The 140,746-nt window shown below is 47.3% G+C and overlaps 6 protein-coding genes and 1 long non-coding RNA gene across 12 annotated transcripts; all 7 read right to left on the reverse strand.

Annotated features, from left to right (window-relative positions):
- Positions 1 to 7,042: 7,042 nt before the first annotated feature.
- On the reverse strand, positions 7,043 to 14,471 carry LOC127030987 (uncharacterized). Its single transcript, XM_050917668.1, has 4 exons — positions 12,330 to 14,471; positions 11,008 to 11,095; positions 9,769 to 9,911; positions 7,043 to 7,570 (listed from the first exon to the last, which is right to left on the reverse strand). Exons 2-4 carry the CDS (start codon positions 11,060 to 11,062, stop codon positions 7,079 to 7,081), a joined length of 690 nt encoding a protein of 229 aa, XP_050773625.1. The 5' UTR covers positions 11,063 to 11,095; positions 12,330 to 14,471; the 3' UTR covers positions 7,043 to 7,078.
- Positions 14,472 to 14,571: 100 nt separating this feature from the next.
- Positions 14,572 to 18,161, reverse strand: ATF4 (activating transcription factor 4). Its single transcript, XM_050917573.1, has 3 exons — positions 17,972 to 18,161; positions 16,464 to 16,775; positions 14,572 to 15,507 (listed from the first exon to the last, which is right to left on the reverse strand). The coding sequence occupies exons 2-3, from the start codon at positions 16,678 to 16,680 to the stop codon at positions 14,660 to 14,662; spliced, it is 1,065 nt and encodes a 354-aa protein (XP_050773530.1). The 5' UTR covers positions 16,681 to 16,775; positions 17,972 to 18,161; the 3' UTR covers positions 14,572 to 14,659.
- A 10,458-nt stretch (positions 18,162 to 28,619) lies between these two features.
- On the reverse strand, positions 28,620 to 43,863 carry MIEF1 (mitochondrial elongation factor 1). 3 transcript variants are annotated; one of them, XM_050917288.1, is made up of 6 exons: positions 43,769 to 43,863; positions 41,839 to 41,987; positions 41,433 to 41,613; positions 40,012 to 40,274; positions 38,226 to 38,933; positions 28,620 to 28,664 (listed from the first exon to the last, which is right to left on the reverse strand). In XM_050917288.1, exons 2-6 carry the CDS (start codon positions 41,980 to 41,982, stop codon positions 28,635 to 28,637), a joined length of 1,326 nt encoding a protein of 441 aa, XP_050773245.1. In that variant the 5' UTR covers positions 41,983 to 41,987; positions 43,769 to 43,863; the 3' UTR covers positions 28,620 to 28,634. The 3 variants fall into 3 exon arrangements, with proteins under 3 accessions (XP_050773245.1, XP_050773235.1, XP_050773225.1); XM_050917278.1 differs by lacking the exon at positions 28,620 to 28,664 and adding an exon at positions 34,541 to 38,027; XM_050917268.1 differs by lacking the exon at positions 28,620 to 28,664 and adding an exon at positions 34,541 to 38,027 and having other exon boundaries at positions 38,145 to 38,933.
- A 74-nt stretch (positions 43,864 to 43,937) lies between these two features.
- LOC127031054 (MIEF1 upstream open reading frame protein-like) lies at positions 43,938 to 44,826 on the reverse strand. The gene is made up of 2 exons (XM_050917765.1): positions 44,708 to 44,826; positions 43,938 to 44,176 (listed from the first exon to the last, which is right to left on the reverse strand). The coding sequence occupies exon 2, from the start codon at positions 44,148 to 44,150 to the stop codon at positions 43,938 to 43,940; it is 213 nt and encodes a 70-aa protein (XP_050773722.1). The 5' UTR covers positions 44,151 to 44,176; positions 44,708 to 44,826.
- Positions 44,827 to 48,193: 3,367 nt separating this feature from the next.
- On the reverse strand, positions 48,194 to 53,954 carry LOC127031074 (uncharacterized). The gene is made up of 2 exons (XR_007768492.1): positions 48,797 to 53,954; positions 48,194 to 48,567 (listed from the first exon to the last, which is right to left on the reverse strand). It is a non-coding gene; the product is annotated as an uncharacterized LOC127031074 (long non-coding RNA).
- A 2,581-nt stretch (positions 53,955 to 56,535) lies between these two features.
- MGAT3 (beta-1,4-mannosyl-glycoprotein 4-beta-N-acetylglucosaminyltransferase) lies at positions 56,536 to 91,262 on the reverse strand. Of its 4 annotated transcripts, XR_007768454.1 has the most exons (4): positions 90,678 to 91,262; positions 87,669 to 89,428; positions 60,628 to 62,480; positions 56,536 to 58,901 (listed from the first exon to the last, which is right to left on the reverse strand). XR_007768454.1 is itself a non-coding variant. In XM_050917334.1 (3 exons), the coding sequence occupies exon 3, from the start codon at positions 62,477 to 62,479 to the stop codon at positions 60,974 to 60,976; it is 1,506 nt and encodes a 501-aa protein (XP_050773291.1). In that variant the 5' UTR covers position 62,480; positions 87,669 to 89,425; positions 90,678 to 91,262; the 3' UTR covers positions 56,536 to 60,973. The 4 variants fall into 4 exon arrangements, 3 of the variants coding, with proteins under 3 accessions (XP_050773291.1, XP_050773271.1, XP_050773281.1); XM_050917334.1 differs by having other exon boundaries at positions 56,536 to 62,480; positions 87,669 to 89,425; XM_050917314.1 differs by having other exon boundaries at positions 56,536 to 62,480.
- Positions 91,263 to 125,055: 33,793 nt separating this feature from the next.
- TAB1 (TGF-beta activated kinase 1 (MAP3K7) binding protein 1) lies at positions 125,056 to 135,913 on the reverse strand. Its single transcript, XM_050917302.1, has 11 exons — positions 135,867 to 135,913; positions 134,101 to 134,237; positions 133,742 to 133,895; positions 131,352 to 131,438; positions 130,624 to 130,762; positions 129,986 to 130,099; positions 127,861 to 127,972; positions 127,592 to 127,736; positions 126,993 to 127,215; positions 126,493 to 126,649; positions 125,056 to 125,706 (listed from the first exon to the last, which is right to left on the reverse strand). The coding sequence occupies exons 1-11, from the start codon at positions 135,897 to 135,899 to the stop codon at positions 125,499 to 125,501; spliced, it is 1,509 nt and encodes a 502-aa protein (XP_050773259.1). The 5' UTR covers positions 135,900 to 135,913; the 3' UTR covers positions 125,056 to 125,498.
- Positions 135,914 to 140,746: the final 4,833 nt, after the last annotated feature.

Below are 140,746 nucleotides of genomic sequence, written 5' to 3' on the forward strand. Positions count from 1 at the left end.
ACTGCCACAGTAGCCCAGGAAGGTTGGGGGAGGAGGGAAGTAACAGGTGGGGTTGTTTCAGGGGCACCCCCTAGAATGGCATGCAGCTCATCATTTCTGCAGGATCTCTGGGGCTCTGACCCAGAGCAGCTATGCTCTCTGGTTCTCTAGTACACTTGTCCCATATTCTAGGCAGGACTGACTATTTTTAGACAAAACAAAGAAGGGAACGACCCGGGGAGTCATCCCTATTTTTGTCTATGCACCCCCTGCCAACCTCAGCGAGGCCAGCCAGGAGCACCCATGACAGCAGCAGACAGTACAAAAGGATTGATAACCGTCATTGCCAATTTCCAAATGCAAACGGTGCAAAATGACTGCACCGGTGCAAAATAACCATCATCTCATCGTGAATTTACAATGGCAGACAGTGCAATAGGGATGGTAAAGTCTCTGCTACCTTGCAAAGGCAAATGAATGCTGCTGTGTAGCACTGCAGTACCGCCTCTGTCAGCAGCATCCAGTACACATACAGTGACAGTGATAAAAGGCAAAACGGGCTCCATGGTTGCCATGCTATGGCGTCTGCCAGGGCAATCCAGGGAAAAAGTGCGCGAAATGATTGTCTGCCGTTGCTTTCACGGAGGAAGGAGTGAGTGATGACATTTACCCAGAATCACCCACAACACCGTTTTTGCACCATCATACGTTGGGATCTCAACCCAGAATTCCAATGGGCAGGGGAGACTGTGCGAACTTGGGATAGCTACGGGATAGCTACCCACAGTGCAACGCTCCGGAAATCGACGCTAGCCTCGGTACATGGACGCACACCACCGAATTAATTTGCTTATTGTGGCCACATGCACTCAGCTTTATACAATCTGTTTTAAAAACCAGTTTCTATAAAATCGGAATAATCCCGTTTTGTAGACATACCCTAAGTGGCTCTCTACTGCAAGTATGATGCAGAAGGAGAGAGATCTCCAAGATAGCCAGAACCTAGACACCTTTAATTGCTAAAAATTGGCACTGACAGGAAAAGAGTTACACTGTACATATTCAATGCAGATGCTACCAGATCTAGAGGATTAAATGATGGGAAAAATAAAAGGAATGGGTTTCTCCTCACTGGAAAATAAATGTTGCCCCCAAAAAAGGCTTTCAGAGTTAAAGAAGAGGTTGATAATCAGTAGGAGAATTGTTACATGGGGTTAGGGGAAATGCGGGACAGTTTCAAAAGGGAGAAGGTAAGAGTAAACCAGGAATTTTGGCAGAACCAAATCACATTCAAATGACTAGGTGTGGAATAAGACACCAGGAAATATGAGAGAGGCATAGGATCTGTTTGCTCTAGAGGCACCTTGACTGCTTTCTGGAGAGCAGACTGAATGCTGTGCTGGGATGAGGGGGGAAGGGGCTTGGGCTGCCAGACTATGGCTTTTGCCTGAAATACTCTGACCAGAATATCCTGCCTTATCCTGCTGGTTAATGCAGCTCAGTGGCATTAAGAGGGAGCGCTCATCTCCCAAAGGCCAGCATGTCCCTGCTGCTATTTCAGGGCTTCTTGCCAAGAGAGGCTAGTGAGGTTTTATCACCCTTTACTTTCCCTCTGCAAAGCTGCAGGTGGGGGTTTAGGCTTGCACACAAAGTACAGGAATGCCGCTGTTTTCTCAGGACAGCAAAGGAGGAGGATGGCTTCTTTGGGAGTGGTTTGCTTTTCTATTTGTATTTACAGAGAACAAGTACAAACACCTGGATCTAAAAACAGGTTGAAGAGGAAGTTATTGGCACACAACAGGAGCAGAAATAAGGCGTGGGAAAGAGGGCACACATGGTCCGAACAGTTTAGCAGGAGACTGCAGCCTGCCTGTATTGGCACGAGTTATGTATATGAACACTGGCCTTAGACTCGGCCAGCGGAACTGGAGTGGAATATGCAGGGATGTATCACACCTAGCTTGAGGTGCATGAGGAGCTGTGTGAGGTCTGCACCTGCCCATGATGTGCCTCCCTTGAGTCAGCTATGCCATTAGCCCCCCCAACCCCTTGCTGAAACTCAGAAATTACAGCCAAAACAGACATACATCCAGAATTCAAAATAGTCTTAATTAAACTGCCAAATATATACAGGGACTGGTATTCTCATAGTGCAACAGGTAACGTGTATTTAACTTGTGCCATTTCCCTACTTCTCTCCGTTGCTGGGCAGAGGAACTGCCCTCTATGTAAACAGTAAAGAATCAATTTAAACAAGTATGGTCTGAGATAAGGTGATGAGACAAATGTCATGAATCCTGACAAAATATAAAGCAAATCAGCACATGAAGAGCTATCAATTGTCATCTGTCTCTAAGGAAGTCTAAGACTATACCTTCCACCTGTTAAAAATGGTTTTCTTCCTTTGGCTCAGCATAAAATGGTATTCACTGTGCATAAAAATAGTGCAAAGAAAGGGATTAAAGGAAAGTTTCTCTAGCAGAGAGAGGTATGACTAATAGAATTTAAGGTCAAAAGGGACCATTAAGATCATCTAGTCCAGGGGTAGGCAACCTATGGCACAGGTGCCAAAGGCAGCACGCGAGCTGATTTTCAGTGGCACTCACACTGCCTGGGTCCTGGCCACTGGTCTGAGGGGCTGTGCATTTTAATTTAATTGTAAATGAAGCTTTTAAACATTTTAAAAACTGTATTTACTTTACATACAACAATAGTTTAGTTGTATACTATAGACAGAGAAAGAGACCTTCTAAAAACACTAAAATGTATTACTAGCACACTGAACCTTAAATCAGAGTGAATAAATGAAGACTCGGCATAGCACTTCTGAAAGGTTGCCAACCCCTGATCTAGGCTGACCTCCTGCACAATGCACGCCACAGAATCTCACCCACCCACTCCTGTAACAAACCCCTAACCTATGTCTGAGTTAGTGAAGTCCTCAAATCATGGTTTAAAGACCTCAAGGTGCAGAGAATCCTCCAGCAAGTGACCCGTATCCCATGCTGCAGAGGAAGGCAGAAAACCTCCAAGGCCTCTGCCAATCTGCCCTGAAGGAAAATTCCTTCCTGACCCCAAATATGGCCATCTGTTAAACCCTGAGCATGTGGGCAAGACTCAGCAGCCAGCACCCAGGAAAATTCTCTGTAGTAACTCAGATCCCACCCCATCTAACATCCCATCACAGATCATTGGGCATATTTACCTGCTAATAATCAAAGATCAATTAATTGCCAAAATTAGGCTATCCCATCATACCATCCCCTCCATAAACTTATCAAGCTTAGTCTTGAAGCCAGATATATCTTTTGCCCCCACTACTCTCCTTGGAAGGCTGTTCCAGAACTTCACTCCTCTAATGGTTAGAAACCTTCGTCTAATTTCAAGTCTAAACTTCCTAGTGTCCAGGAAGTGGCCACACTGGTACTAAGCTTAAATAATTCCTCTCTCTCCCTGATATTTATCCCTCTGATATATTTATAAAGAGCAAGCATATCCCCCCTGAGCCTTCTTTTGGTTAGGCTAAACAAGCCAAGCTCTTTTGAGTCTCCTTTCATAAGACAGGCTTTCCATTCCTCAGATCATCCTAGTAGCCCTTCTCTGTACCTGTTCCAGTTTGAATTCATCCTTCTTAAACACGAGAGACAAGAACTGTACACAATATTCCAGATGAGATCTCACCAGTACCTTGTATAATGGTACTAACACCTCCTTATCTTTACTGGAAATACCTTGCCTGATGCATCCTAAAACTGCATTAGCTTTTTTAACAGCCATATCATGTTGGCGGCTCACAGTCATCCTGTGATCAACCAATACTCTGAGGTCCTTCTCCTCCTCTGTTACTTCCAACTGATGCACCCCCAATTTATAACCAAAATTCTTGTTATTAATCCCTAAATGCATGACCTTGCACTTTTCACTATTCAATTTCATCCTATTACTCCAGTTTACAAGGTCATCCAGATCTTCCTGTATGATATCCCGGTCCTTCTCTGTGTTAGCAATACCTCCCAGCTTTGTGTCATCCGCAAACTTTATTAGCACATTCTCACTTTTTGTGCCAAGGTCAGTAATAAAAAGGTTAAATAAGATTGGTCCCAAAACCGTTCCTTGAGGAATTCCACTAGTAACCTCCTTCCAGTCTGAAAGTTCACCTTTCAGTATGACCCATTGGAGTCTCCCCTTTAACCAGTTCCTTATCCACCTTTCAATTTTCACATTGATCCCCATCTTTTCCAATTTAACTAATAATTCCCCATGTGGAACCGTATCAAATGCCTTACTGAAATCGAGGTAAATTAGATCCACTGCATTTCCTTTGTCTAAAAAATCTGTTACCTTCTCAAAGAAGGAGATCAGGTTGGTTTGGCACGATCTACCATTTGTAAAACCATAGTGTATTTTGTCTCAGTTACCACTGACCTCAATGTGCTTAACTACTTTCGCCTTCAAAAATTTTTCCAAGACCTTACATACTACAGATGTCAAACTAACAAGCCTATAGTTACTCGGATCACTTTTTTTTCCCCTTTCTTAAAAATAAGAACTATGGTAGCAATTCTCCAGCCACACGGTACAACCTGAGTTTACTGATTCACTAAAAATTCTTGCTAATGGGCTTGCAATTTCATGTGCCAGTTCCTTTAATATCCTTGGATCAAGATTATCTGGGCCCTCTGATTTTGTCCCATTAAGCTATTCGAGTTTAGCTTCTACCTCGGATGTGGTAATATCTACCTCCATATCCTCATTCCCATTTGTCATCCTTCCATTATCCCTAAGCTCCTCATTAGCTTCATTAAAGACTGAGGCAAAGTATTTGTTTAGATATTGGGCCATGCCTAGATTATCCTTAACCTCCACTCCATCCTCAATATTTAGCGGTCCCACTTCTTTTTTTTCCTTCTTATTTATATGGCTATAGAACCTTTTACTATTGGTTTTAATTCCCTTTGCAAGGTCCAACTCTACATGGCTTTTGGCCTTTCTCACTTTATCCCTACATGTTCTGACCTCAATAAAGTAGCTTTCCTGGCTAATCTCTCCCATCTTCCACTCCTTGTAGGCTTTCTGCTTTTTCTTAATCACCTCTCTGAGATGCTTGCTCATCCAGCTTGGTCTACAACTCCTGCCTATGATTTTTTTTCCCTTTCTTGGGATGGAGACTTCTGATAGTTTCTGCAACTTTGACTTGAAGTAATTCCAGGCCTCCTCCACCTTTAGACCCACAAATTCTTCAGTCCAATCCACGTCCCTAATTTCCTTAAGTCTTTAAAAAGTTAGCCCTTTTGAAATCAAAAACCCTAGTCCCAGATCTATTTTTGTTTATCCTTCCATCTAGTTTGAACTGAACTAGCTCATGATCACTCGAACCAAGGTTGTCCCCTACAACCATTTCTTCTACGAGGTTCTCACTACTTACCAAAACCAAATCTAAAATGTCATCCCCTCTTGTTGGTTCTCCAACTACTTGGTGAAGGAATCCATCAGCTATCACATCCAGAAAAATCTGAGCCCTATTATTATTAACAACACTTGTCCTCCAGTCTATATCTGGGAAATTAAAGTCTCCTACGATCACACAATTCCCATTAGTGTTTACTTCATTAAAACTGTCTCTAGCCATATCCAAATCAGATCCCGGCAGTCTGTAGCACACCCCAAGCACTGTCTCAGGGGAGGCTCTAGTAGCTTTCTCTTTCTCAATGTGATTTTTGCCCAGACAGACTGTCTTATCTATTCCATCACTTCTTTTTTCTTTACAGTTTCCCTCATCATTGATATACAATGCTACTCCACCATCTTTGCCTTTATTTGTCTTTCCTAAAAAGCACATGGCCTTCAATACCTGTCCTCCAGTCATGACTACTATTCCACCATGTTTCTGTTATCTCTATAATATCCAGTTTCACTTCCTCCACCAGTAGCTCTAGGTCCTCCATTTTGTTACCTAGGCTCCTCATATTAGTGTACAAACATCTTAATTTTTGCCATTTGGCTTCACTGACATTCTTTACCTGATTAGGCACAGACATTCTACCACCAGTATCACCTATTATACTGGTATCTACACTACCCTTCCTCCTTATGTCCATTATCCTACCCATGGCTGTATCTTCTCTTACTTTTCTTCCCTCTCAATGTTAAATTCCGGCGTGGAGATTACTTGCGTATCTCCCAACCATCTCCCCCAAATTCCTAGTTTAAAGCTCTCTTAATCCGTTGTGCCAGCCTCCATCCTATAAAAGTCTATTTCCCTCCTTACTCAGGTGAAGTCCGTCCCGGGAGAACAGTCCTCTGTCCATGAATGCTTCCCAGTGGCCATACATCCCAAAGCCCTCCTGATAGCACCACTGCCTGAGCCATCTGTTGATCGCTATAATCTTGTCACACCTTTGTTGCCCTTCTCTAGGAACAGGCAGAATCCCACTGAAGATCACCTGAGCCTCCATTTCCTTAAGCGTCTTCTCCAGTCTAGCATAGTCTCCCTTGATATGTTCCAGGGAGAATCTAACCATATCATTTGTTCCCACATGAAGGACAATCAGCAAATTCTTTCCTGCTTCCATTAGGATCCTTTTCAGCCTCAGGTCCACATCCCGTATTTTAGCACCTGGCAGACAGCACACCCTTCTGTTCTCCAGATCAGCTCTAGTTATAGGCCTGTCTATTCTTCTCAGTAAGGAGTTCCCAGTCACGTAGACCTGCCTTTTCCTGGTGACAGTGTGATTCTCTGGTCTATCCCGTTCCCTCTGGCTGCAAGTCCTCCTGATTTCTATTGCCCCTTGCAATCCTCCGCAACCCATCCTGTATCCTCCTGGGGCTCATATTTGGTGTTGTCTCCATTGACTCTTCCCCTCTTATAGATTCATAGACTTAAGGTCAGAAGGGACCATTATGGTCATCTAGTCTGACCTCCTGCACAATGCACGCCACAGAATCTCACCCACCCACTCCTGTAACAAACCCCTAACCTATGTCTGACTTAGTGAAGCCCTCAAATCGTGGTTTAAAGACCTCAAGGTGCAGAGAATCCTCCAGCAAGTGACCCGTGCCCATGCTGCAGAGGAAGGCGAAAAACCTCCGGGGCCTCTTCCTATAGGACTAGCTGCTCTTCTCTTCTTCCTTGCCCTGTCACCTTCAGCGACCACCTGCTGTGCCCCTCTTCATTTTCCAACTCTGCGAACTTGTTCCTGAGCTCTATTTCTCCTGCACTGGCCCATCTTTTCCTCTGCCTGGTTCTCTTAGTCACATGCTTCCACCGTCCGCTTTCCTCATCCAGCAGTCTCCCCTCAGAATTCTTAGGTCCTGCTTCCATCTGCAAGTCTGAACTTTTCCCTTCAGCCTTATGTCTTTGCTCCACCATCCGCTTGAACGCCCTTCTAAACTCGACCAAAGTTTCCACCTGCATCTCCAGCCCTCGGATCTTTTCTTCCATCAGTTCTATCAGTCGACACTTCATGCAGACGAAACTCTTTTCAGGTACCCCCTCCAGGATCATATACATGCCACAGCTTCCACATCCAGTCATCCTCATTGTGTCTTTCACTGCTGCCTCTGTATTGGTCGTAGCCTTCCCACCTAAAACCTGTTAGTCCAGGAAACATAAACTGAAGCAAACCACCACCACCTACAGCAAAACAAACTCCCAACAGGCACCAGAACATCAGCAGACCACCACCCACTCCCTTCACTAGCCTGTCAATTCCTGTGCCTAGGTCTCTGTCTCTGCCGCAAACTCCCGTTTACAGCTCTGTTTGCTGGCTCCTGTGTCGCTGCAGCTGTCTATAACAATTCAATGGCTGGAAGCTGAAACTAGATGAATTCAGCCTGGAAATAAGGCATACATTTTTAACAGAGTTATTAAGGATTGGAATAATTTACCAAGGGTCATGGTAGATTCTCCATCACTGATAATTTGTAAATCAAGATTTACAAGATCTTCTAAAAGATATTCTCTAGGAATTATTTTGGGGAACTTCTATGGCTTGTGTTATTCAAGAGATCATACTAGATAATATATTTCTGGGGGGAATGCTGCACCAAAAATTAAAAATTCTACACACAGTCTTTTAAAATCCTGCATATTTTATTTGTCAAAAACACAAAATCACAGCAGTTTCAATTATTTTGGCAATTTATTTCAAAATATCTGTCAGCAAGTAGGTCTGACAATACAGCCAACAACAACAAAAAATCAGGAATTTGTTTTTTGACAAATAGATTCCTTACTAAGCATATTAATACAGAACTTGATGTATCTTTGTTAACAGTTATCTTCTCTTTCAGTGAAATTAAATATTTAATTTAAACAAAGTTATTATACAAACTAACAACCTGGCCTAAGAGGGCACCAGCATCCGCAAGTACTGTTTTGTGTGTCTGTCGTGTTAGTCCAAGTTCAAGCTAGTGTGTGTACCGTAAGGGTTTTTGGATCATGCCACTAGCAGGAGTGATGTTGGTGAGTTAGCGGTAGTTTAGCTATAGGATAGTAGATGGTTAGCATGGGGGAAGGAAGACCTAGGGTAGAGTGTGTGTGTGGGTGGGCTGAGTCATGTACATGGTTCACCAGCCAACACCCTTTTGTCTCCAGAAGTGGTATACATGTCCCTGTGCCAGGCGCAAACAGGAGCGCTGGGTGTGTGTGTGTGCACGCAGTGATAGGTAGGAGCGCTGTGTGTGTGTGCGCACACGCGCAGTGATAGGTACGAGCACTGGGGGGGTGCGTGTACATGTGCAGTAGATAGCGCTGAGGGTGTGTGCGCACTGATAGATGGAGCACGGGGTGCGTGAGTGTGCAGCGATAGGTGGGCACACGGGGGTGTATGCGCACATGTGCATGCGCAGTGATAGGTGGGAGCACTGGTGTGTGTGTGCACGCGCGTGCAGTAGTAGCTGGGAGCGGAGAGGGGTGGGTTCAGGCTGGCAGGGAATATAAAAGGGGGGGGAGGCACCACTAGGGTCACGAGTCACAACCAGTTTAATTTAACAGTACACCATAAGGTTTTTACACTGAGCCTCACTGCTCAAGCAGCAGAAGTGCCCATGTGTGTTCAAAGACACTATATGTATATGTAACTAATATTTGAAACAAGCAAAACTGGGAAAGGAAGCATTTTGGTGGAAATCTCAAAATCTGCATGACAAAATAAAATTCTGCAGGAAACATTAATTCTGCATTGCGCAGAGGTGCAGAATTCTAGCAGGAGTAAAAAGAGTCCCTTCTGGCCCTGGAATTTATGAAAATTAGAATGGAAAAATAAGTTTCTAATCTACAGATACTGTTTAAAAGCATGACTAAATAACTAAATTATTTATTGAAAGTTACATATGTAATTGAAAGATGCGCCCATGAGGCAGCCATAGATGGCCTGTTTGAAGACAAGATGATCAGAGCTGCAGTCAGACACAAAGCATCAGGGTTTCCCCCCCGACCCCTCTTTTACTTTAAAAATAGTTTTCCTGAGGGAGAATGGGGGAGGGGAGAGAATAGAAATTACTTTTAAAAAGAGTTGTGAAAGTGTTGTGCTGTTCCCTGTTTGTCTGCAGCTCTGATCTTCCTACTCCTGGATGATTGTATTTCAGTGGTAGGAGACTGGGATGTTTCTACTCTATTTGGGTTCTTATATTACACTCATCCTTTTGTGTAAAGCATCTAATTTTGCTCTACGAGAGCTGCTATGGGAAGATAGGAAGTTTATTCACTTGCCATGACCGAGTTTGACTCCCTCTCTTAGGTGGGTTTACTCTGAGGATGAAACAAAAATATTTTACAGACCCACTTACCAGCTCATGTGTTTCCTGTGGCTCAGTTGAGACTGTGCAGACTCTGGATCTTCCCTTCCTCTGAGACAAGATACTGACTAGTCGGCATCCAGGATTTTCCCACTCACTGGGGCTCCTCCTGCTTCTCCAGTTTGGGTCCTTATCTGAAGAAAACTTATTAGCCTGCTCTACCTCTCAGAGGAGAGTCTCTCATCAAAACCTGCCAGGATGGGGATCTGTGTGGTCTCCATTGAGCCATGGAAAGCAAATTAGAAGTGGGGAGTATGATTGGTCTTTCAGTGGCTGGGCTCTGTTTAGCTGTACACCCTATAGAAAGACACCCAAGGAAGGGAGATAAGAGTTGGCTGAATGAGAAGAGGGAGCCACTGGCTGATGGAGGAGGGAGAAAGAGAACCTGACCCCTTCTGAGTACAAAGCTTTTCAAATGGAAACCCTACTATAAGCAACTATACTCAACGGCCATGACCCTAGCCAATAGTGTCTAGTGAAAGAGTACAGGGAACACCAGGTGGCAGTTATGGACATTTCCCTGCTCTGGACTAGGAGGTAACTCCAGTGTCATGGGCTGTAAGTCTCACTGGCAGAGAACTTTGTGGCCTCATAAGCCTCCTGGTTACCAGGATGCATCTGAACACCATGAGGCCTCTTCCAGGGTTTGGGGAAAGATGGAAATAGGGGATCCATTTCACCTGAAGGCTTCTGGTCTGTCTAGTTACCTTGGAGGGCCATGCTGAAGCTCAAGGTGTGCCTGACATTTCCTTCCTGGATTAGGACAAGACAGATACTTAGATATATGGATCAGAGGAGAGGAGGATTGGACTTTTGGCAAAAACAGGGACACGTGCAAAGGACATCTTTGTCATTAGGGAATATCAAATAGGGAAGACTACAGGCAAATGCAGGTAGCTCTTCCATTCTGTTCTACTCCCCAGGGTTATTGTTACTCAGGAACTATCTTCAGGATGAGGGACTGCAGAGCTATGAAGCAGAGGTTTGTATAACCTGAGAACAAGTATTAGACTCCTCAAAGACACTGGGCGAATAACTGAAGAGTAGACTCAGTAATTATGATACCAGGTAAGAGGATCTCCTGATCCCCAAACAAACTAACTCCTGAACACAGTGGCAAGAACCCTGAGCAAGGTCAGAGACAAGGCCTTTGATGGAAACCCTCAGGAAATGAAAGATGGCGGTCACTCTGGTCCAACTAACTGGGGGGGGGGCGGTCGGGACTTTTACCTGCATCATCTGGAACAGAACCATCCACACGATCGACTGCAAAAGAAATCGTCATTTTTGCTGTTGGTACAGCAGCATCAGAGCCACCCTATAACAAAATGTACAACTCCTTTAAGAGTGTCTTATTGCAAACCAGGCTGAGACATTTTGGCGTCAGGGCCTGAATAAGTTACTGGGCTCTGCTGACAAAGGTCTTGGCACAGGAACATCGGACTGCTAATCCCTTGGAAAAGCATCAGCGGGTCCAACATAGCAAGGCTGCCAGTCTCAGGCAACTAGGATTAACGGAGTCCCTATGACATACAGTTTTCTTCAGACTCCTCCATGTGAGTGCTGAGAAGAGGGAAAGTACATGCCAAGACAAACATTGCAAGGAAAAGCAAACATGGACTAGTCTAGTATTGCTAGTATGGGTAGCTGCTGCCAAAAAGAGAACATTTGTTGGTAAGAGGGTAGTTACTGTGATGATTCCCCATTTCTTAGAATGGGTAGATTGGTGGGGAATTCAGTAAAACACCTCACCAACCCATGCCCAAAGGAGCATTCCAAACTTTCTTGAGACTCTTCTAGTGGGATCTAGGGCTCAGCTCTCTAAGGGAGATTGCCACTCCCCTCTACTGAAATGCAGGCAACTGGAAAGTCACACAAACTTGAAGAATCACTGGCTAATCAGATCTTTTTACTAAGGTTGTGCTTGGGACCTAAGGGTATGGCTACACTTGAAATTTCAAAGCGCTGCCGCGGCAGCGCTTTTAAGTGTGAGTGTGGTCAGAGCTCTCCCAACGCTGCACGTAAACCACATTCCTTACGGGTGTAGCTTGCAGCGCTGGGAGCCGTGCTCCCAGCGCTGCAGCACTGACTACACTGAGGCTTTACAGTGCTGTATCTTGCAGCGCTCAGGGGGGTGTTTTTTCACACCCCTGAGCGTGAAAGTTGCAGCGCTGTTAAGTGCCAGTGTAGCCAAGCCCTAAGTCAGTCTCTAGACCAGCACGGGCAAACTTTTTGGCCTGAGGGCCACATCTGGGAATAGAAATTGTATGGCAGGCCATGAATGCTCACAAAATTGGGGTTGGGGTCCAAGAGGGGGTGAGGCCTCTGGTTGGGGGTGCAGGCTCCAGGGTGGGGCCAAAAATGAGTTCAGGGTACAGGAGGGGGCTCCAGGCTAGGGTGTGGGGGGTTGAGTGCTCCAGCTGGGGATGCAAATGAGAATTTAGGGTGTAGGAGAGTGCACCGGGCTGGGACAGAGGGCAGGAAGGGGATCGGGGCTGGAGATAAGGGGTTTGGGGGGAGGCTCCGTGGTGCAGGCTCCAAGCAGCGTTTACCTCAAGCAGCTCCTGGAAGCAGTGGCATATCTCTTCTCCAGCTCCTATGGGGAGGCATGGCCAGGCAGCTATGTGCTGCCTCGTCCGTGGGCATTGCCCCTGCAGCTCCCATAATTTTTGGCAGGCAATCACCAACCTGGAATTTAGCCAGGACACTTTACTGCCATCACTCTTGAAGAGTACCACAGGTTCTTTAAAATTAGCTCGAGTTTAATAAGTTTAAAAGTGTTTTAAAAGGGATCATTCAAGCTCAAAAGCTAATTCAGTATTCAAATATATCATGATGCCACAATTAGCAGGTAGTAAATGCCCAAGCCAAAAATGCTGTAAACCAGTAGTTCCTTAACTTTTCAGTCTCATCTCTCTCTCCTCCCCACAACCCAGGTGGGGCTGGACAGGGCTAAGGGGGGGCCAAGGCTGGGGACATATCTGGGTCCGGGAGCAGAGTCACAGCTGAGCCTCAGGCCAGAGTCAAAAGCAGAGCCCCAGCTATGGCTCAAGCAAAGTGGGGCTGGGTGGCACTCCCACTCTGCCCCCCATCAGGGCTGGCCCAGGCCTGAATGTTCCTCCACTCCTCCCTAGAGGGGCATGTCCCAGTTTGAGGACCTCTGCTGTAGACAGGGTGTTCATCACAGGAAGTCCAACTGCCTCATGAATTAGGGAGCGAAAGCACTATCGTATTATTTTTGTTACACTCTGAAGTGGATACAACTGCTTCTATGGCCACAGTACAAAAACGGTAAGGACCCTGGTGCCAACCTAGTAAAAGTTATACTGTAGAACCAGAGTTACGAACACCAGTTACAAACTGACCAGTTTGGAATCAGAAGTTCACAATCTGGCAGCTGCAGAGACCAAAAACATCAAATACAGTAAAATCCTGTGTTAAAAGTAAACTTCCTTTTAAACTTCCCCTTAATTTTTTTAGTAACTTTCTGTGCTTGTTTCACTTAAATTAAGATGTGTGAAAGCATTTTTCTTCTGCATAGTAAAGTTTCAAAGCTGTATTTAAGTCAGTTTTCAATTGTAAACTTTTGCAAGAACCATAACATTTTGTTCAGTGAGAGTTACAACTTCCATTCCCAAAGTATTTGTAACGGAGGTTCTACTGTACATCCAGTCAGACTCAAACCAACTTTTTTCCCATTTTAGCCTTTCAGTCAAGTGGGACAGGATTCCTCATCTCCACACTCCTCCAAGCCTCTATCAGATCTTGCTTTTCAGTTTAAGCAAACATCCCTCCTGCCCCCAATATGTAATTTGTATCCAAAGCAATATGTCAACAGAAAAGTAGGTAACCACCATGTCAGATACTGCCAACTATTAATGATCCCTCAAATGCCAGTAACAGAAAATATGCCACAGCTGTTCTGAATACAAGCATTTGTTTTGGGCTGACTAGCATGATCAGAACAAACTGTTACATCAGTAACAGCCTGATGACTACATCTAAATCAGCTCCCTTTCCAATCAAATTTAGCTTAAATTGGGGCTCTAGAGGTAGACTATCTAAAGCTATTCCAAGTAGTAACAGATCCCCCTAATGCCAAAAATAAACATTTATCAAGTTGTGATGCCTATCTTAAATGGACAGCATCAACTTGGAAAATTACTTGTCTGCAAATTTTGTAGCTAGTATACCTCTAAACAAGAAGCTACTAAGTTGGGGGGAACCGCAACATTTTGTAATTGTTATCTAGTCACTTCCTGTTGCTGCAAAAGCAAACGTAGAAAAAAGCATTTTCTTGAAACTACTGCAGCTTTTTCTTTACATGTTCACATTGTTCCCTTTAAGGATTGATACGTAGTACATTTTTCAGATACTTCAACATTGCAGTTGTGTCCTAGCTCATGGGAGTCTTCCTGTATGACTACTGTTGTCATATGCACTGACTCCAGGCTGGCATAGGTCACAAATAAATGAATCAATCAAGTAGATTAAGGGCCAAAGCCTGAAAACAGTGCCAAGCAGCAAAGTGCATTCGGAAAGTGACAGTATTCTGGGTCTTCCAAATTATAAACCACTTGTCCTCCCCTCCAAACTCATATCCCAGTTTGCTTGTATTCCCTGAATTCTACACCAGCAGCAGCTCTATACTGTATAGTATCTCCATTCCATTAGCTAGTGAGTCCAGGAGACTACCAAACTCTTGGTTATAAAGACAGCCAGGGTCTGTAGTGAGAAAATTGGTCTGGTCTTTCAAATGCACCCCCCTCTCCCCCCAAACACACAAAAGCCAACTACTATTAAATAATTTATTAGGCAGTAATACACAATTTAGCATCAAGCTCTTATGTACATGGCACATAAAACTTCTACTCTGACTACCCTATTCAGGGACTTTAGCTCTTTTGCCCTTGGCCTTGCGGACCTCTTCAATCAAATCTTTCAAATACTGGATTTCTTTGCTCAGGGAATCTGCCTTCTCCTTCAGTGCCTCATTCTTCTGCTCTAGCTCTCTGCACTCCCCAGACAATGCCTCCTGTTCTGCCCTTTTCTTCTGCCGATAACGTGTGGCAGCTGTCTTATTCTGCTCCATCTTCTTCAGTTTCTTATCAGCTCTTTTTTCTCCCTTCACCTTTGCTGAAACTATCTTCTCAGCAGCTTGATCATATGGTTTGGGCCGCACAGATTCACAAATGGGGTCTGTGGCAAACTGGCTGTCAGTGAGAGATTCTACAGAGGTGGTTGGACTGTGTTGGGGGGTCCCCAGATAAGACTCTGGGCTCATGCATATTCCACTATCATCTGAGTGGGCTTCCTCCTCTTTCTCCAACTTGGGGACCACCACCACAAATGTGGTGGCTTCTGACTTTCTGTCTCCTTCCAGTACATCAACTTCACTGCCTAGATCTAAACTAAAAGAATGGTCTGGAGTGGAAGTCAGGGACCCTGGGGAGAGGGGAAGAGACAGAAGGAGGGTGAGTGAGGCCACCTGATCTACTCCAATTGAAGATTCAGGGTGATGGATAATTGGGTCAGTTATCAGTGGAGGTTCCTTGTTGTCAATTTCCTGGGTAGGAGGGTCTAATAGATCACACGTGTCTTCCAACGTGGCAATGAGCTCGTCTGGAGAGACGGTGGCTTCCAAGTCATCCATTCCTAACAGGGCATCAAAGTCAAATTCCTTCAGATCCATCTTCTCCACCATCCAATCCATGCCTGAGAAGGCATCCTCTGCAACACAAGGAAACTTAATTACCATAAAAGTACAACCGTCTCTCACACAATCAACTCAAGCCTTATGCAAAATATTTTGTATCTGGAGTTTTTTCAGATTTTTTTCCTCTATCCATTCCCTAGTTGCTAAACTTTTTCACATGCCAACTTGACAAAATCTAGTACTCGCAGCAGATTCTGCCGCCATCACTTTCACACATTCTGCACAGTACAGCCTGCTCAGGCCTAATTTTTAGGTCTGACCCAGACTGGACCCAAGCCCACCTAACCCTGAGAGGGTCAAACTGTTTTCTAACCTAACCCCAACCCAGCACCACCACTGCTTCATGCCCAATGGGTCAGCTCTCCTTCATCTGCCTCTTGTGGCATGAAGAGGCTGCATGCATCAGCAACTTCATGGCTCTGCTCCTGCCACCCACTAGCATGTGAGAGACTGATATGCACACTCACTGTACTGTGGAATGAGGTTTCTGGCAGAACCAAGAAGCTGCACCAACCTGACTCCAAGAGGGTTGGGTTGTTTTTCTACCTGATACTTGTCATTTGTCTGGGATGGGTTGTAGGGCTCTACTATACAGGCCAAAATAACCCTGAGAGTGACTTATGACATTCCATTTCTCTCTGGCTCCTCCAGTCTCTACATTGGAATTGAAGTGTTCAGGGAGAGACTTTAAGAGATAAGTGAAAGCAAATGACAGCAACATTCCCACATCTTGTGGGATCCTTCCCCCAAGTATAGGCTTCTGAACCATATGTGGAACATGGAGGAAGATGCTCTTGATTCTAAACAGACACAGCTGTTTCATCCACCTAAAGAGCTCACTGGTTAATTACAACAACAGCAGAATGTTACGTGATATGCAAATACTTCCTGACAGGACATTTGATGTGAACACCTAGTCTAAACTGATCCAAGCCGATATATTTCCTGTGTGAAAAAAGTAATGCCTTACCCTGGCTGTTATCTGTGATTTTGCCCAAACTATCCAGAGCCAGCCAGTTGGAGGAGACTGCCTTAGCCTTGTCGCTGGAGAACCCATGCGAACAGAGGGGCTTGGCCACCTCCAGGTAGTCATCTAGAAGTCCTAGGCTTTCCTCAGCCACCAAAGACGACTGGTTGAAGGGGGATAGAAAACCCCCCAACAGCATCTCGTTGGTCAAGAGGTTCATCTTGGTCAAGTTTTAATGCTTTTTTGTCAAAGAGTGTAGATGAGTAGGTGTCTTTGTCAATTACAGCAATGCTGCTGTGAGGTGCTTTGAAAAACCTGGAGCAAAGATAAAAGATCATTTGTTATATAGCAGATGCACCCATTTCTGTTTGATTTGACTTAAATACTGAATGTTCTCTACCAGTGTAAAAATGTTAATTTAAAGAAAACAAAAAAATCCACTATCAAAATCATGTTATGGAACACTAAGCAGACTAGGGTTGTTTCCCTTTTCAGGATCTCACTTTTCCTGTCAGACATATTCTTTGCTTTTTGATCCCTTCCTGCCCATCTCAGAATCCTATCCCCACAACAGTGCCATCTGGTAACTACTAAAATGGTGCTCATTAAATCTTAAAAAGGGCCACTTAAGTTTGGCCACTTAAGTTTCCTCATGACCAAATATGGTCATCTCTACTGCTAGAGCCACACCCACCATTCTGCTGTGACTCACCCATAGCAGGACTCATGCGCCTATGCCAAACTGCAGCCATTTCATGTTCCTGCCCGCGTGCCTCTTTCCCCACCCTATAAATAGGCAGCCATTTTGTGTATCCTGCCACGTTTCCACTGGGGCTACTCTGACAGCAGCTTGCATCTAACAGATTAAAGCCTGCCCAGAATCCGCAGGGGCAGAGCGGCACTAAATAGCTCGGATTCCCAGCCAGTGACCAGGGGAGGGAAAGTCTTACGGCACAGACAAAAAGGGGACATTTAAGGATGACATGGGCTGTCGCCTGGAACCCCAGGCAGGGATAACAATAGCGGGGAGGTTGGGTGAGAGCTGAACGAGCATCATTTGCGCTTGCAGCCGCAGGATTCCGCCCGAGAGCAGAGCCCTGCGGACCCGCGCGCCTCCAGAGGCTCGGGGTGGAGAGAAGGCGAGACAGCTCGCGAGGCTCCAGACTCACGTGCCGACACACTCCCCACCCCCACGATCCAGGATGGACCGCTCCTGCCCTGCCTGTGAGGAATGGTTTCTCCCCGGGCTAAGAGGGTCACAGGAATTCACCCCCCCACACACACACACGCAACTCGCTCACCCCCCTAACGGGATGGAAACGCGCAATGGAACGTTCAGAACGTGTCGAGGGGACCGTACCAACCCCCCCACCCCCTTCGCGAGAGACTAACCCCCTCGCTACGCACTGCACCATTCTAAGCCCCCACCCCCGGACCGGGGAGAAACCATTCGCCAACATGGGGGAGGCCTTCTCAGCTCCCTAGTCCCCTGCCCCCACCCCCGTACTCACGCCATGGTTGCAGACGCCGGGGATGGGCCGAGGACGCCGCTGCTGTTGCTGCGCCCGCTGCACTGGCCGATGCCGCTGCTGGCCCTGCCGCCCTTACAAAGCCATGGCGGCGGCGGCGGCCTGGCTGGCCGGGTGGGTCCGAGCTGCGCCCACACACATACAATCTCAAGGGGCCCTAGACAGACAGACAATGAGAGAGCGCGCCTCACGCTCCCCGCTTATATAGCGCCCGCCGTCTTGCGTCTAACAAAATGAGATCCGGTAAGACTGTATCCTTCCGCCAGATTCACCGCGCGCTCAAAACTGTCTGTGCCACTGGAAAGGCTCTGCGCCCAGGTGCCTTCCCCTGCCTGGCTAAAGACACCAAGTCTCCTGGTCTCGCACACGGCAGAGATCGGGGCTAGCGAACACGCGTCAAAAGTAATACACGGACTATATTATATGCCACACAGACACTGTACCGCATTGTCTCAAAGTGACGTCACACAGAGACAGAGGCGGGGCCTCACCACTGAGCCTGGCCAAAAACCGCAGGGAATACCACGTGGGCTTGCAGAGCGCTGATTGGCTGATACCGCGCGTTCACGTGTGATGCGAGCTACCATTGGTTACGGCGAGAGAAAGACGCAAATAGCGGGACCCGGAGATAGGGGAGGGAATGCGGGAATGGGATGAATGGCGGGTGGGCAGGCCCAGGAGGCCTGTGCGGAGAACGGGGTGCTGCAACGTGTGCGGCCCTGCGCGCCTTGCCAGCCTCCCCATACCCCTCCCCCTGCAGTGCCAGCCCTGCCTCCCCACTGCCCACTCGCTGCTGTGCCAGCCCTGCCCCCACTGCCCCCTTCCTGCTGTGCCAGTCCTGCCCCTCCTTCCCGTGCTGTGCCAGCCCTGCCCCCACTGCCCCCTCTCCTGCTGTGCCAGCCCTGCCCCCACTGCCCCCTTCCTGCTGTGCCAGTCCTGCCCCTCCTTCCCGTGCTGTGCCAGCCCTGCCCCCACTGCCCCTCTCCCCTGCTGTGCCAGCCCTGCCCCCACTGCCCCCTCTCCTGCTGTGCCAGCCCTGCCCCTCCTTCCCGTGCTGTGCCAGCCCTGCCCCCACTGCCCCCTCTCCTACTGTGCCAGCCCTGCCCCCACTGCCCCCTACCCTGCTGTGCCAGTCCTGTCCCTCCTTCCCCTGCTGTGCCAGCCCTGCCCCCACTGCCCCCTCTCCTACTGTGCCAGCCCTGCCCCCACTGCCCCCTACCCTGCTGTGCCAGTCCTGTCCCTCCTTCCCCTGCTGTGCCAGCCCTGCCCCCACTGCCCCCTCTCCTACTGTGCCAGCCCTGCCCCCACTGCCCCCTACCCTGCTGTGCCAGTCCTGTCCCTCCTTCCCCTGCTGTGCCAGCCCTGCCCCCACTGCCCCCTACCCTGCTGTTCCAGCTCTGCCCCTCTTTCCCCTTGATGAGTGTGGTTCTGGCCTAGTTCTGCTTAGCACCTCAGTTCAGCTTAGCAATAACATAGCAAGGCCTACTGGTTAATTTACTGGCTAGGTAGACAGGCCAGCACAGACATCTGTGTGACCTTGCTAGATAAGAGAATGCTTGTAGAGGCTGGGAAAGAAAAATGCTTACAGACACTTTTTAAAGTAACATGTATTCTTCTTTGTACTAAGCATGAAGTTATCAAGAAGTAACAGTTCTTTGTTTTGTATGCTGGGAACAAATGCTGGGAAGGTACAGTGATGATGCGACAGAATAGCTAATAAAAAGCAGTTTCAATTTGTGAAGGGGGGGCTGGTTCTGTATGGAGTGAGATGGGCAGTTCTCTGTTGTATGGCATGCTACAATAAAGAACTTGATAGTGGGATTCTTGCTCATCGTTGCCTGTCTCTTTGCTGTCGGACAACGAAACCTGACCGTCCTGGATAAGAGAGATCCCCGACACCCTGCTGTGCCAGCCCTACCTCCACTGCCCTTCTCCCCTGCTGTGCCAGCCCTGCTCCTCCTTCCCCTGCTGTGCCAGCCCTTCCCCCACTGCCCTTCTCCCCTGCTGTGCCAGCCCTACCTCCACTGCCCTTCTCCCCTGCTGTGCCAGCCCTACCTCCACTGCCCTTCTCCCCTGCTATGCCAGCCCTGCCCCTCCTTCCCCTGCTGTGCCAGCCCTGCCTCCACTGCCCCTCCTTCCCCTGCTGTGCCAGCCCTACCTCCACTGCCCTTCTCCCCTGCTGTGCCAGCCCTACCTCCACTGCCCTTCTCCCCTGCTGTGCCAGCCCTGCCCCTCCTTCCCCTGCTGTGCCAGCCCTGCCTCCACTGCCCCTCCTTCCCCTGCTGTGCCAGCCCTACCTCCACTGCCCCCACTGCCCCTGCTGTGCCAGCCCTGCCCCCACTGCCCCTCCTTCCCCTGCTGTGCCAGCCCTACCTCCACTGCCCCTCCTTCCCCTGCTGTGCCAGCCCTGCCCCTCCTTCCCCTGCTGTGCCAGCCCTGCCCCCACTGCCCCTCCTTCCCCTGCTGTGCCAGCCCTACCTCCACTGCCCCTCCTTCCCCTGCTGTGCCAGCCCTGCCCCTCCTTCCCCTGCTGTGCCAGCCCTACCTCCACTGCCCTTCTCCCCTGCTGTGCCAGCCCTGCCCCTCCTTCCCCTGCTGTGCCATCCCTGCCAACCCTGCCCCTCCTTCCCCTGCTGTGCCAGCCCTGCCCCCACTGCCCCTCCTTCCCCTGCTGTGCCAGCCCTTCCCCCACTGCCCCTCGCCCCTGCTGTGCCAGCCCTGCCTCCCCACTGCCCCCTCCCTGCTGTGCCAGCCCTGCCCCTCTCCCCAGTGTGCCAACCCTGCCTCCCACTGCCCCTCGCCCCTGCTTTGCCAGCCCTGCCCCCACTCCCCCTCTCCCCGCTGTGCCAGCCCTGCCCTCCACTGTCCCTCTCCCCACTGTGCCATCAATGCCCCCCTGCTCTCCTACTGTCCCTCTCCCCAGTTTCATCGCTGCCCCCAGCACCCCCCACTGTGCCAACCCAGCCCTCAGCACCACCTTACTTTCCCTTGATTCTCTCCCTTCAATGCCAGCCCTCTTTCTCACTGTGCCAGCCCTGCCCCCCACCTTCCTTTGCTCCCCCTGCTGTGCCAGCCTTGCCCCCGCTGCTCCTCCCTCACTTTGCCAGCCCTGCCCCCCAGTATCCTTGTTGCCCCTCTCCCCACTATGCTGTCCTTCCCCCCCACTGCTTCTCGCTTCCCCTTGGCCCTCCCCTTCTGCTGTGCCAGCGTTCCCCTCCAGTGCACCCTTCCTCCCCCGCCATGCTAGCTTTGCCCCCCTTTTGCTCCCCCATGGCCCCTTCCCCAGCTGTGCCAGCCCTGCCACCACACCTTCCCTTGCTCCCCCATGGGCCCTCTCCCCACTGTGCCAGCCCTGTCCTCCACTTTCCTTGCTGACTCAGGTGTATTCAGTTATAAGAAGATGTTTTTGCATACCACCAACCTTAGAACCTCAGCCTGGGCTCTGGGAGTCAAGCTGGGTTTTTGGCTGCTGAGGCATCATCAGGAAGAAAGGTTTTGCAGGCCAAACTTGTGCCATCAGCCACTTTTGGCAGCAGCTGTATTGTCTTCAAGTTATGGCCTTAGCAACACGGTGTTGAAGCCAATGGCCTTCATTGGGTTTGCACAGCTGTAACTCACTGGAACTTAGTAAACAATTTTACTGATAACTCACAAGGACAAATTCCCTCCAGCTCCCACACTCAGCCCTGCAGAGCCAGCACAAGAGCAAGCTAAGAGCAAGAAAGCAGTACAACCTTATCATCACTAAAGTCAGCATAAATTACTCTGAATGCTGAATGGAAAGGTACTAGGTATACAAGGGATTTTTTTCTTCTTTCTTTTAAGAGCAAAATAACATTTTGAGTCACTGGAGGGAAGAAATGGCCTCCATCTCAGACATCACAATAGCAGTTCAGTGATCCATGACAACGGTTCTGAAAAATGCGTCAAGGAGTGAACTGAGCTTCACTGCAGAGAACAGAGGGTAGGCACTGGCTTTCAAAGAAGCGAAACGGGGGATTGGATGGGTAGGTGGGTGGACATCAGTGCAGCATGGGGATTGGCTATGGGGAAGGCTTTCACATCCCCCAACCTCGACTGCCTCCCTCCTCACTTAAGTGAAAATAAAAAGGTGATTGTAAAGCTGTCATTATAGCTAAATCAATGGAAAGTAAATACTCACCCTACCCTTCCTCTTGAAAGGATAATTATGGATTTCCATGAAAGGAGTCACTCACTGTGCATCTGAGCAAAAATCATATACGCTGACATGAAATGCGCAACAAGGAACTTCACCTGGATTGGCCTGGTTTTTTATCTGCCAGATTTTCTTTGTGCATGAAATTTGTACTGGTGAAAGGTTTCAGAGAGAAATCTTCCCTCTCTCCTCAGCCGAAAAAAAAAGAACAAAAACAAAAAAACCCAAACCCCAGTCCTTGGTTAACTTCAAGGTTATTTCCTAGATGACCATAATACACCATCATTTATTAGATACTTGTATAAATAAGATATCATACAGAGTTCCATGTTAATTGTTCAACCACCCATTTGCCTTTGCACAGAACTTGCTGAACATTTCTCCTTTGTGGAGATAATTCATATCAGACAAAAGATTTTTTTCCCCTTTAAGTAAAAATCCTTTGGTGGGTTTTTTCATTCATGGGAGAATGAAAACAATGTTTTCTAAGCTGAGAAATGCGGGAGTCTTTTCTCACCATTAACTCAAAAACCTCAGAACAAATACTTCCTAGTAGGTATGTCGCTCGTATGCAGTGCCGTGCAGTCGAGCCTGGTAAGTTTGGGAGAAATCATTTTTATGATAAGGTTTATACAATTATAAACAATTAAATAATTGATGTGCATGGTCAGTGAACACCTGCTAAAATGTGAACAGCTGGCTGCAGTGTTCTTGACTAAGTGTTACTGTGAAGGGCACCTTAGAAATGCAGAGATAAAACATGCACCTACAATACATGAACCCCAAGAGGATTCACAAGGCTTAAGGGTCTACTCATATGGAATTCATTGCTGGACAGAGGCTATGTGACCTCAGAGCAGAGAAAAGGGCTCACATTCTTTGGCAGCCTACCAGGATGAGGGGCTACTACTATGCATGAGGGAAAATAGTAATGTTGAGACATGTTCACATGCTCAGTCTTCCAGAAGCAAAGACAATAAAAGAAACTGATGAGCACAAGAACTGCACATCCCATGATTTTAGGGTCTCTTTGCTATTTTACTAAAGCCCACAATTTTCTACAAATTCTACGTTAAAATGCTGGGTTTTTTATCTTTTCCCTATGGAAAGATTTGGGGCAGAGATTATCTTTTTGTTCTTTGTTTGCACAGCGCCAAGCACATCCATGACTGGAGCTCCAAGATGCTACACTAACACAAATCATAATAAATAATGACAACACTGGGAAGTGATGTGCTGCCCCTTTGATAACAGCACTGCAGAAAACTCTCTGGCCAACCAATAGCAGCAGCTGGGACCACCTCATTGCAAAGCCTGCAATGGCAGTTTAAATAACATTACAAAGTGAAACAGTGATTTCTTTTTTCTTTAAACAAACACACACACAGTAAACATGCCAAATGCCATTCATTTAAATATACAAACATTCAGGAAGTGAGAGTTAATGCTCTCATAGTAACCTTAACACACACACACACACACACACAGCATGGGCTGTATATACATATAATGTCTGGGGTTTGCACGGGGTAAGGTGGTGGAAACTGGGTGTGCCACAAAGTAGGGTGGTGGGATGCACATCTTCCTTCCTCCAACTCCCAAGAAACAAAATTTATGTACCTAGATCAAGACTTCCCTTTTCTGGAGCACTGTCCTAAGGGGCAGCTGCAGCGAGGGAGAATGGTTGGCAGTGCAGCTCTGTTGGTATGTTGGAGCATAGACGGGGCATGGAAGGAGGAAGTGGCAGAACCAATGTGGAGACTCAGGCCCAGATTTTCAAAGGGGCTGAGACACCTACCTCTCAATTATTTCAGTGGGTGCTAGGCATCTAAATCCCTTTTAGAATTTGGGCCCCACAGCCCCCATGCAGACGGCTTTGTGTAACACTAAGAATCCCACAATACCAACTGGCAAAGGGTTCACTCTCATGTAATAGCAACTGCTATCAAGCCTGATAAACGCCCTACACTTAACACATTGCTGTTACAGTATTTATTGATAAAGAATGTAATGTAGGATGTCAAATGAAAGCTTGTATCGGGGTGGTCATCATAAGCTTTGCAAGATGTATGTACAGGCATTATTCAAGAAGCTGTATGTATGTATTAAACTATGTAACTATGTTTAAACTGCGTAACCAGGTAGGGTAAATAAACAGGGTTTTCCCAGGACAAAGGAATGTTGATTTACCTGTCTGCCTACAGCGCTGATGTAAATCCAGCATTGTGTAAATCAACACAAAGCAAGCTTCCCTTGCATAGTAACTCAACAGGAAAAACAAGTTAACAGGAGAATGAGAAAGACAATATGACCTCAACACACTAAAGAACAAATAGCAGGGGAGAAGAACTTCAAAGGTTGTCTGGACTATAAGAAGGTGGAAAGGAAACCCCTTACTGGTGCATCACTGAAGGAGCAAAAAGGACTGCGCTTTTCATATCCATGAAACCTGGATTCTGGCGATGTGGTTGGTGATGCTCGGAGAATGCCTTAGATGCTTTAATCTGGACACAGTTTTTAGCCTGCTAAAGTTATGTTGAGTCTCACAGAAACATGTTATACTTTTGTTTTATTTGTTACCATCTCTGTTTCTATTACCTTTACTCAGTATTCTCTATCTTTGTTCATAAACTTCTCTTTCTTTTATCGTAAGTGTGATTTAAGTAAGTTGGTGTGTACACTGTTTCTCTGGAGGCAGCTTACTTGGTAATTACTGCTAGTATCCAGTGAAAAGGGCTGGATACCACAGGCAGCCAAGCTCATCAAGGGGGCTCAGAGACTGGGGTGCACCAAGAGTTACCTGCAAGGTAAAGTAAAGGCTGGTAAATTCCTGAGAAGTTTGTCTGGGGTGGCTAACGGACTGCAGAGACAAGCTAGCCTGGGCAGAGGGGTAACAAGGTCACCCATAGTTCTGGGAGCCCCAAGAAAGTGTCACTGTGGTCTGCTGCAGATGCCCAAGTATTATTTTGGATCCATGGGGAATCTGCCGTGTGTGTCTTGGGGCAGATCTGGCAGTATTTTTTGCTGAGAGAGGGCAAATCTTTCCCCCTAGGGCAAACTAGAGGGTATCCAGGAGGGGATCCCCAACTCTGAACCCTGAAGGAGAAAATAATGTGCTTAGCACTCCTTAGCCTAGGCCAGGGTGGGCAAACTTTTTGGTTTGAGGGCCACATTGGGGTTGCAAAACTGTATGGAGGGCCAGGTAGGGAAGGCCAGGTAGGGAAGGTAGGGAGGCTGTGCCTCCCCAAACTGCCTGGACCCTGCCCCCTATCCGACCCCTCCCACTTTTCACCCCCTGACTGCCCCCCTCAGAACCTCCCACCCATCCAGCCTCCCCTGCTCCTTGTCCTCTCACTGCCCCCTCCCGAGACCCCCCCAAACGTAACTGCCTCCCCAGGACCCTACCCCCATCCAACCCCCCTGCTCCCAGTCCCCTGACTGCTTGTACTCCTATCCACACCCCTGCCCCTTCACAGGCCCCCCGGGACCCCATGCCTATCCAACCCTTCTGTTCCCCATCCACACCCCTGCCCCCTGACAGGCCCCCCCAGGACTCCCACACTTATCCAACCCCCCCGTCCATCAGCCCCTCGAAACCTCCGCCCTCTCCAAGTGTCCCCTGCTTCCTGTCCCCTGCCTGCCCCCCGGGATTCCCCACCCCATCCAACCCCCTGGCCCTTGTCAGCTGCTCAGAGCAGCATGTCTGGCAGCAGCGCTGCCAGGCAGAGCCAGACATGTTCCGCGCTGCTCGGCAGGAGGTTGCAGCCCTTCCACCCAGAGTGCTGCCCGTGCAGTGGCCTGGCTGTGGGGGAGGGGCCGGGAGCTAGCGTCTCTGGCCGGGAGCTCAAGGGCCAGGCAGGATGGTCCCACAGGCCGGATGTGGCCTGCGAGCCATAGTTTGCCCACCTCTGGTCTAGCCAATGCCAACAGAAGGCTTGCTGAAAGGGGATCTGAAAGCACTTTTACACTAAACTTGAAGTTAGCTGGAAAACTCCTTCCCAATTTCTAGGGAAACTACCATAAAAAAAAAAAGTCAAGCCAAATCATCTTAATGCTCAGTTGTCATCAATTCCTTCTCTGACACTCAATATGAACATTCAGAGATACCAGATGTTATCTTTTTTTCTGAAATCTTAGTCAACCCTCATGGTTTGCTTTGCAGGTTCAGGACTTCCCAACTTATCATTAGATTGATTAGTAAATATATATAATTAAGGATCAAACCACATACATTATGATTTTGTCATCTACAAATAAATAAAAGTTAACCACAAGCTGCAACTATATAATTTTGGATTAATTCACCATATTTGCTATAACGACAAATTCTTTCATAAATCATCCATTGCTTAACCACCCACTCATTGCCCTACATTTCTGTTATGTACATTTCATTTAAACATTAAAGTAAAAAAAGATTAAATTACATTTGCAGATTAAAGTTCAATTCTTAGAGAGAGAGGGGAAATACTCCTGGTTGTCCATCTAAATTTTTCCATACTGAACTGATCTGGATTATCTGGACACGTTCATTGATAACCCACAATCTGTAAAACAGTTTTTCATATCAGCCATTTGGTAACCAACTGGCACGAACAGAAAGTTGTGCCGTTTCTTAGTGGGAAGAGTCTTTCAATGTTACACATCTTGCCCAAACACGAGTTTCCCTAGCAAAGCACAGTTGGCAGCAAATAATGTTTAGCAAATGAGGGGGTTTCCCAGCCTTCAATTTCCTTCTTTTGGTGAAAACTTGCAATGACTGAGAAGCCAAAATAACTCAAACATGTTGAGGAGGTGAAAAGGCACAACACACACCAACACCCTGTGAGCCTAAACAATGCAGTTCATAGATTACAAGGCCAAAAGAGACCGTTGTGATCATGTTCTAGTCTGACCCCCAATACAAAGCAGGCCATAGAACTTCCCTCAGGTAATTCCTTTTAAACTACAGCAGATCTTTTGGAACAAAATCCAATCTTTATTTTTAAATTGCCAGTGATGGAGAATCCACCATGACCCTCGGTAAATTGTTCCAGTGGTTAATTACCCTCACGCCTTATTTCCAGTCTAAATATGTCTAGCTTCAACTTCCTGCCACTGGATCATATTATACCTTTGTCTGCTAGATTGAAGAGCCCACAATCAAATATTTGTTCCCTATGGGGGTTGTTACGGAGTTTGGGGAGACAAGGCCCTGCACCCCTGGCTTTCTGCGATTTACCATGACTTTTAGCCAGCCAGTAAAATAGAGGGTTTATTTAGATGACAGGAACACAGTCCAAGACAGGTCTTGCAGGTCCAGACAACAAGACCACCTCAGTTAGGTTCATTTGCGGGGGGGGGGGGGCAGGAGGCCAGAGCCCCATCTGGACTCCTCTCCATTTTCCCAGCCATCTCCAAACCAAAACCCCCCCTCCAGCCATCTCACCCAGCCTTCCCCTGGCTCCTCTCCCAGCCTTTGTCCAGTTTTCTGGGCAAAGGCGTCACCTGGCTGCAACCCCCCTCCTGGCTCAGGTTACAGGCTCAGGTATTATCCCTCAAGTGAAGTTACCCAGTGCTATCCCATCCCCCAATGCAAACAGTCCCAGTTAAACTCCCCTGCAACATCCCCAGGTCAATCCTCCCCACTCCCTGCTCAGTCACATAGGTACTTACAGACTGCAACCAAGTTACTCCTTAACCTTCTCTTTGTTAACCTAACAAGATTGAGCTCCTTGAGTCTATCACTACAAGGCGTGTTTTCTAATCCTATAATCACTCTCATGGCTCTTCTCTGAACTCTTTCCAATTTCTCAGCATCCTTCTTGACTTGTGGGCACCAGAACTGGACATGGTATTCCCAAAGCGGTCACACACACCAGTGCCAAATACAGAGGTGAAATAACCCCTCTGCTCCTACTCAAAATTCCCTTTTATGCATTCCAGGATCCCATTAGCCTTTTTGGCCACAGCATTCTAGGAACTCATGTTCAGCTGATTATCCACCATGACCCCCAATTCTTTTTCAGGGTCCCCCATCCCATAAGGATGGCCTACATTCTTTGTTCCTAGATGTGTACATTTACATTTAGCTGAATTAAAATACATATTATTTGCTTGTGCCCAGCTTACCAAGTGATCCAGATTGCTCTGCAACGGTGACCTGTCCTCTTCATTATTTATTACTCCCCCAAACTTTGTCAGCTGCAAACTTTATGCATCCCAGTATTTCAGTGATCATTTTAGATTTTCTTCTAAGTCATTGGTGAAAATATTAAATCTTTGGCTTGATGATGATTCCGTTTACATTTTGCAACCTACCAGTTAGCCAGTTTTGAAGCCATTTTACATGTGCTGTTAATTTTGTATCATTCTGTTTTTTCAACCAAAGTATCATTTCAGTCCAAAAGTGTGGTTAAGCTGCACGCTGTATTGCTACAACTGCTGCTTGACTTACTGCTTTCACCTTGTCATATCACCGGGCCTCAGTTAGTCTTGATAAGGTAAACAAGCAGGAGCCTAAAAAAAATAAATATGTAGTTCAGATAACATGAAAGTGGTTCCTGCATCTGAAGTAATAACTAGATCCTGGGTTAACTAAACTCAAGAGGTTGAAGGCATTAATATAAGGCTAGGGTGCCATTACTACCAAAATGTGCTGCTTCTAATGGCCATCAGTCCCCCTTCATTGAAATAAGAGTGGGGAACCAGTGATTGAGCATTCCAAATCTTGAAGCAGTGTGCTCCTGCAGAGTGTCATGGGACACCCAGGGAATCAACCCATCTAGTGCTTAATCTAGCTTAATCTCATCTTTTTTCATGTGTCCTTGGTCTGTTTTTGTTTTTAATCCACTGCAGTGGCAGTATTGCTGTTGCCAGTGTGGGTCCTGATCCTGCAAGGTGCTGAGTACCATGAGTGTCAAGGGCACACAGCACCTTGTAGCACTGGACCCACTGCAATCAGGGGGCTAGCAGGAAGAGTACTACTCCCTAGTCACCCCTTCAGAGGGGTAAAGAATCTACCAGTGCAAGGCAATGTGAAGATTTGATAGCTGGGGGATTGGAGTGGCAGACAAGAGGGTAAAACTGGACTGAAGTCAACAGGAATTATGAACAAATAGCTACAGTTTTAAAAACTCATACTAATTCTGCCACTTTCAGCCCCAGCAATCTATTTATACTCTGAAGGCTGTTCATCAAGACCATGGCTAGAATTTCTTTTTAAAAGGAAACTTAGATTAGCACTACTTCATTATGGGAGTCCGTGATATTGAACCAGTCAATCGGACTTTGGGGTTTTAGAGTCATTTTGTTAAAAACTGCCCTCTGCACTAGCATTTAGGAAGGATTAAGACACTGCTTAATTTGCAACGGGGCTTGCCAGGGCTGAGCCCCAGCACCGCTAGGCTTGGCAGTTCATAGCCCCAGCACCTCTGGGCTTGCCATATCAGTTATGAAAGTAAAAAAATTGCTTGAGTTCCAGCACCTAATTGCTTGAGCCCCAGCATCTCTTTTATTATAAATTAAGCACTAGATTAAGAGCATGAGAAGTTTAAATTTTCTAAACCAAGCCATTTTTTTCAATCTGGTTAGACACTTCATAAAGGAGAACCATTCCAAATGTTGACTGCCGTACAGCTCCGCTTCATCAACTTGTTTCAAACCTTTGACATTTTTTAAAGATTATAACACTTGATGTTGTAGTATAAAGATTTTATTAGCATGGTTGGAATGTTCACCTAACTCACTTCTGGCTATGTCACTTGTGAGTAATGCAGATCATCTCAGATGAATGGTAATACAACCTTTACATCCTGCCAGCTTTGATTCTGCATATGTCATAGATGTCATAGAAAAACTATTATAAGACAATTTAAAAACGTTGTTGGGATTGTTTCTTGTCTCCCTGTAGCTATAGAGTCAGGAGCCTTCATTATCATGAGCCCAACTGAACAGGGCTGAAAGACAGCTATTTCAATAAAAGTAAAACACCTTTAATATAATGTTGTGTTCCTAAAAAAGCCTTTAACAACCCTTTCAGAGCTACAGATGAGAGCTGGGGTCCATGAGAAAGAAAGTGAATCTTCCACCTGTAGATCTTTACAACCAGGAAATATTAGTTGTAACATTTTGACATTGTAAGATCTTGAAAATATTTTCCTGGCCCATCCTGAGATCCTTGAATCTTGCCCATCACCACAGGCCAGGATAATTTTGGGAGGGAAATTGCCCATTTGTGAGAGGAAGGATGGTTCAGTGGATAAAGCACTGACCTAGGATGTGGGTTCAATTCCCAGGTCTGCCATGACCTTGGGTAAGTCATTTAGCCTCTCTAGGTACATCTACTCTGCAATAAAAAAACCTGTGGCACAGAGTCTGAGCCTGGGTTAACTGACAAGCTAGCAGGACTCAAGGCTACAGGGCACAAAACTGACGCATAGGCACGCAAGCTGGAGCCCAGACTCTCAGATCTACCCACCTCACAGGGTTTCCAGCCTGAGTCCGAACGTCTACACTGCAATTTTTAGCCCCAGGAACCTGAGTCAGCTAACCTGCACCAACGATGACCATGCTGCAAGTCTTTTATTGCAGGGTTGACATACCATCTCTGCCTCAGTTCCCCCTCTGTAGAACAGGGATAATATTTCTTCCTTGCCTCACAGGGATGTTGTGAAAATGAATACATTAAAGAGTGTGAAGCACTTTGGAATCTACTGATGAAAAACACTGTCTTAGAAATAGGCATGATTTATTATTTCAGGAGGAGACAACACTGCTCCAGTGGACTGATTTTTTAAAAAGGCAGCTGCCTTGGGATTGGGGATGTGTGAGTAAATCCTGGAGAAAGATTAGTAGGCAGGGGGCAAATGAGGTGGTTAAATGTGTATGACACAAACATTTATCACATGGCTATCATCATCTCCACAGGTCGGGTACGTGTCTCCTCTGGTCTAAGACTAAGCTATAGAAAGGTGAAACCAAAATTAGTAGAAATTAAAAAAATAAGATTGGTTCCATTTCACTGTGAGGCCATGGTTATGTGCCCATAACTACTGGAATATGGACAGTTTCCCTCAGAATGGTCATTCCCACAACTGCCCACCTGAAGCACCTGGGTTTCTCCTATGGGAGGAAACCCTCCTCTAAGGATGAGAGAGAAGTTCAGTCTTCATGGCCTATTCAGTCCTTGGTCTCTCTCCTGAGACTGTCAGCAATGTCTGTTAGTGTCAATGAGTGTTTTTTTTAATGTGAGCAAAGATCCCCACAGGAATGGGATTGAGATATGCAACAATTAATTTCACATAGATGCTCAAATGTTCCGATAGTAATGATTTTCCAGCACAACTGAGCTAGACTGGAATCTAAGACCTGAAGCCGAAATACTCTGTGTCCCATTCCTCCACTTCACATATCCTCCTAATTGATTTAGGGTATGTCTACACAGGGATTACAAAAACTTGTGGCTGGCCTGGGTCAGCTGACATGGGCTTGTGGGGCTCAGGCTCCAGATTGAAAAATTGCTGTGTGGACATTTGGGGGAGGGTCCCTGAGCTCAGGCTTCAGCCTGAGCCCAAATGCCTACACAGCAATTTTTAGCCCTGCAGGCTGAGTCCCATGAGCCCAAGGCAGCTGCTCCGAGCAAGCCACAGCCATGCTCCAGGTCTTTTATCCCTGTATAGATGTTGAAAGCACAGTATGTACCACTTGCATCTATGCAATTCAAAAGCAAAAATAAAATCATTAAACAATTAAGCCAGTTAGCCTCTCAAGACTATACTTCAGCATGTGGAATCTTGAATTAGCACAAAAAATAGCTACTCACCTTTTAAATAGGGCAGCCCAGCATGCTGAACCTAGCTCCTTTGCTCCATATTCTGCACTAGCAGCCTGTCTATTTTGGGGTGTGATTCAAGGTGTTTATTACCTACAAAACTCACAGTGGCCCCTCACTCTATGCCCCCCTGCAACAGCAGCTACATCCCACCAAGAGGTTGCAGGGCCACCCAGAGGATTCAGGGGCCTGGGATCTTCGGCGGCAAGGGCCCCCCGCTGCTGAATTGCCGCCAAAGACCTTGCACTTCGCGGGTTCCTGGCAGAAGGACCCTCCCGCCGCGGGTCTTCAGGGCACTTTGGCAGCAGGTTCTGGAGCGGAAGGACCCCCCCCCCCCACCGCCTAATTGCCACCGAAGACCTGGAGCACAAGCTCTGGGGGCCAAAGTCCCGCGAGAGCTTTCTGGGGTCCCCAGAGCAAGTAAAGGACCCCACTCCAGGGCCCCCAAAAAACTCTCGTGGGGGTCTCTGCAGGGCCTGGGGCAAATTGCCCCAGTTGCCCCCCCCCAGGCGGCCCTGAGAGGTTGTCTTCAACACTGAACTCCAGGAGGCAAGCTGCAAGCCATTTCTGATGGAAGGCCCTTGGCTTTGGAAAGAGCATCTCGCTTCGACCAGCTCACCTTTCTGGGGGCTGACTTACTGCTTGGGAAAGTGTGGAAGGCAACATCTAACACTGCTTATGAAGCAAGTCCAGCACAGCGATGGGGGCAGGGACACAACTGCCTTTCCTACACTTGGCAAGGAAACTGTTGCTGGGACACTGGATTGCATGAACTGACTCCATCTCGTATCCTTGCAACAGTGCAGCTAGCACATCTACATACACTTTACAACCTCTGAACCAGTGCATTCAGAGATTCTGAAAGCAATCATCCTCCACTGCTCAGTCCCACAGAAGCAGGGCTTGTCGGCACTCACCAATTACAAAGCACTGCATTGTGGGATGAGTTAGGAGGAAGGGTTCAATTGCTGTAACTATGATGCTTGTGACTTCCTGTCCAGGCTGGGAAGAAATCATTGTAGACTGCACCAGCTCAGCCAGACCTGAGCTAGAGACTTTCTCCCAGATATTGCTGCCAATTATTACAAGAAATGCTGGGACAGCTGTTATGCCTGGATGCCAGGTGTTAAATTCCAAAAATGTGGCAAGCTTCAGGCTTTCAGGGCCAGTGTGATTGAGGGTCACATCAGAAGTAGACTTCATTGGGGCAGGTTGCACAAAAACTGCTTCTATAAAGGCACCAGTCAGCCCCAAATAAAGGCTTGATGTTGCTCATTCTCTTTCCTTCACTGAAACCAGGCTGCCAAAAAAACCCAAACAAACTGGGAAACCTTTACAATTGCAACTCCCTTTTTAATATGTTTTAAAAAAAAATGTACTGACCATAAAAAAACTAATATTCCTTTCCCTCAAGTAAATTAAGCACTTAATCACAGGTGCCTCTAATGTGGTGTGAAGCTTATGGAGCAGTTTCTATACCTTGGTGCAGGGTCCCAGAATCAGGCTGACGGGAGATTGGTATAATCTGTCAAAAGATGGCATCTTTTCATGTCCAACACTCCCCGCATTCCCAGCAACGAACCAATCTTCACATGGGCCAGTGGCAAGAGGTCTTCCCTACTGTGCCACTGCCAGCATGACCCTTAGCTAGCATTTGTATCTGGCAAGGGGAAGAATATGAGATAAATGGCATGTAGAGAGAAAAAAGTCAGTGAGGAATCGTGCAGGTCAGAACTGGAAAGTGAAGATCAAAAGAGAGAAACCCCTTGAAGCATGTGAAACCACATTAAACAGAAGCAGAGGTGCCCACGAAGGGGCATGAGCTTTCACCGCCACTTCAGAGAAACTGAAGGAGACACAACTCCCTAAGGAGGAGTCCTTCTCATGTGACTCATGTATGCAGGCTGCCTGGGGCAATGGTGTCGCAATGCATTGATCATTGCTCTCTCATGGACAATTGAACATAAGAACGGCCATACTGGTCAGACCAAAGGTCCATCTAGCCCAGTGTCCTGTCTTCCAAAAGTGGCCAATGCCAGGTACTTCAGAGGGAATGAACAGGACGGGCAATCATCAATGATCCATCCCGTTGCCCATTCCCAGCTTCTGACAAACAGAGGCTAGGGACACCATCCCTGTCCATCAGCCATTGATGGAGCTATCCTCCATGAATTTATCTAGTTCTTTTTTGAACCCTGTTATAATCTTGGCCTTCACAACATCCTCTGGCAAGGAGTTTCACAGGTTGACTGTATGTTGTGTGAAGAAATACTTCCTTTTGTTTTAAACCTGCTGCCTATTAATTTCATTTAGTGACTCCTAGTTCTTGTGCTTGCAGATGGTTGATCGTTCTGAGATAGAAAGGGGGTGTGTGCAACTGCAAATCAATAAGGGACAAGCGAGCCTTATCTTAAGCACATTAGGCCCTTCAAGAAAAGTGCTAGAGAAATGTGAGATTTTATAACTATGGTGCTTCGGGCAAGTCTTCTCCTGCCCTGACACTGGGAATGAACAGAGACAGGAGGCAAGGCATTGTCTACACATGTATCAAAGAGAGCCAACATTCTGTGGAAAGTTATTTTATTTCAGTATCCACACACTCTGTCACAGATCGTACACTACTCCTTCCCTCTTCCAGTCCACAATATCACAGCCTGGGAGAGATGGGGGCATCTCAACCGCTCACTTCAGACCATGGGCACCCAGACTCCATGACACCAGGGGCCACATCAGCAGCTTGTCAGGAAGCAAAGGGCAGCCTTTTTACATAATTGCTTTTAATTTTAAAAATCTTCATGTGACTTAAAAGGTTAAAGATTGAACTCAATGGCAGGAAAAACCTGCAGTTGAGCTAGCTGGTCCTCACTCTGAAGTTGCAGGGAACCCAAAGACAATCTTATACAAGTTGTGTGTGATTTAAGCAATAGCAGCACACACCAAGGCATTCCCGGAGCCAAGAGTGCAAAACAACAGACTTGGGGCTCTGGGCCTGTTACAATCATTTGTCTCCATGGGCTGCCGGCCCTTCCCTGAACTGGGGAAGTGGCCATGAGCTGCAATTTTCATATTTTATTCTGGGCATCCTTGCTCTGTATTTTAATTTCATATAGAAAGCAGTCCATGAATGGGTAAGACACAGAAGCCCTCCTGGCTATTACTCTCCTCTCAATACAACTAGACTTGTAGTGAACTTTAACACTGATAGATACCAGCTCGACAACTCTTACAAGTGCATGCAGATTAGTGTCAACTTCCAGCGCACTGGCCCTCCCTGCCCTGGTCTTCATGCCTCAGCCCTGACCTGATCTAACCACATTCTGTGGACACATGGTCAGATCAATCTCTGTGACCCATTATATCTTTGGCCTATGCTGAGACTTAGAAACAAGGGGGTGATTGTTGTCAGTTGTGGCAGCTGCCTGCGGGATGAGAGCACCCGGTTCCCTAGGAACCAGGCTGAGACCACATCCTTGTAGTTAACTCAGCGGGGAAAAAAGTTTTACATTTCAGAATTGAACAGATGAAGTGATGAAAGTGACTGAAGTGAAGTGGAACAAAGTCTTGTTGAGAGAGGGGAAAAAAAAGACACAAATTCAACTTTGGAGCAACAAGAAATGGTCATAAAAACACGAATCATTAGGTTGCCAGAAAGAAACAAAGGGTTCACTTACCTATCTTTATACAGACACTGTATCTGACAAGAACAGGGAAGGCTTCTGAAGCCAAACCAGACACTGGCTTCGCCCTATTCTTGTCTCACCCTTTTTGTAGTGTTTTGATAATTCCTGACCATGCTATTACTCAGTTATGTCAAGGCCATTGTATTGGAGTCGGCATCAAGTGAGGGGGGTGAGAACACGGCAGAGATGAATGCACAGAGGGAATCCATCCATCCCCTAATATTGTAATAGCTTTGCTGACCTTCAAGAAGCTAGAGGGAGGGTGAGTTTCCCAGTCCCCCAAGGGACTCAAAGTCTCGCCTGTTTGTGTTAATGGCAGGAAGACTGATACTGGAAGTAAAGCAGAGAGCAAAAAAGGAAAAGGGTTAAACTCCAAGAACATGAGTAAGGAGCAACCAACACCTCACCCAATACTGACTGCTGCAGAAGTTAAAAAATAAAATAATACAAAGTCAATTTGTTAACCCCTCGGAGACTACAGATTTTATATAACACACGGCTTTCCAAGTTTTTGGCTGGCAGCCTAGAAAATAGCAGCAGTCTAGGGGTTAAATAATTTAAAATGTAACATTGCATTATCACTGTATACTGAATACTGTCAGACAAACTGGTTAGACTGGACTGACTGCCTGAGAAAATCTGGCCTAGGATAAATGCACATCCCTAGGATTCATCTTACTAGCACCACCTTTAATTAGAAAATATGGCCTAAGTCTCTCTGCTGGGACTCCACCCCTGAGATTTACCTCACAAGCCCCTGCAACACCTTTAAGAGGGAAATAAAATAAGATCTTAGATCTCTTCTCATGAGTCTCTACAATTGCAATTCATCTCCTCAGCTTTTGTGTTGCTTTTAAATAGAAAGGTTGGGTGTTAAAAATGGGAAGAGGAGAAAACTCCAAAACTGCATGTACACATAATGGTAGTACTTGTCATTCAAGACAGACAGAGCCCCACCATTGTCAGAGAGTGGCAGCAGGAAGGAAGCTGTGTAGTTCCGAGCAGATAGGTGCCCCATGCCTGCAATGCAGGAGATACAGCTGTGTGGCTGGCCACTCCCTCAAAGCTGTATAATCATCTGGAGGCAGGCAGGGAAGTACAGCAGAGAGAGAACAGCACAAAATGGCAGTGGAAGTTGAAATACTGTAGAAATCCAACAGGACCAAAACAGAGGAAACGTGAATTATGTGCCCCACTGTCCCTGTGACTTTACACTGCAAACAGTGCAAGTTTAACCTGTGGGAACACAGAAGGGAAGATCTACCTCAGCTCTCCCCTTCCTTCCCCTCCTCCCAAAACAGAGATACATACCTTTCATCTCCTGTTCCCAGTAACTCACTCCAAGATGGCTCCTAGGCACTAACACTGCACTTAGTAAGTATGGGCCAGATACTCAGCTGGTGTAATTCAGTGTGGCTTCATCAACTTAAGTGCAGCTTCACCAATTTACACCAGGTGACAATCTGATCCATGTGTGTCTATTGCAAACCCCTCTGTTGTATAAACCTGCTTCCACCTGTTACTGAGAGTAAAAACCATAATGGAATGAGAGAGCTGCTATACGAGAAACGGAGAAAACAGATCCCGTATTCAGCCTCTTACTCTGCACATCTGAGGTCTCACCTTGACTGTTCTTGATTTCCAAGGCAATTCCACCAGAAACACCCAATGGATCTTGCCAGGCAGGACCCCACTCTCTCCTCAGCTTCATGAGAACAGGATGCACATGCAGTTTCTTCACAGGTTCAGTGTGACTAGTGGTGGTGCACCTTTGACTGATCACATATACCCAACTTATCAAGGATGACACTGCTGTTGGACTCCACACTAGCAGAAACGTCAGCCATGTGCATACTTCTTCTGCAAGCCTTATACCCCTACATACTGCCTGTACAATCATTATGCAGAGTTCACTCTGTAATACAATCACTGCTATACACAATCCTATCAAAAAATCCTAGTTGAGCTGCTATGCACTTCTGGGTCTGAGTGGGAGAGAGGGGAAAGGAAAACAACAAGGTAGGTGAAACAGGAAACACATGAGGGAGGGGAAGTCAGACAGTGGGAGAAATACTAGATGTCAACGATAAGTTTGCTCAAATTGCCATTGGATTCACTGGCCCTGTTCCACCCACTCTAATATGGAAATGAAGGGGTTCACTCCCTCATAGGGAAAAGAGGGCACAGTGTTTTGGTAGAAGGTTGGAACACCTGCAGCAGGCCTTAAGAACAAACACTGCACAATGGTGCCTCCTCCCCACCCCCCCGCAGCCAATAGATAACAGCTGGGACAGAGAACAGTGGAACTGGACCAGTAGCACCATGAAATCCAGCAGGAGCACCAACTTCACAGCAGGAAATATGGGTGGCCTAAAGAAAAAAGATGGGGGGAGAGGGACAACAGTTAGTAAGAGTCAAAGTCCATCTTGGCCAGACAACCCCAACATCATTCTCCCATGTAAAGTCCCATTACGTCTGCAGCAAGACCTGTGGCTCTGAGAAGGAGCTGTAGAGAGTGTAGCCCAACTCATCCACTTCTTCAGGGGTGAGTTCTGAAAACAAGTTCACCTTGGGATTCAGAGCACTGGGTAAGACACCAGCCTCCAAGTAGCCAATCAGTCCCTTCAGTGCCTGCAAGAAGCGGTCAGCTAGCACATCTTGGGACCAGTCAGCCTCCTCTTGGGCCAGGTGCAGGATGACATTGGTGAGCTGGCTGGCAGTGAGGCGGCCCAGTGCTGGGTTTGACTTGCACACAGCTTTGAGAATCTTGAGGCACAAGCAACGGCAGCCAGAATCGCCTTGGTCCAGGGCCCGCAGGCGAGCTGTCTCTGCTGGCCGCAGGCTCAGTCGCCACAGATTGTCATACTGGGCCAATCGGTGGGGTTTGGCCACCAGGATGGTGTCACCCAGTGTCAGGGATGGTAGGAAGTCAATAAGAAGGTGTCGCTCTGGCTCATACTGGACTTCCAGTGTCAGGGTCTCTGGGGGTGCTGCCGGACGGATCACGTAGTCCAAGAGGGACCCAATGGCTGGCCAATTGATGGAACCTGCCACTACTTTCTCAAAAGTGTCTGCCACAGCCTTGGGGGAGAGGTAGCCCCCCACCACACAGCGGTCCCAGTAGCTGCTCCCACGGGGGAAGTACTCTGGGTTTTCCCGACGCACCAGGCAGAATCCAGGGATGTTCATGATGGTGTCCTCACCTGGAATGCATGACCACAGGTTCCGCTCCAAGACCAGAGGCACAATGAGCTGAATGTGATCAGCTGTCACTACCTGTCAGGAGAGGGGGAAAAAGGGCGAGAGTTAACAGTTGAACCTGCTGGGATAAAGCCATCTATCTGCTCACCACACACCTTCCTTCAAATGGGAATCCAAGAGTCTCTAAGCGGGACTCTCTGCCTTCCTTTCATCAGGAAACATGCAGAGGGATCATTCTTCATAATGCAGGGAAAAACTGAAGGGCATAATGAAATCTGGTATTTATTCAGCATTTGCCTTAAAGATCTCTATGAACCTTATGAACTCAAATGGATATACCAACTACAACATGGATTATTTCACCTACCACTAAATTGAATCCACCTCTTGGGTACGATGTGGCAGTTGTTTCAGCATACAGCAACATTACATAGCAGTTTGGGACACGAACTGGAGAATAACTGACAAACTGCAGGGAGAGCTTAAATTGTCAAATCTGATCATCCCACAACAGAATCTGGCATAGGTGCTAGAGTCAACGCCCCATTCTCTTGAGAAAGGTGTGCTGGGATCTTTAATGACCATATGTGATTAAAACATCAGATTTAAGTTGCATCTGATACTCAGCACTCCATCCAGGAGCATCGATTCAGTGCTGTCTCAGAAGTGACTCACTCACTATAGACTGTAGCCATTTTTGCATCAAAGTGATCTACAGCAGAGCTTGCTCTCCAGTTAACAAAACACAAACAAAAAGAGTAGGAAAGGCTTACAGAAATATACAAGGGTTCTGAGGGAAGCCACACATTTGGACAAAGATGTGCAAGGTAAGTGCTGTGGGGAAGGATAGAGAAAAATGGAGATGTGGCAGAAGCAGAGCAGGAAAATACAGAGAGGACAGAGAAAGAAGGAACTGAGACAAGCAGAAGGGAAAAAAACGAAGGTAGTAAAGAGCAGATGTTCTACAGACACAGCCAGAGCTGCATGTCTGTTTTGCAAAAACATCACACAGACGTATTCCCAGGAAATGTGGCATCGGAAGGCTTTTTAAACAGGAATGCTGTGCTGAAACAGCACACCTAGCAGGGAAGCCTGAAATACCTCTATCCAGTAACCTGCAGTATAATGGATACCACACACTCCAGTGAGTTACCTGCAGATCATCATAGAGGCTGCCACTGAGGTACATGTCACGTAGGGGCATGTCTGGCAGCTTGGCACGTAGGAAGCTACGCAGCTCAGCGCAGATATCTACAGCTGCCTGCTTGGCCCGGGCCTGCTCTTCTGCTGGGATAGCCACTTTCCTCCGATAGTAGGCAAAGAGTTTTTCTTGCAGGGACAGACGGAGGTGCGACTTCTTCAATTCTACTTGGCTCCTCTTGGCAGATGGTTTGGGCTTTGCAGGTCGGAACGCATCTGTCAGGCAAGAGTGAGAAATCGCATAATCCTCAACATTTCATTGCTAAATGTTTGAAAGCGATAACTTGGCAGCGCTGAAATGCAGCCCCCTTCAGGGTGGATTTTAGCAGTCATTTTGCAGGCTTTATTGTGAGTATCATAGTAGGAGAAAGTTGTGAATTACTTCAACAATAACTACTAAAGGAATTAGGTGGGCAGATAGTAAGTTGCCAGAGTTGAAATTTAACATGGACAATGAGACCATCTTGCAAAATGAAGTTATGTTGATGACTGTAAGTGGGCAGCGCCTATTAAATTTTATCCAAAAGACAGCAACCCTTGCAGCACAAGTGCCTCTAACATGATGCAGGAACAATGAGAGGACAGAGTAGTACCCCTTCCTGATCACCAGTACCCAAGTTTTTCCTAAAGGGCTCCTACAATGTACTGACAAAGCCCAATGGGGTTTAGCTTGCGAGATCTGATGCGGTTACAGTAATTTAAGGTGGTATGTCTGTCGGGGCTGTATTATCATCATAGATCAAGAGGCAGGCCAGAACAGGTGGGTAAGCAGGAAGAGCTAAGACACCGCAGGTCAAGCAGTTATGGGGCTTGCGTTGTTTTGGGGAAAAGGGAGAGGATTTCTCAAGGATCTCTCTCTCAAGCCTTCCATCTGATAGCTAGACCTGAACAGATACCTTCTCAGATCTCATTGATACACTTCTTCGTACTGCAGCACTTCCCTCTGGTTGAAATATGAAGCAGGGGAAATCAAGTACCCCTTCCTCAGGCAGTATTCAAGGAGGTCATTTTAAGAGCTGCTGAAATGCCTTTATTCAGCTCCTAAAGACAACTCCTCCACCTTCAGGGGATGACAGAGCCCATATAATTACTTCAGATGACATAATTCAGCTCTTGATTTAGATGCCCTGGTCATTAAGCTTCTTGCTGCTCCCCCAGTAGCAATGCCAAAGCCATCCTGGAGTTGACCTGCTTGCGGAAACAGAGGTTTGGACACCAGGTAAAGTTCTGTGCCAGGTTATTATTTTGCAGATTCTACATTCAAAACTGGTGATCCTTAGAGGTTGGTTAAAGATCTCAATTTTACCTGGAGAGGGGGTAACAGGATTGAAAGAGCAGCTGCTATAATGCTGAAGGTGTCACACTGCTTCTTACCTGCATCTAAAGCTGAAGGATCAGTGGGGAGGGTCTGTAGGGAACGGCTCAGACTTGTCTTCATATCTTGGTTCAGTAACCGTGATGAGGACCCTAGCCAGTTTGGCTCCTCCCAGCTTCTCTTTCCTGACTGACTCAAGCGGGTGGGGCTGCTGGGAGCACTGATTGCCCTGTCATACATCTGAAACGGCATCACAGGGGGACAAGAAGTTACATTTGTTAAAAGTCCCATCCATTAGGAAACAACCAGCCCATATCCCTTCATTGGGTCCTTCCCATCCCCCCATTCCTCAGTGTTCATCTCCCTACCCCTCACCTTGTTACCTTCAGTAGCTCTGTTCGAATGTTCCATGCCCCTCCTCCACACAAGCACACCTTCCTTCCCCTCAAACCTCCTCACACTTACTCGTTTGACAGCCAGCGTGGCAATGCCCAGCATGGCAGCTCCGCCCACACCCAACACGAGCCGGGCATTGGAGAGCACAAAATCGATGGCTGTGCCAATGCCGTTGTCATCCTTCTTCCCCTTGCGCTCTCCAGCACCTGCCATCTCACCTTGAGAGGAGAGAACAGATTTGTCAGAACATTGTACCCCAGCAGTCTCCCCAGTCCGTTTCCCACGGTTCTTTGGAAGTTAGGATTTCCCACAATGAATTAGATTAATGGTCCATCAATTTCTGTATTTTGCCTCCTGCCACACTGGGTCAGGCCACATCTAGTCAGTTTTCTTGCCTCTAACAATGGCCAATGTCAGACTCTCCAGAGAAAAGAAATGAAACCCCTTTAAATGTTCCTAATTACACGGTATTATAGTCATGGGGAAAATTTATTCAACTCCAGCTCTCAGTTTATGACCTGAAGCATGATGATTAACAGCTCCTGACATTGTACCTGACCTAGGGTCACTGCAGAGGCTTTACACATAAACGTAGCAACCTGCCCGAGCCCACTTCTCCCAGGTGATCAGCAAAGCCAAAGCCCCAGCCCCACCACCCTGGACCAAAGCCAAAGGACTTTAACCCTTTGGCTTAAGCTTTGGCCCCAGGTAGTGGGCCTCGGGCCACAGCAAATCTAAGCCACCCCGGTGACCCCATTAAAATGGGGTCACGACCCACTTTGGGGTCCTGACCCACAGTTTCAGAACCACTGTTCTCATTCACATACATGTCTCATTTTGAATCCTACTAAATTTTTGGCTTCAATAGTATATAATGGCAATGAATTCCACTGCTTAATTATGTGTATAAAAAGTATTTTCTTTAATCACTTTTAAACTTGCTATTTTTCAGATTCATCAGATTTGCACTAGAGAAATTTTCAAAACTATTTTAAAGCCAGTTCTGCTATACTGACTTTAGAACTGGCTAAAGGCACACTATTCACCAAATTTTAGGCAGTTTAGAAAGGCCACACTTGTTCTTCTGAACCAGTTCCCAAAATCACTTTAAACTCCAAAAACTCAAGAAGGATGGTCACTGAGCTGATGAGTTTGCAACTGAATTACTTTTGGTCACTATACAGAAGATTTAGCAGTTGTCCACAGCAGTACACTAAAACAGTGTTTCTCAACTAGTAAATAGTCTGAGGATGAAGGCCCTAGGGCAGAGCTGTAACTAGACATTTCAGTGCCCAGGGCAAGCAAGCATATTTGCACTCCCTACCAGAGGTGATGTGGGAGTGGACCATGTGGGGTCATGTTCTCCCACCTCACAGATTTTTTGGCTGCGCTCCTCAACACAGACAAGCTGGGTGACCTGCTGAGGTGAGTTGGGATGGAGGTGGTGCACCCGCCCCGAGATCTGCTGTGTGGGGCTGACCCAAGCTGCCCTCACAGCTTTGTACCATTGGCAGCTGCCCCTCTCTTGCTATGGCCATGCCCTGGGATGGTTTTGGTCATATCCTACCCCAGGGGGAAGCTAGAGCCTTCCGAGCACTTACCCCACAGTGGTGACTGTTTCTGTGGGGGTTTCTGGACTTGATTCTCTGCTCTGGCCATTGCAAACTCCAGGGTTACAGCCCTGCTCAGGTTTAGCTCCATGACCCCAGCTGTACCAAATTTGTATGAGTTACATTGTGACCTGGCTCATGTGATTGCAGTACAGTTCACTCCAATTTGGCCCAGCTGTCAGACTTCCGTCATGACAGCTGGGCCAAACCTGAGTAGCACTGGAATCCGAGGTTGCAGTGCCTAGAGCAGGGAGGCGAGCCCAACCAGCCCTGTAGGATGGGAGCCACAGAAGCTGCCACATGACTCTTTGAAACATTCCAGCGACCCAATTTTGGGTCCCTACTCATGGGTTGAGAAACCCTGTAATAAAACAAACAAAGGGACCTACCCAAGGCTTAATGCATCTGTGAGGGGAGGATAGATATTCAGGCACTTTCTGGACTTTCTTCTTCAAGTTCGTGGTGGGCAGAAGATATTAATCATCTGTTCAGGAAGGTTAACGGTTTTGAAGGGAGAAAAAAAAGGAAGCAGGGTAAGAGCAGGGGGAGGTAAAGACTTTAAACCAACCCCCCCAGTCTATTGTGCAGGAAGGCCTGTCCCTTCTCCAGTTGTCTCTCTCTGTCTTCAAGCCGCTCCAGCTGCTGGTTCTTGCGGAACTCACGCCGGATTGAGGCGAGGTAGAAATTGCGGTCGGTATAGCGTAGACCACGGCCCTGGCGCAGCAGAGCGCGATAGAGCTTCAGCACTGCCTCACGGGACCACGCTGCCATGGGGGACAGATCCAGGAGAAGGCAAACTGAAGAAAAATGGATGAGTGAAAGTCAACATTTGTTTCCCAGTTGCATTTCTCTATCTCCCCCATACCAGTCTCCCTGATACTTTCTTCACAAGCCACTGGGAAAGGGGAACCCAAGGGAATGGATTTCCACCAGAGAAGGAGAGGGAAACTTAGTGCAGAGGAAAAGATCCCTGCTGAGGGGGCAGAGAACAACCTCAACCTATCTCCCAGCAAAGCAGCAAGAGGCAATAACACAAAACAGAGACACTGTAAAATCCCCCTAAACATGACACTAACCCGCCCGCCCCGAGACTCCCTGGATCAGCTCCGCCAGCGCCTGTCTCGGCCCGGGCTTCCCCTGCGAGGCGCTGGACGGAGACGGGCTGAGGAAGGGCCCCGAGGAGCAGGGCGGGGCGGGATCCCTTGGGCGGGCGAATCCGCTGGAAAAGGGTTTGGGGAGAGAAGGGGGCCAGGCTCGGAATCCCCGGCGCGGGGGGAGGGAGGGAGGGGGATGGGCCTGTCCCGGGACCCCGCTCCCCTCACACTCACCCGGGAAGCGGGAGCTGTTTCTCGGTCCCTCACTGTCGCCTGGTCCCGCTTCTGGGCGTCAGCGCCGCCCACCCCCTAGCACCAATTCCCCGGGGTCACCCAGCAACATGGCCGCTTCGCTTCCGGGGCGCGACCCCGGGCGGCCGACCAGCGAGAGCGAGCGGGAGCACAGATTGTACGCGCGGGGAGGGCGAACTTCCGCTGGTCGCGGCGCGAGGTAGGGAAGGACACTCAGGGCTGCCCCCATCAGACCGGTGGTGCTGTACGGAACGCGAGCGGGGACAGTTTGGAATCCCTCCTTAGTCCTTCCCCTCCGGCGGTAGAATGTGGCAGAGCCCAGACCTGTCCTGAGTGGCGTCACACGTCACTGGCGCGTGGGCGAGCCCTAGCGGAAACGAAGAGCGAGCGCGCGCGCCTGCCTGCAGATCTCGCTGGTCTGCAAGGCTCGGGTGCAGGCTTTATTGTCACTTCCTATGTATTGATTTCGTGTTTCCTACTCTACCCTGGACGAGCGCCAGTCCAGTTCTCTGCCGGCCTGGATCATTTTTGTGACGTGCCTTGTATAAATAAACAGGCTCATTCATTACCCTAAAATCAAATCAGATAGTGCAACAAGTTGATTAGCAAATTCTTAAGATTCAGATCTTTTATAATTTGGGGTTTGTTGAGGTGTGGGTGGAGTGCTGGTGGGGTGCCATAAATTTGCATCTGGCTTTAGCTGTGGATCCTCTAATGCTTTGTGGTTAAGGAAGGGAGTGTTTGTTGCTTTGGTTAAGATGGCAGCAAAAGGTCAACATTCTTTTTTTTGTATGTTCCGTTCTGAAATTACTTTTGGGCAAGTCCCAATGTGCGCAATATGTGGTTTCAAAACTGCAGCTGAAGGATTGCTGTTGAAGTCTTGCTCTAGCTTGTGTTGAAAAAAGTGCAGTTCTGCTCTGAAAAGTGACTTTGTACAAATTGTGTTAGAGGGCTCCATGTTTATTGTCTGTCTTTGGGTCCAACATAAATATATGCTCAGTTTATAATAAATATATTTAATTGCCTTTGCTGCCCCTTTTTCTCTTATTTTGAATATATAAAGATATTTAACTATATAGATAGATAGATTATTTGCTTTCTTTTAATTTTTTTCTTGCTTTTTTAAATATTAGAAATATCAGTTACTAAGTCAGGGTTGGTTGGTTGGTTGGTTTTCACGGGAGAACTTCTGGGGCTTCCCAGATATGCTGATTGTGAACTCTCAAACCTTAACTGAAAGGCTAGGAGTATTGACACTTTTGCAAAATAATCCTTTCAGCCAAATGTTTGTTAGGCATTAGAGGTGAATATGTGTAAATTTAAACAGTCTGACTTTAAAACTATCTCCCCTCTCAGCCTGTTATCTTTTGTAATGTCAGAACTTCACTAGTTCTCCAGGTACCTACAGCTGTCTACACTTGGGAAATTTTGCAAGTCATTCCTAACACTGACTCAGCTCCACCGGTGTTAGCAATATTGGAAGCCCTAGTGTCCACAAGTCAGTAGCTGCCATTAGTGTTTTAGGCACTATGTTGATTAAACCTGCTCATCAAGTGAGAGTCACAATAAACAGCTCTTTCTGTAGTTCTGTCTAGAAACATACTTCCCATTTAAACCCTCCCATTGAACAAAACACTCAATTTAATATTTTTCTTGAAATGCTTCTAGGATATTCCTATACTTTACATATACAAATGCCAATACAGAAAATGTGTCTTCACGTTCAACAGCAACCCTGCATTGGCTACACCAAAATGCTGCTCTAGTGTAGATGAGGCTCCAAAGTTCATGTCCCAAATGGCTTTTTGTATTCCTTTCACACAGATTGCTTCTGAAAGCAGAGCACTCTCTACCTCTGTACAATAGGAGAAGGAAAAGTTAATCAAAAAATTTAGCAATCTTTTCCATCTCTCTAAATGTATGCAAATACCATTGCTGGTAATAGTCTCTAAATCTGTTGTTAATTTCTAGAGCCTTGCGTGGATACAAAATCTGTATCCGCGTCTGATCAGCAATCTGCGGATATCTGCGGATTTGCAGGGCTCTATTAATTTCTCCCTCTCTGTTCAGTATGCTGTCTTCTATGTGAATGGCCAAGGTCAACAAAAATCTAATGACTCCCTGTGACAAGTGGGACTGTTCTTAATGTTTCCTCTGAATACTGTGTGGGTGCCTCAGTTTCGGGCCGGCACTCTGTCTCCTGGCAACTAATGTTCCGGGCCCTTCCCCCTGCAGGGGGATAGCTAAAGGTGTGGGAGAACAAAGAGGTCAGGTGACCTCCTGGTCCAGGAAAGGAACTTAGCACAGAAGGAGGGGCTGGAGGGAGTTTCAGTTTGGAGCTGGCTGGGGACAGGAAGTGAGTGTAGATGGGGTTGTCTGGCTCACTGGGCCCCAAAATGGACCCAGCTGAGGGGTCCCGTTCTCTGTACCTACAAGCTCTGTTTTAGACCGTGTTCCTGTCATCTAATAAACCTCTGTTTTACTGGCTGGCTAAGAGTCACGTCTGACTGTGAAGTGGGGGTGCGTGCAGGACCCCACCTGGGCGGACTCGCTGTGGGAAGCACACGGAGGGGCATATGCTGAATGTTCCAAGGTCAGATCCAGGAAGGTGAAGCCGTGTGGGCTTCTTGCCTTGAAGACAGTCTGCTCCAAGGAAGAGGAGGCTCCCTAAAGTCCTGACTTTGTGGGGAGCAGTTCCAAAGCATTGCCCGCAAACTCCGTGACACTCCCTACATAATCTAGTTAACTCTTTTTCTTAAAGACGTTTAAATTTTTTTGACCATTTATAACAAAAAAAAATTCCACTTTATTAATAAACATCTTACTAAGCTGTGCCCTTGTAAAAAAGCAAGGAGGTATACATTTGAAGAACCCAGGCTAATTGATTAATCTGTCCAGCTCTTTAAATAGTAGCATAACTTTATATTTAAAGTAAATTTTTTCAACAAGTCCTAATGTTCTAGCTAATGTGTATGGCCCCAAATAAACAAACCGCTTACACATGTTTTTAACTTTAAGCAGATGAGTGATCCCGTTGCTGTTCAACAAAGCACTTAAGGACACTGATGGTATTTAAGAATATGCTTAAAGTTAGGCATGTTTGAGTGCTAGGGATGGGATTGCTTATGTGCTTTTAAATATGTGCATAAGGCTTTGATTCAGCAAAGCACAGTAAGCATTTTTTTTAAGTCTCATTGACTTCAGTAGGCGTTAAGCATGCATTTAAGTACTTGGCTGAAGTGGGACCTATATGCACCACTGCCCTCTACTGAATATAGATCTGGGCAAGTAAGTGAGAGTGTTTTCTGTGTGATTTCAGCTTGTTCTTTATTGGCTGGCTCACCATGGCGATGAGTCCTGAAAAGGTCATTCATGGAAAGTCTCTTCTAGCTCACAAGGTAGAGGCCTGTGCTTTTTGCAGCAGCAGGTCTTGAGTTGTATTTTAGGGATTGTTAAAACTCTGTTCGCTAACATAATAAAAAACATATAATTAAAAAACAAAAGTCATATATACATCCACATAACGTTCTTAAAATAATAGAACATAAAATGGCATAGGGTTATAATAAAATATCTTATACTAGAGGTAATAAAAATATACAAGAGAACTTTTGACCCAATCAAATCTAATTCGTCAAACTGTCATGCTAAATTTCCATTAGCCTAAAAAATTATACTGTACATTTGTCTCTTTTTCTCTTCCCCTGTTAAGGTGGGAAGATTGCTGGACCTCATGGTGATTGTTTACTTTTAAGTTCAATCCATATTAAGATTTATAAGTAATGGGATAGAAGATAATGTTGAAAATTTAATCAATACTGTGCTCACTGTGGTTACTCTAACTCTGAATGGAGTTAGCAGGAATAGAAAGTGTTCAGATATAGACAGTGAAAATGCTCAGATATATGGAAAGACTTCCACAGGAGGAGAAATTGAAAAATTGAGACTGCTTGTAGAGAAGAGACAAATAAGAGGGGAGATGACGGAGGTATGCAGAATGATTAATAGTATAAAGAAGGTAAATTATGTGCTCATAGTAATCCTCTCTCAACAAGGAGACTTCATTGAAACTGGAAAGCAACCTGATAAACGGGAATACAGTTTTATTAAAGGCATAATTCTCTTATTTGGTTCTATTCAATGTCTTCATAAATTATTTGAATAATGGCATTGAGAGTACACTTAAAGTTTGTGGACAATACTAAGCCGGGAGGGGTTACAAGCATTTTGGAGGACAGGAATAGAATTCAAAATGATCTTGACAAACTGGAGAAATGATCTGGGGTAAACAGGATTAAAATCAATAAGGACAAATGCAAAATACTACACTTAAGAAGGAATACTCAGTCATAGAATCATAGAAAATCAGGGTTGGAAGGGACCTCAGGAGGTAATCTAGTCCAATCCCCTGCTCAAAGCAGGACCAATTCCCAACTAAATCATCCCAGCCAGAGCTTTGTCAAGCCGGACCTTAAAAACCTCTAAGGAAGGAGATTCCACCATCTCCCTAAGTAACCCATTCCAGTGCTTCACCACCCTCCCAGTGAAAAAGTTTTTCCTAATATCCAACCTAAACCTCCCTCACTACAACTTAAGACCATTACTCCTTGTTCTGCCATCAGGTACCACTGAGAACAGTCTAGATCCATCCTCTTTGGAACCCCCTTTCTGGTAGTTGAAAGCAGCTATCAAATCCCCCTCGTTCTTCTCTTCTGCAGACTAAATCATCCCAGTTCCCTCGGCCTCTCCTCATAAATCATGTGCTCCAGCCCCATAATCATTTTTGTTGCCCTCTGCTGGACTCTTTCCAATTTTTCCACATCCTTCTTGTAGTGTGGGGCCCAAAACTGGACATAGTACTCCAGATGAGGCCTCACCAATGTTGAATACAGAGAAATGATCACATCCCTCGATCTGCTGGCAATGCCCTTACTTATACAGCCCAATTGCCATTAGCCTTCTTGGTAACAAGGGCACACTGTTGACTCATATCCAGCTTCTCGTCCACTGTAACCCCTAGGTCCTTTTCTGCATAACTGCTTCCTAGCCATTCAGTCCCTAGTCTGTAACAGTGAATGGGATTCTTCCATCCTAAGTGCAGGACTCTACACTTGTCCTTGTTGAACCTCATCAGGTTTCTTTTGGCCCAGTCCTCTAATTTATCTAGGTCCCTCTGTATCCTATCCCTACCCTCCAGCGTATCTACCACTTCTTCCAGTTTAGTGTCATCTGCAAACTTGCTGAGAGTGTGGTCCATGCCATCCTCCAGATCATTAATGAAGATATTGAACAAAACTGGCCCCAGGACCGACCCTTGGGGCACTCCGCTTGAAACTGGCTGCCAACTAGACATGGAGCCATTGATCACTACTCATTGAGCCTGACGCTCTAGCCAGCTTTCTATCCACCTTATAGTCCAATCATCCAGCCCATACTTCTTTAAATTGCTGGCAAGAATACTGTGAAAACCATATCAAAAGCTTTGCTAAAGTCAAGAAATAACACATCCACTGCTTTCCCCTCATCCACAGAGCCAGTTATCTCATCATAGAAGGCAATTAGGTTAGTCAGGCATGACTTGCCCTTGATGAATCCATGCTGACTGTTCCTGATCACTTTCCCCTCCTCTAAGTGGAAATGACAGCCTAGGAAGGAGTGCTGCAGAAAAGGATCTGGAGGTGATAGAGGACCACAAACTAAGTATGAATCAACAGTGTAATACTGTTGCCAAAAAAAAAAAGCAAACATCATTTTGGGATGTATTAGCAGGAGTGTTGTAAGCAAGACACAAGGAATAATTCTTCCACTCTAGTCAGCACGAATGAGGCCTCAGTTGGAATACTGTGTCCAGTTCTGGGCGCCACACTTCAGGAAAGTTGTGGACAAATTCGAGAAAGTCCAGAGGAGAGCAACAAAAATTATTAAAGGCCTAGAAAACGTGATCTACAAGGAAGGATTAAAAAATTAGCTTTGTTTAGTCCGGAGGAAAAAAAACACAACGGGGATATGATAATCTTAAAGTACATCAAAGACTGTTATAAAAAGGAGGGTGATAAATTGTGCTCCTTATCCACTGAGGACAGGACAAGAAGCAATGGGCTTAAACTGAAGCAAAGATTATTTAGGTTAGACATTAGGAAAAACTTCCTAACTGTAAGGGTAGTTGAACACTCTGGAACTAATTGCCTGGGAAGATTGTGGAATCTCTGTCAGAGGTTTTTAAGAACAGCTAAGACAAACACCTATCAGGAATAGTCTAGATAATATTTAGTCCTGCCTTAGTGCAGGGGACCTATTGAGGTCCGTTCTAGTCCTACATTTCTCTGATTCTATAATTAACCTGTGAAACTCACAAAGATATGGATATGGCCAAGAGTTTAGTAGGATTCTAATTGGTATTGGACATTGATATTGGATAATGAGAACGTCCACAGTTACATTACACATGATAAAAAAATGATGAGGGATATAAGCCCTTATACTTCTGGGAATAAGCTAACCACTGGCTGGTTCTTGCTGACAAGCTCAGGCTCTAACTGATCGCATGTGGGGTCGAGAAGCAATTTCCCCCCTGTGGAGTGGTGCCCATTTACACCAGTGATTAATTTGGCCACTGTATCAATAGCATGATAGATATTAGTTGAGAAGCACATAATCTGTCTAACTGTGCATGCAAATAACCAGAGATTCAAATAAGCTAGTGAAATCTTTACTTGCTTTACCAGAGTAATCACACATGGCTCAAGTCTGCTAGGTGGCAAGCACTCTTGTCCTGATCCACCAAAGCACTTAAGTCCATGCTTAACTTCAAACATATGGGTGGGCCCACTGATCACCTTCCACTATCAATCCTTAGAAGAACTTGCTTAGTAGAAAATAGAGAGCTCCATTTGTCCATATAATGGAATTGTCACAGGGCAGAGGAAAACCTTATGATCAAGACCTGAATTGCATCTTATAAAGCTCCCCAGAGCTTTTAATCAGAAGCAGACCATTCTATAACCAGCTAAACTATTTACTAACTTTAAGCATCAGAAACAATTATTTACTCTTGAGAATGTATTTAATACTTATCTACAGACCTGGAGTTGAGGGAAATTCATGTCCCCAAAGAATGTCTAAAGGATCAAGATCAGAAATAGATAAGTAATATATTTATGGTAACAATTGATCAAAAAGAGAAGGTAAGAGGCAAGAAACAAGAAATAATAAATAATACTTTGTGCCTTCATAGCATTTTTTCCATCTACAACTACATTTATTGGTTTACTGAGCTGGTAGCCTTTTAGAGATTCATTAATATCTTTTGTTCATTTATCTTGTTTAAATCAAATAAACAACTTTGAAACTTCCAGATTATACATAGGCCAATCTTGTGTTCCTGTCTGTATTATCATCCTTGTCTTCCCCTTCCTCCTCTCTGTTTTGTTTTACACTCATTTATACAATGTACTCTATTCAGATTGTTAAATCTTTGAGGCAGGTCTGTTCTGGTGGAGACCTGCTGCTGATATGGGCATGGATCAGGGAGAGATTTACTCCATCTCCAGCTGATGTTTAAGGACTGTGTAGAATTTGCCAGATATCACAAGAACCACACTGCTTTCCAAGCTCAGGCATGGGGCAAGCCCATTCCAGCGCAACCTTTCCTTCATAATGAAAAGAGAACTTGGTTCTGCACAGTTTCTCGAGGATCGCTTGGGTTACTGTACTGGGCAGGTCTCATCCCCTCCCTCAGATAATCTGGACCAGGAGCCCTTTCTAAGGACAGCAGAGGTTGTCACCTGTCCCTTTGGAATGAGGCTCACCGATCCCAGGGTGAAAACACTGTTCAATTGCTGGGCACCTGGCACCTTTCTCATCTTTGGCCTTTGAAGTTCTCGTTTGAATATTTGCTACTGCCACCAAGATCTGCAGTTGCAGGGGCTCTGTCTGGGCCCACACCTTAGGCTTCTGGACCCCAGGCAGTGGCCCTTCTACTCATCCAGCCATAGCCCCTGCCTCTTTCATTCTCAGCAATGGCCAGGTATGTGCCTGACACACAGCACCATCCATTTTTAGGGCTAGCTGATTTGGATGCCAATGGACGTCTAAGAACAGTGTACCTTATCTATATCAACCAACAACTTCTCTGGGGGCTGATAAGCGTCAGCATTGCAGTAGTGCCAGCCACGGAGGAGTTTGGTTTTTTTTAAATCGTGTGTCCAGACCCTACCCTCCAGAAATCATGATTGTTCCCAAAATTATGAGATTTTTAAACAAAAATTCTATTGTGGTTTTGTTGGTCTGTCTTTTGATTTCTGAACTCTCTCCGCCCATCATGCACATGTGTGTGTGGCCCACTCTCTCTAGTGTATTAGAGGTGACTGGCCCCTGCTGCAGGAGCTCTTGCCCCAATATCTCCTCTGCCTAGCAATTAATTCTGCTCCCAACCTCCAAATCAATCCTTTCCCCCACAGTCCACACATCAGTTCTACCCCCTCATCAGGTTTGCCCATCCCCTCCACACATCTACCCAGCTCCCCCCCCATTTCTACCCACCCAGCCCCTATTCCCCATCAGTTCAGCCTCCCCAGCTTCACCTCTGCTCCTCCTGGGATTCCTCACCCCTACTCTCCCAGGCCTAGGGCAGAGACAGTCTTGTCCCCAACCAGACTAGGGTTGGGCAGCTTCAGGGTTCTTCATCCCCTCTGCCCCCTTCTCAGGGGGGATGTTGCAGGGAGGGCAGGGTGAGGCACAGAGGAGCAGGAAGAAGAGGGAACAGAGCCATCCCCAGCTGCTGAGCTGTTTTTGCTTCCTCTCCTTTCCTGTGAAAATTGAGTCAGGTGGCTACAGGAAGTGGGAAGAAGCTGTGCCTGCAATTGGCTGCTGAACCCCAGGAGGTGGGAAGGTGGAGCAGGCAGACAATGAGAGGGGTACTCCCCCAGCATAGCTGAAACCTGTCATCTCCAGACTGGCTCCTGCCCTGGATGAAAGCCTGTTGCTCACAGCAAGAGAGAGCCAGCAATGATGCCATAGGATGGATCGGCTCGATGCTTAATAGGGAGGACCGGCGCTAGAGTTTTTCGTGCCCTAGGCGCACGGCCATTTCGCAGCCCCGCGGCTCCGGTGGACCTGCCGCAGCCATTTCTGCGGAAGGTCCATTGGTCCGCGGCTCCGGTGGAGCTGCCGCAGCCATGCCTGAGGGAGATCCACCAGAGCCGTGCGGGACCAGCGGACTGTCCGCAGGCACGACTGTGGCAGGTCCACCGGAGCCGCCTGCCGCCCCTCCCCCCTGGCAAAATGCCGCCCCCCTCCCCCCCCCCCCGAAAATCCTGGCACCCTAGGCGATTGCCTAGTTCGCCTCAGTGGAAGCGCTGGCCCTGTTAATAGGTTACTCCTGGAGGAGTTCTGCACCACTATGAAATGCAGAATTTTGCAGAAATTAATGTGTGCGCAGAATTTCCTTTCCCGCCACAGAAATTGGCTGTGGAGCTGCTAGCCATCACTAGGGGGTGCTGGAGCTGGCAGAGCCCAGCTTGCACATAGATGATACTGCCGTGGCGGGGGGCAGGGGAGGAGAGGGAACTAGAAGGTTTCCTGGCAGTTGCAGTTCCCAGCATGCCCTGAGGGAAGAAGAGGGTGGTGGCACATAGGAAACTCCATGCAAGCCTGGGACTGAGCATCAGGCTGTTTCTCCCTCTGGCTCCCTGGGCTCGGGGGGGGGAGGGCAAGCGGGTATCTGGGCAAGGGGAGCCCTGCAGCTGGGCTCGGGGTGGGGGGGGGGAGAAGGGGGTAGAGAATCAGAAACTTGGTGATTATAGGGGTTTCTTTAACTCTCTGCTCCTGGGGGGAATTTTTGTATCTGTATTGTTACAGCCATACTTGCTGACAGGTATTTTGAAATAAATTACCAAAATAATTGAAACTGGAGTGATTATGTAGTGTTATTTTGACAAAAAATATCTGCAGAATTTTAAAATATTGTGCGCAAAAGTTTTAATTTTTTGGTGCAGAATTCCCCTGAGTAATAGGTCCCTCCAATCACTGAACTGTGTGTTGGGGCTGGGGTGTCTATGCTACAGGGATGGAGTGGCTGCCATGTGCATACTATTACTTCTCACTGGTTGGAATACCTCAGCCCTGAGCATGTCACACTTTTTTACAGTGTAGCAGTTCCCACAGTGGGATTTGCTAGTGAAGCCACTCTTTCGGGTACAGGCTATCCCGGGGTGAACAGGGGTTGGGGACCCACTGCCCTGGGTGAAGGAAATATAGCAGACCTACCCTTTTACAGCCTGTCCCTCAAAGGGCTGCAAGGCCTGATTAAGGGAGGAGGGGCTTCTAGCCCTATAGCTGTTTATGGCGCCTTGGGCTATCACTGCTAGCCAACAATATTATTACAATATTATTACAGATGTGACAGAAATCCTGGCTCACAACTGCCAGAAAACATCCATGTGATTATGCCTATGCCTATGCTCCTGCACTGGGCTCTGTTGGGTGAAATACATCAGACTTGCTCAGTGGGGTACATGAGCACCCTCTGTTGGCTGAGCTAGAGCAGTTGCTCCTTGAAGTCACTGGGTAGCATATTGCTTCTGCATTCAAAGGTTCTGGTATAAAGTCCCCAAGTGGTGCAGGGTTACTCAGGAATGGAAGAGATGTGCCACAGCTGGAGGCAGCACCCTCTTTGCCTCTTTTCCATGGGTTCCTGACTATGTGGGCTGAAATAAAGACAGCCGCAGACACCATTTGGTTTCCCTTCATACGTTGTAAATTTTTTATTATTATTTTTATCATCTCCTTTTTAAGTATCCCTTTAAGGGTGAAATGAAATCCAACCATTTACAGAGAAAATGATTTCAGAATGTACATTTGATTAATCCTTACAAAAATTAATTATTACTGGTGTTTATAAATTACAGGGTTGGGGGTTTTTTTTGGCAAGTCCACGCATTCCTTTGCCAAAAGAGGGCGCTCTGGGCAACAACACCACAAGTCAGTTCCCTAGGTAGCATCAGTCCCATGGGAATGCCAGTGCATTGCTCCATGGAGGATACTGCTTGATCATTCCTGCAAGAATGAGAATGGACAGTGGTTTGAATTCTCAGTTTGGCTTTTGGCCTTGTATTCCTCTTTTCTATACCATTGGTTGCAGCTCTGATATTCCCAGTGTATGTGTATTGCATTATACTCGCCTCCCTTTTCTTGACATTTGGGGTTAAAACCCCTCCCATTTTTTCACACCCCCCATTTATACTCCTATATTTTCACATTAAGAGTGAGCTCCTCCAACTTCTCAGAGAGATTGATGGGTGGTGTTGGTTTTTTTTTCTGAGCTCTGAACACAAAGACAAAAGGATTTGGGTCCCTTCCCCTTCTGCCCTCTCCTCTCCAGTTTTAGAGGTCTGTAAATCCAGGCTGACCTTTCCCTTGCCACTGTCTCCCTAACCAGTGTTTACTAACAGGACCAGGAATGACCAGCTCCAGGGTCCTCACAGTGCAGATCTGCAGCAGCCATGAAAGTTGATGAAGAAAGGGGGTGACAAAGGGACATGAGGTGGGGTAGTTACAGGGTGTGAGAAGAAGCTATGGTCTCAGGAGGATACTTTGCTTGAGGATAACTGGGAAAAATGCTGCTCTGAGCTCAACCAGTCTTGTCACATTAATGGGATGAATCAGAGCCTCTCCATTTGCCCACCTTCAGCATATAAATGATATGTTGCGCTGTCCCCCCTGGTTGGAGGCAAACAGGAGTTCTACAGAATACCTCAGCCCCAGGGACATACTGCAAATATTGGAGGAAAGAACACTAAGTAGAGAATTGTGATGTTTTCCTTTTCATAATAAACACAGAGCCGTAAAAACAATCCCATCCTTGGTCTCTCGTTCCCCTAGGGATATCACACTCAATCTGTCTCTGAGCATCACCAAGGTTTACCACCAGCTCCACTGATGGGATAGGGAGAAGCCCCTTCAAGTCAATCTGTCCAGTAAGGGGGACCCACCTGCTCCAATACCATGTCCACACCCTCGCTTATAAATAACCCGGAAAGAGCCCACCTCTCAGGACTTAATGTGGGGGGATGGGGTGAGAGAGCCTTGAAAATGACAAAGGAGCAGGGGACATTAATACAACAGACTGAAACAGACAAACAGCAGAGTGTAAGCCCCAGAAATTGCAGAGGCTGCCTCATCTGTGGTTCAAATTAAGAAGGGTAGTGAGGGGTTAAAGGTGAAAAGACATGAGTGAAGCAGCAGCAGTCTAAGAAGAGTTTGTGGGCAAAGGAGGAAGTGAGTTGTACTACTCATTCTCAGTTATGATTGCTGCAACAAATAGCATATAACAGCTGTGATATCCTGCGCCAATCCTTCCTTTTTGTCGTTAACCACATCCCAGATACAGGTTTGAGTTTTTTAAGCTTTCCCTTCTAAACTCCATTGCAGCATCTTCAGTGCCAGATCAAGACACAATCAAAGAAGCCAGGCTGCTCATATCAATGGTTTGTGGGAATGAGGGCTCTGGACCAATTCTTATCATCACACCCATTTCTCCTTTGCCACAATTTGAGACCCTGCACTTTTGTGTTGCTCCTTGTTCAAGCTTCATCTGTCTCTCTCCTATAGGCACCCATCCAGCTATCTGATCAAATTACATATGTAACCTCTGCTTCCCATTCCTTCAGGGCCTGATTGGGGCGGATTGCTGGCCTAAAAAATCAACCAGCAAGAGCTAGTTCCCCAAAGTCCCACCCGGCTGCTTTCAAGGGACGATGGAAGTGGAAGATGTTAAATCCAAAAGAGGTCAATGTCTCTAAACCCAATCAAGAGAGGATTAGCCATGCAAGTTAAATACCACAAATATAAACTGGTTTGGCTTTAAACTGAACAATTACAAAAATTACTCATATGAAGAGTAAAACCAAACACATTTCTCCTGAAAGTCCCTCAACACAGAAGCCAGTTAGAAATGAAATTTGAAACAAACTAGTGAGGAGGGGGCAGGGAGAGGGACTTTGGGATGGAAAGTCCTCTGAGAGTCCCCAGAGGAGTTCAATTCTTACCCAGTTACAATGGGATCTGTTCCTCATGCCTGGGGGAGTGTGGCTGATAGTGAGAAGAGGGAACTGAAAGAGAGAGACGGAAGAGGGAGAGTGAGGAATTAAGGGAAGGAAGAGGAACAAGCAGGCTATATCTCTGTGCTGGATCAGGCCTAGCTACTGCAGCGATGGGCGTATTAGAAATTCACAACAGGCAACTGCAAAACCCTAGGCAAGGCAAGCACACCCTGCACTGCAATGCAAACCCCAGAGAGCCCATCGAGTGGAAGAGGGGAGGAGGCAAATGGGGAAAAGGTGCTGTGCCAGGGGAGGTGGTACAGTACTTCGGTTGTATTGTGATCTGCTTGGTCCCACACTGCTTCCTATCTTGGAAGATTGCTGGTGTTAACCAGATGTTCTAAATCCACCCCAGCCTAGTGGCTAGGACTGTGCTGCAAGGAAGGGACTCAAGTTCTAGCTATATGGTGCCTGCCATCAAGGCAGCTGACCACCTCCCAGCACTCTGGAGTTTGCAGACAAAGATATATAGTGTGTGTCTCTCTCTCCCCTCCAGTCAGCAGGGACTGGACTTTGGTTTGTTGTTTCTGTGGAAAGGTGGAGTCAAAGCAGAAGGTCTGAGGGCAGGTTCTGCGCTCTCACTCTTTCTCCAAGAATGAAAGAAAATGAGCAATGGCTGGGTCCCTCTGTACCTCTCTGCAATATCTTGGGCTGATGCATGGTGCTCTCCCTCTGCCTCCACCTAGGATTGTAGTACTGCCCAGCTGTATTAATCCACTGCTGCAAAGTCTTCTCCACTAACATATGCCCCTCCTTTTGCAATCACCCTCCAGTTCTTGTAAGTCATGGAGGTTCCTTCACCATAGTCATGAACTCTCTGTGGGCCTGTAGACCCCGCTCTGTGAGGTACCACCCCTCTGTCTGAAACATGACTCCTTCACACCCTAGCTGATGGGTCATGCACATGAAACTCAGCTTGGGCAGCCCAGCAACAGCTTTCTCCCAGAGGTGAGGGTGGAAATCTCCCCTTCTCCCATTCCGTGGGCCAGCCTTCAATGATCTCAGGGAGCAGACAGTAGTGGGTGATGGTAGCAGTTGTGAATAAAGTGAAATGGTGCTTAGCCTCTTTTGAGCACCTGTCATGGGACAAGGAGTAAGATAAGATTAAACATGGCTCAGATCAGTCAAAAAACAGGGGGTTTTGGTGCTTTATGTTGTTCTATCTCAATTGTACTTTGGACCCACCGCTGCTTGTAAAAGGAATTCAGTTAATTCAGAGTGCTAGGGGAATAGATACCAAGATAAGATAAGAACCTTAGAAATACTTATAGGATCAGGAAGCTTGACCTTAGAACTGAGCTCTAGGACCTGTCACTTTCCCCCAGACAGATGAAGGAGGGAGCACAAAGGTGGGGGAAAAGAAAGTAGCAGAAATGGGAATCCAGGAAAAAAACAAGGGTGGTGAGTCCTGATGGTCAGGGTGATTTACACTCCCACTGGCAAAGAAAGCCCCCTCTCTTCAGCACAGCTGGCCTGGCTGGTGGGGGATGATCGCACTTTATAGGGAACATTCCCTTTTCTCCCCCATGCCTATTCCAAACAAGAAGGTGGGGAATCATGTTTCCATCATTTCTCTCTTCAGTGTACTCTCTCAGCTGGAAAAATAACATAGCTTCACCCTGCTACAAGCTACGGATTGGACTCCATACACACTACGGAGCCATTTGCTCAAACTGGGGGAGGGGGAAGGTGGCTATCACCCCAAAGAACCAAGACAGCTGAGGAATGAAATAAGCCCTGTCTTTAAAAACCCGGTGGAGGGACAACAGGGATGGAGAGTTTAGCTTGCTGGCTCTGATTGGTTCAGCTCTTAAAACCAGTTTGGTCACTTCCCCTCCTCGCTGCATGACTCTCCACTCAGTCCAGACAAGGGGTCTGGATTGCACATCCTCCCAGCCACAAGGCAGCAGCATTCCAGGAGTAATTCCCCAGCAGTCTGTATCCCACTGGCCCCAACACTTGGGCTAGGCTCTAGGGGGTTGGGATTTCCCCTTCCTCTCCCTTTTACTCCAGGGAGAAGAGGATTAACCAGCACTTGTATTGTATTGTTATATTGGGGAGGGAGGCTCCCTGCCACAGACATTGCCAGCAGTGCCTCCCTAAGGTTGTCCCCATTCTTACCCCATCCAGAGCTGGTTCTGAATAGGCCCATTTATGGAGCACTGGCACATAGAGCCTCCAGCTTCCTAGCCCCGCTCCCCATACCCAGTAGGCTTGTAGAGGGTTCCCTGAATATCCTTAACCCCTAAGTAGATAGCAGAGCTTCTGAATCCTGCCATGCTCCCACCTCTCTCACACACACATGCACTCTGCCACACACCTGCCAAATCCATGCACATTAACACTCAGGCAACACACTAATCCATACACTTGTGAACACAACACACAATCAACCTAATGAAGACCCCTTCAGCTTGCTCCTCTGATGAAAGCAGGTTTTGGGACATAGCCTGAGGCTTTGTGGGCAGAACTAAGGTGTGGGGTGCAGCGCGACAGTGAGGTGGGGGTAGGGAAGGAGTACAAGCACTTGTGTTCCACCCCACTTCCCTTTTCTGCAAGCTCCAAGACTGGCAGCACATTAGACAAAGACTGGAGCCCATGAGAGATGCATTGACAGGAGGTTGGTAGAGGGAGGCTGTGTTTTAAAGAATACTGAGGTAAAAAAATAAATGCCTATAGAGATGCTTTTGCACATGTACACACAAACTCACATGAACACGCGTGACACAAACATCCACTCACATGCACATGATCATACATTCGCCTGCTCATTCACATGCTCATTGACAAGTCCAGACTCACATGTGCATGCAATCTGTTCCGTGGTGGGGGCAGCTGCTCCCTCTGCCCACCTTCGTGTAAGAAAATCTGGCCCCTAGAAAAGCTCTCTCCATCCTGCGGCAAGGTTGAGGGGATGTGCCACAGTCTTTTTGCCTTCTGCAGGGCCAATTCTCATTTCTTCCCCTTCCCTTTGGCCCTCATTAGCATGACTGGGAATCCTACCTCAAGTCTCAGTCCTGGAAAGGCAGAGAATGCAGAGAAACTACGCACCTCAGCTGGAAACAAAATGAAGAAGGAAAATGAAAGACACACCTCACTCTTTCCCTTTGCTCTAATGTTCCCATTTCCCATGCAAGTCCCGCTCCCCTCACCCAGCCCCTTTCGCCCGTCGGTAGGGATTCTCCAGCAGGTAGTGGAACCGCTGGTAGTTCTTTAGCAGGTACTTTGGGGCATACATTTGTTCCTTGGGGTCAGCAGGGGGGTACTCCTGGGTGGTGCCGTCGAACCAGCCACCAGTCCGGATCAGTTCCCGGATATAGTTGAGGTCTCGCTTGTCCTCGTAGTCACCCCAGCGGGGGAAATCCCCATTCTGGGCTGACACCAGTTTGAAGTAGATACCCTCTGGTGTGAAGCACCAGGAGCAGTGCCAGCCAGCAAAATGGAGGGGGCTGCCCAGCGACCACTGCACTAGAATGTGGCCCGTGCTGTTCTCGTACTGCCGGAAGCCGGGCATAGTGTAGTACTCTCTGCGGCGGAGGCGGATCCCATCCGTGGCGTAGACGGCACGCAGCATCCCCACTGTGCAGCCAGAAACCACCTCTAGAGTGCCGGGCTGCTTCCAGAAGAAGCCATAGAGGGACTTGCGCATGTGGAAAGCGAAAGGCTCGGTCCAGCCATCGTAGAGCTTGAGGAACAGCACGCCGTCGCGGGCCGGGATCTCGTCCGCATCGTCAATGATGAAGACGTCATCCGGGAGCAGGTTGCGTAGACGGGAGATGCCGTCCCGCGTCAGGAAGGTGCGCAGGTAGTCATCGGCGATCCAGCCGTCCTGGCGCCCACCAGGAGGGAAGTGGTCCAGGAAGACGTAGAGCACCTTGTGGCGGATGTAGTCGAAGGAGCCATTGAGGAGCATCTCACGGAACTTTAGTGGGCGTGCCTCGCCATAGGCCGTGAAGTTCGACTCGCAGACCACGAAGGCGTCCACTACATCACCCAGTTCATGGAAACGGGCTTCAAGGAGGTCGAACTCGTGGTTGATGTTGATGGCATTGATGACCCGCCGGGGTACCTCACGTGGTGTCAGCCGATCCTTGGTGGGCAGGTTTGAGTACTGGACCACAGTGGGCACCCCACAGCTAGGGCCATGCCAGCCAGGCAGGCACATGCACTCCACCCACTTGCGCCGCTTTGTGCCTCTGGTGCTCAGTGGCTTGCGAGCTGGGTGCCCTGAAGCAGCACCATCTTCTCTCTCGTCCGTCCGGCCCGCTGGTGGCTTCTCCAACATCCTGGTGCCCAGCTTGAAGCAGACGCCGCCAGCTTTGGTATGGACAAAATATTCTGACGTGTCTTCCTGCAGTATAAACTCAGCTTTGTGCAGCTCCTCGCTGGCCCTGCTGGGCGGCAGGGGCTGGAGCAGGGGTGAATGGGAGTACAGTGGCGTGCGGAGAAACTCCGGCCCTCCTGGCTCAGGGCTGACCTGTGGCGTGACAGGTGCATTGTTCCAGAAGAAGCTGTAGACGAGATTGGGACTAAGCGAAGCCAGCTCCCGGGGGAAGGTGACGTAAGAGAGGGCCTTGAGGAAGTGCAAGACAGAGATGAGGCAGAGACCACCCATGCACAGAGTCAGAAAGAGCTTGTGGCGTCTCATCTTCATCCTGAGGAAAAGCCAAAGAGAAAAGTAGCATTCAGTTATTAGTTGGCTGCAAAATGTCCCTGGACCACTGGGGAAAAGAGTTGTGTGGAGCCCAGGATATAACCAGAGTGAGGTCCAAACTCAGATAGAATAGGCTCCAGCTGGAATCTTTCCCTCAAATCTTGGGGAGGCTAATCCAATCCAATTCCCTCCCTCCCATTCTCACCAGGCCTGCCACCTTTTCTAAGTTCCCTCTGGAGTTCAGCAAATCTGACCTCCCCACGCCTGGGTGCTGTCTTTAGACCGGATACATTCTAGAACATTCCATTAGTATCCCGGCAAGGGGATGGGAAGCAGGGAATGCTGGGCACCTCTTATCCAGTGAAGTCTCCAAGCTCAGCAGATTTAATAAGAGCAGATGGCAAGGTAAGGACAAAATACAGAGAGCTCGCTCATATGGTATATCACCAAAAGGTTATGGGGGCTGCTGGAAGAGAGGGCTAGAGAGTGGTTGGGATGAGGGGCAAGGCGAATAGAAGGATGAGGCTGAAAAGAAGACATGATTGGAATGGAGTGTAGTGTATGGGACAGGGGTAGGCAAACTTTTTGGCCTGAGGGCCACATCGGGTTTTGTAAATTGTATGGAGGGCCGGTTAGGGAGGGGGTCGTGGCCTGGCCCCCACCTCCTATCTGCTCCCCCTCCCGGGACTCCTGCCCATCTAACCCCCCCTGGGGCCCCTGCTCCATCCACACACCCCTGCTCCCTGTCCCCTGACCACCCCCGGACCTCCGCCGCCCCATCCAACCCCTCCTCCTTTCTGACTGCACCCACAGGACCCCTGCCCTCATTCAACCCCCTGTTCCCCCCCGACCGCCCTGACCCCTATCCACACCCCTGCTCCCTGACCACCACCCCGAACTCCCCTGCCCTCTATCCAACCCCCCCTGCTCTTTGCCCCCTTACCGCGCTGCCTGGCGGCACTACAGCCGCACCACCCAGGCTGGAGCTGGGCCAAGCTGCTGCCACACAGCACAGAGCACCAGATCAGGCCAGGTTCTGCAGCTGTGCTGCCCAAGGAGCTCACAGTCCCAACGCACAGAGCACTATGCTGGCGGTGGAGCAAGCGAGCTGAGGCTGTGGGGGAAGGGAAACAGCAGGGGAAGGTTGGGGGCTAGCCTCCCGGGCCAGGAGCTCGGGGGCCGGGCAGAACGGTTACACAGGCCAGATGTAGGGTGACCAGACAGCAAATGTGAAAAATTGGGATGGGGGTGGAGGGTAACAGGAGCCTATATAAGAAAAAGACCCAAAAATCTGGACTGTCCCTATAAAATCGGGACATCTGGTCACCATAGCCGGATGTGGCCCATGGGCCACAGTTTGCCCATCTCTGATATGGGAGAAGGGGCCTGAAAAACATTTAGCTAATAATCTCAATTTCTGGGGTATGGGAGATACCTGAATCCCCAAAACCATTTTGAGGGTCATCCACAACACATGTCCTAAAGAAATCCTCTCGCTCCAGGAAAAGCTACTCAATGCTGAGCAGGGAGAGTCTCAAAATTAATCTGGACTCATCTTTTCTCTCCCTTTCACCTAAAGTTCATTGGGCTAGTGGACTGTTACTCAACTCCTTTGCCTTCCATCCCCTACGAGTTAGGGGCTGAACATGTTGCCTCTGGAGTAAGGCAGTGTAAAAATAAAAACAGCTGTCACAGCTAGAACCATCGTGTTAAGGTGATGGATCCAAGACACTGAAAAACAGACCACAAAGGAATCTAGAAGTGCTCACCCCCTCTCTCCATGCAATAGAAAATATATTGGCCATCCCATTTATCCAGCTGCTAATCTCCCCGTCTAAGAGTGGGACAGGAGAGCTGTTGTCAGATGGGAAAGTAGCAAGGAGCAAAATCCAGACAAAAGATATGAGCTCCCACCTCACCTCCCTGATCCCCCACCATTCCACACAGGCAAAGGCATTCACTCTTGCTATGTGTGGAAGAGGAAGTATATCCTCTCCCCAAGGGTCAGCAGGTTGGGGGTGGGGGGGAGATGGGCCAGGAGCAGATGACCTGCCATCATGATAAAGGAACCGGACCCCTCATTACAGCATGAAACTCTATGCAAAAGCAATTCCCCACTAGATGAACACCAGGGTGGGGCTGAGGGTGAGAAGGGATCGCCTCTACCTCTGAAACTCAGGCTCAGAGGAGAATGAAGCCAAACCATTTACAAAAACTTCAACTCAAAAAAAGGTGAACAGACAAGCTGGTGCATCATTGTAAACCGCCACAAGCACGTCATAGACTCATAGACTTTAAGGTCAAAAGGGACCATTATGATCATCTAGTCTGATCTCCTGCACAATGCAGGCCACAGAATCTCACCCACCCACTCTTGTAACAACCCCCTAACCTATGTCTGAGTTATTGAAGTCCTCAAATTGTGGTTTGAAGACCTCAAGCTGTAGAGAATCCTCCAGCAAGTGACTGGTGCCCCACGCTGCAGCGGAAGGTGAAAAACTCCCCAGGGCCTCTGCCAATCTGCCCTGGAGAAAAATTCCTTCCTGACCCCAAATATGGCGACCAGATAAACCCTGAGCATGTGGGCAAGACTCACCAGCCACCACCCAGAAAAGAATTCTCTGTAGTAAGAGAAGCAATAAACGCAGGGCCCAGCACAGACACCTGTCTCCAGACTAGATGAGACCAGGTTTGCAGCTGCTCCCTGCTGAGTAGCCCCGGGCAAGAGTGAGAATTCGATCCAGGGTCGCTCCTGACCTGTGGCTTCTTTGCCAAAACGTCATCTTGCTGCTCCACAGTTTACACTGGCTCCTCCTTGGAATACTGAGTCTGATTTGATCTCTTTGTCTAAGCAGTGAAAGTCCTGCCTGAGACTGCCACCTGAGAGAGCACCTCTCCCTCTGCCATAGCTACATGTGAGACCTGTGAGACTCAGCCAATCGTGCAGGAGACTGCCCTAGACTATGGAAGGCACTTCCGCTAGAGGCAACGAGCACTGATATTACCACAATCAGGGCCAAATGCCAAGTCCAGAGTTCCACTACTACAGCAATAAGGAACACAAAATACGTAGATGGAAGCTGATGCTGAAGGAAGAAAGGAGAGGAGGGCATGCATCATGGTTGGAATAAAAGGTTTAGGTGGCTATTTGACTGTGTTATTTTATATGACAGTGTTTAAAGGGTTCTGGACCCTTTATGGTCCCTCAGAACACACAGCTGTCTCATTCCATACATTTAGGTTGATTCCCCCTCCAGCCCCTACCCCTCATAGCCTATATCAAGCAAGTCCTATGGGGTTTTCAGGAGTCCCCAAAGACTTCAAATCTCCCATTCCTAACTGTACTGCTTCAGTCTCCAAGAATGATCCTGGGATACTCCTTGAGTATTCACACCTCAAACGCTTGTGACTGGCACCATGTTCGCTACCTTTCTCAAAACTCACAAAGCAGTTCAGAATTTTCACCCAACCGTCCCACATTTGCTGGGCAAGGCAGATAAAGAGCATGGTGTGTTTATTATGGGCCTCACAAGGCTGCGAAGCTGATATGGGCAGACACTGTGTCACTGCACAATAAAACTGTGCGACTGAGCGAAGACAAAAAGAAATGCAGTTATTTTGCCTCACAGGACAAAGAGTAAGGTGGCATCTTGAAGCAGATACTAAGTCTCAGGGGTTGTCAAGGAAAGAGGGTGGGTCTGATCCAGTTTGTTAATGTTTGTGAAGCATTCAGTTGATCATTAACTTCAAAGATCTTTGAGGCGGAATGGTTTACAGTTAGGTACAAATATTACAGACACAGGAAGCTTGAGCGGGGGGAGGGTCTGCAGGATTAAGAACACTTCAGAAGACAGAAGCGTTAAGACAGAAAATATCATATCATATTGCCTCTATATAAATCCATGGTACACCCACATCTTGAATACTGCGTGCAGATGTGGTTGCCCCATCTCAGGTGGAATTGGAAAAGGTTCAGAAAAGGGCAATGAAAATTATTGGGGGTATGGGACAGCTTCTGTATGAGGAGAGATTAATAAAACAGACTTTTCAGCTTGAAAAAGAGATGACCAAGGGGGAATATGACAGAGGTCTATAAAATCATGACTGGTGTGGAGAAAGTAAATAAGGAAGTGTTATTTACTCCTTCTCATAACACAAGAATTAGGGGTAACCAAATGAAATTAATAGGCAGCTGGTTTAAAACAAACAAAAGGAAGTATTTTCTTCACACAACACACAGTCAACCTGTGGAACTCCTTGCCAGAGGATTTTGTGAAGGCCAAGACTATAACAGGATTCAAAAAAGAACTAGATAAATTTATGGATGATAGGTCCATCAATGGCTATTAGCCAGGGATGGGCAGGGACGGTGTCCTTAGCTTCTGTTTACTAGAAGCTGGAAATGGATGACAAGGAATGGATCACTTGATGATTACCTGTTCTGTTCATTCCTTCTGGGGCACCTGGCATTGGCCACTGCCAGAAGACAGGATATTGGGCTAGATGGACCTTTGGTCTGACCCAGTATGGCCATTATGTTCTTAAGAGTTCCCAAATCTGACAAAACTGTCCTGATTCTGCTCTCGTTTGCACTGGTTTGACACCAGTAGAATTCCATTGGGCCAAATCCTCAGCTGGTGTAAATCAGCCTAGCTCAAGGAGTTTAACCCCATTAGAACCAGTGAAATTCCCCCTGCTGTATTGTCTACGCTTGTGATTTTATTGTGATTCTCCAATATTCGGTGTATTTCTTAGAGCTCCAGCTCCTGGAGCCCTGGAACCCACAACAATCTCATTAAAAAAAAAAATAAAAGTAAAGTTTCTAGCCCTCATGTGTTTTTTTGTTTGTTTGTTTGCTTGTTTGTTTTGGAAGAAACTGGGAAACCAGAACCCTAAAAGCTCAAAACCAGAAGAAATCCTCCCACTCCCAAATTATTTTTAATACCTCATGATTTTCTAGGCCTGACTCATGATTTATATGGCTCCTGGCTGATATTGGTGCAAAGGCTGACAGGATCCCATGAGAGGTAAATTATGCAAGGCTTGAAAAATGTACCCAACATCCTCTAGCCCAGTGGTTTTCAACCTTTTTTCGTTTGCCGACCCCTAAAACATTTCCAGTAATGGCATGGAAATCTTAGACATAGTCTGCAGGCTCCCAGGGGTCCACGGACCACAGGTTGAAAACCCCTGACCTGGCCCAAGGACTTAGCCTGCTCCTCAGGCTCAAATGCACTGATTTCCCAAGCCACAGATCCTCCTGTCCAATCTCCTACTGGCCAGGCAACTCCCACTGCCTGGGCCCAAAGAGCCCATTCTCCTGCTGGATGAACTGTATGTCACCAATTAATGGTAACCCCGCACCCCCCCACACAAATAAATCAATGCTGTGCCCATATGTTAGTGCTGGGACTCCCCAGCCCTCCACTCAGAAAAATCCATTTACACTTGCCTCATGCACAGAGCTCTCTGCTGAGGTGGGGGTGGGTTGCCAAAAATGGAGGAGCAGATTAAGGAGCAAGGCGGCCCCAGCCTGTCTGAATACCTGTGCCTGCCAACTCAGCAGAGGGCCCCTGCTCACACCAGCACACCAAGCAGAAGGCACTGTGTGGGTGAGGCACACTTCTGACCTCTGCTGAAGGGGTGCTGGTAGGAATAGGCCCTGTCCCCACACAAGAGCCCTCTGCTGGGGTGGTAGACATCTCTAGGGTCTAGGGTTGCCAGGTGTCCGGTTTTCGACTGAAACAACTGGTTGAAAAGGGACCCTGGCGGCTCCAGTCAGCACCGCCGACCGGACCGAGTGGTTAAAAGTCCGGTTGGCAGCGCAGCGGGGCTAAGGCAGGCTCCCTGCTTGCCCTGGCTCTGCGCTGCTCCTGGAAGCAGTGACATGTCCCTGCAGCCCCTAGGCGCAGGGGCCAGGGAGGCTTTGTGCACTGGCCTCTCTCTGAGCACTGGCTCCACAGCTCCCATTGGCTGGAAACCACAGGGGCAGCGCCTGTGAGTGAAGGCAGCGTGCTGGTTGTCCCTGCCCCAGGGGACCGCAGAGACATGCTGGCTGCTTCCGGAGCTGCCTGAGGTATGTGCCACTCAGAACCTGCACCCCAAACTCCTTCCCCTGTCCTAAGCCCCCTCCCTGAACCTGCACCCCAAACCTCCTACCACACCTCAACCCCCTGCCCCAGCCCTGAGCCCCATCCCGCACCCAAACTCCCTCCTGGAGCCTACACTCCTCACTCCCTTTTGCACTCTGAACCCCTTGGCTCCAGCCCAGAGCTCCCACCTGTACCTCAAACCTCTCCTCCCTGGCCCCACCCTAAAGCCCACACCCCCAGCTGGAGCCCTTCTCCCCCTCCCACACCCCAATCCCTTGCCCTGGTCTGGTGAAAGTGAGTGAGGGTAGGGGAGAGTGAATGATGGGGGGAGATGGAGTGAGTGAGAGGCGAGGCTTCAGAGAAGGGGTGGGGCAGCGGCAGGGCCTTGGGGAAGGGGCGGGACAGGAATGGGGCAAGGGTGTTTACTTTTGTGCAATTAGAAAGTTGACAACCCTTCCAGAGCTCCCTGCTCTAGAGAGTGGCACCCCCATCAGGCCACCCTATGGCAAACAGTACCAGCGTTGCATTCTCTCTCTCCTCCCATCAGTGGAAGCACTGGAGTGGTCTTGTAGGAAGCCATTCTGCTTCGTTTACATTTGGAAGGTTTCCTTTAGGGCTAGATGTTTTTAAAATAAAAACATAGGTACTACAGCAGTGGATGGGACACAGCCAAGAAAGATACCTACTTGTCCTAGATGAGCAGATTTTACAAGCCCTATAATTATGGAGTGACAGGGCGATAGGATTATGCACGGAACTGAAGAGGGTTATTCAGAGCCTTTCATCTATAAGACACCAGTTAAACTCTGGCTCTAGGTCTGCGAGAAAAGTAAGCCTTTGGCTTTTAGGTTAGTCTAGCCCCAGGTCAGTAGGACCTACAGTTAGGGAGGAACTTCCCCTGCAGGTAGGGCAAACTACATAATAATGCAGTACTAGGTATTCTTGTGCTTCCACAGAGACATCTCCTCCTGGTCAGTGTATCAAAGGCAGAATACTGGCTTAGAAGATGGACTCTTGGCGTAATTCTTATGTTCCTATCCAGCTGCTGTTGGTTGGTCTGTGTGATGCTTGTTAGGAATTTCATTCCAGTTCCTGTTGGGTAAATACTCCTATCACAGCTGGCCTGCCTGGTGGTAGGCTCAGTAAACAGATGAAGGTTTGAATAGCTCATGGAAACTAGCTGACCTTTCTGGATAGGTCAGAAATTAAAGTGTATTTTGCTCCCTAAAATTGCATACTTGAATTTCCTCTCCAGCTCTCTTATGTCTGCAAGTCTCAGCCAATGTACTCCAATTTTGACGTGTAACACACACTGCTATTCCAGTCCTGAGACCCCCCTCATAGCTCTGCCAGGGCACACAGCCACTGTCAGCAGCTTTGGCAGCCCAATCTTAACCTGCAGTACCCTCTTCTCTCCCAGTCCTGACATTTGCTGCAAGACAATTTTTCCTGCTCATCTTTGCATTTTGTTGGGACCCTGGAGCTGAGAACTGTCAAACTCATTTCCTGAAACATCCCTAAAGGAGGCAAATTGAGAGGTAGGGATGTGCCAGTCTGAAAGCCCCTCCCCTGAATCAACTCCATCCTCACATACTAGGGATTCCTCTGACTGGGAGTGGAGAAGCCTCTTTGCTCTTGGCAGGGCCGCCCAGAGGATTCAGGGGGCCTGGGGTCTTTGGTGGCGGGGGGCTCCCGCGTCGGTGGTAATTCTGCAGGGGGGGGTGTCCTTCCACTCCGATACCTGCCACCAAAGTGCCCTGAAGACCCGCAGCGGGGGCCCTCTGCCTCTGAATTACCACTGAAGACCCGGCACTTCGGCGGCAGGTCCCGCTTCGGCAATAATTCAGCAGCGGTGGGGGGGGTCCTTCCGCCCCAGGGCAGAAGGACCCGCCGCCGCCGAAGAAGCTCTGAGGGCCTGGGCCCCGCGAGAGTTTTCCATGGCCTCCGGAGCAAGTGAAGGATCCCACTCCAGGGCTCCTGAAAAACTCTTGTGGGGGCCTGTTCGGGGCCTGGGGCAAATTGCCCCACTTGCCCCCCCACTTTGGGCGGCCCTGGCTCTTGGTGGGCTGAGACCAAAAATGTCTGTGTTCTTTTCCTTTCCCTTTCCTCAGATCAGCATTGAAGTGGGAGATAAATCTCGGAATTGCAGCTAAGGCACAGGTCATCAGGTGAGGAGGACATTTCTCCCCACTCTCCCCATTCACACTGTGCATGGTGGAAATTTGAATGGGAAATACATAATAATCTACTAGGGACAGAGCTCAGGTTCCTGCACAGAACCCCAGCTGCTTCTCACAAAGCAATGATCAGTTACCAGGGGCACTGGAACACAGAGCCTCCTCTCCCCTAACAATTTCCGGGAAAAGAATGAACTTGATCCAGTAGGACTGGCAATGGCACCCAGCAAACAAGAACACAGCTGGTTAAACCAGGTAGAAAGGTTACATTTGTTCTGCAAGGTAGGTGGGGAGAGAGGTCTGAGTAACTACTTGAGACATCACAGCAGCATCTCTCAGCCCATCCTCCCATCCCCAGCAGCAGAACCAGAGGTTTAGTTTGTTTTAAGAGGGGGGCCTCACAGATGTTTCCATGCCTGGGGTCCCAGAAATAAGCCTGTACTTACAGCCATCCTCCTGCACAGTAACTAGCAGCTGGGAGTGTGGTGCACCTGCAACATCCCCAATCGCTTGCTACACTGTACTATGCCCTGGGAAATATCAAATGATCAGTTGATTTATGCCATCCTGGAATCACATCCTGGATCACAAAAAAGAAAAATGCACAAAGTTTATGGGCTGGCAATTCACCAGATTCTGCTCTGGAGGTCACTGGGAGGAGGAGGAAGAGCATGCAGGCAGGTGTATGATACCCCTCATTTTGGCACCAACAGCCCAGGTACACGTCCACTCACCCACATACCCACCTACTCGTCCCCCAGACACTTAAAACAGCAACTCACAAACTGGAAACAAGTTCAGAGGCTTCACCCAGAGTGTATTCCATTGGGCACAGAAATCCAATTCAGTATTTTCTTCCTCCTCCTGGGCAGGCTAAATGTTGAGTCCATTCCAGGTGGACACAATTCTAGAACAGGTTCTTCTCATCTCAGGCTCTGCACCCAGAGTCCATTCAGATGACAAAGAGAGAATAATGGCATTTGCACAAAAAAGGTCTCAAAGAACTTTCAAACCCTGAATAAATTGTGCCTCAGAAAAACACCTTTTTAAGTAGGCAGGCAATATAAAAGGGATCTCTTCAGAGCAACTGAAAGCAAACCATCATTAGGGTGGACAACTACAGTTTGACAGGCCATGGCAGCACTACACACTATTTTAGGACAGGAAGTGAAGAATACACTATCAAGTTGACATTGCAGGGGAAAAAATGTAAGGAAACTGAATGTAATTGTCCCAGAGCGAATTTATTCAGAAAACTATATTCAACACTCTTGCTCTTATGGAAAATGCCATGATATCTTTAATGACTGTGTGTGGCTAGGACCCTAACAAGGATATTCTGGTGGGATCATAGTACAAGGCTGCAGGTAGATTCTGATCAGGTTCCCCTTCATTCAGGGACTGAATTCAAAGTCCATCCATGACTCTCCTGGCTGGTGACAATCAACAAAGAGCAACTGTTTTCCACTGCTAATGGACACTATCAAAGCCTCCTTCAAGACAACAAAGCTCCTCCCTGCAACTTTTACACCTCTGACCTCCAAGTGTCACTGACTCACTACCAACATGACAGACCTCTGGAGCAGGCAGTGCAGCATCCAACTATCTGATTTTCTCTAGGTACAATGAACACCATCACCAGAATGTCACAATAAATCAGCACCAGGATGAAAAGCAACAGTCTTACATTGATCATAGGCAAGCCTGAGGTGATGTTGTCAGGAAGGGGAGAAACTCTTAAAAAATGCTGTCCTCCCCTTCTGCATTCTGTTTGTCAAACTAGTGAGAGCGTGGGGTTCTGTTCATCACCAAGCCTACTTCCCCCTCCTGTGGGTGGAGTTTCCTAGCTTACTAGGAAACTCCACCCCTCCCTACTGGACAAGGATCTGACAACAGCACGTGTGTTGGTCTCCTCCAGACTAGATTACTGTGTCTTGCTATACATAGGGACCAAGACGATGGAGTCCCTGCATTGCATCCTTGTGCACAATGTGTCTGCCCACCTTCCTCAATGAGATGGGCTTCTATGAGCACATCACCTCTGTATTCCAGCCCTTCCATTGTCTCCCAGTTGGTTTCTATTGTCTTTTAAAAAAAGTATTGGTCATGATCTTCAAAGTCATGAATGGGTCAGGAGTCAGCTATTTTAGCAATCACCCTCCCCATCCAGGATCCAGAAAGATAACTGTATTATTCTGGGACAATGCAGCTCACAACATCCAGTACAAAACACATAAGAACTGGAGATAAAGCAGTCTTGGTAGAACTGGAGGTTGACGGGCTGTGGAATGATCTTTTAGAGGTCATCAGTCTAACCCAAAGTGTGACCAACTTCAGGGCTCATTACAAGTCCCTTCTCTTTGATAACACATTTCTACTATAACTAGGTTAAAACTAATAATAGTGATATTAGTGTTATATAATTATGCAAGCAGATCATCTTTTAAACCAGGGGCTGCAGAAGAGCACAAAACTCAATACAGATCCATTAGGGACCTTGCTATGCAGATTTAATTTACCTGGGAAGCAATTAGACACAACAGTGACACATTGATGGGTGCTATGGAAAACCTTAAAATGGATTTTTAAGCCCTACTGGAATCAAAGTAAGGTTCTTCTCTTTATTTGTCATGTACTAAGATAAGGAAAGGTCCCCTTTTGTGTTTCAAAGTAGCACAATGCCAGTTGGCCATAACTATTTCTGACAAAAGTGCATGCATCTGATGAAGTGGGTATTCATCCACAAAAGCTCATGCTCCAAAACATCTGTTAGTCTATAAGGTGCCACAGGATTCTTTGCTGCTTTTACAGATCCAGACTAACACGGCTACCCCTCTGATACTTAACTATTTCTCAGTTTTCATGCTCCCTTACTGCCAATATGAGACCTTCCCAATCTCTCAGACAAATCCCCCATCCACAGTTGCTTTCCCCTTACAGACAGGGGAAGTGTGGATTAGACACTTGGGTCTTAATTAGCAGAGAGAAACGTATAAGACATAGGTGTAAGCAGATTCCCTGTGCTTCTGTATAACTCCTCACCTCTCCCCAAACAAACCTTAGTTTCCTTGCTTGGTTCTCTCCGATCATCCAAGGGCAAGAAGCCAGTATTCTAATTCCATCATCCCACCTTCTACCTCTCCCTCTACCAACACCTGAAGTCCTGGAAAAATAGTCTGAATGACCACCTGGAATGGGCTCCCTCAACCCAAGTCACTGTCTGCTCACGACATCCAGTTCCCATGAGGATGGTTATTATGCCACAGAAGACGACGACATCACATGGGGAAAAAGCAAAGACACCCGGCCCTGGTTTCCAATGAAAAATTATTATTATAGTTACTTATTATGTGTCTTCCACAGTGATTAAAGTAGATCAATGAAAGGAGGAGAAGCATGCCACTTTGTTTTTATGTTGGGAAAAGTGCTGATAGCATGTAGTGAAGTACCACTGCATCCTAATGGGTGACGAGACAAGACACAGAAAAGAATGGGGACAACTGAATAAAGGTAGCTGGAAGGAGTCCACAGCCCCAAATGGGACCCAAGGCAGCCCAAAGTGTGTGTGTTTGCGTGCATGCAGGTGTGCTGAATAGGGAAACAACTGATGTGCTCCTAACCACCCTTGAGGGAATTGTGTGGGAATGGGCAGGCCCATTTTGTTTCCCCTGGATTCTGGCTAGGGAAGGGAGGCGGCAGCATCTCCTTTTCTCCCCTCCAGGGGAGGGAGGGCTGAAGGTGGCAGACTTTCCCTCCCCATCACCCCATCTGCAGGGAACAAGGAAACAGCAAGGAGAAGGATCATTCTGTGGAGGAGTGAAGCAGACTGGTCACTCCCATCTTGGATGACTCCCCTCCCATTGTGTGCTGGTGCTGCTCCACCTGCTGGTGGGAGGGCTCAGAGTCCCAGGCCATAAACCCAGCACCAGCGGCTCCTGCTGCTCTCACTGCAGATTCTTTCACCTGATGAGTTCTCATTTCCAGGGGTGCTAAAACAATTGTATAGTGGGGGTGCTGAGAGCCACTGAACTAAACTGCAGCCCTCTATATGATGGAAACCACTTCAAGCCAGGGAGTGTGGCAGCACCCCTAGTTCCAGCCCCTACGCTCATTTCCCCAGCCAGTGAAGAGACAAGAGGAAGGGGAACTCACTGACTTCCCAGGACCTGTCCCTCTGCTTTTAGCAAAGAAAGGGGAGCAGCACTTCTACACACTCCCCCTGACTTTAACACCTGGTATTCTGGGATTATACACGGTGTGCTAGGCAGTGTTCAAACACACCTCTCGGAAGACCTTACAGTCTTACATGGCAAGCCACATACAAAGGGTGCAGGAGCAGGGCAAAATATACAGGGAGATGAGATAACTCGTGTCTTTAAAACAAAGACAGTGTGTTCAGAAATGGCTGCTGATTTGGGATGCTTCTGTTTTGGGATGTCCAACTTGAGATACTGTGACGGTATCAAGGATGCCATTCCCCTGGGGTCAGAGAACTGCAGCTGACTGATTAGCCACACCCACTGCACCTGAGGGAGAGATGGAACTTAATTAGCTGACCCTTTCCTCCAGAGACCTGAGGCACCAGAAGCCATGCTCATGGATGATCAGGACTAGAGCTACGGCAGAGAAAGATTGCTCCAGAAATCAAACAGGCAGGAGGAAGACTGTGTGAAGTCCTTGATTGCTGAGGCTCTGAGGAAAGAGCCAGGAAATTTTGGTGACTGATGTGAGGGACAGACTTGAGGAAGGGACTACTTGGTTTGCACAGACTGAGAGAAGAGCCTGCAAGATTTTGATTTTCTTATTTAGAAGGCTTAAAATAAAACAACTAACTCTGCTGGAAACCACTTCCCTGCCTTCCATGAGAAAGCTCAGACAGAACTAACCCAAGGGGTCAGCTGACTCAGCAAGAGAAAAACCTGGGTTTTGACAGTTCCCAATTCTTTTACAGCTACCTAGGACCTGATTTTCAGAGGTGTTGAGCACCCACAACTCCAGTTGCGGTCCATGTGAGCTACGGGTGCTCTGAAATCAGCCTGAGGGATCACAAGTTGGATACCCGCTAACTGAGGTACTCAAAATCAGGGGCCATTTTTGAAGATTGTGGGCTAAATAAAGATTACCAATTCTCAAATGACCCTGACGTTAGCTAGCTCACTTCCTGTGGGCATCCTGGAGGAAGTGGGTCTCAAGCTGGGATATGGAAGAGAAAAGGACAGTGGCTTTACAGAGCAGTGGATGGCATTCCAGGCAGAAAGTGCTGCATGGAAGAAGGTAAAACATTGATTCTGAGAGAAGCAGAGAAATGGACAGTCAAGAATGGTATAGCAGGCAGAGCAAAGGGATTGTTGGATGACTCAGTAAGAAACAAGAACAGCTCTGTCATAAAGACTCTTAGTGCCGCAGAGTGTCCGAAAGGTACTGGTAATAATTTGGATCTACTGTAAATCTCCGGTACTTCTGGTGGCCTAGATGGATGGCTATTTGGAAGTATTTATCCTGTAAGAGTCGAGAGCCACAAACCAGTCCTGAGCCTGAAGCAATGGAATGATGGAGACAAGAGTTACCATCCTGCCTCAAAGCTACTCTATGTATTTGTTCAGTCTCCTCTGGTCTAGGATAGGATAAAGGCCCCATGTCTCCTTTAGGATAAGGACATATCAGGAGCAGAAACCTCTTTCTTTGTTCTCCTGAGAAACCTCTTCCATGGCTCCTCCATGGAGCAACAAGGTCATTTTGTTTTATGATGGCTCTTGTGAGAACAATCCTTGAAGAGGGACAGGGAAGCGAGGAGGGGAGGGGGTAAGGAAAGGAATTGGATAGCGTAACCATGGGTGGTGATGTCTTATGTTCCCAGCATACACACAGAGAAGTTAGATAAAAACATAAGTACTGTTGTTGGAAGGTTGTAGTGTAACACTACTTTATTACTACTTCCATTCTATGCATCCGATGAAGTGCGCTGTAGCCCACAAAAGCTTATGCTCAAATAAATTTGTTAGTCTCCAAGATGCCACAAGTACTCCTGTTCTTTTTGCGGATACAGACTAACATGGCTGCTACTCTGAAACCTGTCACTACTTTATTACTTAGAATTCAGAATAACAACACACAAGAACCCTAAAACTAGAGAAACACAAGGCAGGATGCTCCCTAAAGCAGAGAGGCACAACTCACCCCACCTCACTCTTGACTGACTCTCTGCAGACCCACTCCAATTGCACGTTTCCCTGTAAAGCCCCATAGCCTGCGAGCAGGATCAGGAAAATCTTTTAAAGTGACAACTTGTAATTTTTACACAGTTTTCAATATGCCAGCATCTGGCACCCATTTGTCAATGTAATTGCTGACCATGCCCAGTGGAAGGGGCAAGGTGATTCCCAAAGGTAAGCCATGAGATGGTTTTAGCATGGCTCTCAACACCCCCATTAAATCTCCTGCCTCTGAGAGGGAGCCGGGGTGGGACGGAGGAGGAGGAGGGTGACATGTGCCTCCTGGTATAACAAGGCTAGTTTCTGGATGGCTAGTCCAGTTGGCAATTGTGGGAATAAGATAGCTGTCTTTTGTCTTTGCAGGGACTAGTACCAGACGTGCTTGTGGTACAGCACCAGAGTGCAGATCCTTAGAGAGCCCAGCACTGCCCTTGAATACTGGAGGGAACAGAACGCCTTGTCCATTCAGTTGCTGAAGAGCTCCATGTCCTCAAAGGGTAGGTCCTCTATTGTTGCCTGTACTTCTGATTACAGGCATCTGTGATTTTAATAGGAGGACCGGTGCATCGTGACTGCCATAGTCATGGATCGAGCAGTGATATCAGACTTTTCCATTGCTACTTGTAGCCCTGTTTTCACTTTCGTCTGCGCCCTCCCTCCCCATTTGATCCCATGTCTTAGGTCCTCTCTCCAGTCCTGGAGGAACCTTATAGGAAGGGGTCACCCTCTCCCACATCAAAAAACTGTGTTCCTCAAACAGGTCCTGCTTCTGTGGTGCAGAATTGGAGGGAGGCTGGTGAGTAAGACTTTGGGCCAAAAAGGTCCAATGTTTTGGGATTATCATCTTTTGCAGTCCCCTTAGTAGCCCTGGTCTTTTCCTGGGCTGCAGATACCACAAGTGACAGTGGTGTCGGGTGCACATAAAAAAATTAGAAGCCCTTGGGAGGACTCGATAGCACTGTTCTACTCACTTTGAAGCAGTCAGGAATGAGGCTGGGGTGTGCCATGGTCCAAGAGGCTTCATTGATCAGTAGGGCAATTCTTGTTAGCACTGAGGATGTTGAGCTGCTTGTGCATATTTTTCTTGGCTCACTGCTGTCTCGCTGTGCAAGGTTTCAGCTATTCTTGAAAGCAGGTCTTGGAAGGCTCTGAAGTTATCGATGGCCAGTGTTGGGGCCAAGACAATGGCCTCATCCAGAGAGGAGAAGAAGCCTGTAGGTGGGGAGGGAAATTTCTGGAGTCGCCTCCACTCCCTCACAAGGGGGCTCATCTGATTCTGGTGTGGGGGGATACTAGCCACTGATGCCAATGGTAATATAAACCTACCTCCTTTCCCTGGCACCTCCAATGGGGCTCCACTCTGAGATCTGTAGGAAGGTGAGCTCAGTAGGTCCAGTAAGTCCACAATGGTAAATTATATAGGTATTGGCTAGACTGTGGTGGGCCCATCCACTGACAGTCACACGTAGGGCCCAGTACAGGGCACCTCCAGACCTCTCCTTACATACCACTCTGGTCTAATGGAGAGGGTTCCCTGCTTGCAGTTGGGAAGAAGGACTGGCTTAGAGATGGTGAGGAGAAGTTCATCTCCAGGAACAGGGGTACCAATAGTTGTGGGTTTGGTGCTGATTCTGCCAGTGCTGGTGTTGGTTCTGGTGCTGACAGGAGGGGTGAAAACAGCTCCTCAAAGTTGTATCTTGGTATGAGGGAGGGGTTAATGGTTGACACTAGTACCAGGGCTGGTCTTAGTATAAACATTGGTGCTGGCCCTGTGGTCTCCCAAGCCTTTTTCACAGCCAGTGCTTTGCTCCTGTCCATTGCCTATGAGGATCTGGAGGACTTGCCTTTGGAGAATTGCTTCAGGTTCTCCTTGTGGGGTATGGACACTGCACACTCTGAACCGTGTTCATGCACGGGGGGGGGGTCTGTCGCTCAGTGCTTGAAGAGGATAGTGCATGTTCCAAGTCTCCTTGCTCCAGAGTCAGGCCAATGCACTCAGCACAGAGGCTGTCGGTACCAATAGTACCAGGGTGATCACCACCCAGGATCCTGGCACCAGTACCAGCAGTCTTTCCACTCTTTTAGATTTCTTCCTCCCACTGGAACTATAGGCATGGTGGCCATTTACTGGGGAACATGCTGTAAATAGCCTCCTTGACTTCAGTTTGGAGGATGGCTTTTCTGGGATCAGACACAATCTTCATGGATTATTCTGAGATGTCATTTGAGCCACATCTCTCCCAGTTTTGGGGTGTGAGATGAGAAGGAGCAGCAGACAGAGCAATTATTGGGGTTACATCCTTCTACGAGGCAGAACAGACATCTGCCGTGCCCATCAATTCCAGGCATAAGACTGTCCCATGATGGACCATTTAAACCTTGTGGGTTTAGAGTCCGCCATGCCAGTGACTGGTGTGAAGTGCCCTGACCTGCTGCGGAGGGTGGGTGGGGCAGACATACAGGCGGTGGGGGGAGAAGGAGGCTCCTCTGCATCTGCCTTTTTTTTTTTTTTTTTAAGTGGACCATCCCAGGAAAAGTAGTGAATAACTTAATAATGAGAACTTGATGAGTGATTTCTTCGGAAAAAGGTTAAGTTTGAAGCTCAAGGAACAGTAGCGGGTTGGACAGTCCAGGTTGCATCTCATTGCCATGGGCACTAAGAGGTAATTGAGGGAGGGTTGCAGCTACTATGACCTTTAGGCCCTCACATGGGAGCAAGAGTAGGCATAGGGCTCCCAATGGACACTGCCATTCAAAACGACTCCGCTCTCATGCGCAGGAGGCACAGTATGGAATCCATACTGACACATACTTGAAGAGGCAGCTCAGATACCAGGGTGATGGGCATAGAATGGAAACCTAGATAGAGAGAAGCAGGATTGTCTCCAGCTGCCATGGTTTTTTGGAGGAGCTGTCAGTTGCTTTTTTCATCTATGAGATAAAAGATCTCTAAGGAGGTAGATAATAAAACCTCCAGGACAATTCAAATACATGTATACATACCTATATACAATCAAGAGAGGCCAGGAAATAAAAAGGAATACTGGTGGGATTAGAGCAGCCAAGGAAAGGAGAGGCTGGGCCTCCATCCCCAGCCCCTGTCCATCACTGCCCCACTTGAGACTTGGCAGCATGCTCACTTTCCCACAGTAGCCAATCTATTACTGCTTGGAATAAATTTCCCAGCTGCCTCCTCCTCCTTTCTCTCTCTCTCTCTTTCAGTCCTCAGGGGTCCTGTTTGGCAGCCTACAGATCCCCCTCCTCTGCTGTGAATGTCCAGCAATAAGCCAATCTGATGCAAAAAGCATTACCCCCCTATTCACGGAAAAGAGAGAAACCTGACTCCATGCTGAGACATTTCCTCTAGGGTTCTGTCAGTCTCTCTCTCAAACCCCCTCTGTCCCTCTCTCTTTCTTTTTTCAGAAGCTACCTCCAGCACAGAGAATGCTATTCCTTCCAGAAAGAGTTGTGTGTGTTCATGGGAATTTTACTTGGACCAAGAACAGGCCTTATTTATTTTTCCTTTCTTCCTTTGTTTTCCATTTCCCCTTTCAGGGTTTAAGCAAGACCCTGACAATGTAATCCCAGCCTCACAATTATGTAATTTCACTTATTTATTACTTTTGGAAAGAAATACAGTAGGAAGAGCTCCTCGTATCTTATCTTGAAATGTCCCAGGCTGGCACTAGAATAACAAATGAAGGCTAGGTCAGAGAGTCATGGGTTCTGCAGATCTAGTCTAGCTCTGGTTTGCAGGCATTTCTTATTGACAAGGCCCCAGCTTACCAAGCCTTTGGGTTGCAGTGCCACACCCCTAGAAATAAGGTCCATATTGAGCAGATCTCCTGTAGCTGATCCACACTAGTGATAGGCATATGATATCCTGAAAAGGGGCAGTTTTCCAGTATAAAAAACAAACCTAATCCACTTAACTCAGAAGCATATTTTGAGGAGTGCCCCATAAGCACTCCTCCAAATAAGCAGGATCCTGTTTTTTAGTTAGTGAAACCCACTCATCTCTACCAAGTTGACTGGTCCCAAAATCCAGACTGGAGAGGAATTAGTGCAATTGGTGTTACAACGTCATGCTCCTCTTCTCCTAAAACCAAACTCGCACGTCACTAGCACCAGTGCTCCTGGAGAGGTGAGGGACATCCTGCTAAACTCTAAAGTCTGCTGTGCCAATGCAGGGTGAGAGATCAGCTTGAGGCCCCAGGACTATGCAACCGGAGTAAAGCTGCCCCTTTGCCCCACCCAAAAGCACTTTCAGGGGAATTGGGAGCTTTAGAAACCATCTCTTCCTGAGCCAAGCATCAAAAGCCAGCTCAGTCTCCATACAGGGCTGGGCTTCATTTCTCTTCTCCCTAAGCCTTGCTCCGGAAAACCCCTTGCTCCCCAACGGATTTGTATCATGGACTTTCCCTGCATGGGATGAACCTCACTCTAGTCCATAACTCTGAATTTCTACGCTGAGTCCTGGACCAGCGTGAAGAGGAAGGAAAAAGAGAGGCACTGCCAGACCAAAGGCCAGCGAGAGTTTGTGTGATCTCTCACAAATCACCAAAGCTACAAACTAACCCAACGCAGCTGAAAAACATAGAGGCCAGCTTTCATCCTCAGTACTACAGGTGTAGCTAGCCCTGATGGACTGGAGCTATCGGACCCTTACAATTCTATATTTCTGATGACCGGCTTGGTTCCTCCTTCTCCCCCCCGTCAGCTTTTAAATGCTACAAACAAGTTCATCTCTAACTCCAGCCATTTGTGAGATCTCAGCTACCGAAGACCTGGCAGAAATGAAGTGGAGGAAGAAGAAAACCAAACCCAGGAGGGTAATGAAGTGTGTGTGCGCATGCAAGTTTGTACGACTGCTGAATAACAACTGCTTGACATCTTTAAAAACTGAAGTGCCCTCTCGGTAGAGCACAAACAGTGCAATCTGCATTCACATTGTCTAGCTCAGGGGCAGGCAAACTTTTTGGCCTGAGGGCCGCATCAGGTTTTGGGAATTGTATGGAGGGCCTGTTAGGAGAGGACGGCGTGGCCCAGCCCTCACCTCTTATCCACCCCCACTCCTTCTGGCCCCCTGACGGCCCCCCTGAACTCCTGGCCCATCCAAACCCCCCTCTTCCCTGATGGCATCCCCAGGACCCCTGCCCCATCCAACCACCCCTTCTCCCTGTCCCGACTGCCCTCTGCCACCCCATCCAACCCCTCCTATCATTCCTGACTACCCCCATTCAACCCATTTCCCACCCTCTGACCACCCCGCCCCCTATCCACAGCCCCGCCCCCTGACCACCACCTGAACTCCCCTGCCCTCTAGCCAACCCCCTACCTGCCCCCTTACCATGCTGCTTGGTGCACCGGTGGCTGGCGGTGCTACAGCCGCGCCACCTGGCTGGAGCCAACCACGCACCACACAGCACAGAGCACCGGGTCAGGCCGGTCTCTGCAGCTGTGCTGCTCCAGGAGCTTGCTGCCCGGCCACGCAGAGCATTACACCATTGGCCCAGTGAGCTGAGGCTGCAGGGGAGGGGGAACAGTGGGGGAGAGGCCAGGGACTAGCCTCCCAGGCCAGGAGCCCAGGGGCCAGGCAGGAGGGTCCTGTGGGCTGGATGTGGCCCACGACCCATAGCTTGCCCACCTCTGGCCTAGCTAGTGTACCTTGTCCTATACTGGGGTGGCCACCTGCAGGGGTAAGAAGATAATTCTGCTGCCATCGCCCATGAAGGGGTCCCCCGCCAACTAGCTGTAATGGTGATATTCTGGGAACACGACTGATATGTCCCCAAGTCATTTCATACTGGCCACTGAGCAACCCTGAACTTTCAGACACTACCTGTGTGGTTTGCTGTGTTGGTCCCAGAATATTAGAGACACAAAGTGAGTGAGGTCCAGTAAAAGATATTATGTGTCACCAACTTAGATTCTATGAGAGAGAGAGAGAGAGACAGACAGACAGACAGACAGACATGAATCTAAAGTCTGCTGTATCATGCAGGTAAACTGCCTAGGGAGGTTGTGGAACCTCCATCATTGTCTAACTTGCTCTTAAAAATCTTCAAACACCTGTCAGCGATGGTCTAGATAATACTTAGTCCTGCCACGAGTGCATGGGACTGGACTAGAAGATCTCTCAAGGTCCCTTCCAGTCCTACGATTCTATGAACTGCCAAGGCAGGAAACACTCTGGTGGGCCAACAACTGCTTTCAGGATGGTGAACTTATTCATACCCGGGCCTTGGACTAGCAATCAGAATTTTTAAGATGGCCACTCTTGCTTCCCCCCACAACTGGATCCCAAATCTGGCCTAGGGCAACCTCCCTCTGCTAGGGGTAAGAAGGAATTTAATTTCTCTATATCCTATCCCAAGCTTCATCCTGCTCTTCTATTACATACACACAGCTCCAACAATGGGGCCTCCCACCCCATCCCTTGTCCCCAGAATGCTTTGCAGCACAGCATGCCTGGGCTGGGATAGGAGTCCTGGATGTGCTCTGCTGGAGAGTTCTTTCAATGTTTTTGCTGTTGCTGTGACAGATAGGAATACATGCACAGTCAGAGAAAAAAGCCACGTGCTTCCTCATCATTGAGCGATAATTTCCTGTGCTGGATGGAAGCTACATCCAGCACTTACAGGAAACTAGAAGACTGTTCCACAGCACAACTGCCCTACAAATTATTCAGAAGGCTGTTAAATTATGCAAAAGCAATCCCATCATTCCCCAGGCCACACTGAATGCAGGTGCGGTCACTCATAGCTCCAGAAACTGCTATTAGACAAGGATTAAAGACCACACTTCTGCGTATGGATAGTATGTAGCTCAGCATGCACAAACAAATCTGCAGTCATGCATGCAGCAAATAGCAGGAGGATGGCAGAGGTGGCAAACTTCTCTCCATCCCCCAAATGCTCAGAGAATCTCAATATTAACACCTGGGGTTTAGGGAGCAGATAGCATCTCCTCTTTTCCTTATCTGCAAACCTGCACTAAGGAGTAGGAGAGTTAGCAGGAGGTCCCAGTTTGTTTGGCCCTGGCGCAGGGAGGAGGCAATTGGAACATGAAGGGATCAGCTGGGCATATTCACACTGGAGGCAATGGAGTAGGGACCCAGAAAGAGCAGCATGCAGAGAGGGAGAGAGTGGGGAGAACTGTCTGAAGGCAGGAGGTGTGTCTTCTACCCCCCTCCCGCAGCAAACCGCCACCTTACAGAAATGCATACATCCTGGGGAAATGGTCTCTCAAGCAATAGGGTCATTAAATAACCAAGCATGATCCATGATGTTCCCTTCAAGGCACACAGGTATCAAGGCTTATCCTAAAAGGGAAGAATTAGATGCCTGACACCCTCAATGTTTTCATTCTTTCCCACTGTGAGAGCAGTATCTGGATCTCCTCTTACTCTATACAGCACCAAGCATGCTGTCATTACCACAAATGCTATGCTCGGCCTCCCTCCAAAGAACTGCCCTTCCTGGAACCCAGACTCCCAGAGGATCCATGATTTCTCCACCTCAAAATACTCACTACTTCCTCTCACCTGCTGCCCAGCTGGATGCCTCACTGTTGGTGGTGGTGGGAGAGAAACAAAAAGCACTGCCCTAACCCTCTCTTCTGCCTCTGAACTATGCAGCATACCTTTGGCTCCTCTCTCAAAGGGACCAGCATCCAAAGGAGGGTCTCCTTTTCATTCTTCTCTCTCAGGCCTGCTGTCTCTCGTTTGCAGCTCAGTTCCAATATCTTTAATGCCACAAGAAGATATCAGAATGTGGCTGGAGTCAGCACAACAAGTGTCTGTGCATAGATCATAGGTTTCACAGAAGCAAGAGGGTTTCTGAAGCATGTCTTATTTGCATTTTTGCTCTGTGCATCTCAAGTTTTCTTGCTGAGGTTTACAAAACTGGCATTATGAAAAGAAAAAGTCTAATTAATGTTACACCGCAGCCCCAAATATATTCAGGGTTCTGATTCCAACCCCTCTAGTGCTGGCCTAGCCTGTAGGGATTTGCACACTTAGAAAAAATAGCACTGATGGGGAAACTAATACGGGTGAACAAATCTGGTGACAGGTGAGGGTAGGCCGTGGGGAGGGGTGGTGTATGGAATCTTGATCTGGCAAAACAGTTCAGAATCAACACAGCAGCAAATATCCTGCAAATATCCTCTGGGCCACTGATGAAGCCATTCATGAGGAAGCAGTCAGGATCAGCGAGTTTTATTCCTCACTCTGCTACCAACACTACGTGTGAGAGACTTTAGGCAAGTCACTAACTCTTTGTGCCTCAGTTTCCTCTGTTGTAAAATAGGGATAACAAAACTGTCTCACAGGACTTATTTACCTTAATTAATCAGAGGCAGGTGAGTATCTTAGTTATTGAGGCTAAATTAGTTAATGCATGTACAGCCCTTTGAGTTCATAAGGTGAAACTTGCCACAGAAGTGCAAAGTATTGTGATGATTCTTACCAAGGACACCTGGGTGCTTCCCCAATCACCTTTCCCTCCTGGACAGTCACCCCTCCCCACCTCCAACCAAAGCTAGTATGACAAGCACTGTCCTTCCAGGCTAGGGGTGGGGGCTGCTGTAGAAAGTAGTAAGGTGCTCAGATACCACAGTGATGGGTATCACAGAAGATCCTAGACAGACAGATACAGCATGGGGTACCCCTTAGCCCAGAGCCAGCCAAGGAAGAAAACAACTGGTTAATTGGGCTCCCCATACTGCTGATCACAGAAGGTGAGTGTCTTTATGTGCAGAGTTAGCTCCCTCAACAAGAAGTCCTGCATCAGTGGCTGATCCCACCCTGAGGTGGGGTGGCTGTTTAGTGCATTACCCAGATAAACCAAATCCCTCTCCACCCTCAGGTAAACTGATTCTCCTCATGCTGATTTCCTCTGCCTGCCCAAGGCTATATACTTCAGTGGGGAGACATCAAAGGAAAAGCCAGGACTAGAGTGCTGTGCCTCCTCCTGCGGGGGTACTCAATTGGGCAAGTGTCTGGGCAAAATTATCCCCTTTGCTTAAGGGTGGTAGGGGTGGGGGTTTCAGCCAAAGAGGCACCTGTTGCTCTCAGGAAAGGCTTGTGGGAAACAAAGGGTTAGCATTGCAAAGTGGTATCAGGGAGTCTGATTAAATCTGTGGAGTAAAGGTCTGGCTTCCTGAAAGCTGTGGCCAGAGTCCAATGGGCGGAGGGGCGTGTGTGTGTGTGTGTCAGAATCCAGTTCTATTTTCTCAGGAGTGTATCACTAGACCACAATTCAAACACAGACCCATCTCCTTCTGCCACAGGGAGGAGGCCCATCACAGCTCTGTTGACCACTGCTCTTCTGGTCCTGGGCCTCTACACACTCTGCCAGTGCACCACAATCCTGGCCTGCAGCACCTCCTCCTACAGGCACTCTCATGCCGCTGTCAATGCACCACAACCCTAACCTGGAATGCTGCCCATGAGTCCAGTGTAACCCCTCCAGGCCATTCTGTCAGGGTTCCTCAGCACTGCCTGCTGGTCCCATCTGTGGGGGACTCCTTCCCCACCCCACACTGAATAGTTCTGTCAGTGCCACCAGCCTCCAAAGTGAATGCTGGATGGAAAACATTTATCACACACCTGCATAGCTAGCTGCATTGCACACACCCCCTCCCCCATATTCCCTGACTTCAGATTAACCCTCTCATTGCTAAATGTACCCTGCTGAGCCCCCAACCAGAGACTGCACCCTGTCAGCAGGATGAATAGCACCAGGGATGAGCTGAGGGGCTCGCCTATCCCCCACCTATATGCAGTGACCTCAGGAAGCTTGAAATGTAGACAGGCCCTTTGAGGCACCTGGACTAAGTCAGAGAAATTACCCACGTTCCTGGGCCAGTTGGTAATTCACTATCTTCCCCTCCCCTTCCTGCCCTGGAGTTAATGTCAGTTGTACCAGTCTTCTTCAGCACTACCTCCTCCTCCTCCTCCTCCAGCCACATCCCTTTCTGATTGGGTCACTGATTCCAACAAAGTACAAAGGGCTCATTTCAGAGCAAATAACCCCATCTCCAATCTAACCAGCCTTGGTGAATGCTGGCATGAGCTCCCTTGCCCTGCCCACCACCACCACACTCCCCTTCTCCTTCCCTCCCTCTGCTCTGATGGAGGAGAGAACACAGACATCATTTGAGGAGGGGAGGAAGGAAGGTGCATTTATCTTAAAGCTGCTATTCTCAGAAGAGCAAGAAATCCAGGCACAGAGTGTGGAGAAGGCAGCCTACCCCAGTGCAGAGTTTATTGCCTGGCTAACAAATTAATGCAGGAGTGGGGGAGAGAGAAAGAGAGAGTTGCATGTACCAGTGTGTGCTTCACACACTGCCTATGCACAACTACACTTTTATACACAATTGTGAACACATGCTGTATGCTAGGCCACATGGAGACACCACGTGGGTTGCAAACTTAAACCATACATACAAATGCATACCCTGAACATGAAAACACACAGTAACTGCATGCATTATTGGACACTCCCAGTCTTTGCCCAGACATACCTGCCCCAGGCACACAATACACACCCAGACATGCACAAAGGCCCAATGCATGCACCCACTACACAAACAGGCACAAGTGCTCACAAAGACACAATACCACACACGCACAATGAACACAAACCTCACATATACACTGTCCGCACAAGTGACCAGTCCAGTCACACTCATCCATGCACACCTGGCTAGTGATAGGTATCCACTGACTCTGCAGCCACAGGGAAGATTCAGTTCCACAGGAATCTTCAGCAGAACTGCCACAAAGTTGGTGTAGTTTTCACAGTCCTGTAGGCCTCTATTTCAAAACTCCTGGCAGACCCCGAATGACTGTGGGCCTGCCCTGAACACACACACACCCTGCTCTCCAGTTTAGACCAACTCTTCTTGACTGCATTGCTCAGGAAGTCACTTCATACAGCACAGGGAACTACTACTTCTTCCAACCTTACTGACATTTGCTGCAAGGAAGAGGCCGTGGCTCAGCTTTGAAACTGCAGTCAAAATGGCTCAATGTGCTCAGGACACCAGACTTGGGCAGGCTTCAAGAGCATCATGGACCAAAGGCACTCTGTGTCTCCAGACACACCAGAGGCATCAGCTAGGTCACCACATTAGGAGCTGGCCTTCAGGCATTTGCCTGCCCCCTCCCCCTGCCCCAGGTCAGGATCTCTCACCTCTATCGGTGATGGGCATTCTGTCTCCAGCAGGGTCTCTTGTACATCCAAAGGATTAACACCCAGCTATGCAGGTACAGCAGAGCATCCTTGTAGGAGGGAATCTCACACCTGCAGCTGATTTCCTGTCACTACTGCAAAACCATCTCAGGGTGGAGAGGCAGGACCAAAGATTGGAGCAGGAACTCTGTGATGCCCAGCCGTTAGACTCAAGGTTTCATTCCCTGTCTGCTGTTTATAAGGACAGGGATTACTTCAGTGCCTAAAGGATGTTTTGTAAGGATGTAAAGGAGGGGAAAATCAGGGGATCCCCAGAAACAGACCCAGAGGACTGCTTTTGTCCAATTCTGGTTTAAAAACCTGTCCCCACACTCACAATTTTCTGTTTCAGGAGTGGGGACTCCAGAGGTGTGCTCTTGAGTGAGGTTTCCATTGGCTTGAGCTCCCCTCACAGGATGTGGGTCTCAGCTGTCTTGAGCTCTGATTCTGGGTCCTAGGTTGCCTTGAGCTCTGCTCTTAGAAGCTGGTAGTGACTCAGGCTCCATCCACAGGGAATTACAAGTGATTTTTTCTTGGGGGATGGGAGAGGTGTTCAGAGTTGAACTGGTGTTTTGAGGGAGGGACCCAGATAACACGAACTCTTGGGGGAGGTGCAGGGGGAGAGTGGAAGTTCCAGCTAAGGTGACTTCAGCTCCATTCCTGAGGATGGGGGTTTGTGATGACTCAAGCTCTGCAGTCCAGGATGGAAGTCTGTGGTGACTGGAGATCTGCTTACAGGACTGGGCGGTTCCTGGTGATTCAAGCAGTGCTCCTAGCAGCAGTAGTGGTGGGCGTTTGGGGTGATCTGAATTCACGCTCTGGTGGTGGAGTTTGCTGATGACTGGAGAGCCATTCTCTGAAGGGGAGTCTCAGTGACCAAAGCTTTGCCCTTTTTGGGGTCAGTTTTCCTAACGACTCAAGCTCCACTCCCACGGGTGAGATCCTGGTAACCTGAATTCTGCTCTGGTAGATGTTGAAGGACTTTCTGGTGACTCAAGTTCTGCTCTCGAGCATTGTCACCAGAAACCCCTTGATAAATACATAGGCTGACAGAGCTCAGTACTGTCTCCATCCCTCCTGCTTTGCCTCTCTTTCTGTCTCTCTCTCATCTCTGTGAGCTGTCTCAGCAGGTCTGCAGCTGCAGCACACACTCTGTCCCCCATCACCTTTGTCAAGCTTGTGTGGAGAAACTGATCTCGCGATGGCAAAATTGCATGCACATACACTGCTTTAGAACAAATATAGAGTTATTTATAGCTAACAAATCCCCAGGCATTACCAGCAGCCCTATAGAATTGGGGAGGGACTCAGAGCCCACATCCCTTTGTGCTCAGCTCTTGATGGGGGATTATATCAATCTGACATGGGGACTGAGGGGAGATGTTTGATTATCTATTTTTTATATTCCTTCCCATCCCTCCCGCATATACTCCTTTTCCTCCTTATAGCATGCTGCAGGGCTGACACACATGCACAGTCAGTACCCTCCTGGCACAGAGAGCACGGGCAGCAGATGGGCCTCCTGCTGCAGTGCCTGGGCTGCAGGCTCCCCTCCTCACTTGGTGTGGCTGTGTTTTGTGGGGGTGGCAAAGAGATGGCTAAGGGAGTTGTGACATATTCTTCTGTCTCCCCAGCACTGATACTTTGTTGCGTGGGATGCTGGGCTTAGCGGGTGTTTGAAAGGGAAGCATCTCTCTTGCTGGCAGCCTATATAAGACATTATCACTGTACATTTTTGCAGACACAGGTTGCTTTGCTTTTATGGATGCTTGGGGGGACGGGGGCTGCAATTTCCTCCTTCCCCTTGCAGAAGCTACAGCTGTTCTTGGGGTAGGGGCTGTAGGACACACACATAAAGGGAAAGAAAATGAAAGACTAAAAGCGGAGCAAGAGGGATTGTAAAGCCCTCACCTCCACCCGGGGATAGGTAGTGAGGAGGGAGCAGGGATGCTGGAACTAGAAGCTGGCCCAGTTTGGCAGAGACTAGGCCAGTTGTAACCTCCCAGCCCCCATGTGAACAAACAACTTCCCAGCCCCTTTCCCCCTGCTCTAAATTGTTCATTTTTCAAGATCAGCCCTTAAAACTTTCCCCCCACCTCCTGCCAACACATACACACAAAGAGGGGGACGAGGATGGGAATGGGCAGATTGGGGGCAGGTGCCGGGGGCAGAGGGGGAGGTGATAGGGGAAGGGTGAGAGGAGAGGGAGCAGGGAAGAGGGTACAGGAGGGAAGAGATGACAGAAGGGGAACTGGGGGGGAGGTGGGATGGGGAAAGAGAGGGATGTAGGAGAAGGTGATAGGGCAGATGAGGAGAGGGAAAGAGGGAGGACGGATGCTGGGGGAAGGGGAGAGGAGAGGGCAGCTAGGAGGGGGGAGGATGGTGGGCATAGGAAGGAGAGGCGGTGGGATGCAGCGGGAGGCCGTGGGAGGTTAGGAGTGTTTTGGGGGGGAGTCGGGGGGGCGTCTCTCACTCACCCATCGCCCCCCTTTGCTGGCTCTCAGCAGCAGCGGCGGCGGCTCTTCTGCTTCCTGGGCCCCCGGCGGGGAGATGCTGGGCTCCTCGGCAGCCTCTCGCCCCATCCCTGGTTCCGGCAGCCGCCCCCCGGCATGGCTCAGCCCCGGCCTCCCTCCCTCCCTCGCTGCTCCGATCTCGGCGCCCCTGCAACCCGCCACCCCCAGCGGCAGCCGCAGCCGCTTCCCTACGCAGGGGGCAGCCCAGGAAGAGCAGGAGGACGCGCAGGGGGGGTGTGCGCGCTGGTTGGGGCGGGGTGAAGCTGAGCGGGGATGAGAGAGCAGAGGGAGCCAGCAGCGGCCAGCCAAGAAAATAAAATGAATAATAATAACACCCCCCCCCCGGCCCCTGAATCAGCCCTGCGGCCAAAGGGAGGGACCCGGACCCGAGCCCTAGCGCGCCGCAGAGATCAGCCTGGGGAGAGCGTCTCTCCTTCCCTCTGCTGGCAACATTTGGCAGGTCTGTGCGGTCTGCAGCAAGTCATTCAAAGTCGTGTGTGTCCCCATCAGCTCAGCACCCTGCCCACAGGGCTCCCGCTCCCCAAATCTAGCACCGAAACCATCATCCAACCCGCCTCCCCACTCCTCTTCAAAGAGAAGCCCCCCACCCCCAAAGGGTGTGAAGACCCGATCGTGGTGCTGGAATGAAGTCACCCAGGCACGATCATCACCAGCACACGCAGCCCTTGAGCTGGAGGGAGCTAGGGGGAGGGGCTGGAGATTAAAACTACAGGTAGTGGCCCCTCCTTGTGTGGATGGTTTGAACATAGCCCACCCCCAGCAATCGGAGAGAGCTTTGCGCTGTCTCTGCTCCCTTCTCTCTCTGCAATGGACGCGAATACAAAGGAATGCCTTGTGTTTGGAACTGAGGGGTGGGGGGAGAGAGGAAAGAGGAGGGAGGGGTGGAAGGAGGAGACTGATGGGTGGGCTTTGGGGAGTGCCTTAAATGAGCAGCCATTAGTACAAGCCGAAAGAATACACCAAGCACAACCCGCAAGAAAAGGGATTGGGGCGATGGTGGCAACAGCTGTCTCAGGGCACCTGCCTGCACCTGTAATATACTATAGGGAACCATCTGGTACTGACAGGGGGCGAGGAAGGAGTATGTAATGACCTAGTAGGGCTTCAGCATCTCTAAATGCAGGCAAATGCATTACTTGTTTTGCAGTAGGACCTACAAGGCCCAGGCAGGAATCAGGGTTGCACAGTGCTGGACATTATGCATATAAACAATGAAAAGAGATTCCTGTCCCCCAAAGAGTTGCTGACCTAAATAGAATTCATGAAACAGATTATGCCAATAATTTTCCATGCAGTATAATAAAACTCTCTGTTCTTAAGGCATCCTCCTTTCATAGGCCCATAATGAATTAGGTCTCTCCCCAGGCTTGTAAGGAGCTTATTATCATCACATTCTGTATTATTATTTCCATTTTACAGAGAGGTGAGATGAAACGCAGATACACTAACTGACTTGGCCCACTGTAAACAACAAGTTTATGACAAATTTAACATGCTTTGCTGACTTGCAGTCTTGTGACTTAAACACAAGATTCTGCTTCCTCTACTTTTTCTCCCTTGTCATGTGATGACTTTTTTTTTTGGCAACCACCCCCAAAAAAGCAGAAATGTAAGAATGTAATGTAATCATGCCTCTTGCAACTGAAAAATAGTTAAAGGTCAGATGAAAGTGAACTTGGGAGAAAACAAGGGCATATTCTTCCTCTATGGTTTTACATTACTTTAGATAAACAGTACCTGAAAAACAAAACAAGGCACTCCCATCAAACATTCTGCTTATTGTTAAAGGGGTGGGGTGGGGGTGGAAGGGGGAGTGTTGAAAAAAGGAGACAGAGCCGAGGGAGGAGGCTGAATTTGGTGAACTACCTGCTCCTGTTTTCTTCAGAAGTTACTAAATAGTACACTGATAAATGCACATAGATAAAAGACCCATGAGCCAGTTTTGTTCTGATGATAAATAAAAGAGTCTTTTTATGGAACATCCTTCATACCCAGCATCACAAAATGCTTCCCAGAGAAATGCAGTTAGGAGCCAGAGATTTAAAGGCAAGATCTAGAGAGTCTTAGAGTGCAAATAGATAAATGGACAATATAAGTTAAAGGGTGACAACCCCACCCACCCAACTGTGGTGATTACAGTAAACAGATGCAAAAGAAACTTAAATTTAAAGGTGCCTTTAAAATTTTACAAAAGAGAAAGTGCGCTCCAGGAATTAGAACTGCATTTAGGTAATATTTATGATTATATATAAAATTATTTAGGTAATACTGGGGCAGAATACAATGCCATATTGCCACAAATCTTCCAGAATATTAAAACTCTTCATCACAAAGTGGATGAACTGAAAAAAAAGGAGACTTTGCTTAGAGGGAATACTTGAAGTGGGGGAGGCAAAAAACAAAAACAAAAAAATAAACAACACACCATTAAAAACCCTCCATCTGGAAATATGCTGCTTCATGTTAAGTGAATTAGTGCTGCTGAAAGGTGCTGCGTTGACAGGTCTTGTGACTGGAATCTCTGGGTGAGACCCTGAAGCAATGGTGGTAAACTGAAGTTGTTCTATTGACTGAGGATTTGATCTTTCATGCACAGCACAGATACATCATGGGTAGCAGGAGTGCAAGCTTTCTACACACATGGATTCTGAGCTAAGAGCTTCAGCCTTTGGCTTGGAGGAATGACCTCTAGGAAGGCAGAGGGGAGTCAGTTTTCATAGTCCTTTCATTTAATCCTCGATTGCTCTTTTGCCAAAAAGTGATACCAGTTAGTCCTGCTCATGTTGGTGATTTCAGCTATGCAAATATAAATCCCAGCAGGAATGGACAGAGAGCACAAATTCATTTCACATAGGCCAGTGAATGCCTATCAGATGGTGGCATTCATGAGTTACTATTAACTTGGGGATAGACTGCAACAGATGACTTGCAGGTGTAAGGTTCCACATCCCATCCCCAATCCACAGAGCCATCCAACCTCAAACTTTTCTATGATGGATGGCTGTAATTGGTGGTGGGAAAAATTGATGGATGCCATCAGAAGGACATAAATTAAGTGATGCCTTGACACTCATGCTCACATGACAGCAGCATCAGGAACTGTTTTGGAGACTGTGCGCATGCAGAACCCTATCCTCTGACTGGCTGAAGAAGATCAACAATATACAGAACAAGACTACTTTCCAGGCTATATAGCCACACTACTCATGAGATTACTAACTTTTATGGACATTAAAGCCAGCCACAACATTTGAGGCAGAACTATGTCCTGTGGGTGGGGTGTGTGGTTCAGGTGTTTGTTTAAAATTTCCTGAAGGGAGAAAAGACTGAGCCACATTCCATTACCTTTAACTCACATTCAGCAGGACCTTATGCAGAAATTCATGTGGTCCCAGGCTCCTAGTAATCATTCCCTCATAATCACTAGACTATCTATTTGTGGCACTTATCTGGTCCCCATTACCAGACCGTCTGAGTGCCTCACAATCTGCAATGCATTTATCCTCACAATACCCCCTTGCTACTATCCCTGTTTTACATATGGGGCACTACAGCAGAGGGAATCTACATGGCTAGTTGAAGGTTGTAGTAGGAAGAGAGCCTGAGACATAAGCCACAGAGGCCTGGTATAAGGCAGGACCCACTCTCAGAATCTGGCAAGAACAGGGCTGATATTGCAGAAATACACATTTCTAAGAAGTGCTAAGCCCAGAGTACTCATGCAAACACATCCCGATATCAAGTTGTACCAGAACATCCCACTATTAAGGTACAGAACATTCCCCAAGGATAACAGAAACACACTGACCCCTTCTAAAAGATAAGGTCAGGATGACAGTACGTAATAGAGATGTTTTGATAGACACGTACAAGGTGATGGGTGATAACTAGCCACGTCGGAGCAGTAACTAACTATGTCAGAGGCAGTACTTACCTCTTTATACCCTGATACAAACAAGTTATCTCAGAGGGAGTATCTCTGGCCAGCTGGGGGCGGGGGAATGGAAAATCCTGCCATTCACTGAGCTGTGTCCATTGTCACTGGCATACATGTCTTAGTAACCTCATAGAGTCTGCCAGGTGTTATTACCATGCTTCATTGTCAATAAACCTGGTTGGGCACCTTTGCATCTTAACAAATCTTGTGGTCACTGGACAGTTTACTTGAGGTCTGCTGTGCTAGCTGTCTGCACAGAGCTCGGACAGCACACAGAGAGAACGCACACCCACACAGAGCCAAACACCTAACTACAGTGGTGACCTCCAGCTACTGATCTGGTAAGTAACCAAGCTGTCCTCTGCAGGAAATGCGATCTAACATGACAGAAAACCATGAGCTAGGGAACCCCCTTAACTCCTCCCTGCAAATCCTCACAAAAAACAAATTGGTAAAAAAATTAGGTTACATAGTAACTACAGATCGGGTAAACAAATTCCCTGGTAATACCAGTCAGACTTTGGGGTCAGTATGTGACTGATTCTGTGAGCAGGTGCTGCCTCATACCAGGCCTCTGGGACTTTTGCCCCAGGCAATCTTCCTACTAAAGTCAGGATGTCTGTAGAAGAGGAGAAAATTGCAGCCAAGTCTCAGGTTAGTAATCTAATCACTGCCCCATCCTTTCTTGCAAGATTTCCTCCTGTGCTTTACAGACCTTAGTCACAGATATGGTCTTTTCATTTTGACTGAGTGCTCTAGATCAGATGTGTCTCTTAACCCATGAGGACATATTGGGTCAGACCAAAGGTCCATCTAGCCCAATATCCTGTCTTCTGACAGTGGCCAATGCCAGGAGCTTCAGAGGAATGAACAGAACAAGTAATCATCAAGTGATCCATTCCTTGTCCCCCATTTCCAGCTTCTAGTAAACAGAGGCTAGGGACACCATCCCTGCCCATCCTGGCTAATAACCATTGATGGACCTATCCTCCATGAACTTATCTAGTTCTTTTTTAACCCTGTTATAGTCTTGGCCTTCACAAAATCCTCTGGCAAGGAATTCCACAGGTTGACTGTGCGTTGTGTGAAGAAAATACTTACTTTTGTTTGTTTTAAACCAGCTGCCCATTAATTTCATTTGGTGACCATTAGTTCTTGTGTTATATGAAGGGATAAATAACACTTCCTTATTTACTTTCTCCACACCAGTCATGATTTTATAGACCTCAATCATATCCCCCCTTAGTCATCTCTTTTCCAAACTGAAAAGTCCCAGTCTTATTAATCTCTCCTCATAAGAAAGCTGTTCCATACCCCTAATAATTTTTGTTGTCCTTTTCTGAACCTATCTCAATTCCAATACATCTTTTTTGAGATGGGGTGACTACATCTGCATGCAGTATTCAAGATGTGGGCATGCCAGAGATTCATATAGAGGCAATATGATATTTTCTGTCTTATTATCTATCTCTTTCTTACTAATTCCCAACATTCTGTTCACTTTTTTGACTCCTACTGCACATTGAGTGGATGTTTCCAGAGAACTATCCACAATGACTCCAAGATCTCTTTCTTGAGCGGTAACAGCTAATTTAGACCCCATCATTTTATATGTATAGTTGGGATTACGTTTTCCAATGTGTATTACTTTGCATTTATCAACATTGAATTTAATCTGCCATTTTGTTGCCCAGTCACCCAGTTTTGTCAGATCCTTTTGTAGCTCTTCACAATCATCTTGGGATTTAACTATTTTGATTAATTTTGTATCATCTGCAAATTTTGCCACCTCATTGTTTACCCCTTTTTCCAGATCATTTATGAATATGTTGAATAAGACTGATCCCAGTGTAGACCCCTGAGGGACACCACTATTTACCTCTCTCCATTCTGAAAACTGACCATTTATTCCTACCCTTTGTTTCCTATCTTTTAACCACGTACAAGTCCATGAAAGGACCTTCCCTCTTATCCCATGACAGCCCCCGTCTTCCCCTTCCCAGAGAGGAAAAGTTGATTTTGTTTGGGCTTGTCTACACTACTGGTCAGATCGACGGGCAGTGATTGATCCAGTGGGGGGGGTGTCGATTTATCATGTCTAATATAGACGCTATAAATCGACTGCCGATCACTCTAGCGTTGACTCAACAAGAAGCACAAGGGGAATCAATTGGAGAGTGTCTCCTGTCGACACACTGCAGTGAAGATACCACAGTAAGTAGATCTAAATATGTCAATTTAAGCTACCTTATTCACGTAGCTGAAGTTGCCTAACTTAGATCGACCCCCGCCCCCATAGCATAGAAGAGCCTGTTCATCTCGAACACACTGAGTAACAGTATAGCTAAATAAGGCAAATTCCTGACAGAAGTTTAAGCAAGCATTCACCATGTCTACATCATTCTTTCAGGGCCTTCCTCTCTCTCCTGTTAGCACTATAGCATTTCAGAGCCCCACCGCTGCTAGACATTGTCCATCTCTTTATCAGTAAGAGACACCTCCCACCCCCAACCCCAGCCTGGTGCAAGTCTTTGAAATACAAATATTAACTTCCTTTTTTATATTAGCTGTGGAGTCTGAAGGCCAATTCTGTGGCCCCACTCAGTTCCTTTTATGCTGCCAGAAGAATGCAGAAGTGACAGAACGGGGGAATGGCCTGGTGGTGTAGGCCTAGCTGTCTCTATGGCGTACCCTTTTCTCCTGCCACAGTTCCGCCCTACGTAGGAGGCATTTGAGAATGTGGCTGGTGCACACTGAACACTAGTGATCAAAAGCTAATACTGCTGGCACAAGTTAGAGCAGCTTTGAGGCTCCCCCCAAGATCAAGGGTGGAAAGCCACTAACCCCACCTGTGACACAGAGACTCCCTGATAAAGGGTCCTCTGTTCTTTACAAACAACTTGTCTCAGATCTGACAAATTCACTACACCAAACAAATGTATTGCAGGGTATTTATCCATAACAGGTAACTGTGACAGGTTGGATCACAGAAAACCCCTTGGGGCTGCCAACTGATGCGCCAAGACTACTTCTGTCTCTGCTTTCACTGCCAGCTTGGGACTCTAGCACCCTACCTGGTTTGAGCCAGACTCACTAGCCTGGTGCAAACCCAGACCGAGGTCTGAATCACATCCCCTAACAGCTGTAGGCTTAATTGAAAGCAGCTTGAGAAGTGTTCCTGTCTTTAACACTCAGATGCCCAACCCTAAATAAATCCGTTTTATCCTGTATAAAGCTTATTCAGGGTAAACTCATAAATTGTTTGCCCTCTATAACACTGAGAGAGATATGCACAGCTGTTTGCCTCCCCATGTATTTATACATACTCTGGGTTAATTAATAAGTAAAAAGTGATTGTATTAAATACAGAAAGTTGGATTTAAGTGGTTCCAAGTAATAGCAGACAGAACAAAGTGAATTACCAAGCAAAATAAAATAAGACATGCAAGCCTATACTTAATCCAGTAAGAAAACTGAACAGATAAAATCTCACCCTCAGAGATGTTTCAAAAAGCTTCTATCACAGACTGGACGCCTTTCTAGTCTGGGCACAATCCTGTCCCCTGGTACAGCTGTTGTTCCAGCTCAGGTGGTAGCTAGGGGATTTCTCGTGATTGCAGCCCCCCTTTGTTCTGTTCCACCCACTTATACATCTTTTGCACAAGGCGGGAATCCTTTGTCCCTCTCTGGGTTCCCATCCGCTCCTTCTCAATGAAAAAGCACCAGGTTAAAGATGGATTCCAGTTCAGGTGATATGATCACATGTCACTGTAAGACTTTATTACCCAGTTGCTAGCACACACATATACAGGAAGACTTATGGGTAAACAGAGCCATCTGTAGTCAATTGTCCTGGTTAATGGGAGCCATCAAGATTCCAAACCACCATTAATGGCCCACACTTTGCATAATTACAATAGGCCCTCAGAGTAATATTTCATATTTCTAGTCCCAGATACAAGAGTAGTACATTTATACAAATAGGATGACCACACTCAGTAGATTATAAGCTTTGTAATGATACCTTACAAGAGACCTTTTTGCATGAATCATATTTTAGTTTCATTATATTCACAATCAGAATACTTTGATAAAAATCATATAGAGTGCAACTTCACAGTAACATGTAAGATATCGATAAAAAGCTTGTGACTTATCAAAACTCGTTATCACTGTGAGATGTATGGACGGGTAATATTTAAGGAATAATGTAACTATATGGAAAGTGTCTTTGTGGACTTGGAGTAGTCACCAGGAATGAATATGTCTCGATGATGGCTCCATAGTCTAGCCTTGCTCTTTCCAAGACTTTCAATGGAAAATCAGAGACAATTGCAAAAAAAGGAACATTAAAGCAGAGAATCACCCTGCCTAGGAATAAAGACAAAAGATTGTTTCAATATAACAGAGGGAGGAAAGAATCAGGATTCTGTCACTGAGGAAACATTTTGTGGAGCAAGGAGTGCTTTATGTGAAAGTTTGGATCCTGGTGGCTCTGAAGCCAGTCAACTCTGCAACAATCTGAACTTTGTAGTGAAAACCTACTTTATGAGATAGGTGCTGGTGGTGATACTGGGAAACTGGAGTGTCTAAGGGAATTGCTTGTGTAACTTATGGTTAGCCAGTGAGGTAAAACCAAAGTCCTCTGTGTTTGGCTGGTTTGGTTTGCCTGTAACTGCTCTGCCCTAAGCAATTTGTCCTGAATTGATACTCTCAGTTGTGTCTCAGCAGAGGCAGCATCGTTACACTGGGGTACACTGTTTCTTGGGTAGCAGAGACTCTGCCAGTGTCAGGGGCTGGATAGGCCAGGGGAACGATTCACAGGGACTCAGGGGCTGGGGTGCACCTAGTGTTAAAGTGCAAGGTGAAGACAGGGCTGGCATAGCCCAGATTAGAGTGCTCGAGTGGCTAATAGGCTGATTGTATTAGGGAGCTAACACCCAGTTACCAAAAGCAAGGATCCCTCATCCTGGAGGCAGGGAGTAACAAGGTGACTCACAGAGAACCGTCACACCTCCCACTCCTCAAGGGTGCTGAGTGCGGTTTTGGCACACCCAAGGAGCTGCCCCTAGATTTTATTTGCACAAAGCTCATGCCTGTGCAGATCCCTTAACTTGGGAAGTGGAATAATCCACCCTTTGCTGTAAAATGGCTATTCCGCCACCTAACATAATACCAGCCCCTCGAAAAGGGGTGTCTAGCTAACCCTGGGTCTCCAAGAGCTAGAATCTCGAAGTGGGATAACTCATTCATTGGGGGCCTCTGAGGTCAGTTAAAATCCCAAAGCTGGACTTTCACCACTGACCTTGCTATTGATGCTCACCAAAAGGTCATCAGTTTTTCTTCTGGGATTTCAGCCATTTTAATGCCCTTTTGAGAGAGGATCTTGAAACAAAGCCTCTTTGAGCTAGGATTTCAAAATCTGATGCATTTATCCACTATGAACTGCTCATTACAGTTAAGAAAACAGCAACCAGCTGGCATCTCTCTCACCAGACTAACACCTTATGCAAACAATATTAATTTCTTCCGCATTGGATATGAGGCCTCAAAGACGAAGAAATTAAGGTCACGGGAGATCACCCATTCTATTTATCAGAAAATTGGAAGGTAAAGAAGTGCACCACAGGCGCTGATGTTAGCATTTAATAAAAGCCTCATAGACTTTAAGGTCAGTTGGGACCATCATGATCAGCTAGTGCAGGGGTCTCAAACTCCCGGCCCCTCTGCGGACCGCAAGTCTCCCCCATGTGGCCCGTGGGGCTCCAGCAGTTTTGGGGCCGAGTCTCTCCCTTGGTCCCACCTGCCCCCCCCCCAGGTGCTCCCCCCTCACGGGCCCCGGCAGCAGAGCTGAGCTGAGCTGAGCGGCATCTGCCTGCTTGCTCCAGTGGCTACCAGCCCAGGGCTGGGGTGGGGCTGTGCCTTCACATGCTGCCCCGATCCCAAGTGCCCCTGCGGTCAATGGGATGCTGCAGGGGGCGGTGCCTGGGGGCAGAAGCGCGGCCAGCTAGCAGCTTGCTGGGATGGGGATCTCCTGGACTGCTTCTCTGCTCAAGTGCTGTGTAGAAATGGAGCAGGCCGCATGGAATGTGGGGTTTAGAGGTCAAGCCAATATCTATAAACTGCCAGGTGACTTCTAGTGCAGAAGAAGACAGTTGGTATAAAGTTAGGAAAATACAGTCCTGGGGAATGATGGGAAGGCTTTGGAGGACTAGCAGCACTTTGAGTTGAGTAGCCTGCAGCGACACTCCTCAATTTTCAGAATTAAAGCCTGAGTTAAAGCAGAACCCAAGCTCTAACTTATAGCCTTAGCTGGATCAGCTAGTCCAGGTTTAAAGCACCGCCAAACTCCAGATGAGAGGGTTGTGTGTGTGGAGGGAGGTGAGGCAGAGGTAAAACAGGGATAGGGTCCTGGGTTAACTTTGCAGTGAAGACATACACTTATAGGGTTAAAATGATCACCACCAGATTGGGAAATGGAAAGAATTTTCCCTCAGGACACATTGGCAGGGAGGGACCTTGGGCATTTCCCGCCTTCTTCTAAACCACTGAGCACACATTGCCTGTTAGGACCATGTGGATTTATCTCAGATGATTGATTGCCTGCAATGGCATGGGAAACAGAGAGGGTGACCAGACAGCAAATGTGAAAAAACAGGACAGGGGGTGGTGGGTAATAGGAGCCTATATAAGAAAAAGACCCCAAAATCGGGACTGTCCCTATAAAATTGGGACATCTGGTCACCCTAGAAACAGGGAGGGTGCTGCGGGCCCTCCATCCTTGCACTCAAAGGACTGCCATCAATGGAAGAGCCTTGTTAGATTATCTAGTGATCCTCCCTCTCTGGCCATTACAAAATTGTTCCCTTACAGCATGTTTTCCAGTGCTTTGTTTTATGTATCTGCAACAACTTCCACCACTTCCTTTACGAGCCTATTGCAGAGTCTAGATCCTCCAAACAGGAAGGTTGTCCTGATACACTATTCAAAATTTCCTGTCCACAATATTAACCATTACTCCTAGCTCTAGCACTTTGATCCATCCCAAACTCCTCCTCTCTCTCCTTGGTTACACTCTGAGGATACTTGCAGACAGTTGTTTAACTAAACTGTATATCAGCAATGGGTTGAATCCATTTGTTTACTCTTTGGCCTGGTCCCCACACAAAGTGGCACCAGTTCAACTAAAAGGTGTTATTTTGAACTGATTTAGCTAAACAGGTACCACTTTGTGTGCAGCCACACTTAAATTGATTTTAACCTGATATCAGTCATGCTTGCACCTGCAACAAACATAAGAGTGACAGGTTTCAGAGTGGTAGCCCTGTTAGTCTGTATCAGCAAAAAGAATGAGGAGTACTTGTGGGCACCTTAGAGACTAACAAATTTATTTGGGCATATGTTTTCGTGGGCTAAAACCCACTTCATCGGATGCATGCAGTGGAAAATACAGTAGGAAGATATATATATATATATATACACACAGAGAACATGAAACAATGGGTGTTGCCATACCAACTATAACAAGACTAATCAGTTAAGGTTCACTATTAGTGGCAGGAATAAAAAAACAAAAAAACTTAGCCTACCTTAATTAATTAGTCTTGTTATAGTTGGTATGGTAACACCCATTGTTTCATGTTCTCTGTGTATATACATTTTCCTACTGTATTTTCCGCTCCATCCATCCGATGAAGTGGGTTTGAGCCCACAAAAGCTTATGCCCAAATAAATTTGTTAAACATAAGAGTGTCCACACATGGGTCTGCACTAGTGTAACTAAATCAGTTTTTAAGTCAATTTAAATTAAACCAGTGCAAGTTGTGTGTGTAGACAAACCCTTTGATAGCATCCCAGGGAATGGTTCTCAGGATTGGATAAGCAATCTTAATAGCAAAGACTCTCCTGACTGAGATTTGGAGTCAACTAGCAGCTGGCGTAAATGAAGCATGAAACATCTTGGATGTATAGGAAACTGGGAAGAAACACAGCACCTGAGGCAAGACACTGGTGAGGGTGAGTGTGGGAGACCATCACAGACCTCTCCCATAAAAAAAATGAAAATACAATAGCTTATGAGCTGCTTGATTCATACAATAAAGTCTGCTACAAAGTTGATTGACCAGTGTCTTTCCTCACCTGGGTAGAAGAGAGGATGCTGGAGGACCAGAAGCAAGGAGGGTATCCAAAAGAACCTATGGTCCCAGAACAGTAGGAGCCTGCAAGCCGAGTGATTGAGACAAGTGCCCCCCTGTACTTCCATCCAAAAGACTCTAGAACACAGCAGTGCAAATGCAAACAGCTGAAGAGCTGGCTGACTTGTGCAGAGATGTCAAATATAGGCCACTGAAGTTAATAGAAAACTCCCATTGACTTCACTGGGCTTTAGATCAGGCCTTCGGAGGAGATGCGGGTGTTTTGCCTGACCTTTTATTAATACTTTTGCAGTCCCATTGACCAGGCTTCTCTGTCTTTCATTCCACTCTCCTCCAACCATTCACCTGGGTGGCTGACCTTGAAGCTTGTTATCTGTTTATCTTTGACAGAGCCAAATACTTTGTAAACTGCAGGTTTCAGAGTAGCAGCTGTGTTAGTCTGTATCTGCATGATGTGGGCTGTAGCCCACGAAAGCTTATGCTCAAATACATTTGTTAGTCTCCAAGGTGCCACAAGTACTCCAGTTCTTTTTATAAACTGCAGGAATCTTGAAGGGACTGCATCCAAATCAACAATTCATCCCATTCCTACTACAGTAGAACCTCAGAGTTACAAACACCCCTGGAATGGAGGTTGTTTGTAACTCTGAAATATTCATAATTCTGAACAAAATGTTATGTTTGTTCTCTCCAAAGTCTACAGCTGAACATTGATTTAATAATATAGCTTTGAAACTTTACTATGCAGAAGGAAAATGCTGCTTTCCCTTTATTTTTTTAGTAGCTTACATTTAGCACAGCACTGTACTGTATTTGCTTTTTTCCTTTTTTGGTCTCTGCTGCTGCCTAATTGTGAAATTCCAGTTCCAAATGCAGCGTGTGATTGACTGGTCAGTTCGTAACTCTGGTGTTCTACTGTACATTTAACTCTTTTAATCTGCCTCTTATCAGCCCCTTATTCTCCCTCAGACACAGAGGTCATGGACTCTCACTGGAAACATTCATTTGTATAGGGACTGGGGACTAACTTGAGGGCCATAACTAGAGAAGAATGAAAAAGCAGTAATGCGTTGAGCTGGGAGAGAAGGTATCTAGAGAGGGTGCCATCGGGACTGGTGCAAGGTCCCATGGTATTTACTATGTTAATTAATAATCTGGAAGTGGGAAGAAAGAGCTCATTAACGATAGTCACAAATTGGAAACACATAGAAAAGTAATACAAAAGGGACTGAAAGCAACCAGGAAAGGGGCGGCAATTCAATCTGGAAAAAGGGGGAAATGATTTATGTTTCAAAAGACATACATAGATGAATAGGTACAGTAAGAAAGACACCTACAGGCAGATGTACAAGCAGGAAGAACAAAGGCATATAAGAAAATATTACAGATGAATTAAATACATTTAACAATTGTGTGTGTATTATGGTTACATACAGTGGGCCCAACTGGGTTCAAGGTTGCATTGTGCTTGGTGCTGTATGTAGTAAGAGACAGTCCTTACCTCAAAGAGTTTACAGTCTGAATAGGCAAAGGATGGGTGAGAGGAAGGATTATTATCCCTGCTTTACAGATGAGGCACTGACAAATGAAGTGACTTGCCTACGATCACACAGAGGTGGGGCTGGTGTCTCACCTGGGTGCAGCACAGAGTAACTTTAGCTCAGGGCCATTCCTATTTGTCTTTGCTTCTTGCACTTTATGAAATTGATATTAGCTGGAGCTCAGTGGTCTCCAAACTGGTCTTGGAACCGTCTGAGTCCAGCTGGGATTTATTCCCTTGTTCATGTTTTTTCTTTAGAACTACAATTAAACTGTGGCTCTCTTTCATGAGCCATACATAATATGCTGGGTGCATTTCCTTGCAGCTGTTAATACTCGAAGTGTTGTTATCTGCTGTTGACCTGAGGATTAAGGGGCGCATCTCCCACAATATAACAAGGCAGAGTTTCCAGCAGAATAACAGGTTTGAGAGCTCTCAGTATGTATTAGCAGAATGTTTGGCTCTGTGCAAAGGCCCAGAAATTGAGGTGCATTTACAACAGTTACATAAATAGGCGTTACCCCAGCAAACAAACCTGTTTGTTTTAATCACAGTTTTCCCTGCCTTTTGTCTCCAATGTCCCAGTTCCAGGGCGGGGGAGAAGAGGGAAGAGCAAGAAGATGACTGTATGCCAGCTTTGTGGCTGCTTGAATTTTGGTGGCATCTGCTGGGGCCAGGGGTAGGGGAAATCAGTCCAGTCCCCACCCTGATCTACAGTAGCCCAAAGGCTACGCTAATGACCTTTCAGCTGCAACTAGTCACAAAGCACCAGCAGCCAAAAACAGAGGGAGTACCAAGGTGCACCAGTCCCCTGCCCTTCCCCTTCCTGCCTTCCTGCACCAGGGCTGCCAGGAGTGTGGCAAATCGCCATTCCTCAAGGTCTGGGTATCCTCAGGACCCCTCTCTTCTATGCTAGTGAGACTCCCAGTTGGCTGGTTCTCAGGCCCCTTTGGGACAACAGAGCCAACCGAAAGGGGCTGCAGCACAACCTAGAACTGAGGCAAAGTGCTTTTGATTTCTGGCCACTTGGGCTGCACCTAGGTACAATTAAGGAAGTGGGTGTTGCTCCAGACCCAAAAGATTTTGGCATTTTAAGTGTGTAAGTAGGGCCTCATTTGCCAGCTGATTGCTGGCTTTCGCTAAGGGCATGTTTCCAAGGGGTTTTGGAAGTGAGTCCTGACTCGCCAAAGTCAGGGCACTGCCTCAGTCTGTCCTGGATGAACCCTCATGTTGCAGGTGACTCTGAGCACTATTGTGTTTGCTTATTTGAATACAGTCATTTCAGTGGCATGCACCATTGCTGCACTGGACATTATTAGCAGTTTTGGTGTTTTTTTAAATATATAAACAGAGCACTTGACAGAACTCACAGGAAGTCATAGCCCCGCCTCAAAGAATTTCCAGACTCGGGCCTGATGCCAAAAGACAACCAGGCACCGTCCTTGCTACCATGAATGGTCCAACTGTCTTCTGTGCAATTAGTCATTGTAAGAAACACTTAGCCTTGTAATAAGTGTCTGCAGGACCCTAATTTTAGACATGACAAGTAAATGCAACAACCAAAAGGCAGGGGAGGAGCCGAGATAATGCAGTGATGAGTAGCGAGAAGGGGTGAAGAAGGCAAAGTGCACAAAACCGAGATCCTATATTCACTCAACCCAAGTGCAGGGATATTGTGATGGTGCCATTAAAAGTGCTCCTATCCCACTGACTCTGTTTTTGTGGACATCATGGAAGAAGTGCATATTCTGGGGGAGTGTGAAGGGGACAGCGCTCCATCATCATCATCTGATTGGCTCTCACATTTGTCAGGCCTCCGTGTGGGTATTTGCTGACTGAGGGCTGCTGGCGGAGAACTTGAAAAGCACCAATGCTAATTTAAATAAATGAATTACTCAAAGGTTTGCCTCGGAAAAGGGCATTTTAGCCAGCCATTGAAGCATCAAATACCTCAGGGAGTCTTAATTTGCAGAGTTATTTTTCTTTTTTTAAACCTCTTTCCTTTGATGTAGCCAAAGATGCTCACAGGTATTGTAATGTAAAGTATAGGAGGTACATTTTGTGCATTTCCTCCAGTCTGAAGAGCTCTCAGGGACATGTATTTAAAAGGGTGTTTTCCGACATCTGTTGCTGCCCATTTTGCTCATCAGCATGTAAAGGGACATTATGGTGATCTGATTTTTTTTGTTCCCATTGGGATGACAAATCCTCTCTCTCCAAAGCACATTGCAAGTAGCCAGGTCAGAGCAGATGTTCTGGAGCGGAGAGAAAGAATCCTTCTTCTACTTCAAACAGCAGCTGCAGAGTTACTCCATGGAAGCTAGCTAATGTGCATCTTGGCAGTTGGTGTCATCTCTTCAACCCCTTATATGGCCACCAGAGGATGTAGGATCTTGCATGTGTTCAAAATACCACAGATGCCTTAAGGACAAAAGGAGCTCAGGCCTGGAGGAACTGCTTTTAAAGTCTCAGTGATCACAGATTGTACTGGGGTGGGGGAAGAATGGATAGAGGTAACACTCCTCATCTGCAGACCCCCTCCCCACTTCCTGTCACCTGCCTCCCCTCACACATAGTGCCAAAAACCTCAGCCATAGCAACTACAGGGCAGCAAAATTCAAATGTTCCAGATGGGCAGTGCTCCCAACTCTTGTCACACTTGATGTTTTTTCTTAAAGCCCAAGGACCTGGAGTCATGTGATTCGGAGACTCAGCTTTCATTTGTTTAAAAATAGAAGTTTTTAGCCCTCATGGTTGCAGAGAAAAAGCTTGAAAACATGACCAGCATGTACCCCTCCCCTCCTCAAAGGCTCAGAAATAAGAAAGCAATTACAAAATTAATTGTGTTTATTTTTAAGCCCACGATTTGTGTGCTAGTCTCATGATTTTTGAGACCTGAACACTTGGGGTTGATAATAGTGGAGTGAATGCCACAGTCTCTTAAAAACACAGGAAAGTCCCTGGACACGGGCCTAGGAATGTCTGTTTTTCTGGGAAACGCTTAATCGAGGCATCGTGACGCAGCAGGTCACAAACTCAGAGTTTTCTTGATGTGAATAGAACTCATGTTAACTCTTTCCTTGTTCTACTTCCTTCCTATGTTTAGCCTTTCTGGCTCACGGCCTAGGTTTAAAATGTGTTAACTGTCAGAGCAGGGACCATGACTCCATTTTAATTTCTGTGTAATAATAGCAAAAGATATAGTGCTATATACACAGTTAATCACGAACATCATCTGTGAGGCAGCGGAGTATTTGCACAAGCTCCTAAAGTCCTGGCCCAGAATGCACTAGATTTAGTGTAAAACCTAAGATGGATTCTCTTTGGTTGGCGTATATCTAGTGATAGTAAATGCATCTGTAACTTTTTATAAAAAGTGCTTTTACATTAAAGGGGAGGAGTCTGTAGTATAAAGGACTTGGGTAGTATCCCTTTACATAGCTCTGCTAGAGGGATCACCGGCTCGCTCTGTTCTGCGGTTCAGAAACCAGAGTAGCGGTGTTTAGATGTTTTGTAAACACGGTTTGGATCCTAATGGGCCCTGTGGTCCCTTCCTATTTCATATGTGGCCTAAAAGGCAGAAGACACAGCAGTGGCTCCAAGTTCTCAGCAGAACAGTAGGGAATGTCATGAGGACCTCGGACATGCAAGTCAGTCACTCTCCTAGACGCTCTCTCATTTATAGTGATCTCAGAAGTTATTAGTAGCAATAGAAAATAAAATGTTTTAAGAGATGATATTGTTAAGTTGACACAATATTTTTAATTGAGAACATTGAGGGAAATTTAAATCCTAGGAAAGAATGATGTTAAAGGTACTGGGTCTTTGAGGAGATGTCAGTGGTGCAACGAAAAGCCCGCGGCTGGCCTGTGCCAGCTGACTTGGTTTGCAGTGCTCGAGCTAAGGGGCTGTTTAATTGGGGTGTAGATGTTCAGGCTTGAGCTGCAGCCCAGGCTCTAGGACCCTGCGAGGTTGGAGGGTCCCAGAGCTCAAACTGCAGGCTAAACCGTGTCTACATGGCAAATAAACAGACCCTTAGCCAGAACCAGCTGGCATGGACCAACTGTGAGAGTCTAGTTGCAGTGTAGACATACCGTGAGAGAACTTAAATGATGGTATGGAAGTAGTGTATAGGAGATATAATGATAGTATGGGAGTAATGTGTAGGAGGTATACAGATGTGGATATATGATGTTAGTTAATACAAACACTTCTATTAGCACATGTTAATATGTAACATTGTTCATAGGTTTGTAGGACCAATAAAGTTATCATTGTGCACTACAAATGGCTTCCTTATCACAAAGCTCTTACGAGGAAACTCTGGGAGCTTTGATTACCATTCTCCAGAATACACTGGCCACCAAACTTGCCCCTCCAAGTGCTGTGACAGCATATCCTATTCCTTTGAAGGTGCTGGACGCAGCAAGACAAGCTGTTACTCTTGCTGCTCGGTTACACTGGAAGCTCTTAAGATGCTGACCCCCATCCCTCTAAGCAGTGCTCCAGTCCAAAAAAAAGTAGTACCAGAATGCACTGCCGGTAAGTGAAAATATCGGGAGTACCCAAATGCCAAGACAGCTTCCCCAAGACACTGCTGGAATGGGGTTTTCCAGCATTCCCACAGACTCAAGCCCCATCCATAGGTTTTTTCTTTCACTGAATGGATGTGTGTTTCAGATTATTTCCCCCTGACATTCGTTAACTTTACAAAGCTGAATTCAATTTGTGGTTTCCTACTTATCTTTAGCACATCTCTGACTCCCAATTCCTTACAGCTGTGGGGCCTATTCTCATTTCCATTGAAGACAATGGCAAAACTCCTATAGGAGCAGCTCCTCCACAGTAAAGAACAGTCAGCAGCTCAGACAGGCACTTAAGCTGTCGTGGAGCACAGGTGATATAACTTGTGGCTTTAAAATATTTTGTCACACACTGAGCAAACAACAGGTTTGTCTGCTATTAAATCTACCAAGGTGGGGAGGGGACAGGAAACGTGGGTGGTTTGAGAGTGTTTGTATCTGCAGCTCAGTTTCCAGCAGTTCTTCACTGCTCTTACTCCAAACAGAGTAAGGAAAAGGTGCAATTTTTCCCTCCATTTCAGTATCCTTGTAAGTAACAAGGAGTCACCTACCTTCACGTATGTGGTCAGAAGCACACCAGTGTGCAACTCAGCCATATAAGGCACCGGAGTTTGACTATCCTAATCCCAAACTAGTGTGCAAACAGCTCAAGGGGAACTCTCTGTTGAAATTTTGAGTCAGACTTCCTCCCACTCTAAAAGCGCCACCATACCTGCAGAACCACACAGCTGCTTAACATGGTACATAAAGATACCTTGTTAATACAGAAACAGGTAAGCAGCATGCTTAGTAGTAGAAGTGATTGGAAACTGGCATTTCCATTCTGCAGGAAATCCCAACATTTTAAAATTTTGGTTTTGTTCCAAATCAGAACAAAGAGTTACTATTTTTTGCAGAACAGAAATTATTTGGAAACATCTTGTTTCAATCATACTGAGAAACAAGATATTAAATATTAGTCTAATATGAAAGTCAAAACAAAATGAAAAACAAGAAAGTGGCATGTTGTGTTTCGACAATATCAAAACAATAAAACTCACAATTCATTTGACACTGCGTTGAAAATTCCATCAAAATAGACACATTCCCCCAGTTTTGATTTTGATGAAAGTGCATTTTCTAATGGAAAAATTGTTCCATTGGAAACTTTTTGACCAACTCTACTTAGCATACTTGCCTTGTGCTACCTTTTGGCCACTTCTGTATCTTGCAAGATTTAGCCCTTAATTGACATGCTACTTCATCATTAGTGTAGATATCAAGACAGACTAGACTGATATTAAATTTCTCTGACACTCCATAAGCTCCCCATCCACTCAATAACATGCAACGGTGTTTTCTCATTGCTCTTTCGGCTTCTTGAGGCAGTTTTCAATCCATGCCAACTGTAATTTTTTTAAACTAATATTTTGGAGACAATCAAATGCTTTTTAAAATATCACATCAAAACCTCTGCACTCCTTTGTTCAATAAATATCAGACAAAAAGAGCTCAAGTTTGTCTGTTGTGATATCTTCTTTATAAACTCTTTCTGCCTGGAGCCCTACTGACTTGTAGGTGTGGGTCTAGGAATGCGCTTGAGTGGATCCATTTGCAGGATCTGGCCTCAAGATTTCAATAACTTGTCAGAAAGCAATTGCACAGCATTAGCAACCTTGCACATCAGCTGATCTGCTAATTATTATATTTGTTCCCTTTGGACAAGGTATTTCATCTTTTTGTTTTTTAAATCAAGTGCTGACTGTGGCTCTGACCCTGCAAACACCAAGTGCTTCTGTACTGGCAAATACTCCCATTGAGTTCAGTGGGGATGCTCACATGCATAAATATGCCTAAAATATTTGCAGGGTCTCCACTTCTGTGCTTAAAGCTTTGCTAGTCTCAAACGAAGACATTAGAGTTCAATGTCAGGCAAAAGCTATTTTAAATCTCAATTACATCCTAATTATCCAAACACTTCTATATTTTGTCATTAAACACATTTTTAAAGTATTTCAGTAGCTCAAACATTTTGGAAACACAATTAACTTCACTTACTCATTTATAAATGGCCTGTGGGCCTATTTTCCTTCTAATTTCTTCCCCACAGATATTTGTGAAAGACCTTTGATTCCCCAGCACCATTAGCTAGCAGCAAACCATTCTGTGGTTTTCGTTATACTTTCTCTTCCCTGCAAGCTTTTACTGGTTCTGCATGTTCTTTGCTCTCCTCATCTTTTCTATTTCTTATACAGGATCTATTTATTTACCACCTTCAGCTCTCTGAGAAGCCCCTTTTGTGAAGCACTTTGGATATTGTTCTGTGTGGGAACTGAGAACCCTTGAATGAGCTAGTGATGGAAACAGTACGGAAACACAAAGACTTGGTGAACAGGACGCATGGAAATTGGCTTTTTAAAGCAATCATTTAACTACCTGGTTCAAAAAATCCTTTCCCAAAGCCTCTTGCTGCTGATATGCTTGCTCCTGGTTTCATTTATCAGCTGCACTTCTATTTTAAGTACTAGAAGTAGTTTCTCTTCAATGGTAGGAAAGTATTTATCATTTCACCTGCAGCCAAGTAGGACCCAGAAAAGAATGTTACAGCTGATGGGCGGGTCAGCTGGAGCCAGTTCTAAACTGGTTGCTCTGCCTCAGTGCTCAGCAGAACTTGCTGTGTCCTTTCAGAAATGGAGATTTTGCTTCTGGGCATATGTCTTATCGGCGTAGTTCACTGCATTCTAGAGCAGCATTCAGTGATCATTCATATAGAACAGGCAAAGAGGAGCTCTGCCTAAAGCGGTTCAGTTATACAGGCCAACAGGATTCCCCTGCAAACCGGGCCTCAACTTGATCCTGTCTTTTGCTAACAGACTTATTGAATGTTAATGTTAAGCACCCCCCAACCATGGCAATATCGGCTCACTGCGTTAGTGGTTTGGATCGCCACCAGAACGTTTGTTTATATGTTTTTGTTATTGGTTTTAGTATCAAAATGTGTAGCCATGGGAATTAATGATTACCAGACACTAGGGTCCCATAGGTCATCTCTTCTGTGAGTAAAGCTTTGGAATGAGTAGGAGGGGGTCTCTTCTGCCTGCTGTCCTGGCAGTGGAAGTGGCTTATGGGCACACTACACTAACCTAGAGATTTGGTGGCCTGGGACGTCATATTGGAAAGCTGTTCCTCACTCAACTTGCGCAAGGGGCACATTAATCAGGGACCTGGTTCTTGGTTACTTCTCTTAAAAGGAGACCCAGAAGCTGAAGTTCCTCTACAAGTTTCCCCATCATACAAAACCATCGTGACCCAGCTCTGTACGCTGGGCTATGCAGCCAACCAGTCCCCACCTTGTTTGTGCTCGGCTGTCTCACTTGCCCATCCCACTCCTTACAAGTGAGACGGAGAAAGACAGAGCTGCCTGCTGGACTCTGCTCTTCATGGCACCTTCTCCTTGGTCTCCTCCCAAGAAAGCAGAATTACAGGGCTCACCCTTCTAAACAGCTCCCTTCTCTCTGCATTAGCTGAGTCTAGACTAATTTGTGCAGCTAAGGGATTGGGGCGGGGAGGGAGAGAAAATGAGGGAGGCCCTAGTTGAATGGAAGGACTTATTTGCTTCTAGCCTAGTTCTAGCAGAGTCGACTTGTTGATATGCTGACCATAATGCAGTGCCTATTTAGTCACATCAGTTCCAATTCTCCACTGGCTTGTGTGATATGGCAGTGTTTAAACCCACTGTGTGCTCACCATGAGGAGGATTACACAAGAGGCAGAGCAGTGAAGAATCAGGCCCTCAGCCTTTTCCAGAGTGGAGTTTTGGGTCAGTTTTTGACACGGTAACTTCAGTTTCTTCTGTTTATGTTTTTAAATTGCTCAGGCACCATGAGAAATCCACAAGGCACATGATATACATGATGCAGCAGATAGGGTAAATGCCTGCAATACCTTTGGAAGGCCTTATTGTATTCAGTTTATGCATTATTGTGGGCCAGGACCTATGTAACCTCTGTAGGGGGAGATGTGACAGATGTAGGACCGGGAAATTCAAGAGACTAGACTGAAAATTGTGCCAGTCAAGTATGGACTTTTGGGACAATAACTGTGAAGTGGATTTCCTAGGGAGAAATGAGAGCAAATACTTCAATGCCAGTTACACAAAACCCCTGCCTTTTGAAGCTATGCCCTGAGGACTGAGTCATTGGCTGCTGATTACTTGTTGCAGAAGGCCCAGATCAAAGGCTCAAGCTAATTCTGGATCAAAGGATATATATACACACTTGTAACCACAGGGAAAACCCAGTTATGGGATTTGAAGGCCAAAACTCCACAGAGCCTAAGGTTGGAGCTGGGGTGACATCTAGTAAGCTTTTTAGCGTGTGAAGGTTCTTTATGGTTTTCATATGTTTTCACCTTAAGACTAGATGTGCTTGCCTAGAGTTTGTGGTAACTTATAACTGCTAGTAATACACTGGTCATAGCCCTTGGAGAGAGGGCAAAGCACAGATGCTGGCCTTTTTGGGCAGTCTGGCTTGCTGGGGATATCACAGCATAAGCAGAGAACTATGCAGCCTTAAAATCCCTGGTCAGGCAGGAGTAAAATGTGGGTCTTCATCCAAGAGAGGTGATGTGTGGGAGCCAGAAGCCTAAAATGTGTGCCCTTGGTGGATCACTGAGGGGGAAAATACAGTGCAGTTGCCCTGAAACTGTGACACATGGAACAATGTGAGACGGCCATCCCTTCTTGTGGTTTACCACTTTGAACTTCTCTAGGTGCTGGATGAAGCTTGGAGCTTCCCGTTACAAAGGCGGATTAAGGCCATAAACAGACTGGCTGGTTTGAGCCTTACGGTTTGAGAGGACCTCCAGATTTTGGCAAATAATTGTCTTCCCTCACCCACCAGGGTGGTCCATGTCATCTGAATCCAGATCTGTTTTGAGTTATACCCTCAATGCTAAGGAATGGCCAGAGCATTTAGTTACTGGGCTCATTCCCATCTGATTCTATGACAGTTTCATACACTTAGCCCCCCCACAAGAGCTCAGAGTAACTGTAGAAAACTCCCACCAGTTGGTGCACTCCCCTGTGGCAGGGCATGATGTTGCAGGACCTTCTCATAAGTCACCTCCACTGGACAGCCACTCAGGCCTGCTGGTGGTCCAGTTCTTATTGTGATCTGGGCCTCTGGCCAGGTCACATTTGGACTCATCCCTTCCAAGTTAAACCAGGAATCCAACAAAGTGATAGTCCCCTGCCCTCACGCTGGACCTTCAGCATGACTCAAGAGTCAGTAGTCTTCACCCCTTGTATCAGGGGTTTTTGCACCACTTTCCTCAGGAGGCCCTAGGGCAGTGGGTCTCAACTTATTTATGTGGGCTGCATCCAATACTACCCGTATGGCCCTGATGTCACATGAGCTGCAGCTGTGTGCTGATTGGGCCACAAGCAGCCCATGGGCTGCAGGTTGAGAACCACTGCCTTAGGGGAACCCACACTCTCCCTCTATTCCAAGGTCCAGTCCAGGGACCCTCTCACAAGCATACTAAGCTTGTCTACTCAGCTGCCTTATTTTTAATTCCTGGACCGCTTCTTCCCTGGCCCTATCTCAGGGCCTCTCTCAGAGCCCTTGCTGGACTCAGCATGTCTGTCAGGCCCTCTGTCAGCCTCTTCGCTAGGCCTATTGCAAAGAGCTTCTTAACACCTACCTACCATCCCTTTTGCTCTAGAGAAATTTTTCTACTCCACCTACAGGTAGGGTAACTACTGCTGAGCCATAAGAACAGCCATTGGCCATCACCCAAACACTAACAAAAGCCAGCCACTGGCCACCTAACAAAAAGGATCCACTTATAGCTAGAGCGGATGAGGGAAACATTTTACACACACACAGATTTTAAAAAGTGTATTTTGATATTTTGTCACTTTTCTTACCTGGATTACAAGGGTGTGAAACGTAGAGCATTCTAACATGTCCTCACTGAAAAAAAGAAACTAACAAGGAAGCTAGTTGAAAACTAGCCACATAGCAACCCTATTGCTAGGTCAACTCTCTGACACTGCAGATATCTATAACAAAGTAGAGATCCCCAGGGCACACACACACTTCCCCTAGCATTCCTTCCTGTTTATAACTCCACCTTCCTCTAGTATAATGACCCAGCTCCTCTGCAGCTGGGCCTAATACTAAATTGGGCCTTGCCCACCCTCCAGGAACTAATTGGACTCTTAGGCGCTTGTTAACCCTTTGTTTGCCAGCGTGAGGTCTATACACACCATCCCAGGAACCTTCACTTTGGATTTCCAGGCTAACAGTTGTTTTTTTGAGAAATTTGCAATAATCTCTCTTATGGGTGTTTTAAATCTTGAATATTTACAATCTTCAGGCCATATTCAGTGTTTTGCCTAGCTATTTCCTGTGGTACTCGGTACCCAAAGTAGTACTCTGGAACCCCCATATTCATCACTGTCATATAAGTATATGTTTTGTACAAAGTATGCCTTGTGAAGTATCATGTTTAAAGTCTTGATCTGTTGAACATTAATACCCTGTTGGATTGTATGTGTTACCATTGTATGAGAAGTTATGATGTGTTACTGAAATATGTTGTGAGGTTGGGAACACCCACAACCAACTTTTTGGGTACAGCGAAGCAGCCAGATGCCCTGATGGCCCATTGAAGGGAATCCACTCTCCCAACATCTCAGAGAGAGCACATATACAATGGAGACTGGTTGACCCATATTATAGCAAAAGATCTTTCCAGCAAGCTGGAAGAAACAATAAAGAGAGGAAGTGACATCATGACTTGGTCTCACCTTCCCACAACTCAACACCTGGAAACATGTCTAGAGGACAAAGTCTTTGAACCAGGGGAGGGTGGTCCTGGGCTGGAAGGCAGTTCTAGCCTGTGCATTTAAGATCTGTGACCTGTTTGTACCATCTGTCAGGATGAGACACTGCTTGACTCAAATCCTGTTTAGTTTATAGAACTCAGACTGCAAATTTATCTTTGTTTCTTAGGTAACCAATTTTGATCTCTATGCTTGCTAATTATAAACACTTAAAAATCTATCTGTAGTTAATAAATCTGTTTTATATTTTACCTAAAACAGTGTGTTTTGGTTGAAGTACTTGGGAAATCTCAGCTCAGTTTACAAAGGCCTGTGTGTGTCCTCTCGACATCGACAGAGAGGTAAACTGGGTAATGAACTTACACTGGTCAGGGTTCTGATCAGGGCAAGACAATACAGTTCTGGGGTGCCAGGCTGGGGAGAATTGGCTGGAGCCTCTCTACTGTTGGTTCATGAGTGTCTGGGGAAAACATTCATGCAGCTCAGTTAGGTATGTCCCTGCCTGTGGATGTCTAAGTGCTGAACCTGCCAGAGGTTTGTAGCTTGCCAATAGCATCACAGGGTGAGACAGATACTTCTGGTTGTTGGGACAGAGGGATTAGTGGTACCACAATCCAGGTTGCACCCCAGGGACCCCATCACATTTCCACAGCTGTTTCTAGACAGTTTTATGCAGTATTGTGATAGCTGTGTCAGTCCCAGGATATTAGAATGATAAGGTGGGTGAGGTAATATTTTTTATTAGACTAACTTCTGTTGGTGAGAGAGACAAGCTTTCGAGCTTACACTGAGCTCTTCTTCAAGTCTGGGAAAGGTACTCAGAGTGTCACAACTGAATACAAGATTGAACAGATAGTTTATAGCATAAGTAGTTAGCACATATTCTGAGGGACCATTCAAGGTGAAGTGGCCCATGTGTTAAATTGTTATCTGTGGCTATGTGGAAGCTAAGGTGCAGATGGCACCGCTGCTCCAACGTGGGCCTTAGGAAGGATGCAGTGTGGGACTGTGAACATCCTAACCTAAAGTAAACCTGGCAGAGTAGCTACAACCGAGGCCTTATGGTCCCATGCCAGATCACAGTAGTTCCGGACTCCATATGCGTATGCGGAACGTGTGGGCATCCTGAAATATTTATTGCCCCACTTTACTCAGGGACAGAGTCTGCCGCCTTTACTCATGCACATTAGCACCCTTTATCTTACTCTGTGAGTAGTCTCTATGAAATCAATGGGACAACTTATTAAGTATCACACTCCACAGAAGCATATTGGAATCTGACCCTAAATCAGTAGCCTACTAAGATGCTGACAAGCTCTCCTCCTGGAGAAAGCCAGCACAGCAACACAAATGTGCCCTTTCTAGGTCAAGCTGTTCTTGTACAATTGGATGGGCTGGGGGAAGGTGTGTTAGGAACCTCTTAAAGCATCTAGCACACTTGTGCACATGATCAAAATACTACCTCTCACAGAAGTCAGAACTGTCTTCCAGTAGAATTTCCCATCTCTTGGAAACTTTATCTAATTTGCCTCAAGCTATGGAAAACTCCCTTAGTAGAGAATCTCACGCACTAATATGTGTGCGTGTGTGTAGGCAGCCTGGCTAATTTGTGCGTGTGTGTGTGTGTGTGTGTTCCCAAATGGACATTATAGTGGAAAGGGAGAGTCATCCTTGACTAAGGCGTTAGTGCTATGCCACCATAACACTGTACCTGTCATAGCTTCTCTTGTTTCAAACAGAGAGAGTCCTAGTCTTTTCCCTCTCGTGGTCCACTGTGCTTTAAATCCTTCATGCAGAAAATTCCTTACACTCTTTGCTCTTATTCCTTCAGGACATCTCTTGTCTCATCAATTCTGACTGTTCAGTAGCCTGAACTCAGTTGTTCTAGTCCTTCTCTTTCCAGTTATGTTCTCAGCTTCAGAAGATAAATATTAATAGCTTCCATGTATACTGTGCTTCTTTTGCAAAGAATCTTGAAGAGTTTTATGGTTCATATGTAAATAGGGACAACTTGAGTCACCAATGAAACGTAGCCAACTCTGGGATGGAATGTGGCAGCTGTTTAGCAACATACAGCAACAATACACAATGGTTTAAGACAAGAAGCAAAGACGATTATTATATTTATTTGAAACTCGTGGGGAGTCCAAGTTGGCAGAATGCAATTACTTGTTTTGGATGTTAGCCAGAATACTTAGAATAACACTCCTACTTTTGCAACAAGTACCATAGGATTTTAAAATACCTAACCTTTCCATATTGGCATATTTACAATGAACACATTATACAACTAATACATATTAGGATAGGTTAATACTAGTATGTGTAAGGATTCCAAATACAACCCCATTAATATTATGGATAATTATCCAGGTCACAGACCATAGAGCAGCGGTGGGTGGCCTGTGGGAAGTGGTGGCCAGCACGTCCTTGCAGCCTGTGCCACTTCTCGCAGCTCCCATTGGCCTGAAACAGCGAACCGCAGCTACTGGGAGCTGTGGGCAGCTGTGCCTGTGGACGGTCAATGTAAACAAACTGTCTTGTGGCCCGCCAGTGGATTACCCTGATGGGCTGCAGGTTGCTCACCACTGCTATAGAGAGTTGATCTTAAGTCTTTTCTTAGAACTATATATAGATATAGAAGAAAAATGTGCCCATCTACAGGTAAGGGAACATTTCTTAGGAAGCAGATCTTTTGAACAACGGGCTGCAATTTGGCATAGAGCTGTCTCCTCCCTGATTCCCTTTTGTCATCACATCAATCACTACATTTATTTCAATGGTGTATCAATCCCACCCACCTTCTTATAACCCTCTTGCCAGCTCCCTAAAAACCCAACAACAGAAAACCTTACTCCACTAACTTTAGATGCATGATGGAGCGTGGAGCGAGCTAGACACATGCCTACACCTACAGAGGGTACATCCCAAAATGGATAGATTTGGGGGGTAAGGGGGGAGGAAGAGACGTGATATTGAAATAAGGCGATGAAGACAAGAATCTCAAGTTCTTGGTGGTACTGGTGGGTTTGCGCAGGAAAGAGAAACATCCAATTAAAAATTCCAGATTTCCCAAAAAAGAACAGGTGTGAAGTAAGATGCAAGAACAGCTCAAGTGGCTTCATCTGGAGTAGCAGATGCTCAGCGCTGCCTGAAAAATGAAGCCCACAGTGATTTGTCCAAGGTCACACATGAAGTCTGTGGTGGAGCTAGGAACTAAACCCAGATCTTGAGTTCCATCAGACCATTCTTTCTCTCACTAAAGCTTGTTTGATGTAAGTGGATTTATTGTGCCATTTCTATAGAACTTACAGTAAGAAGTCCCATGTCATCTTTAATAACCACAGGTAGTCAGGACCTCAGTTTTACATCTCACCTGTGTGAGGGAAAAGGCTGTCATAGAGAAGAGCCCCCTACAGTACCAAACCTGAGTAGGCATCCAGCCACAACACACCAAGCCAGCAATTCTTAGGGTCATTAAAGCTAAAGTAGCCCAGAACGAGACTCCCAAAAGCAGCGGGGACAGAGCCTTCGCAGTGGCAGGATCCCAGCTAAGGCCCCCTTTTACCTGAGATGACCTGACTGAATGTGACGCTGGTAAGTTTTAAATGTATGATCCACTTTTTAAAATCAGACCTTCTTCCCCCACCTCATGGTATCTCTAACAGCAAGGGCCAACCCACAAGTAGGGGCAGAAGTAGAAGGAACAGCACAAATGGAAGGAGGTGGCAACCTGGGACTTGGGAGAGCCAGGTTCAATTCCCTGCCCCATTAGACACTCTGTGTGACTGTGGGAAATTGGGAAATCGCTTTGTGCCTGAGCTCCCCACATCTGTAAATCAGGGATAGTAGCTCCCTGCCTCACAGGGCTGTTGTGAAGATAACTACATCATATATGGTGAGGGCCTACAATAATGGGGGCCATATTAAGTACTGAAGGGAGATAAGAACAGGATGAATACACACAGCTGGAATGGGGGAGACTATTAGAATATTCTTTCTGCCCACACCCATTATCTTTAACTGCTGCTCAGTACAGAGATACCTTACGTCTTTCTAAGATAGATTTCTAAAAGGTGTATTGCCCCCTTCATTAACATGTTAGTCTAAATTGAAAGACTTGGAGCACACACTGGCTGCTTCTTTGCTTGTTATATGTTCCTTTATTTTATCTGTAGCTTGCCCTCTAATGTAACCTCTCATTTTGAGGCTTAGCACACTGGGGAGGACGACAAACTGGTGGTAAGGAATAGTCTGAGGGGCAGATCTGGAAAAATCTCTTCCCTATACTGAGTAGTTGAAAACATACTCCTCTAAGGGAGGAATAACCATGCAAACCAATGGAGGCTTTGAGTGGTCTGAGCAGGAAGTATTTTCTTCAGCCTTATTAGCTAGAGAGATCAGGAAATACCTCCCCCATGTGTTTAGACCCCCTGTCTGGGAGCAAACAACCACTCTGGGTTCCCAGAGTAGGAAATCAGCTGAAGATAAGACTGTGGCGACAAATTACATTTCGCAAAGCGAAGGCATTATTTCCATGTTTGCTTATATATTGATTTTGGCCTTAGATGGCTTGGTGCGAGTACTCAAATAAAAACACCTCGTGTCTTTTCTTCATGTTTGTTTGGGATTCCAGGCTTGCTCGAACAAGTCACTGGCTGCTACATGAAACTCTGACTCATGCTGGTGCCCTTTCACAAGAGGGTGTGACAAGCTAGAAGACAACACAACAGACACCTCTCACATTATGTTTGGAGCATTAGTTCAGAACAGACATGAGTAAACCCACCACCAACACTACTTTGTACTCTACTCAGGCACTTCCTTGGAAGTCTACTAGAATACAGGCCAAGCCTGACCCAACTTGGTTCTCTTCCCTGCCTTAGATTGCACGTTTAGGGTTCTCTTTTTCTCTGATCCTTGTCACCCCTTTTCTTGCCCTTGTGATTCTATATTGGTGACTAGGTCTACAACTCTTATTTAAAGTCCAGTTTCAGGGCTATTCACCATTACAGACCCCATTTACATGAGATAGTTCACAGAGAAGGGTATCAGCTTTCTTCATACCAGAATTGCACAATATATTCAGCATTTCACTTGCTTGAGAGAAGCTAGCAGTCTCCTGCTGGGTAGCTGCACTGTTTCTTTGCTCTCCTCCTGTGTGGGACTTTACGCTTTCAGTGATATTGAATTTCATCACATTGCATGCAGGTCTTTATGGGTTTCTCCAGATCAGGGGTAGGCAACCTATGGCAAGAGTGCCGAAGGCGGCATGCGAACTGATTTTCAGTGGCACTCACACTGCCTGGGTCCTGGCCACCAGTCCGGGGGCCTCTGCATTTTAATTTAATTTTAAATGAAGCTTCTTAAACTTTTAAAAAATGTTACTTTACATAAAACAATAGTTTAGTTATATATTATAGACTTATGGAAAGAGACCTTCTATAAACATTAAAATGTATTACCGGCATGCAAAACCTTAAATTAGAGTGAATCAATGAAGATTCGGCACAGCACTTCTGAAAGGTTGCCGACCCCTGCTCCAGATCATGTTGTAGAGTTTGGTTCTGTCCTCCTATGTCTACTACTCAGCTGTTTTTGTTTTGGTTTTTTTTTTTTGGGGGGGGGGGAGGAGGAGAGAAGATATCACTTGGAATTTGGTCACTGCTTACTCTGTATCTTCTTATAACTCACTAATGAAGCTATTAACTTCTGATTTCTATTGTAGTCAACATGGTACTATTCACACATCTTCCCCTTCCTTTGGAGTCTTTTCATTACTTAGACTTCTAACCTAAGCTGTAGTAATTTTCAGGAGGGTAAGCCTTTCTCCATGTTCTTATTTTGGGGCAGGGGTTCTCTATGAACACCTTAGCGCAATCCACATACTGCACTACAGTCATTTCATTCCTTGTATTCACTAAATCAGTAATTAGGTTGCAGGATATGTTTGTTTAGCATGTCCTGTTAAGTGTGTTGGTAATTCTTGAACTTTTCTCTCAAATAGTCACATGCTGGAATATTGCCATTAGAACTGATCTCAGACTAAATTAGCCAACAGCATAGATGGGGGTGCGAAGCAGATTAGGAAAGCCTGTTTATACAGATATCAATATACATGGCAGGGAATTGAGGATGGGATTGAAACCTTTCACTGACTTCAATTCAGCCCATGTCAGAAGAGGCAAATCATTCTCGCTGGATAGCTGTTCCATAGCCTATGGGGGCTGAAGTGAGGATCTCAGTTCTGATTCTAGGATGACAGATATCCCAGACACCTATGAGCACTCTCAGACACCAAGGACTGAAGGTGCTGTGATTTCTTCTAGGTTGGAGAGCCGGGAGTGGGGGTGGAAGGGTACACTGTGGGGGAAGCTTGCTGTTCTGCAGATAAGGAGAGGATTTATAGAATCATAGAATATCAGGGCTGGAAGGGACCTCAGGTGGTCATCTAGTCCAACCCCCTGATCAAAGCAGGACCAATCCCTAGACAGATTTTTGCCCCAGATCCCTAAATGACCCCTCAAGGACTGAACTCACAACTCTGGGTTTTGCAAGCCAATGCTCAAACCACTGAGCTATCCCTCTCCCACATTTGCAGGGCTCATCAAGCCAACAAACTGAACATCAGAGAGGCTCTGTGACATTGCACGCTATATGATTTTATAAAAATATGCTAAGAAGTGAATACAATGTAACCGGAATATGCTTCATGCAAAAAGGTCCCTTGTAAGGTATCATTACAAAGTTTATAATCTACTGCGTGTGGTCATCCTATTTGTATAAATGTATCATTCTTGTATCTGAAACTAGAAATACGAAATATAACTCTGAGGGCCTATTGTAATTATGCAAAGTGTGGGCCATTAATGGTGGTTTGGAACCTTGATGGCTCCCACCAGGACAACTGACTGTGGACGGCTCTGTTTGCAGGCAAGCCTTCCTGTGAGTCAGGCTGGGAGGAATGAAGGCTTGGGGTCTTACAGTGACATGTGATCATGTCACCTGAACTGGAATCCATCTTTAACCTAGTGCTTTTCCAGTGGGGGGTGGGGGGGACGGGGACCCAGAGGGACAAAGGATCCTGCCTTATGCAAAAGATATATAAATGGGTGGAACAAAACAAAAAGTGAGGAGCCATCATGAAGAATCCCGTAGCTACCACCTGAGCTGGAACAAGAGCTGTACCTGGGGAAAGAATTGTGCCCAGGCCTGGAAGGTGTCCAGTCTGAGGAAAAAACTTACTGAAGCATCTCTGAGGGTGAGATTATCTGTATTCAGTTTGATTAGACATAGATTTGCGTGTTTTATTTTATTTTGCTTGGTGACTTACTTTGTTCTGTCTGTTACTACTTGGAACCACTTAAATCCTACTTTCTGTATTTAATAAAATCACTTTTTACTTATTAACCCAGAGTATGTGTTAATATCTGGGTGGGCAAAAAGCTGTGCATCTTTCTCTATCAGTGTTATAGAGGGCAAACAATTTATAAGTTTACCCTGTATACGTTTTATACAGGGTAAAACGGATTTATTTCGGTTTAGACCCCATTGGGAGTTGGGCGTCTTGAGTGTTAAAGTCAGGAACACTTCTGTTAGCTGCTTTCAGGCAGCAGGCTAGCAAGTCTGGCTCAAACCAGGCAGGGCACTGAAGTCCTAGGTTGACGGGCCAGGAAAGCAGAGGCAAAAGTAGTCTTGGCACATCAGGTGGCAGCTCCCAAGGGGGGTTCTGTGATCCAACCTGTCACAGGCTCATACTGCTCTCCTGTCTGAAAAGGGATCCCCTCCCTCAACCCAACATATGCTATTTCCGTGTCAGGTTTGAATGGATTTGACAAGAGGCCCCTCTCCAGCACGGCCAGATACACCCAGCACACCTAACCATCTGAGAAGTCCAAGAAGGGCAGAGAATTGAACTTTTCTATGATATTCTGGAAAGAAAAATTAGCAGCCAGTACCCACACAGCAAGTATGAATCAAAGTTGTGTCATGCAGAGCCATCAGCATCTGTATTTGGCACATATAGGGAGCCACCCACATGTGTTTTTGGGGCATTTCTTTAGTACTTTTCAGATCAAATGCAGCTTTCTATGCTAGTCTGGTCCGGTGCACATATTTCTGATAAACTCTAATCTTGCCCTGCAGCATGCCCTGCTCCCCCTCCACCCCCGTGTTATTCCATTCCCGGACACCGCTTATCCTTCAAAACATAAGCATTATTAAGTAACGACATCCTCTTGCTCTTGCCAGCTCTGACTGCCCCACCCCACAGTCCATCCCGCTGTTTATCAGCAGTCTGTTCTGTCTAAACTGGCATTTGTAAGATCTTCAGTGCACAACTGCTAAGATAAAGTCAGTGCAATACCTCACACGCTTTGGGTACTGTATAAAAATAATAATAAACTTTTAGGCTACCTCTTATGTAGCTTTTTGCATCAGCACTTTACAAAGCAGGTAGGTATCACATCCCTGTTTTGCAGATGGGGAAACAGAGGAACAGATAGGTGAAGTGACATGGCCAGACTGGGAGCAGAACTCTGGTCTCCTGAGGGTTAGTCCATTGCTCTATCCACTAGACCACACTGTCTCTCATATTGATGATAAGAAGATTTCTAGGAAGCTGACAAGCTCACATGTCCCTTTACTAAGGGACCAGCATCAAGATTTCATTTTCTAATTTATTGTGCTACAATCTGCCCTCTGTAACTACGGTTCTCTGATTCCTGGAGTCTGCCAGAGGCGGACAGAAGCGCATGTGGGGAAATAAGGGAGCTTTATGAGAGCACTCAGTGGACCAGACCTCCTCTCTGACGATCTGAAGTTACATTTTAACTTGAAGTCCCAAGCTGTCTGACTGGATGGGGCAGGGGATTACGAATGGGATAAAGAGCCTTTCCCTTTCAGGTTACCAGTTCCTGACAAGCTCAGGCCAGTAATTACCTCCAACAGCTGGTCAGTGGTCCACTGGAAGTGAACTAGAGGTCTTATTTCCTATTGGGCAAGTCTCTGCATTACAGCTAAAACTATTCAAGCCCTGACCTCAGTCACAGCAGAAAGTCCAATAACTGCGGGAGCCAAGGAGACTAAAATCCCTGCGCTCTTACTTAAGAAGGGCCCTTCCCAAAAAGGTCCAAGACACACATGCAGGGAGAAGCTGGCATGCTACTGATTGTCTCACCTGTTCTGAAGGTTTCAATCTCTAGAGCTGTTATCCCAACACCTTCCTTTCACCAGCACTAAAATTCACTCTAAAGAAAACACAGCAAGCCACGCAGGTGACAGTAGCTATAAGTTATTTATTCTGCAAAACAGAGGTATCTTCTATGGAGTTAAAACACAGGTATCACAGCGTAGGGTTTTTGCACTTCAATGTACAATGACTGCGTATATATACACACACACACAATGTACAGCCACTGTAGAGAATCTGACCTTGCCCTCACCATAACAGAGCCCTCCCTGCTGACTTTGTCCATAATACTGGTGGTGAGGGATAAGTTCGTGACCCCTTCCCATATTTATGGGGTTTCCCAGAGAAGGTAAAATGCAACAGCCACACACGCTGATGAAACAGTTGCACCAGCACTCAAGCTCAGGGTTCATCACAGCCTGGATCCAGGTTACAACTCATGACAGAACTTGGCCACCACCTGGAGTTATTTCATTCTCACCTCGGTGCGAGCTCCTGGTGGTTGCAAGGCACCCCTCTTCTCCCTACATCAGGACACTGTCAATATTCCCTGTTCACCATGGTCCATGTTCCAAAGCCGGTAGAACTCTGCAAAGTCCACGTAGGGCTCAACGCGTCCATCCTCATCTGGCTGGAGTGAGTGGGAGGGGCGGGAGCGGAAGAGGCCCCCATCTGAGCTCGAGCTGCTGCTCTGGGTATGGGTGTTTGTGGACTGGAGAGTCACTGTTGGGCTCTGACTGCAGAAAAGGGAAGGGAGAGAACAGACATGTTCATTTTAATCTGTCCATGCCTAGTGCATATCAAATGCCAATGCCTCTTAACCGTAACAAAATTGCCCTCCCCGCAGCTAACACCACACATAGCTGCAGTCCCTCACTCCTCCAGGAACATTAGAGAGACATGTTCAGATCCACTCTGATATTCACAGGTGATAAGAGAGCTGCCTCAGCACGACAGGCCTGATGAATGGAACATCGGGGGGGAGGGGGGAGGGAAGGAGGACAGAGTAAGAGAAAAATGAGGGGGGGGGGAGACTTCCTTCCTTGCCTCTACAGCAGAGTCTGGCAACAAGAAGCGCTTTTCACCGTGTGAACTGTGACGTGGATGTGGCAGCTCCACTCTTCCCAGAACAACTGGAAGGTGGGAACCAAAAAGTTACTAGCAATGCAGGAGCTGTATGCTCCTCTCTATGGGCAAAGGTGGTGCTGAAATCAAAGCCAACCGTGATCTTGCATGGTGGAGAAATGCCCCTTCCAAAAAAATATGACGTAAATTCAACTCTTCTTTTCTTTTCTCCTGCGTCCAATCCACCAGCCAGCTAGGCGACCTGCACAGCCACAGACTCTCCATGGGCCAGTCGGCTGACCTGAGGCCCTTGATGGAGCAGGCAAGCTCAGGCTCCCCTACCACTGTCCAGGCGCTGACTACTAGACCACCCAGTCCACCAAGGATCCACCACCCAAATCGCACCAGCTGAGAAGCAGGGAGGGACAATTGGTACTGAAACAGCACATGGCATTTACTTAGTGAGCGTGGGTGTGGCTTCATCCAGGGTGGAGCTGCTGTGGGCACCGTTGACCATCTGGCCTTGGGAAGGCATGACAAGGGACAGCGTTACGCTGGTCTTGCTTGTGCTCTGGGCACTGGAATATGGCACAGAAACAGGATAGATACGGCCTCCTGAGAAGGGGGGAAAAAGGAACATAACAGCTGTCATGAGACGTGGGAGAGTGCATGGAAACTCCAGTGTCTGTAGTTCCCCATAACTGCTAGAGGGGTGTCCTGGCCTACTGAGATCCCATATATCCCCAATTGCTCTCTCCAGTGCCCTCCAGTCTCTGAATCACACTGTGCAAGGACACTCTGGACACCTGGTATTGAAGTGACAATTCCATTAAAGTAGAGAGGAACAAAATCTCCACAGAAGGCTTCTTCCCCTGGCATCAGGTCAGTGTTGGCAGGACAGAGGGGTACTAATCTCCACTCCACCCACCCTCTTTTTCCTGTTCTCCCCCTCCCATACCTTGTGTCGGGGTCAGCATGGGCTGGCTCATCTCGCCCAGCGGGTACCCAAAGTTCCTCACCAGCAGCGTCATGTCCTCATGCCAGGGGCAGAACTTGGATCGTTCCCCACCACTGGCAAAAGTGTCACAGTGGATCCGCTTAACCCGGTCCACCACAGCCTGCGCCACTGCATCCAGTGATGTTTGCTTAGCAAACTCTGTAGCAATCATGGCTGCGATCTCCTGACCGTGGAGAGAGAAAAGGACTTTAGGGGAGGATTCTGGCAGAACCCTGACCCAGCCATCCAGCATAAAAGGTTCGTATGGTAACTGCCCAGTCAGATAGCTGGAGAGGGCTGCATGTCCCACCTTAAATTGACCTTTGTGGTCTGGAACCATCCCACTGCCCCAATGGACTGCTCCATTTCAAGAGAGCGAAAGCAGCCAGGAAAAACCACTCTGCCAGAATAGCTCACTCACCCCACTGCAGACTGGGATGATGCACCCAACCATGCTGGTGCTAACAGGACACCAGTGCAAGGCAGCTTGCGTGAGTGGAGCTGGTACCCATGGGATGATTTAACACCTTTGGGAATGCCTCCAGCCAGGAAGCTCTCACCTGATTGGCCTGTCCGGGTCCGTGAGCCGCCTCCAGAGCTTTGTAGAGCCCTTCTGACATGAGTACCAGGAAGCCAGTCACCCCATCCAATGGCTGCCCTCCATGGATTTCAGGCTCTGCTATGATGGGCTTAGATTTAGCAGCACTGAGCGGAGAAAGCTGATTTAGTATTTAATAGAGTGACACAGGCAGGTGGAAGGGGGAACCTGCCTTCAGAAGGAAGCAGGGCTGGTGAGAGAACAAGACCACCAAGTTGAACTTTTTCTAACCTGAGTAGTTCAATATCAGTGTAGCCATATTTGACCTTGTAATCTCCAATGCGCCGGGTGCTCTCTTGCCCACAGATAGTTCCAACTTGCTTTATTTTCCCTGCATCCAAACCTGACAGATAAAGAAAAAAAAGTTCATTGATTCTTTGATATACTTGCTGAAGTTCCTGCACTTGTATCCTGAGGAAGGAGAAAGGAAACACCCATAGTTAAAGATACCACAAAGGGTAGACTAAGGGACATGAAGAGACATCAAGAAACCTCCAGGAACGCAACAGCGAAGGGAGGAAGAGTAGCTCATCCTGTCCCAGTTTTTGCAGCAGACAGCTTTCCCCCATCAGTTGCTCCAGGAACTTGAGAAGAGCAAGAGAGCACACATACATGTACACACACACACACACACACACACACACACACACAGTGAATTGGACAGTTGGTCCTGGGACAAAAAGCCCACATCCAGTTCCAAAGCCACTGCTAGCTGCAGTGCTGGGTGTACAGGATTTCCAGAAGCACAGTGGAACTTTATGAGAAGGTTGCCTGTAGACCCTGCAAAAGGGGAGAGAAGGGTGTCTTACGTGAAATAAGATGCAAGGGTCTCTGTCCAGCTGCCTCTCCATCTACGACTGCCACCCCAGCCCCCAACCTCTGTATGATGGCTTCAGCCCCACTGCACCATCTTTATAATCCAGGAATTGAGTAAGTGAGTGAGTGAGAACAAGCAAATTCAACGCCACTCACAGATTAGGTGCCTACATCAGCATCAGCTGCTCCCAAGGGTAAAAAAAACCCACTGATCAGAGCAGCAAGCAGGCAGTTATATGGAAAAAAAACGTTAGAAGGAATAGAAATATAAACCCTTATGCTTCAGGACATAAATCAATCACTAACTAGCAGCGGTTAGGAAGGAACTTCACATCTGGGCAGGTTAGTTGTCCATTCTGGGGGTTCTAACACCTTCCATTGAATCATGGGGTCGTGACTACTATTAGAGACAAAACTCTGGACTAGGCAGGCCTCTAGAGTCTGATCTGCACTGGCAATTCTCATGTTCCTAATTATGACCGGACAACAGACACAAAAGAATTTTGGAAAAAATTAGTTCTAGAGGGTGACTATCACCACCCCAAGGTGAACGCAGGGGTCCAGGTCAGACTCCCATCTGATTCCAATCACATTCACTACGTGGACGGTCCAACGTCTACTCCCAATAGCAAGGCACAGCCCTGAAAACTGCTGCAGGCTGAGACTGACTCAGTCATTTAGTGTGGCTGACTTGCAGGCTCCTGGCATGGATGATTCTTGCGACTGACAGACCAGTACAATGAGGCTCCTGGTCTGCCGACCAGGCAGTGTGTATGCTCCAGCCTTTACATACGCCTGTCAGTCTCAAGTGTTGCATAAAGGCTGCTAGGAGTTAGATATCAGTTGCCAGTAAAACCAGAAGGCACAACCAAATAAGGGAGAACATCAGGAACAATGTTAAACTTCTGATACATCCACCTCTAGTGTCAGTGGGCTGTAACTGCAGACAGAATCAAGTAGGATACACTGGCTGGCTAAGGGATTGGGTGTGCAGGCAGCAGAGTGCATAGCATGGAGCCCTGGGGAAAAGGAGCCTTATGTGATTGTGTAGTCCATAAGCCTGGGGCTACCACTGGTTTTTGGGGGTGCTTGGCTGCATATATCACCACCCAGAATGCTCCTCCAGCTCATTGCTACTTTGCAGGTGCTTCTGGGGAACAAGATTTAAGGTGCTGGACTGACAGCCCTTGAGACAAAATCCTCTCTATCCCCACAACAGGTACAACACAAGTGGCAGCAGCAGTGCAAGCTTCAATTCCATATTATTCCTCATTAATGTATGTAACCTAGCCCTGGAGGGACCTACTCTGGGGTGAGAAGGGAGTTCAGTCACCATGGCTCATTCATTCCGTGGCCTCTCTGCTTGACTGCCAGCAAAAGGCCAAAACAGTACCAAACGAGAAGGGGGTTTTGTGAGGCAGACACCAGTACGGATTGGAACTGGACCTAGCTCTGACCACTCTTTCATCATCCCGCAGAGGGCTGCCTATCTCTGGATCCACTGAGCACAGCTCCCCTCTTTCTGGGACTCATCACTTACCCAGCTGGGAGAAGCGGAAGAGCTCATCCTCATTCTCTGTGGTGTGGTCCACGTTCAGCTGTGTCACCTGCAACCCGTCCACTGTAGACTTGCACAGCAGTGCGCGGTTTGTACCTGTGGTGGGAGCAGCATGTGAGGACCTGATGACTATGAAGACGGGGTGGAGAGGTGGAAGAGAGGGAGAAAATCCGAAGGGATGATAGGAAGAAAGGGGAACAAGGGAGCAAAAGAGGGAAGGGAATGAAGAACACACAAACCTTCACTGCAATCTCCTACAAATAGCTCCTCAATAGCATACAGAACAATCTGGACCAACCCCTAATCCAGCCCTCAACCAGTGCCTGAAAACATAGACGGTTTCTTTCTTCCCTAGGGAACTGCACTACTGTACAGAAGCCCCTTTCCTATGTGTCTCTGGTCACAAACATTAGATCAGCCAACCTTTGGAGAGGTGCAGACCCAGCAACCAGCTTCTGGACCATTTTGATTTCACTGCCATCCCCAATTAACTCAAGTGCATTTCTCACAATGTAAGAAGCAATCCAATTGTTCCTCAAACTCAGGTTCTCCTCACTCTGCCAGAGCTGCAGCCACCCTCAGAAATATCAGGATTGAGCGGGTGAAGAAGAGGAACACACCTACATTGGCGATGTAGAGCTTGTTGTTGAGTATGACAGCCACAATAGCCATAGCTCCTCCAGAGATCTCCCGCTCTAAGGCCTTCAATCTCTCCAGGATCTTCTGGTACTGAGAAGGCAGCTGGTGGTGGGGTACTCCCTAGAACACAGGATAAGGGGGGAGCTTAAACCTACACAACCCATGGCATCGAAATGACAACTGGACACTAAACTCTTCAGGGGAGGGACCATCTTTAATCTTGTGTCTTGTGCAGAGCTGAGCACATTGTTTAGCACTGAAAAATAACAGTGCCAGATCTGACATACCTTGGACACAGAAGTCCTGTTTATTGGCAGAACAGACACTTCATAGTCACAGAGGCCATGCCCACTTCCTTGCCTGTATGCCTCAGCCTTGTCTTAGAAGGAACACATCTATAATGGTGATTGCAGAGTTTAGTCTCCATGACCCATTCAGTTCTTGGTCTTTCTGCTGAGACTAATAGTAAGAGGTCCAAGTAGTGCCAATGGTGATGGTGGGCTAATGTGATGTGGGAATGCTGGGAATTGGATTGAGATCCCTAAATCATTTCACACAAACGAACAAATGATCACCAGAGGGTAACTATTTTCAGCTACAGCCTCCCATGGGCCAGACTGAGGCCAGTGACCTAGAGGCAAGAGGCTTCAAATCCCATCCAGCAATTTGGAGGGGGCAGGGATGCATCGCTTCACTAAAGTCAGATTACCTCTGGCAGCTGGGACTGAAGGCTGGCCTTCTCTGCCAAAGCATCATCAATGGACTCCAGAAAACTTCTTTCTGCCACATCAAAAGCCTACGAGGGGACAGGAAATATTAATAGGAGACAAGTTAATAGCAGCTGTTTTGCAAACACAGCAATCTGATGTCTGCTTACCTTCCATCCTAACAAAAACTTAACCTACTCAACAACTTTACAAACTGATGTATAGACTTGTATATACATCGGGATCACTACACCCACCAGTGAAGTGCAACCACTTTGAAGTGGAATGATGAAACTGGGTAACAGCACGTAGGAATATTATGCAACAGTTAAGGGCAGGAAATGAAAAATCAAACTCACAAGGAGACCAGAGAGATCTACTGCTACTTTAGGAAATGGTTTCACAATCCCACCTCCCCACATCTTAAATGTTTTCACTTCACTCACTATCATAAACAAAAAATGTCAGTGGTGACCAGATACTCAACACAATTAATATGAACAAGCAGAGGGAAGGAACACAAGCCAAAATATGGAAAGAAAAGGTTAAAGAATATTTAGATAAATTAAATGTATTCAAGTCGGTAAGGCCTGAATACATTCATCCTAGGGTACTTAAGGAACTAGCTATGCAATCTCAGAAGCATTAGCAATTATTTTCAAGAACTCCCAGAGGAGGGATGAAGTCCCAGAGGACTGGAGAACAGCAAACATAGTACGTATCTTTAAAAGGGGGAATGAAGAGGACCCAGAGAATTACAGACCAGTCATCCTAATTTCAATACCTGGAGAGATACTAGAACAAATTATTAAATAATCAATTTGTAAGCACCTAGAGGATAAAAGGGTTATAAAGAATAGCCAGCATGGATTTGTCAAGAACAAATCCTCCTAGTCCAACCTAATTTCCTTCTTTGACAGAATTACTGGCATAGTGGAAGCAGTAGACATGAGTATCTTGATTTTAGTAAGGCTTTTCACACAGCCCCACATGACATTCTCATAAGAAAAATGCAGTGTAGATGAAATCACTATAAGGTGGGTGCCCAACTGGTTGAAAAACTGTACTCAAAAGAGTAGTTATCAATTGTTTACTATTAAACTGGGATAAAGTATCTAGCAGGGTCCTGTAGGGATCAGTCCTGGGTCTGGTACTAGTCAATATTTTCATTAATGATTTGGATAATGGAGTGGAGAGTATGCCTGTAAAATGTGTGGATGACACTGGGCTGGGAGGGATTGAAAGCACACTGGAGGACAAGATTAGAATTCAAACAGACCTTGACAAATTAGAGAACTGGTCTGAAATCAACAAGATGAAATTAAATAAAGACAAGTGCAAAGTACTTCACTCAGGAAGGAAAAATCAAATGCACAACCACAAAATGGGGACTAACTGGCTAGGAGGTAACACACCTGAAAAGGGCCTGGGCTATAGTGGATCACAAACTGAATATGAGCCAACAATGTGATGCAGTTGCAAAAAAAGCTAATATTCTGAGGTGTTTTAACAGGAGTGTTATATGTAAGACATGAGCGGTAACTGTCCTGCTCTACTCGACATTCCTGAGGCCTTAGCTGGAGTACTGGGTCCAAGTCTGGGCACTACATTTTAAGAAAGATGAGGATGAATTGGAGAGAGTCCAGAGAGCAACAAAAGTGATAAACGGTTTAAAAAACTTGACCCATGAAGAATGATTTAAAAAATGGGCCCATTTAGCCTTGAGAAAAGAAGACTGAGGCAGGGACCTGATGACAGTCTTCAAATATAATAAGGGCTGTTATAAAGGATGGTGATCAATTGTTCTCCATGTCAGCAGAAGGTAGGACAAGAACTAATGGGGCTTAATCAGCATCAATGGAGATTTAGATTAGATATTAGGAAAAACTTTCTAACTAAGAGGGTAGTTAAATTCTGGAATCAACTTCCAAGAGAAGTTGTGGAATTCCCACTGTTGGAGGTTTTTAAGAAACAGGATAGACAAAGAACTGTCAAGGATGGTCTAGGTTTATTTGGTCCTGTCTCAGAACAAGGGGCTGCATTTGATGATAGTTTGAGGTCCCTTCCATCTCTACAGCCACCTTGTTTCTCCTTATAATCCCCTTCTCAAGCTGACCTGTTCCTATGTCCAAGAAAGGCTGAATGCAGCTTCCAGCAGAGTTGTCCACACTGCACTAAGGGAAGCAGAGTGATAGAGGAAGACTAGGCGAAAGTGAAATGAATACTGTTGTTCCACATTCTCAAGCCAAGTGTGCTCCCAGCTCCTGCCAGATGTCCACAATCTTCTCCCCACCCTTTAAGAGCCAGGACATTGTTTACCCTGAGGCAAAAAGGGGAGTGGGGTGTTGATGCAGGGAGAGGCATGGGGTCTCCACAGCCAGAATTCCATTACCTGCAGCAGGACCCGGCGCACATCAGCATCACTGTGATCTGCATTTAGCTGGCCCAGCAACAGCTCCGCAGAGAGCCTCTGGCCCACGAAGTTGGTGACCCGGTTGCCATCGTAGCCATTGAAGACCCCATAGAGGTAGTAGTTGTTCTCACTCCTGCCAGAGAGGGTCAGGGTGGAGGGATTAAGGGCGGGTGTGAGGCACAACGACAGGGACGGATAGCACCATTGTGAGCCTCTCCTAACAAGTCCTGTACACTCTAGTTCTGCCCCATGTCTGACCCCTACTGTAAAAAGCCACACACCACTTCTGTCTTGCCTCTCCATCTGTGAGCTTCTATCTCCACCTGCAGCCCACTTACCTGAATTTCAGCCAGTTATCCTCCCAGGGGTGGTTTTCTGTCCCCTTACCATCTGCACTGTAGGAACGGTTTGGAGCTGAGCCCACCCCAGACAGCTGGCAGAGAGGCAAGTCATCTGTCCAGCTTGGCTGCTGCTCCTGGGGAACAAAAACAGGAAAGAGCCCATGTAGAATCCCAACTGGTTCAGAACTAGGGACACTGGGCTCTGCACAGGATGGAACACCATCCAGTACTTCATCACAGTCCTGAATGCAGCAACCCACTTAGTGACCTCTTATTCCTTGCTGCCCCAGTGAAATCACTTACCACCACTCTCCCCCTCTGAAACTGAGCAGCCTGCAGCATTAGCTGCACCTCCAGCCCTTGCTAACAAGGAAACAGGACTGGAATGCACACTCAATATAGCAGAGCATTAACTGCCCCGGATGAACCCTGGTGTAATCTTTCATGCCTGCAGGCCAGGAGTACAGGTGAATTTGGGGAACAGACTGATCAGGTTTTGCGGTGCACACATCCAACTGCAGCCATCAAAGGAACATGAAACAATCTACTGTTGTGAAGGTAAATAGTGAGAAATTCTTGGCGGCATAATCATTCCACTCTGCCCACAGCCAACTTCCCCCCCCCCCCCCAAGAAAACATTTCCTCCAGACAGCTCCACAGTCACTTCTCAAAACCATCCCTTCAAAACACGGCGCACACCTCCCCCCTCTCAAATCAGCTTTCACACATACGTGCCTCCTATGGACATCTGCTTCCCCGAGAGTGTGACACTGCTTCTAGGTGCCCACACACCACACATCCCTGAGCATGCAGACACCGCCCCCCACTCGCTCCACTCAAATACTGGAGGGGTCTCACACCCCACCCTACGACCCTCTCACAGTCATCCAGTGGGGAGTATAACCCCCTTCACCCACCCCCTCCCTGTGCCCCTCAGACACTCAACAGCCACCCCCCTCCTCCAATCCTTCCCTGGGCTCCCTCCACACACACCCTCAGTGGGGAGAGGGGGTAGCCCCCACCTCCTGCCCCTGCCCCCCATAGACACTCCTACCCTACAGCCCTGCCTGTGCCTCTTATTACCTCCAACCCCCTGCCTGTGCCCCCATAGCCACTCCTACCCCCACCCCTGCCTGTGCCCCCCATAGCCACTCCTACCCTACAGCCCTGCTTGTGCCCCCCATAACCCCCACCCCTGCCTGTGCCCCCCATATACACTCCTACCCTACAGCCCTGCCTGTGCCTCTTATTACCTCCAACCCCCTGCCTGTGCCCCCCATAGCCACTCCTACCCCCACCCCTGCCTGTGCCCCTCATAGAAACTCTTACCCCCACCCCTGCCTGTGCCCCCCATAACCCCCACCCCTTCCCCTGCCCCCCATAGACACTCCTACCCTACAGCCCTGCCTGTGCCTCTTATTACCTCCAACCCCCTGCCTGTGCCCCCATAGCCACTCCTACCCCCACCCCTGCCTGTGCCCCTCATAGAAACTCTTACCCCCACCCCTGCCTGTGCCCCCCATAACCCCCACCCCTTCCCCTGCCCCCCATAGCCACTCCTACCCCCACCCCTGCCTGTGCCCCCCATAGCCACTCCTACCCTACAGCCCTGCTTGTGCCCCCCATAACCCCCACCCCTGCCTGTGCCCCCCATAGACACTCCTACCCCCACCCCTGCCTGTGCCCCCCATAGACACCCCCTCAGCAGGGCAGTCACCTCCTCCCCACGGCGCCGCGGGGGGGGGGCTCTCGCTCTCACTCACACTCTGCAGCAGGCTCCTCCTTTGCGCCGCCATTTTGCAGCAGCAGCAGCAGCAGCAGCAGCGACCGGCCGGTCCCAGCCCAGCAGAGCGCGGAGGCGCCGAGAGCGGCGGCCGGGCCGGGCCGGCGCGTTTGGGGAGCGCGCAGCGCCGACTGGCGGGCGGACGGCGGCGGCGCAGGGGTGGGGGCGGATGCTGGTGGCCCGGCCGCAGCGGGGGGTTATTCCCGGGCCCGGGGCACCCGCCCGCCTGGCTACTCCCCCCCCCCCCCGGCGGGGAGGGGCAGATTTAGGGTGACCAACTGGCCTGATTTTACAGGGACAGTCCCGATATTTGGGTTTGTTTAATATGGGCTCCTATTACCCCCCACCCCCCTCCCCGTGTTTCCACTTGCTGTCTGGTCACCCTGTCGCCATGGGGATTAGGGGGGCCAATTTTCTAATCTCACAAAATGGAACGCCCTAGCCCCGCCCCTTCCACAAGGCCCCGCCCCTGCTCACCCCTCCCTGGCTGGGGCAGGGGTTGGGGTGCAGGAGGGGGGTGGAGCTGAGGGATTTGGAATGCAGGAGGGGGCTGGGGAACAGGAGGACTTTTGGGCTCTGGGCTGGGGCTGAGTGATGAGGGGTTTAGGGTGCAGCAGGGGGCTCTGGGTTTGGGGGACTCAGGGCTGTGGCAGGGGGTTGGGGCACAGGCTTATGTCTGGCAGCTCCCAATCAGCGGCACAGCAGGGGGGCTAAGACAGGCTTCCTGCCTGTTCTGACTCCACACTGTGCCCCAAAAGCGGCCAGCAGATCTGGCTCCTAGGCAGGGGGACCAGGCGGCTCTGCGTGCTGCTCTCACCTGCGCAGGCACCGTCCCTGCAGCTCCCATTGGCTGTGGTTCCCTATTTCTGGATAATTGGAGTGCGAAGCTGGTGCTCGGGGCAGGGACAGCGTGCAGAGCCTTGTGCCCCCCCACACCTAGGAGCCAGACCTGCTGGCCGCTTCCAGGGTGCAGCGCAGAGTCAGGACAGGCAGGGACTAGTCTGCCTTAAACCCACAGCACCACTGACCAGACTTTTAATGGCTCGGTCTGTGGTTCTGACCGGAGCCACCAGGGTCCCTTTTCCACCAGGCGTTCCAGTCAAAAACCGGCACCTGGCAACCCTATGTGGCACCTGGCTCGGGCCCTGTGGCGTGGACTCTGTCCAGCTGCCCTGGGGATCAACTCCCTGCCTGCCCATGACCCCACATCCCTGTCTCAGCCCCTGACCCAGCCCCTGCCTTTCTCCAGTGGGCCTAGACTCTCCTCCTCTGCCACACACCACCTCCTTGCCCTCTCCCACCTCCTCTCACCCCAGCGCCCACTCCTCTCCTTCCTCGCACCCTGAACGCTCCCCTCGCTGAAGCCAGACATGGCTACGTCTGCGCTGCAGCTGGGTGGGCAGTTCCCAGCCTGACTAGATGCACACGTTAGCTCTCCTCGAGCCAGTGTCTAAAAACAGTGGTGTGGCCATGCTGGCACAGGTGGTGTCAGCAGTTAGGGTCTTACTACAATCCTGCTTGACTTCCTGGGCACGTACTCCCTGAGCCATTACCTGTGCCAAGGCTGAAATACTGGTTTTGGCGCTAGCTCGAGCTGAGCTAGTATGTGTCCATCTATCCATGCTAGAAGCACCCACCCATCCATACCTGCAGTGTGATTGCTCATACTTCCCTCTTCATGCTTCAATCACACAGGGCTGGATAAGGCACAGGCCTTTAGCTCCTGGAGTCATGTGATTACACCAGAACCTCAGCTTTCATTTTCACTTAGCCCTCATGATTCAGAAGAAAAGCTTGAAAATGTGACCTGAAAATCTGCCTGAGCCTGAAACAATAGATTGGAGAGGTGTGATCTGCCCCAACCATCTCAATGGACAAGCCCTACTGCTCTGGGGGCCCCCATAAACACCACCCAACAGAGATCTGTTTGTGCCAGCCAGGAAAAGAGTATAGCAATCCCACCGCCTCAAGCAGATTCTCGTGTCCTGTGGGGAAGTACTGAAGGGCCTCACTGCTGACATTCTGCCTTTTCTCCAACGGAAAGAGGGCCCTTTGCTTTTACTCTTCAGAGGGGAGAAGGAGACCTTGGGGAGAGGGGAGGGTGTCCCTCTGCTACCATCATTCTAAGAGGAGGGAAGGATCAGGGGAAGAACCACGGTGGGCCCATGTCATGGTGCACCTAGGGCATCTGAAATTGCCTTTATCTGACCCTCCACTCAAAAGCTCTTCTCCTCAGCCCCCGATCACAGCTAGTGCATCTGACAGGTCTTTAAAGAGGGTCAGTTCTGATTAAGTCCAAAACCTTAGGTCTCATATCTCAACTGTGTTCTTAGCCCCTTTATGCCACTGGAGTAGCTAGATCTCTTCCATTTAGAATGCCCCTGGTGTAGAGGCAGCATAAAGTGCTCTGCTGTCCTCCTTTGCAGCGACCTACATGGGGACATGTTGGGGCTGAGACCTGGGGCAGTAGGAGGCCCCTGAGGTGGCTCTAATTTACATCAGAAGTTCAGCTGGCTCCTGAACCAGTTCAGAATTCAGACACCACAAAACTACCTTTGCACAACCTCTTCCCCTACTACTGGGCTGTGCTTCCTGCTCAGAATTTGGGCTATAGTTGCCGAAGTCAGTGGAGTTACTCAGGAGTCTCTTATAACTGAGATCTTAATCTGGCCCTTGGTCAGGGCTAATCCTATCAAAGGAACCCAGTGAATGAATTTAGAGCAAGACAGCATAGTTTTTAAAAATTATATAATGATATACATGCACATGTACAGATAATTGGTTTTAGTCTTTCTCAAAACTGTGTCTGCACCTTTCTAGGTGAGGGTAGCCTGTTTCAGGAATGATGGGCTTTGTTTAACGTCTTTACGGGAACAGGAGGGGAGATGTAAGAATAATCCCATCACTTAAATGAGGAGTCAGATGAAGAGACCTCCACCTGTGTGACTGATACATTTTTTATGTGAATGATGGATGGCAGAATGGCTGCCATAGCACTGAAGGTTTCTGGGAACAGCACATTCTCTGTGTGAATCAGTACCCAAGGGGTGTAAAAGTGATCAGATGTGAAATTCTGCTCTTGTGTGGCAATGTCATGCTGGCTAGGGTGGGAGTTATCAAGGTTGGACACTCTGTAGTCCCATAGTATTCTTTTGTTTTGTAGAAAATATATGAGGTTCCGACACATACAATTCTACTTTAAAAATAAACACCAATGAATTAACTCAATGATTTTGAACTATGTTTATGAAATCTTGGGGGCCTGGCCAGCAGAGTCCAACCCCTCTTTGTCCACTCTTGTCTAGTGCCTGATCACATTTGTTTCTTCCAAATATGTGGAGCATTCGGATCCTTTTTCTTCAGACAGTACATGACCCGTTGGCTGGAAGTTGAAGTTAGACAAATTCAGACTGAAAATAAGGTGTAAATTTTTAACAGAGAGACTAATTAGCCATTGGAACAATTTACCCAGGGCTGTGGTGGAGTCTCCACCACAGGCAATTTTAAAATTAAGATTGGATGCTTTTCTAAAAGATCAGCTCCCATTCAAACAGGGATTAATTAAAGGAAGGCCTATCAGCTATGTTATATGGGAGGTCAGACTGCAAGGTCACAGTGGTCCCTTCTATCTTTATAATATATGTAGGACACAAGAATGTTCAATAATCCAAATGGAAATAGATACTGTGTTAGAATGATTTCTTAGAAAAAAGGTTAATATTGGCCAGGTAAGAGAATATGCTAAACTGAAGGTCCCAGTCCTGCAAACAGGTACACAGAGGCTTAGCTAGATGCACAAGTTTAGTCCCACTGATGTTGGTAAGACCATGTGTAAGGATAAGCACACGTGTAAGCGTTTTCAGGATCGGGGCTTGCATGTGCACAGAAATGAAATGGGGAAAATTATTTTAAAATAACATTTCTCTGGAATTTCAAAAACCCATGTAAAGCAGAATGTTTCTATTGGGTTTATATATTAAAAAGATGCTGGGAGATATCTATTTTAAAACACAGCTGCATTGCAGCTATCACATTTTCTGGATTGCAGCAGCAGCAGCAGATGCTGATTTGATGATGCCTAGGGTCGCAGTCCTATAATATGATGAGCATGGGTAGCTTCCTGTGCCTGCAGAGAGCTCCACTGAAATCATTGAGGCTATGTATGGGCACAGGGATCTGTCCATATGCATCACACTGCGGGATTCGGGAATTAGGATCAGGGCCGCTCAAAGGATTTAGGGGGCCTGGGGTCTTTGGCGGCAGGGGGTCCCCACCGCCGAATTGCCTCTGAAGACCCGGCACTTCGGTGTGGGTCCTGGGCAGAAGGACCCCCCCGCCGCGGGTCTTCGGGGCACTTTGGCAGCAGGTCCCGGAGCGGAAGGACCCCCCCGCCGCCGAATTGCCACTGAAGACCTGGAACGAAGAAGCTCCGGGGGCTTGGGCCTTGCAAGAGTTTTCCGGGGCCCCCGGAGTGAGTGAAGGACCCTGCTCCAGGGGCCCTGAAACACTCTCATGGGGGACCCCACGGGGCCTGAGGCAAATTGCCCCACTTGCCCCCACCCTGGGCAGCTGATTAGGATTGCATTCTGCCTTATAACATGTACATGCAGCTCCCACTCAGATTAATAGAAATTGTGTGTATATGTTACAGCAGAATTTAATCCTGAGAGAGAGGGAAAGCACTCTCTAGAGGTTAAAGCAGACCTGCTTTGGTCTATGACCAGAAGGGACCATTAAATGAACAAGCATGACCACCTGTATATCACGGGCCATTACATTCCACCCCTTTACACCCAGGATTGAGCACAACAGCGGTGCTGCTATGTTTTACTAAAACACATCTTTCAGAGAGGCATTCAG

The sequence above is a fragment of the Gopherus flavomarginatus genome, chromosome 1 (genome assembly GCF_025201925.1).
Source record: "Gopherus flavomarginatus isolate rGopFla2 chromosome 1, rGopFla2.mat.asm, whole genome shotgun sequence".
Classification (NCBI taxonomy): Eukaryota; Metazoa; Chordata; order Testudines; family Testudinidae; genus Gopherus; species Gopherus flavomarginatus.

What these genes read in the sequence shown, in the direction of transcription:
- LOC127031054 (XM_050917765.1), bottom strand. Translation starts at nt 44,150, where the DNA reads ATGGCAGCGTGGTCCCGTGAGGCAGTGCTGAAGCTCTATCGCGCTCTG.
- MGAT3 (XM_050917334.1), bottom strand. Translation starts at nt 62,479, where the DNA reads ATGAAGATGAGACGCCACAAGCTCTTTCTGACTCTGTGCATGGGTGGT.
- MIEF1 (XM_050917268.1), bottom strand. Translation starts at nt 41,982, where the DNA reads ATGGCAGGTGCTGGAGAGCGCAAGGGGAAGAAGGATGACAACGGCATT. An exon ending in CCACGCTGGCTGTCAAACGA is followed by an intron (nt 41,614 to 41,838) that starts GTAAGTGTGAGG and finishes ATGCCGTTTCAG; the next exon opens with ATGTATGACAGGGCAATCAG. An exon ending in GCCTCTATGATGATCTGCAG is followed by an intron (nt 38,934 to 40,011) that starts GTAACTCACTGG and finishes CTCTCCTGACAG; the next exon opens with GTAGTGACAGCTGATCACAT.
- ATF4 (XM_050917573.1), bottom strand. Translation starts at nt 16,680, where the DNA reads ATGAACCTCTTGACCAACGAGATGCTGTTGGGGGGTTTTCTATCCCCC. An exon ending in AATCACAGATAACAGCCAGG is followed by an intron (nt 15,508 to 16,463) that starts GTAAGGCATTAC and finishes CTTGTGTTGCAG; the next exon opens with AGGATGCCTTCTCAGGCATG.
- TAB1 (XM_050917302.1), bottom strand. Translation starts at nt 135,899, where the DNA reads ATGGCGGCGCAAAGGAGGAGCCTGCTGCAGAGT. An exon ending in TGCGCCGGGTCCTGCTGCAG is followed by an intron (nt 131,439 to 133,741) that starts GTAATGGAATTC and finishes GTCCCCTCGTAG; the next exon opens with GCTTTTGATGTGGCAGAAAG. An exon ending in ACTGATATTGAACTACTCAG is followed by an intron (nt 127,737 to 127,860) that starts GTTAGAAAAAGT and finishes TTCTCCGCTCAG; the next exon opens with TGCTGCTAAATCTAAGCCCA.
- LOC127030987 (XM_050917668.1), bottom strand. Translation starts at nt 11,062, where the DNA reads ATGACGATTTCTTTTGCAGTCGATCGTGTGGATGGTTCTGTTCCAGAT. An exon ending in TTCTGTTCCAGATGATGCAG is followed by an intron (nt 9,912 to 11,007) that starts GTAAAAGTCCCG and finishes AGTTTTCTTCAG; the next exon opens with ATAAGGACCCAAACTGGAGA. An exon ending in CACAGGAAACACATGAGCTG is followed by an intron (nt 7,571 to 9,768) that starts GTAAGTGGGTCT and finishes CTGGACTAACAG; the next exon opens with GTTTTAGGTGGGAAGGCTAC.